A 144179-nucleotide genomic window follows, 5' to 3' on the forward strand; every position below is an offset into this window, starting at 1 on the left:
ATTGATGCATTAATCTTCGGCTATAGGATGTCAAAAATTTGATAATTTTGACATAGTCTTAGACAGAAAACCCGCTACATTTTTCCATTAGTAGCAAGAGATCTTTTATATGCACCATCCTACAGACAGGACAGCACATACCACAACCTTTGATATATACCAATCGTGATGCACTGGCTGTAACGATGGACCCACCGAGGGGGCTTTACCACTGGGCTACGTTCCGCCCCCAGCTTGAATAAAGACAGGCGGGTGATTAATGGACGGGAACCTTTTAGGAGGTTTGACTGTATTAATGCAGACTAAACGTTTCCGGTAAAACTAATCTACCTAGACATAGTTCAGTAGGTGATCGCATATATACTGAACAACAAAAGAAACACGAGCATTTATTTAGTTTTCTTCAATTTATTTAAACATTACTCGGCTTGATTCCCATCAGTTCTTGTATCTCTTAACATTACCAACGTCTTGTGAATACTTTAGGCCCATGATGGCGGTATTGTTACCGAAATAAAGGCATATTGTCAGAGACCACTGACTATTTAATGGTCTAACAAAGTATTACCTGAACAAAAATTATTTAATTTTTTCCTAAATGTTCCTAATTCAACCATCTTCATAACCACCACACCATTTATTAATGATATTTTGTAAAAATAATTGAATTATGGCAATGGTCCATAATTCAAAAAATAAAATTGCCGAGAGGGATGATATGGATTTCATTCCATCATGGTTCAGTTAAGGTGATGCGATAGCTGGATTTGGTTTCCAACACTTAATGTAACTTTTATTTATTATCCATTTTTAGAGAAATAATGTCCTTAAATCCGTGACAGTACGCCATTAATGTTATTATGAGAAATATATATGCATATTGAAATATTCGCGTGTCTTTTGTTATTCAGTATATTCTCTGGTAGTCATGGCCTACATCTGTCGACCACCCACTGCTCTCCACTTGTGGAAGAGTTCAACTGTGGCTCGTGGTATTGTGTAGAGACTCCTGGGTTCAGTTGCTCAAAGCATAGTTAAATTAAGCCATGATTAGTCGAATGTTTTTCTTTTAATTATTTCTTCACAAATACAAAATAAACTTTAGATTTGATTATGTATGAATGCCTTTGGTTGCTCTAAATCAAGTTCTCACATCATGCTTCCAATTGTTATTTGTATTGATTCGGTCCATGGTTTTGAAAATGTCTTTTGACCACTGGTTAAAAGTAAGTAACGTTTGAACAACTGGCCCCGGGATGTTATCGAATTACCGACAGTAACAAGCTGAATGAAATTGCGAAAAATCATCAGTACTAGTAAACTAGTAAACCATATGACCAAGTTTGCACCAAACAACCTACAAAATAATTCATAAAATTTGTTTATGAATAATTTACCATACTCAATACAACAAGGGTTCGCGTGTTACGGAAACGGTTGGTGATAAATGTCACAAAACTAATTTGTGTGTGGTAACGTGAGGGCAGGGTGACACGACTTGGCTTCCGCACGTTCCTTGAGTTGTTATATTGCTTTTGTGTAGCAGAAGATTAGGGATCATCTCAAAACTGAATGATGCAAAAATAAATAAAATGATGTAAATAAGACGAAATCATTTCGACTCTCCTTGAACCCCCATCCCCTTGAAAAAATTAATATATATATATATATATATATATATATATATATATATATATATATATATATAATATATATATATATTAATTATAAATAGCATCAACGATTATTTCGCATAATACTGGAACATTCGAGATGGTCATGATCATAGGGTTTAACGTTCACATTCAGAGCAAGCATGGGTAACGCACGCCAGTCATGGGCACAGGTGTCGACTTCCGCCGGCTCCTCCGTCCAGGACAGGAATTCCAAATAGACTTCTAGGTGATCATATACCTCCTCAAGAAGAACATGGTACCAAATTCGCTAAATAGAGAGGTTTCGATCGCACACGGTTAGTATGACTACGAATAGGAGCTATGACGTCATTATTTTCTGCGCTTTTATGACGTTTTCCTCTGAAACGCTAACTGTACACATGTCTTCACAGATATCGAGCTTGCTACACGTAAGTAAAAAACGGATAGACAATAGTAGTCTATTTAATATTTCGAAAACCACAGATCATGAAACTTGTTAATTTAAGGTCTGTTTATTCTCTTGGTGTGAATATTTAATATATGTTTGATTGTTTTGAAAGCTGTTCTTGTTACTTTAGCATGGGCGGATCCAGGAAATATTTTTAGGGGGGGACCAAAAAAGAAGGGCACATTGACTCGTCAAAAGGGCACCTTACTACAAGTTTTGATATTTACAATTAATATGAATTCCTACAGTTCTACGTCATAATATAATAGCAATAATGAAGTAAATTGGCGTCACTCGCGTTAGAACCTCAATGGGGCCCCATTGAGACTCAATAACACAGACACATATCTGCAAGCTTGCGCATGTACACGAAAATCTTGATTTCATTTATCTACAATATAATTATTGTTTACTTAAAAAAAAAAAAATTCTACAAACAAAAAGGGCACTTGGGCATTTTGAGGGCACTTGAACAATTTTTTGGGGGGGGGGGACGCGTCCCCCTGGTCCCCCCCCTTGGATCCGCCCATGTTTAGAAATAAAAGATTTATTTATTTATTTATTTATTACTTAATTTAGTTTTATTTTATTGTTTGTTAGCATGCTTGAAAAATGTCATTCCCCATTCTTCTTTCCTGTGTTGTGTGTATGGGTGGGGGGGGGGGGGGGGCGTGTGTGTGTGTGTGTTTTTTTGTTTCCATAAATAAAATCATTAGAGAAAAGAATGTATATTCTGTCAATGTCTTCATTTTCAATTGCGAAACGAAGCAGCTCACTGGACGCCGCCATTTTAATTTTCGCCCTCTACTATACGTAACTGTTAATGTGATCGAAACCTCTTGTAAACGGGACACCCTAATCTGAATGACAAAGACAAATATCAACAATGAATGCTCCCTTCTTACAAACTGAATGACAGTCTTGGAAGGGCTAATGATTTCTTTGTGTATGCATATATACATGACCGTGTGTGTGTATTATATCTTTTTTCTCTTAGTTTTTGGAGTTGCACATGCTGTGCAGTAATATTTCAGATAACTGAAAAATAACTAACAGCATCTGTTATATTACTTTAAAAATGGAATGACAACAATATAATTTAATCTGAATAATAGACAATTCAGCAGTTAAAATAAACTTTATTCAGCACTAGTTCTGATAATGATAACAATTGCAGTAGAATGGTTTGTGGCAAAAGTTGACAAAGACAATATTACTCGAAGTTTAGAATTTTTTTCATTTCAGAAAAAACCCAATTACTTAAGGTATCAAAATGTGTCCAAAATTTATTCTGGAAAGATGTAGTCAATAATTATGCATTACTACAGGAAAATTAATTTCAAAATGAAAACCAATCTATACAAACCTCACTACTAAATTTTATTCCACCTAAAATAATTAAACAGTTCCTACATTGGTATGAAAAGGGTCTAAAATAGGTATGTGATTTATTTACACCGAATGGTATGATAAAGCGATTCATAAGAGTTAAACATGAATATAACCTAAATGGTAATTATTTACTATACTTTAAAATACTTTAATATATTCTAAAATATTGGTTACGCAAAATAAAAGGACATATATTAACTTTGAAAACCCCAGATAATGATAATATTTTTAAAAGAATGCAAAAATCGAAAAGCTGTAACTTTATTTACTATTTATATATAAAATCAAAAGTGTTTTCTACATTACATACGTAACATAGTGCGAATAAATGGTCACAAAAACTTAATAGAAATATTACTGAAGGTCGTTTGTCAAAATGTTTTGAAATTATAAAACAAATTACCCCTAACATTAAAACACAAAACTTTCAATTCAAGCTCATACATCGTATTTTGACAACAAATACCTATCTCTGTATGTGTGGCATACAGGCGGATAATAAATGCAGTTTTTGTGCTAACGAACCAGAATCTTTGGAACATATATTTTTCTATTGCCCTCACTCTAATCAAATATGGAAAACATTTGAAATTTAGCTCGAAACAAAGATAGAATCAGTTATTAAATTAAATATTCAAGATGTTTTGGTGGGTATCCCTAGTCAAAGCATTTTAATAAATCATCTACTTGTTATACTTAAAAGATACATATATACATGTAGTTGTAAAAATAAAGAAAAACTACCAAAATTTATGGAAGCTCGTAGTTTTATAAAATATTATCGAACAATAGAAAAATATATTTTAGGGTACAATGAAGACCGCTTCACAGGAAAATGGGGGCATTTTACCTCTTTAAAATTAAAAAAAGTCCATTAATTCCACTTAGTTTATTTTTACGCTAATGGAAATATTCTTTCCTTAATTGTCTTACTAATATAACTGTCCTCCATGACTTTGCCGATCCCTATCATGTTACACTGTGATGGAAAGAAATGTTTTATTTAACGACGCACTCAACACATTTTATTTACGGTTATATGGTGTCAGGCAAATGGTTAAGGACCACAAAGATTTTGAGAGGAAACCCGCTGTCGCCACTTCATGGGCTACTCTTTCCGATTAGCAGCAAGGGATCGTTTATTTGCACTTCCCACAGGCAGGATAGCACAAACCATGGCCTTTGTTGAACCAGTTATGGATCACTGGTCGGCGCAAGTGGTTTACACCTACCCATTGAGCCTTGCGGAGCACTCACTCAGGGTTTGGAGTCGGTATCTGGATTTAAAAAAAACCATGCCTCGACTGGGATCCGAACCCAGTACCTATCAGCCTCTAGACCGATGACCTAACCACGACGCCAACGAGGCCGGTACATTGTAATAGATGTACATAGCTATTTTTAATTATTATTATTTTGCGATGTTATTTCTTATAATAAGATGTATGATATTTATTATGTATATGTGTGTGTATAGTATACCCAAGCCACGGACCGCTTTTCATGAAAATGGCATTGAAATCTGAGTGTTGCGTGTTGTCGATAGAAAAAACGCAATAGTTCATTGAAACTGCAGTTTTGCTTGTATTTTACATTAGTAATTTTAAGATATCAAAAGATAAAAAAAATAAAAATAGACACTGCACGTTTAAATACTTTGCTATTGTTTTGTTTAAAATAAAATTAACATAATGTTAAATGATTTAGATGTTGTATTTGATTAAAAATTCCATGTTGAATTAATGACTTAATGTTCAGTTCATGATCATTCATGTTAACTATTTAATACCTTGTGTTAAAAATGGTAACAATTGATCTAGTATTGCTGCTAATTGCATAAACATCAATACATATTTTCATTTTTGGATGAAATACAATAGATCCATCTTCATTCTGTATGCATAATATACAGTTTGAGATTTTAGTCCAGTTCTCATATACCATAGATAGATTATGCTAATGAGGGTTGATTGGTGGGACCCATTCAGCAACAAAGACCTTTACATTGTTTCCCCAATTAAACCCCACTAAATTGTATAACAGTATTTCACCAATTGGTCCATAATGATTAAGCCACTTCGTACACATTTTATAAATATGTAGGAGCTGCAACACCAAAAGAACACAATTGTTTCAACTGGATTGCTCAGAGCACTCTGCAAACCTGATACTGATCAAGTATATGCCCTGATAAACAGTCAGCATGAAACCATCGCCTACACATACAAGGCACTTGAACCGAGTTAAAATAAACGTTTCCACTGCATGAGGAAACATTACAATGTGACCAATCTTTGCTAAGCTTTAAATCATCGATGTTTTTGACAAGCACATTTGTTAAAGCACAGTCTGTGACAACAACATTCTCTGGAGTTAATCTAGGTATGGGCTTGAAACCATGTCTCCTTGACCTCCTGTCAGTCCTAGGAAGAATGGTCTTATGCATGTATCCAGTAAAAATAGTCAGCTGTAGCCATCGTCTTGCAAAGTTGCTGTCAATAATTCCAAAAGATTTCTTTGCAACAAGACTGTATGCAATAACGATTGCATATACACCACAATCAAAACCATTCGGTTGATGAATTGTGTCACTTGAAAACTTGCACTTCCATTGGGAATAGTTGAATGGTGCATCTGCTATGTGGTGAGCAGCAGCTACAATCCACAGTAGTATGTAAAATATCTCTTCTAGCCGACATGATGCTTTGCAACCCAAAGAATCAAACAAAATCCAGTCCCTCTATTTAATGTTAATGATTCCCATACACCAGTGCGTTTCTGTTCCTCTAGGATCCAAATTGATGGGAATTATAAGGATATCCTTGCTGAGAGCTTGATTCCTTGTGAGAAAGGCATAAGTGACATCATCATTTCCCATGGCAGCAGTTTGATGAATAAAGGTGAGTCACAGCAAATAAGAATATGAATTTGTGAAAGATTGAAGCATTGATTTATGCATTCATCAATGGCATCACAACAAAGCCAAACTCCAGGCTCTAAGGTAGCAATTGCTCTCTATATATATTCGGGGACACCAGGTTTTGATTGCAACAGTTCATCAAATATGTCACCTTGATCTTCCTTCCATGGGTGTGGATTAGAATGACATTTTGGAGATTGATCACACTGGTTTGGTTATGTCGGTTTGGGTGAAGGGTGGTTGCATTTTCTTTTATACATGGCAACAAAGTTCATGATTTATATATGCATTTGTTCTATTGTTGCCAGTTCAAAACAGAAGATGAAAGAATGACTCCACACATCAATCGATCTGATGGTCATTGTTATTAACAACATTATGGCTATATGTAAAAGACTATTTTTCTAGTGATTCAGTTGTATGCATTTGTACAGAGTTCTTCCAAGTCTATCATTCATATTAAATTATAGTGTTGTCATTCCATTTCTAAAATAATATGACACTGACAGATGATGTGAGCTATTTTCCAATTTCCTGAAATATTAAGTACTCTGCAGCATGTGAGACTCATAACAATGTAAGGTAAACAAGATATAATATACACATACACCAACAAATCATTAGCCCTTCCAATATTGTCATTATGTTTGTCATTCCATTTCTAAAAGTGATATGATAGATACTGTTAAACTTGTATGTGTACTTCGATGATCAGCATTTATACATTGTTCTTACTAGTCTGTCATTCCACTTCTGAAGTGATGTGATAGACCCTGTTAACGATCTAGTGATTAAGTTGTATGCATTTGTACAGAGTTCTTCCAAGCCTATCACTCAGATTAAAGTTATGTATATTAATACATTAAAATAATACAAAGGGAAGTAATATTAAATACATGGTCAGATTTATATGCACATACCAAAACTATTAGCGCTTCCATGTACTATTTTATTTTACATTCCATTTCAGAAAGTAATGACAGATACCATGGATACATATTTTCAATTTTCTTAAATATTATTAGTGCATAGTATTTGGGACTATGCAAACAAATTAAGTCAATAAATTGTGTATGCACACATTTTTTTTGTTACAGAGGGTTTTTTAATTGTTTTGTTTTTTAAATCCCGTTTAAATTAGCAGACATTGTTATTGTTTAATAAAAAAAAAAACCTTGTAAAAACCGACGAAATGGTGATTCTATAAATGACATCCTCCCAAAGACGAAATAATTTCTTTTGTTTTTCTTTTTTTCTGTTTTAATAATTCAACTTTGAGACGATCCCTTATCAATAGCCAGTATTTCATTCCAATTACTATGTGTTTTGTACATACATCATTTAACGATCTTTATATAAAAAATTTTAAAGTTTCCGTCTGACATATAATGTTTCAGTACGTCTCGCAGTGCCGTCTAATAACGTCTGGTCGGGAGAGTTGTGTTTTAAAAGAAATCCTTTTTAAATGACAAGGACACAAAGGAGACAGATTACATTGGTTGGTGGTGACGAGTCCAGCAGAACTCTTTGCTGGCATGATACAAACTATAAAATTGAAACAAACAAATCCAAATAATAATAATAAAATCGATATGTGATTTAGAGGTGCTGAAATATTTTTTGTATGAATCTCGAGCCTAAGGATCCATTAATAATTATTATTTCAATGAACGTATAAACCGGAGGGTGGGTGGCTGGGGCGTAATTAATACCACACGTCTTTAAAGGGACTATCCTCAGTTTTCTGCAATTGTTACGATGTTGCCGACTAACAGACCTCTTCACTACTGCATAACATATTTGTGGCTGTAAGTATTTCTGGCCATCCTAGTGTTTCAACTAGATCAAACTTCTTTTTTCCCTAGTTTATATTTTTTCGTACGTACTTGTACCAATCCACTTTGGTCTACTTACAAATATTAGGACGATCAGAGATACATTAAATATACAGAAACTGATACGTACGAAATGATTGGAATTTAATATGTAACACCGTTAGTTTAAAAAACTAAATTTATTCGGTGTAAACTCAGACCAGTCCTTTAAAGAAACATTCCTGAGTTTGCTACATTGTAAAATGTTTCCGACTAATAAAATAGTTCTGCGATTAAACTTACATATCAAATATATTTTCCTGCATAACATATCAGTGTCTGTATATTCAATGTGTTTCTGATCGTCTTAATATTTGTAAGAAGCCCAAACTGGATTCGTACGTACGAAAAAAATTTATTTTAGGAAATAAAATGAAATTTACGCTAGTACAAATATGAGAACGATCAGAAACACGTTTAATATACAGCCACTAATATGTTATGCAGGAAAATATATTTGATATGTAATTACAATCGTTAAAAAGTCTCTGTTAGTCGATAACATCTCAAAAAGTCCAGCAAACTCAGGAATGTCCCTTTAACACAATCACAAACATGTGCTATAAAACTATTCCCAATAAAAACCAACATTTTAACGTCCGATTTTAGAAGGGGGTAAAATTACTACAAACTATACTGAACCATAAGAGAAACGCAAATATTAATTCTCTTTGAATCCCAATACTTTTTGCATCTATCAAAATGATCAATGCCTTGTGAACAATGTAGGCCCAGTTTGACAATATATAACCGAATCACTTGTACCAAACAAAAAATGCATGTGTATGCATATATATATATATATATATACTCAAAGACTATGAAAACGCACCTCTTAGAAAATGTTTCATAATGTCTTGTCAAGGAAATTAAAATTGCTGAATATTTCAAATTATAATAATGATAGCATAGAAAATGTAAAAATGAAAAAAGTTGTAAAATTGTTTGAATAGAATTTTATTAATGTGTTGATGAATTTATTACTCAATGAAATTAAAATGTAACATCAGATTACAAAGATGTCTCTAAATGTCAGTATCGTGTGTGTCCTCCACGTGTGGCTATGCAAAGCGTACATCGTCTTCTCATAGAGGTGACCAGATTTTGGAAGAATGTCTGTGGAATTCTCGTCCATTCTCGCACCAAAGCGTCCTCTGGACAATCGCAACCCAATTTCGTCCCACACGTGTTCAATGGGTCCCATATCAGGTGCCATTGCATGACGTTGATGTGACTACATTGCAAAAACTGCATGCATATACTTGCAGTGTGCGGACGAGCATTGTCTCGCTGCAAAATCTCTAATTCTGGATGGGCACGAAAATGGGGGATAACTATCGGCCGTAGAACGTGATCTCTGTAATTCACAGCAGTAAGACGTTCTCTCCAAATGTACAGGGGAGTCCGGTGATGGTATCTAAAACCTCCCTATGATGGATTTAAAAACACAGCAATCTGCGTGTGATAGAGATGGAACATGCTTTCATCTGTGAAAAGGCCTTGCCTCCACTGCAATCTACGCTAGTTGTGATGTTGCTGTGCCCACTGCCGAGTCAAAATTGATCCAATGTAAGGTTGTCTTGCACGTAGTCCGGCGGCTCGTAATCGACGTCGTACCATGATGGGAGCTATTGGTCCGAGCTGTACGTGTTGATGTTCGGAAACGGTCGCGTAAATGAAGCAGCCGTATATGACGGTCTTGGGCTGGTGTCGTAACGCGTTGTGTACGCACCTGGTCTCGGTCGAATCCCTTGTAACTCCAGTCTGTCTGTACCTTACCTCTAATCGTGTAATTGTCGCATGGCGACAATTAAATCGTCTGGCTATCTCTCTGGCAGAAATTCCTGCTGCTAATAGACCTATTGCGTGGTTACGTTGATTTCAAGAAAGTCTAGACATCGTGGATTTGTCACGGTGAAAGTTAGGTAAACTAACGTCATAGATTCGTGATTGTGTTATTATGCAAAGGAGAATGTTGCACATGAATTCAACTTTTCAAGTGAAAAACCGGCGTCGTGGTTAGGCCATCGGTCTACAGGCTGGTAGGTACTGGGTTCGGATCCCAATCGAGGCATGTAAACCACTTGCACAGACCAGTGATCCATAACTGGTTCAACAAAGGCCATGATTTGTGCTATCCTGCCTGTGGGAAGCGCAAATAAAAGATGCCTTGCTGCTAATCGGAAATAGCCCATGTAGTGGCGACAGCGGGTTTCCTCTCAAAATCTGTGTAGTCCTTGACCATATGTCTGACGCCATATAACCGTAAATAAAATGTGTTGAGTGCGTCGTTAAATAAAACATTTCTTTCTTTCTTCTTTCAAGTGAAAAATACGCGTTTTGGCATTTTGGCATCTGGCACTATTGCATTTGTATTAAAAAGAATTCCGAAACAAACAAAGGTGATGATTATGAATTACTGAAATGCAATTCCTGTTTAATAAATTGCCTAAAACAACATATATCTGCACAAAAAATAGGTGGTGCGTTTCCATAGTCTTAATATTCGCGGTTCTTCTGTTGTTCAGTATAACAGTGCAGTTTGTACGCTCATGGTCATTTTGGTAACTGAACGAGCCGCAACAGGACACTGTTAGCATTGTTAATTCCACACGTCTATAACCAGTAGATCTTTTACACAGTGTCGGGATCAGATCAATGTCCGGATGATAAATAATTAAGAGAAGAACATGGCCTGTGGAATTGTTTCTAGAATCTAGAAACCTTTTTTATACGGAAACACGACTGACAGTGGCATGGCATGTAGCTGGGACCAACATGTTTTTGTTTTGTTTTCGGGGTTTTGTTTGCTTATTTTACAGATGCACATAAATAAGCAACATCGAATATAGTATGGAATTGAATATACTGTATATAGTCCGTCCCATCATTCTATAAACATGGTTTTCGTAAATAATTTCAGTTTGGTTTCACGTAATAAAAAACGTGAAAGTGTTTTGGAAATAATGCTAAAAAGTATTACTATTTTTGTGTGCAATTTACAAATCAATCGGCTAATAAATAAATAACTTGTAGTTAATTCCATAGTATGAAAAAGGGGTCCCTGTGGGACGGACTATATGTTATATTTATTTACAACTATTCTACTAATGTTTCATTTATAAATTTGTACTTTCAAAGTAAGCCCTCGGCCACTGATGCACCAAGCGACACACATCCCATGGGCATGGCGTGCATATATATAGAACTGATCAGAATCCTTCATAGAAATAAAGGGTGTCACTGTCGCAAATTCCTTTTGCTGAAGGCAGATACTTTTATTTTAATAATTATCTAGGCGACATAATCTCTGATATGTAAAGCTAACACTAGTGTTTACTATCCATTAAAACACATCCTCTCCCTACTAAGTCCTGTTAGGATTGTCAGACGGGCCACCTTTTGCAAAATGAACCTACATTGTCACAAAACAAACCTTCCTGATTTCTCGCGCTATTACGTAGTCTGTTTAACATTGATTAGGGCTTACAGTAATCAGAGTCATAAGGGAACTTGGGATAATAAGCCTCTCGTTCGTAATAAACCATTATGTATAAAACCATTTTTGTTCCGCGGTCGCCAGACAACATGTTATAGGTCATCAGGTTAAGCTGCTCCACTGTATGCTAAATGTAAGATAGTCATAGTCCGTACTGTACTACTATTTCCTTTGTGTTTCTTTCTTCTAAAAAAAACACCAAAACCAATATTCCCTAAACAAATAGCAATCAACAAACAACAAACAAAACACGAAAACAGTAAAGGAAATCAACAACCCCATTTATTGCCCGTTGAACTAATCAGATAGATTTTGCACGAGGAACATTCCATATCAAATCAGTCAAGAATATCCATGATCCATTTCAACTCTCATGAAACTTAGTGTTTGAGTTTACATTCGTGAGTTATGATTACTGTATACATTTGAAATCAATCTGACCTTTCATTCTAGAGATATAGTTTGATTCGACCTTGCCACCTTGTTTTTTGGCCGACATACAGCTGTGATTTTGGGGTTATTTCAAAGCTTTTATATGTATCTTATATATGTATAGATGATGAATAACACCAACAAATGAAGAAAACATTATTGATCTATATCTCTGGACTGAAACATCAGATTGAGATGAAATTATAGTTTCATGAACCAGGCTCATCGACATTAAAGATGACCCATGTACATTTCATCATGTTTTTTATTGATCTGATTTGTCCCACGAGTATATTCATTTTAACTCCATGTTCGTGCTTATAGCCAATTACAATTCAAGCACGCTGTCCTGAGCATATAGCTATCAGAACCATTTCGACGGGCCATAGTTTTCGGTCTGTATTCTCTGTTCCTTCCACACAGATCTTGTTTTGTCATCTCTGCCTGAACCTGTCTGAGCCAGATGTAAGTCCAGTCAACCGCTTGTTGGTAACGTCCGCTAGATTGGTTTATGCGCTTCACGTTAAATCAAATGGCCACGTCAGGAACTAGTCAAATAGTACTGGTACTAACCATTTCATATTTTGTCCTATAAGTTCCACGTGGCCGTCTACCTGTTGATTTCTAGAAGACTTGGTATGCCCTGTGCTGCCTATAGGTACGTGCATACAAAAGATCCTTTGCAGATCCATGCTACTGAAAATACTTTAAAACATTTTATCTGAGTCACTGACCACTGATGGGCGGAATCTAGACCACTGGTAAAGCGTTCTAGTATCGAACCCAGTCGGTTGGCCTAGTTCTCGTTCCAACCAGTATATCAAAGACCGTGTTATGTGCTATCCTGTCTGTGGGGTGGTGTATATAAGAATCCCTTGCTACTAATGGGAACATTTTGATGGCTTCCTCTCTAAGACTATGTATATAAAAAACTGCCAAATGTTCGACATCCAATAGCTGATGATTAACAAATCAATATGATCTAGAGGTGTCATTAAACAAAACAAACTCTGACCAGTAATTGTGTGCTGTATTCGCCAATCGCATGTAGAATGCTGTCACCCGTGCACTCGGTGAGGAATAACATCGCAGTTGTGTGTGCGTGTGTGTGTGTGTGTGAGGTTACACAAACATTCTTGGCGAAAAATGTAAAGTAAACAAATTGCTCGTCGAGAGAAAGAGAGAGAGAGAGAGAGAGAGAGAGAGAGAGAGAGAGAGAGAGAGAGAGAGAGAGAGAGAGAGAGAGAGCAGCACTAGGAAGGTGCCAAAAAGTGGGGGGGGGGGGGGGCAGGACTTTTATATTTACACTATTATAAAGCAAATATAAAGCAAAATATCTGAAAAGTGGGGGGCACATGCCTCCTTGCCTACCCGCTTCATACGCCAATGGGGGGGGGGGGGAGAGAGAGAGAGAGAGAGAGAGAGAGAGAGAGAGAGAGAGAGAGAGAGAGAGAGAGAGAGACCCAGAAACCTGCACGAACAATGTAAAGTATATACTGCTAGCCTCAAATATAACGAAGTGGTTGAGCGGAACAACGCCTTGCTAGTCGAGGAAGGACGGTATGTCACAGGCAGGCGGATACACCACAGTCTATTATCCGGTAGTACATCTATGGCACTGAAGTTACAGCGCGTGAACGCGGTCTGTATTCATTTCGACATGTCTATTTGAGAAACTGTCTGCTTCCACGGAAAGAGTGTAGATTTACAACAGGATTGCTGTGTTTAGTCGTGACAAATTGGTGACAGGGCGATAGTTATTTCACGGCTACTTTGTTTGTGCTGCTCTGGGAAATCAATTCGTTGTGAAAGTGGTTAAGGGTGATCCATTTTAACTGTGTATTTTCTATTTCAGTGGTTTTCCAAGAATGAAGCCGTCGAAATGAATACAGATTTTACAAGATGCAGTCTTTAGAATCTGTAAAAATATGTATTTAAGCAGTTACAAGAGATCATCCAATCCTGTTTCGTATCTTTGACGCGACATTCGTCGCTTTCTTTTGACTGGCCACTCAGATTTAAGTTACATACAAATGCAGCTTTGAGAAAGGATGTTATATACTTTTCGATTTAAGCAATGACGAAATATTCCAGGTACATGTACTTTTTAAAAAGGGTTCTCTCAGATTTAACACATCTATCCACAGTCGTGGGTTTACATTTTTACCACGACTTATATTTATATACATTATACGGTGGCGGGAATCGATGATTAAGAAAAAATCGAGGAAATAGGTTCGACTGTCAGGAAACAAGAAAGCCACAAATAGCTTGGGCGGCCATTATGTTGGGCTCTGCATATATAGCACAGTGGCAAAGTGATTCAGTCGATAGTCTATCATCGTTGACACAATTAAATACTGTTTATTTTTGTATCATCCCCCCTCCCACCCCCAACCCCCACCTTATCTTCAGATCTCCCTGTATGTCTGTGTGCTGCAACACGAAGGCAGTGAAGAACTAGTATCACGAACGCTAGTTATGAAGGCATTGAAGAACTAGTATCACGAACGCTAGTTATGAAGGCATTGAAGAACTAGTATCGCGACAGCTAGTTGTGAAGGCATTGAAGAACTAGTATCACGAACGGTAGTTATGAAGGCATTGAAGAACTAGTATCGCGAACAGCTAGTTATGAAGGCAGTGAAGAACTAGTATTGCGACAGCTAGTTATGAAGGCAGTGAAGAACTAGTATTGCGACAGCTAGTTATGAAGGCAGTGAAGAACTAGTATCACGAACGCTAGTTATGAAGGCATTGAAGAACTAGTATCACGAACGCTAGTTATGAAGGCAGTGAAGAACTAGTATCACGAACGCTAGTTATGAAGGCATTGAAGAACTAGTATCGCGAAAGCTAGTTATGAAGGCAGTGAAGAACTAGTATTGCGACAGCTAGTTATGAAGGCAGTGAAGAACTAGTATTGCGACAGCTAGTTATGAAGGCATTGAAGAACTAGTATCACGAACGGTAGTAATGAAGGCACTGAAGAACCAGTATCGCGAACGCTAGGTATGAAGGCGTTGACGAACTAGTATCACGACAGCTAGTTATGAAGGCATTGAAGAACTAGTATTGCGACAACTAGTTATGAAGGCATTGAAGAACTAGTATCACGAACGGTAGTTATGAAGGCAGTGAAGAACTAGTATTGCGACAGCTAGTTATGAAGGCAGTGAAGAACTAGTATTGTGACAGCTAGCTATGAAGGCATTGAAGAACTAGTATCATGAACGCTAGTTATGAAGGCAGTGAAGAACTAGTATTACGACAGCTAGTTATGAAGGCATTGAAGAACTAGTATCGCGAACGCTAGTTATGAAGGCGTTGAAGAACTGGTATCACGAACGGTAGTTATGAAGGCATTGAAGAACTAGTATTGCGACAGCTAATTATGAAGGCAGTGAAGAACTAGTATTGCGACAGCTAGTTATGAAGGCATTGAAGAACTAGTATTGCGACAACTAGTTATGAAGGCATTGAAGAACTAGTATCACGAACGGTAGTTATGAAGGCAGTGAAGAACTAGTATCACGAACACTAGTTATGAAGGCAGTGAAGAACTAGTATCACGAACGCTAGTTATGAAGGCAGTGAAGAACTAGTTTCACGAACGCTAGTTATGAAGGCATTGAAGAACTAGTATCGCGACAGCTCGTTATGAAGGCAGTGAAGAACTAGTATTGTGACAGCTAGCTATGAAGGCATTCAAGAACTAGTATCACGAACGGTAGTTATGAAGGCAGTGAAGAACTAGTATCACGAACGGTAGTTAGGAAGGCATTGAAGAACTAGTATTGCGACAGCTAGTTATGAAGGCAGTGAAGAACTAGTATCACGAACGCTAGTTATGAAGGCATTGAAGAACTAGTATCACGAACGCTAGTTATGAAGGCATTGAAGAACTAGTATCACGGACGCTAGTTATGAAGGCAGTGAAGAACTAGTATCACGAACGCTAGTTATGAAGGCATTGGAGAACTAGTATCGTGACAGCTAGTTATCAAGGCATTGAAGAACTAGTATCACGAACGGTAGTTATGAAGGCATTGAAGAACTAGTATCGCGAACGGTAGTTATGAAGGCATTGAAGAACTAGTATCGCGACAGCTAGTTACGAAGGCAGTGAAGAACTAGTATTGCGACAGCTAGTTATGAAGGCATTGAAGAACTAGTATCACGAACGGTAGTTATGAAGGCACTGAAGAACCAGTATCGCGAACACTAGGTATGAAGGCGTTGAAGAACTAGTATCGCAACAGCTAGTTATGAAGGCAGTGAAGAACTAGTATTGCGACAGCTAGTTATGAAGGCATTGAAGAACTAGTATTGCGACAACTAGTTATGAAGGCATTGAAGAACTAGTATCACGAACGGTAGTTATGAAGGCAGTGAAGAACTAGTGTTGCGACAGCTAGTTATGAAGGCATTGAAGAACTAGTATCGCGACAGCTCGTTATGAAGGCAGTGAAGAACTAGTATTGCGACAGCTAGTTATGAAGGCATTGAAGAACTAGTATCACGAACGGTAGTTATGAAGGCATTGAAGAACTAGTATCGCGACAGCTAGTTATGAAGGCATTGAAGAACTAGTATCGCGACAGCTAGTTATGAAGGCATTGAAGAACTAGTATCGCGACAGCTCGTTATGAAGGCATTGAAGAACTAGTATCACGAACGGTAGTTATGAAGGCATCGAAGAACTAGTATCACGGACGCTAGTTTTGAAGGCAGTGAAGAACTAGTATTGTGACAGCTAGCTATGAAGGCATTGAAGAACTAGTATCACGAATGCTAGTTATGAAGGCATTGAAGAACTAGTATGCTGAAAGATAGTTATAGAAGGTGACGTCAGATATGCTTGAAGGGATTGTGCATTACACAACAAGACAGTCAAAGCACACGGGTCGTGTATCTTTGGTGCGATGGTGTTATGACACTTGTTGAACCCTATGGTTGAAGAACTCGTATCGCGACAGCTAGTTATGAAGGCAGTGGAGAACTAGTAATGTGACAGCTAGTTATGAAGGCAGTGAAGAACTAGTAATGTGACAGCTAGTTACGAAGGCATTGAAGAACTAGTATTGCGACAGCTAGTTATGAAGGCAGTGGAGAACTAGTATCGCAACAGCTCGTTATGAAGGCAGTGGAGAACTAGTATTGGGACAGCTAGTTATGAAGGCATTGAAGAACTAGTATCACGTACGGTAGTTATGAAAGCAGTGAAGAACTAGTATTCCGACAGCTAGTTATGAAGGCATCGAAGAACTAGTATCGCGACAGCTAGTTATGAAGGCATTGAAGAACTAGTATCACGACAGCTAATTATGAAGGCATTGGAGAAGTAGTATTGCGACAGCTAGTTATGAAGGCATTGAAGAACTAGTATCACGAACGGTAGTTATGACGGCATTGAAGAACTAGTATTGCGACAGCTAGTTATGAAGGCATTGAAGAACTAGTATCGCGACAGCTAGTTATGAAGGCATTGGAGAACTAGTATCGCGAACGGTAGTTATGAAGGCATTGAAGAACTAGTATGCTGAAAGATAGTTATAGAAGGTGACGTCAGATATGTTTGAAGGGATTGTGCATTACACAACAAGACAGTCAAAGCACACGGGTCGTGTATCTTTGGTGCGATGGTGCGTTGCTGTTATGACACTTGGTGAACCCTATGGTTTCTTCTCGGAGAAACCGGTGCCACGGCTAGCAGATCAAAGACCTAGGGCCGAATTTATTAGGCTTGTTTTTCTTAAAAGTATGTGTTTAAGCATTGTAAATGTATGTAGTTACACGCGTGTAAGACAGGTGTTTAAGCATTGTAAATGTGTGTAGTTACACGCGTGTAAGACAGGTGTTTAAGCATTGTAAATGTGTGTAGTTACACGCGTGTAAGCCAGGTGTTTAAGCATTGTAAATGTATGTAGTTACACGCGTGTAAGCCAGGTGTTTAAGCATTGTAAATGTGTATAGTTACACGCGTGTAAGCCAGGTGATTAAGCATTGTAAATGTGTGTAGTTGCACGCGTGGAAGACAGGTGTTTAAGCATTGTAAATGTGTGTAGTTACACGCGTGTAAGACAGGTGTTTAAGCATTGTAAATGTGTGTAGTTACACGCGTGTAAGACAGGTGTTTAAGCATTGTAAATGTGTGTAGTTACACGCGTGTAAGACAGGTGTTTAAGCATTGTAAATGTATGTAGTTACACGCGTGTAAGCCAGGTGTTTAAGCATTGTAAATGTATGTAGTTACACGCGTGTAAGTTAACAACAGGCTTTGTACATTTGGCCCCTAGTGTTTACTGTTCATCACTAATGCCAATACTTCAGACGGTAAATAATAGCTATTTCCAATACAAATCTTGCTTACGGCGATGCTTGACTTGTAGCCATTTAAACGTTTAAGACCACAAGATCATCAAAACGGCGTGAGTCAAACAAGGTCAGACCGCTTAGATATTTAGTGTCATCGTGTTCTCAGAACATCGTGTCGATGTTTAAATTTACATTTATTTATAAGCAATGCAGGAAGGATGAAACCGTCTTGTGTCGTGCTGGCATCGATCATACAGACTTGACTCATTCATTTATTCTGAAGAAGGATCCTCCACCTCAGTGTGAGCACTGTCAGTGCAAGCATCTGAAGTAAACTAGAAAAAAAATATTTGGTAGAAGAAACATGCTGGATTCGTTTCGATTTCATCCTGAATTTGTGTTGAAATGTTAAAAGATACTGAATTTTATACCAAATTTTGAATGTACTTACCGGTGATGTTGTATTTTGGCACAGCTCTTTACACCGGTTTAATTTAACTTTTGATTTTTTAAATATAATTATGTTGATCATCACTTAATTTCCGCATTTACCATAGTTTGACACCCAACAGACGGTGTATTTTTCATGCTGGGATGTCGTTAAACATTAATTCATTCATGTACATTATTATAAATGTGAGCACGTGGCAATACCAATGTTATATAGTGAGCAGACTTATTTACGACTAGTATATCTAAAGCGGATATATACTAAATAATATGCTGTATTGATATGCCACCCCCATCCCCCACGCTCTTTGTACCATATGTGTGACAATAAGTGAGGTCCCGATGTAGTACCGGTATTAAATGTATACTGAACACAAACAGAAACGCAAATATGGGCTATGATAGTTTGTAATTACAATAGGTTTACTTAATTACAAATATTCAATTCTGTGATATGATCAACGGTATGTGCAATTCTCCTCAATCTCAGTATGGAGTAATCCCTTCCTAGCAACCAAACTTTAATGTTACAGGCAAACATTGTAGTCGCGTTGTATTTCTGTTTTCAGTGTATTTCACACAAAGAGTCGATAGCGGGTTTTGTTTTCACTACATGAAAGATGGACTAAATATAAACAACAAAGCCATTTAAGTTCCAGACTCACTTCATAAATGAATTAATGAATGTTTAACAACACCCTATCACGGAAAACAAATCGGTTATTAGGTGTCAGACAAAATTATATATATATATCATTACCAATATAACACACTGTACACAGCAGTAAAGGGTGTATACTAACAAATCAAATCCAATAGTGACATATGTGGCTAAACCTCCTACCTGCAGCGTATCAATCGATATAAACGCCACGGATATTAACACTACCACCCCTCACCCATAAAGTGAATCAGAAAAAATGGGGGTCAAGCTTCTCATTTCTGAGATAACGAGTAGCGTCTATGACTACCCTAGTTCCGCACAAAATTCGAGTACCTTTTTACAGGTACCCCATACAATTTTCAAACAGAAGCCTACTTGAGACAGTGGTGCTAGATGAAATAAAATTGCATACATTTTTTACCCAGATGAAACTCTTTTTTGTTTACAACCAACGCACTCACATTTATCACCAATCACAGGACTTGTGGTGTTTATTTCTCTATCAAAAGTTCGGAGCACCTCGAACTTTGAGCCAGCCGGAAGTTATTTAGTTTAGTACTACCTAAAATAGCTACATCCGTGAAAGACAGTGTCATTTATAGCACTTTTGTCAATGCGAAAACAATGACGCAAATCAACAAACGTCTTAATGTGGACGTCAGTCGGTACCCAAGTATGTTTGAGAAATTAATTGAATAAATGAATGTTTAACAACATCCTAGCCGACTAGCATGAAAAATATATCTTGGATAAATGATATCAGTATAAAAATCCTACATTTATAATAAAACACAGTGTAACGACCCAGCAAAATACCACGAAGACCATTCACATCACGTATGTTCTGCTTAAATGTGACTACCGGCTAGAGAAGACATTTAAACGTGTATGTTAACGGTAACGTTTTGTAAATACGACAACCTCATTGAATTAGATATATCCCTCTGTAGACCCGACGAAATCCACACACGGAATTTATGCTGCCACAGCTACTAATGACAAATTATTGGGAGGAAATATTACAAAATGCTACTGTAAATTTGGCGTTTAGGCTAATTCTGGTATAATACACTTTTTTTTACAGTTTTATAACTGCCCATTCTGTACGATGCAAGAATGCCCAGAGTAAAACAGCTTTACGGTAGAAGGAACATCCGCGTGTTTAACGACTAACTGATGAAAACACAGAGTGCAGAAACCGTTAATTCACAGACACAAGCATTCTAGAGTTAAATTATATATACTAATCGCCAACAGAAACGCGAATATAATGTTCTGCTGTGACATGAAATGTTGTATCTGTAAAAAAGGAATTAACACACGCCGAGATGCAGGCAAATAAAAGGTTGATATATTGTTTATTAATTCAGAGAAGTGAGTGTTTCCAATTAAGTAAACCTGTTCTAAAAGTGAGTGTTTCCAATTAAGTAAACCTGTTCTAAAATGAGTGTTTCCAATTAAGTAAAACTGTTCTAAAAGTGAGTGTTTCCAATTAAGTAAAACTGTTCTAAAACTAGTGTTTACAATTATGTAAACCTGTTCTAAAAGCGAGTGTTTCCAATAAAGTAAACCTATTCTAAAATGAGTGTTTCCAATTATGTAAACCTGTTCTAAAAGCGAGTGTTTCCAATAAAGTAAACCTATTCTAAAAGTGAGTGTTTCCAATTAAGTAAACCTATTCTAAAAGTGAGTGTTTCCAATTAAGTAAACCTATTCTAAAATGAGTGTTTCCAATTAAGTAAGCCTGTTCCAAAAGTGAGTGTTTCCAATTTAGTAAACCTGTTCTAAAAGCGAGTGATTCCAATTAAGTAAACCTGTTCTAAAATGAGTGTTTCTAATTAAGTAAAACTGTTCTAAAAGCGAGTGTTTCTAATTAAGTAAACCTGTTCTAAAACCGAGTGTTTCAAGTAAACCTGTTCTAAACGTGAGTGTTTCCAATTAAGTAAACCTGTTCTAAAAGTGTTTCCAATTAAGTAAACCTGTTCTAAAAGTGTTTCCAATTAAGTAAACCTGTTCTAAAAGTGAGTGTTTCCAGTTAATTAAACCTGTTCTAATTTCAAACTACGTTCCTGTAAGCCTAATGTGCGTTTCTTTTCTTGTTCAGTATAGAATGTTAGGAAGCAAACTATTACAGATAACCGGCCTCGGTGGTGTCGTGGTTAAGCCATCGGACATAAGGTTGGTAGGTACTGGGTTCTCAAACTGGTACCGGTGTAAAAGGAACGCAGGTCCTTGGGAACCGAGGTCCGTATGACCTCCGTTCCTAGGAACAGTAGTCCTATCGGACCTCCATAGCTTAGGAACCATAGTCCAACCCGGACTTTCATACCTGGTTTATTTTTAAGTCGTTTTTATCCTAGGACTTGTATTCCTACCGGACTTAAATTCCTTCTACATCCTGGCAGTCAGACCAGTATTCCTAAGGAACGTAAGTCCTAGGACTTGCATTCCTAGGTATATTAGACCTAGGACCTGCATTCCTAGGAGATTAAGTCCGGGCAGACAACTGTTCCTATGGACTTGCATTCCGTTTACACCTGTCCGGCTCCCACCGAGAGCGAGTTTAACGACTCATTGGGTAGGTGTAAGATCACTGCACCCTCTTCTCTCGCACTAACAACTAATAACTAAACCACTGTCCTGGACAGACAGCCCAGTTAACTGAGGTGTGTGCCCAGGACAGCGTGCTTGAACCTTAATTGGACATAAGCACGAACATATGTTTAAATGAAATGAAACTACTAATATCTAAAATGGGGGGATGACCTGGGAACATTTTAGGTGGGATGGTGGGGAGAATATACCGGAGGGGTGAAGGGTGTGGGGTCCCTGATAGTGAATCTGGCCCAAAGAAACGATGACTTGAAGGGGCACAATCCACTGCTATCAACTACATTGTATTCAACTTCAAACTTAGGTATAAAGAACAAACAGCTATAATAGGAATGATTTACCCCTTGTAAACGAAATATAAACTATCTTGGAACTGCATCAAATCGTAAGTATTATCTGGGCTTGAAATCTGTTTGACCCATTCTTAATAAATGTGCATAATTACACTATGTCAATGATGTCAAAGACTTCAAGTCTTTGTATCCCATTGGGCAGGCAAACAGTAATGCTCTTTTTCTCCAGACTAGGTTCTTAGATGAAGTCGTGGAAAATAAAGAGAATAAACACATACATAAATAGATTAAACTATGAATAGTCTGTCTGCAGTATGAAGAATAACTTCAGAAATGAAATAATAGAATAGATGTTTAATCAGAAATGAAAGACATCTGCACTGCAGTGCCAGAAAGCAGAGAGGCTGATCAGTTTAATATTACAGTCGGATATTTGATTAGCTGTCAGATAAAATACTTTTCAAACGCGCTATGGAGAATGTATGAATTCATGTCATGTTAAAATACTATTTCTCTGCTGTGAATGAATCTAATAATGACTTAGAAGTCCGATTAATGTATAGGCTGTGCATAACATCCAACTAACATTGTTTTACAAAAAAAAAAAAAAATAATAACAACAACAACAACAACAACAAAGCTGAAACTAATCTTTGTACATTTTGTAAACTCACCCCAGAAACCATATTATATACTTTTGGGACTGCTTACCAGTCAAAACATTTTGGAATTCATTTGTCCAATTCTTACTTGATAAATGTCCTCATATTCAATATTTATCTCTCGATGCCAAATTAATTCTGCTAGGATAAAATAATACACTGAGTCAAAACTTCACCATCTAAAATTTGAATAAAGTCAACGAGTGTTGAAAGCAGGTATATTTCAGGAATAAATATTGTAATGGCAATATCAACACTCCATTTGAAACCCATTACAGCCCACGTGACCCGATCCATAGCACGTGCACAGCACCATTAAGGCAAAAAGTGGTTTTGCATGTGCCACTGGTCACGTGACTACAATAGCACACGTGTTTTCATGGTTACTGGCTCACAATAATCTGACACAATACCGGTTAATACCGGTTTCGATTCCACGCATCACAAACGAAGTGACGTCGGGTGTCCGCGCAAACGATCCGAAATCGGCTGCGAACCGCTCACCTCCACGCACGGTAATTTTGGCCCAATTGCATCGCCACCAACGTCAACTGTGGGCACAACGCCACTTGCGATGGAATCAGAAGGAATGGAATATAGTGGTGTTTGGCGATGAATCGAGATTCACACTGCGATTTGTCGGTGACAGGCAGAGGGTGTGTAGACGACGTGGCGAAGTCATGCTCAGTTTTGTAGTTGACAGATTCGTGCTCAGTTCATGCTCAGTTCTGAAGTTGACAGATTCGGAGGCGGAAGTGTAATGGTTTGGGGTGCTTTCTGTGGAAATGGACTTTCTCGACTTCTTGTCATCCGTGGCAACCTCAACGCTGCTGCATACCGCGACCAGGTGCTGGCCCAGGAACATATGCCCTTCATAGCAGCTCATGGTCCAGGCCTGATCTTTCAGCATCACAACGCCAGACCCCACACGGCCATCTTGACAAGGGATTACCTGAGGAACGCGGGCATCAATGTTATGGATTGGTCTTTGAAGGTCGCCCGACCTGAATCCCATCGAATACGTCTGGGATGTGCTGGGAAGACGCCTGCGCACTCTCAGAAACCCTCCACAGACTTTGCCGGAACTTTCTGCCTCATTAGTGGAACAATGGCGCCGTATCCCTAATTAAGTCTTTACATGCACCAGACTTTGTCTTGCAGCTGTGAGTACACTTTGAGGGCATACGTGCTACTGAATCTGCGATTTCATCAGACGACCCTGCTTTGTGAATTAACATTTTGACTATTTGTAGTTTTGACGAATGCTGTGAGCGCATCGAACAGATTTTTGACTCAACATTTATTCCTATTCTTTCTTTGGACGTCATAAATAAAAAAATACCTTATTTAACACGTTCTTCTGTCATATTTGCTAATTAACCAAGATGAAACGGTTGTGAGGTTTTTAAGTTGACTCAGTTCATTACAACTGACGAAATTTGTTATCTGTTTCTATTACTTGCTCCATTCTTTATCTATAAATGTAAAGTAACAGATATCTTACCAAATATGAAACATTTTAAACATATTCTGAAATACAAATATCTAACAGAAAGAAGTATTTATCATAGTAAAAGTTTAAAATTTCAAACTAAATGGGCTATGTATCATAATCTATTTAAGATATAGTCAGGCAATTACTGCAGAATAAAATATGCAATTTGTAACTGTTTACTTTGGTGTTATGTACATGTATATTAATATTTAAAGACAGACAGCCATGCCAGTCATAGTCAAATAATTCATATGTTTTATATAAGAATAATACATCATTTGTGAAGTCATATGATGTCTGCCCCTGTTCCTTGTTTATTTCACGAAACACCTGTGTGCGTATGCGTAGTTATGTATGTATATTTGAGGTTTGTTTGTTTGTTGGTGGGATTTGTGTTTGTGTGTGGGGGGGGGGGGGGGGGGGGGCGTGTGTTGTTTGGGCTGGCTGGTGGTGTTTGGTGGGGGTATATAATTAGATAAAATATATGGCAGAACCTATTTTGTATAGTTAATTTTTGTTTAATTTGCATGTCTAGTCCAAATTAATAAGCTGTAAGAACATAGGCTACATAATATACAATCGTTTTTCTATCTCTATCACTAATATTCATACATGTATAACCTCTTGATAATAACTACTGTAAATACTGAATGAAAATTTCGATTTGTATACCAAAATGGTAATGTATAATTTTGTATTGTAACTCTGTCACTTCATGCCTATGGTTGGGACAGATAACAAATGTAAACAGGGGTTCTGTGAATAAATATTTAGAAAAACCTCAACAAACAAAAAACCCAACATCCAACGCGATATACAAGCGCGTGTGCAGAAATAATATTTAGGGAATTAACTGTGGTGAGCTACGTTTCGCAGTGGGGGGAGGGGGTCGAATCATGTTCCCCAACAAATGATACAAATATTTTTAGAAGTTCCTGATATTGGCTACGGGATATCACGCTATGGTACCGTAAGCATTAATTTTATGTATTATTCATTTTACGTTAAAATCTATTATGACATTGAACTTTGTGAACACTTTCACATTATTACACCTCCAACTAGTCATGAGTGGCGGTCCTCCTCCATACGACTTGAGAGGTGTGTATCGTCCTTCAGAATCCTGCACACGACTTGAGAGGTGTGTATCGTTCTTCAGAATCCTGCACGCGACTTGAGAAGTGTGCATCGTCCTTCAGAGTCCTGCACACGACTTGATAGGTGTGTACCGTCCTTCATACGACTTGAGAGGTGTGTATCGTCCTTCAGAATCCTGCATACGATTTGAGGTGTGTATCGGCCTTCATTCCTGCATACGACTTGAGAGGTGTGTATCGTCCTTCATTCCTGCATACGACTTGAGGGGTGTGTATCGTCCTTCAGTCCTGCATACGATTTGAGAGGTGTGTATCGTCCTTCATTCCTGCATACGACTTGAGAGATGTGTATCGTTCTTCAGTCCTGCATACGAATTGAGAGGTGTGTATCGTCCTTCAGTCCTGCATACGAATTGAGAGGTGTGTATCGTCCTTCAGTCCTGCATTCGATTTGAGAGGTGTGTATCGTCCTTCAGTCCTGCATACGACTTGAGAGGTGTGTATTGTGGTTCATATCCCTGTACACATCTTGAGAGGTGTGAACACTTTCAGATTATTACACCTCCAACTAGTCATATGAGTGTGTATCGTTCTTCAGAATCCTGCACACGACTCGAGAGGTGTGTATCGTCCTTCAGAATCCTGCACACGAACTGAGATGTGTGTATCGTCCTTCAGAATCCTGCATACGAATTGAGAGGTGTGTATCGTCCTTCATACAACTTGAGAGGTGTGTATCGTCCTTCAGAATCTTGCACACGACTTGAGAGGTGTGTATCGTCCTTCAAAATCCTGCACACGACTTGAGAGGTGTGTGTCGTCCTTCAGTCCTGCATACGAATTGAGAGGTGTGTAAGGTCCTTCATACGACTTGAGAGGTGTATCGTTCTTCAGAGTTCAGTCCTGCATAGGATTGGGAGGTATGTATCGTTCTACAGTGGCAGTCTTCTAGATGAACTGGGAGGGATTGATCATCCTGGGGTGTGGCAATCCTTCTGCAGAGGAATTGGGAGGGAGGCATCATTCTAGGGAGTGTTAGTCCTGCAAAAGAATTGGGATGGCGATAGGCGGGGGAATGAACCTGGAGAGTGGTAGTCCTCTTGCAGAATAATTGGGCCGCTTATCAGAAGATCTAGAAATATGGTTTCGATAGTGGCAGTCCTCTTGTAGATAAATTGGATGATGTAATCCTTGAGAGTGGCTGTCCTCTTATAGATGAATTGGAAAGATGTATCGTCCTGTCTACGTTTGCACAATGCACGCTTCATTGTAAGTCACAACCTTGTCAAAACGCCCTATTGACTCCGCTTTGTGCAGATATTCTTCTAAGATAAATGGTATCTGACGGCCACCCGTGTAGTATTCTCTATGTATCTGTGCGAATCATAAAAAAGTATTTAACGTCGTTGTCTCCTGATCCATCAGCTATGTTTGTTGTGATCGAGTAAACCAGCAGGAGTTAGAATTTTATTTCTAGCTAGTAATACCAATACAAAGTATAAAATTACAAGTAATTCGGTTACTTAATATATCCGTATCGATAACGTTTATAGGTTGAATGTACGTATTTCAATGCCCAGTTCCATATTGTTTGGCTTTGGTTTGGGTTTGTTTCTTTGTTTTTGTTTATTTAACAAGCTTGAACAAAGTACTATTGGTGTACAGATGTCGAGGCAGATCTTTTTACTTTTATTTTATAGGTTAAAAGATTTCAGGCGAAAATCAATCCTATTGTTTACCTTTTGTTCGCCTTACAGATGCAAATGCTCTCTAAAGAACGAATATTTGCATTGTAGATGAAGGATCGTAAAATCTGTCGTAACTAAATCAATTACCGCTGTCCACTTTCCTTAAGAGCTGTGGTCAGATGTCCGTATGCATCGTAAATTGACAAATGGCATTACCATATGAATGGCGTGCCGTGGAAGGCCGACATAAATGATTAGAGGTCCATTACCGTCTGAAATGCTAAACTGGCGTCCACATTGTATGTTCGATAATTGTCGTGCTAGTTGACCGAACTGTTAACCTCAGTAATTTGACAACAATAGCAAGCCAGATTATCAGGAAGCTATTCCAAAATGAGAACTCTGGTTCAGAACGTCATGAAATCTGATAGAGTGATCAAGCTAAAACATTATTCCGGTCTACTATTGCTTAGCACATAAATGCAGGTATCATTTGAGGTGCCATATTGACAGATTACTGTCCGGGTATTTTCTGTACATCAATCATAGTGCTACAATTTCAGCTTTGTAACAATACAGTAAAAGTTAGCTAATTGCCCTCTATCCATTAACATGGTCTCTACTTCGTCGGAGACCTGCCTGTCAGACCAATTAGTATCATAATATAATAACATGTTACAAGCATTCAAAGACAAAGCATGTTGTAATTGTTGCCTCGGGTATTATCTTACAGTACATGTAATATATATATATATATATATATATATATATCGTTAAAAGTGTATGTTTATCTCTACATGACAGGCTTGTTTCGTGAGAGAGTTGAATTGCTCTCACTCATCAGATGTAGATTTAATTACACCGTCAACGGAAAGCTGATGACGCAATGGACTCTGTGACGTCGAGGTTACGTCACTATGCAGGTCTATAGGTGATGTGTGGTATGCGCACAGAAGGTATTTGCGTCTGTGTCGACATGCTGTTACAAGTTCATTCTTGGATTTTAGACCTATAGACCTTTCAGCTTTCAGAAACCCAATGACCGATCTGTATTTTTGTGCTGGGGTGTTGTTAACAATTCATTCATTTTCATTCAATCGAAACACAATCTAATTAAAATTAGCTCCACTATTACATGTGGATCTAACAGCAGCCCGTTGGAGCTCATGTCCAGTTGACCTTTCATTCGACAAATCAAAACTTTACTTGCAAAATCATGCCAGTGATTTGGAAATAATTTGAAAACATTCGGGATTATGCCGAGGGTATACGAAATGATTCGGGTGAATTTCGAGGTATGCCGGAAACTAATTTCAATATAAAATTTTATATAAAATTCGGTTCAAGACGAAAAAAACAACCGTGATGGTATAGCTATAAAATCTGTTTATACTAGTATTCAATGTTGAAATACACCAACAAGTATAAATAGTCTCGCCCGATATTTTTAGAATGTGTATGCTCCCGAATAACGCTATAAAAGGCGAAGTGTAATTGGTCTATATTTAAATTGTTATTTATAGATGAAATGCCACCTGGACATGGGAGTCCACGCAGTGCTGTTAGATCTACTGGTAGACCCCAGTAGAGCTAATTTTAATCAGATTGATCGAAACACAACGTTAGTTATGCTTATACGACTACGAGAACGAAACACTCGGCAGACTCGTTTTTTGACGGGATTACGAAACCTTTCTACTTTTCCAATCGCCATAAAAATTTGGACCTGACATCAAAACACAGACTTGTTTAGTGTCACTTGTCACGTTGTCGGTCCGTGGTTTTACTTAACATAAGAACTGCACATTAAATATAAATTTTTTAAATGAAAAAAAGAAAGAAATATTTTTGCTTAAATTGTATTACTCGAAATAGTATTTTTAACGAAATATTACGATTTAGACCCAGTGTATAATTAGGAATCTTTTGAAATAAAGTGGAACATGACGAAACATTACGAAATGTATCGATAAATATTCACTTCACCTATTTTAATCAAACTTTTCCACTTTCTCCTGGGGATACAGAAGTCACGTGACGGTCTACTACTTTTTCAATTCTATGTTAGGACTTGCAGAGATGTTCGTCATTGTCGATAACTAGGGTACTACATACTCTGTTTTCACGGGTGAAGACTATACCCTGTGCCAGACTGAACACGTACCGTATACCACTACAATCAGCCGTAGCTACTACGATTCGTCCATGCAACTACCTTTTGGCTTGTACTTTAGAAATGTTGGCCTTGCTTAACTTGTGTCACCAAAAAACATTCACTAGATGCTTGCATTATGTTCATGTAGTCATGTCTGAAAACAATATAATCATGCAGGTTTAACATTTAAACGATCATCGCTCAAAGTTGAGTTTGTCGACTGATGCTTGTTATTTTCAACATATAGTGTACGAAAGAAACATGAATTTTATTTCTAAAAAAAGACACACTCACAAAACAAACAAAAAACCCACATATCGCCCCCCCCCCCCCCCCCCCAAAAAAAAAAACTACACCAAAAAACCCCACCTAACAACACAAAAACAAACAAACAAAAAAACCCAACAAAACAAAATAAAGAAAATAAAAACAAACAAAAAACCCACACTTGCAAAATTTATATTAGGCCTTCGTTTACAGTACATGTCAAGGATGTTATTAGTGTGTGCGTAACATCGTGTTCCGTTTTCGTTCGGAATTATAATTTCGGACTCTGGTTAGTTTCAGATGTATTGCCACACACTCATCAGCTGTCAGTAAACCAGTCGAGGCTCATTACGCTCGTTTTATGACCCATTGCACCAGTTTCATACTCCTATGGCAGCCCTGGTGTTCGTACCCAGACGGTTTCCGCCGAAACTTCCGCCAGTATACAGCTGAGAATATCGACTTGCAGACTGATTACAAACGTTCTGTCAAAATGGTGGTCAATTATTTTTGTTAAGCTATCTATCATTTCCCCACATAATCAGTTTTAATAGTGCCAATAATCTTATTCCCTGCTGACCATTTCTGCTAATTATAATAATCAAGAATATTAAAAAGTAAGTTTAGAAAGAAATAAATACTAACGAACCAAAACTCCTCTCAACTTCTATTACTATGTAAAGTAGGAACATCATAACAAGGACCAATGAACACCAAGTCTTGGCTAATGGCTATCGACGGAAAAGAAAGGCCTCCATGTACCGTTCACTTTACGTCTGCAATTTCGCGTATATATTTTTGTATAATTGAGTCATTTACAACACATGTCCCACATTGATTTTCTCAGCGTTACACGGCGGTCTTCATTATCATTTGGCCATGCTCATGATCTGCTTGGCATCAAGTGTGTCCGAATTAACGCACATTTGACATCCAATAGCTGATGATTGATTAATCAAGGTTCTCTAGTGGTGTCGTTAAACAAAACAAACTGTTTTGTTCAAGGGTTAATAGCCAGTGCGGATATGAAACGATTAACACGCCAAATTGACCACGCCACACGAGTTTTGCTGAATAAATCTTGTGAAAATCCAACTAATGGTCCTTCGATTGCTATTAGGTAATGAGGCGTCACCAGAAAGGCACACTGGTTAGATATTGTGCCGAGACACAAAGAATTCGAACTTTCATTCATTTTATTTCATTCCACTTGTACTGTTTTCGTGCTTACATTGTATTAAGGTTCAAGCACGCTATCCTGCACACACACACCTTAGCTATCTGGACTGTTTGTCCAGGACAGTGTGTTAGTGGTTATTGAGAGAGAAGTCGGTGTAGTGGCCTTAAACCTACCCACTGAGTCGTTAAATCTCGCCCAGGGTAGGAGCCGGTGCTGCGAAGCGTATCCAGTCTTATGTCCGATGGCTTAACCAGTACACCACCAATCCATGCTAACTCAACACTGATACTTATATCCCGTTACGGTACAAGCACGCTGAGCTGGGCACTGGGCCGTCAGTATGAAAGAGAAGTCCGAGTAGGATCGTCCCATTCTTCGTTAAAACTTACTGGGTCAGTAGCCGGTACTGGGGTGTGAACCTAGAACCATCCAGCCTCAAACACGTTAGCCTAACCAGTATGTCATCGAGTCGGGTGAAATATAAAAAATAATAATATCAACTTTGTGACTGTCATTTTATATTACTTGTTGGTGATATAGAAGCGGATCATTCAGGGGGCCCTGCCTGATATTGTAAACAAGAAAATATATGTAATATATAATAATAGTTATTGAACAGGATCATCTCGAAAACATCTTACAATGCAGCTAACTCAGGATATAGTACTTTTAATAATAATGTTAGTATTTAAAAAATAGTCCCAACACTGGAAGTTTAAAGTACATGTAATATTTTCTTTGCATCTGACGTAGCGTCGAGATGAATCTTGTTACCAATAACGTCTTAGTGACTATCGTCTGTGTATTGATTTCCATTAAGTAAGATTGATGCATTCTACATTTAAACGGTGTAAAAACATTTTCTTTGGACATAAGGGATACTACCTCATAAAAACCGAATTCATATCCATCACTGTCAAACGGAATTAGCGTCCACATCTATTACTCTAGAAAACGCGCGCGCGTACGCACACGCACACGCACACACACTCTTGACGTTACGCACGGTGTTCGTTCTTGAATCATACTCACGGGCGTAGGAAGGTGGGTGGGCACAAACACGTGTGTACATACATACATATATATAAACCATCGCTGCTGCTACAAAGTGAGGGGCACATGCCCCCCCCCCCCCCCCCCCCCCCCCCCCCCCCCCCCCCCCCCCCCCACCCCCCCCCCCCCCCCCCCCCCCCCCCCCCCGGTCGCTTCCTACGTCAGTGATATTACTGTTGGTAACACATTAGCTTAAATCGTCTGTCTGTAGGGTGTATACTACCAAATAAAATCCCATAGATGACAATAGTAACATTTGTGGCTAAAACTCATACCTGCAACGTATCAATCGACATAAACGCCACGGATATAAATATTACCATCCCTTACCTTAAAGTGAATCAGAAAAAAAAATGGGGGTCAAGCTGCTCATTTCTGAGATAACGGGTAGCGTCTATGACTAGGCCCTATCCTAGTTCCGCACAAAATTCGAGTACTTTTATTTACAGGAAGGAAGGAATGCATGTTTTATTTAACGACGCACTCAACACATTTTATTTACGGTTACATGGTGTCAGACATATGGTTAAGGACCACACAGATATGGAGAGAGGAAACCCGCTGTCTCCACTTCATGGGCTACTCTTTTCGATTAGCAGCAAAGGATCTTTTATATGCACCATCCCACTGACAGGATAAAATATACCACGGCCTTTGTTACACCAGTTGTGGAGCATTGGCTGGGACGAGAAATAGCCCAATGGGCCCACCGACGGGAATCGATCCTAGATCCATCGCGCATCAGGCGAGTGCTGTACCACTGAGCTACGTCCCGCTCCCTTACAGGTACCCCATGCATGTTTGAAGCACAAGGCTACTTGACACAGTGGTACTAGATGAAATAAAAGGGGCGGGACGTAGCCCAGTGGTAAAGCACTCGCTTGATGCGCGGACGGTTTAGGATCGATCCCCGTCAGTGGACCCATTGGTCTATTTCTCTTTCCAGCTAATCCGTTTTTCCCATAAGCGTTGGAAATGGGCTGGGGGCAGGAGGCACCGGCCACCAACTGGAGAGGTGCAGAGTATGCACACCCGACCCCCCCCCCCCCCCCCCGCAAGTTGGCGTTTTTGACGTTACCATTGTGCCTCCGGAGAGAGAGAGAGAGAGAGAGAGAGAGAGAGAGAGAGAGAGAGAGAGAGAGAGTATTAAAGGGACATTCCTGAGTTTGCTGCATGTTTTAAGATGTTATCGACTAACAGAAACTTTTTAACGATTGTAATTAAATATCAACTATATCTTATGCATAAAATATCAGTGTCTGTATATTAAACGTGTTTCTGATCGTTCTAATATTTGTATTAGGTTAAATTTCATTTTAATTCCTAAAATATGTTTTTTTCGTACGTACGAAATTATATGAAGACAAATATTAAGACGACCAAAAACACATTGAATATACAAACACTACTATTCTAAACAAGAAAATAGATTTAATATGTATTATCCGGAAACATCTTACAATGCAGCAAACCCAGGAATGTCTCTTTAAACAGTTGTTAACAGTTGTTAAGTTCGTAAGTTAAAGCGATTATTATCAGTGCGTTTCATATATCAATGTTTTTTCATAATGATCAACGTCTCGCATCATTATATGGTAAAACGGACATCATCCTTATATATCGGGTCTCTAATGACAGTTATTACTAACAGCAGACATTGTTGTTTTTATATATATCCAAGCTCTTGTAATAAATAAGTAATCACAATGATGGCGTCTTTGCTTATTGTTGCAAGGAGAGAGATGTTACTTCTTGTACAGTGTAGGATCGATCGCCCTCTGTGTACTCTTTTTTTTTCCTCACGTGCATAGCTGTAAATTAAAAGGCCGTGTTATGTACTGTCCTGTCTGTAGGAATGCACATACAAAAACCAAACCCCTTACTGTTGACTACACGGTTTCCGCTGTCAACCAATTATTCAAATACTAGTAACCTTATGATAGACACCAAATAGCCGTGGTTTGAAAAGTTGCTGAGGTGTCGTTAAACAAATATTCCTGTCCTTTTTCATTACACTGGTAATGATCTTCAGTCAGTTCGAGGGGTGGGTCATAGCCCAGTGGTGAAGGCCTCGCTTGACGTGAGGTCGGTTTGGGATCGATCCGCGTCGGTGGGCCCATTGAGCTATTTCTCGTTCCAGCCAGTGCACCACGACTGGTATATCAAAGGCCGTGGTATTTGCTATCCTGTCTGTACTATGGTGCATATAAAAGATTCCTTGCTACTAATGGAAAAATGGAGCGGGTTTTCTCTCTAAAATGTTTGACATCCAATAGCCGGTGATTAATAAATCGATGCGTATTGTATGTCAAAGGACGTTGTGGCATAATATGTGCTATCCTGTCTGTGGGATAGTGCATATAAAATATCCCTTGCTACTAATGGAAAATTATAGCGGGTTTCCGCTTTAAGACTTTATGTCAAATTTACCAAATAGCCAATGATTAATAAATCAATGTGCTCTAGTGTTGTTGTTTAACAAAACCACCTTTAACTTTCAGTCAGTTGAAGCTGCCCTTCCTGAACGAGATTCTTGAACTTTGTCATTAACCGTATATTAAGAATTTAAGCACATTTTAATGAGTGATCGGACGTCAGTACAATATTGATCGTACAATATTGATCGTTAACTAGCCACATTTTAATGTCTTCGGATTTCAGGGCATGTACAATATCGATCATTAAATAGCCTGGATATTTCTGCAAGGCTGCCTCGCATCATTCGAAATTCTAACTATGTAGACATTGTGTGCATAAGTTACGAAACCTGTTTTTGTCTTACACCCTGTAACAACATACATTTCCAAACCTTGAACGACTTGATCTCATTGGTTGTAACAAAGTAGATTATTTCTGAAACGTCATGTATTAAAAGGTATTTTGATGAAGTAATTTATCTACTAATTTTTTAAAAAACGTTTTTCAGAACAAACACAAAGTCCCATTATATTAATCAATATCGAGGTTAACCTCTGAATGCATAAAGTAATACGTTTTTAAATCAGGAGTGGGAGACATATAGTGTAACCTTTATAAAAGAAAATCGACTGAATATCTTGGGATCAAGTGGTATTATTATATCGGTTGATGATATATGGTTTGAATATCTTGGGATCAAGTGGTTATATTATATCAGTTGACGCAATATGGTTTGAATATCTTGGGATCAAGTGGTTATATATCAGTTGATGCAATATGGTTTGAATATCTTGGGATCAAGTGGTATTATTATATCGGTTGATGATATATGGTTTGAATATCTTGGGATCAAGTGGTTATATTATATCAGTTGACGCAATATGGTTTGAATATCTTGGGATCAAGTGGTTATATATCAGTTGATGCAATATGGTTTGAATATCTTGGGATCAAGTGGTATTATTATATCAGTTGATGCAATATGGTTTGAATATCTTGGGATCAAGTGGTATTATTATATCAGTTGATGCAATATGGTTTGAATATCTTGGGATCAAGTGGTATTATTATATCAGTTGATGCAATATGGTTCGTTTGATATCACTTCTACTGCACCTTGCTGTTTGCTAGTTGATCTCATGCGAGCTGACGTCAGTTCTTTACTGTAACAATTAACCAGAACCACACCTTTCTCTTAATGCATAGCCGGCGCGTATTTGTGTCCTGGGGTGTCGTTAAACATTTATTCAGTCATTCGTTTTATCCAAATGTCTCTAAGACCGCTTCACGACCACCATAACGCAATTTTATACTCTCCTAAACAAATTATTATTCCGTAAATCATCTTTCCAACTGTATGTTGATTTATGTTAACAATATCAATATATATGGGGATAAAGAAAATGGCCACTGCAAAAACGTATCCACGGCACATTCTGGTTAATATCATATACACATGCCAGTGCTAAACTACCCATAGAATGTCACCACCATAAACTGAACACAATGGAATCTATCTTATTGAGGGGCGGGACGTAGCCCAGTTGTAAAGTGTTTGGCTGATGTGCGACCAGTCTAGGATCGATCCCCATCGGTGGACCCATTGGGCTATTTCTATTTCCAGCCAATGAACCACGAATGGTATATCAAAGGCCGTGGTATGTGCGGTCTTGTCTGTGGGGAAAGTGCATGTAAGTGATCCCTTGCAGCATTAGGAACAATGTAGCTGGTTTCCGCTGATGACTACGTGTAAGAATTATCAAATGTTTAACATCGGTTAATTAATCAATGTGCTCCAGTGGTGTCATAAATAAAACACATTTGTTTTCTATCTCAATGACAACTTAAAAGGGACAGACCCTAGTTTCAACCCGTGGAAATTAACACTAAATTTAGTTAATCTACAAACCTGTAACACATTTGGATAAAGTTATAATTGAGTGAAACATGAGTCTGTGACTTTGAAATGGTGAAATACCCTCTAAAAATAGACTAAAACTCGACTCCATAACTGTTATTTTTCAGACTCGCGCGCGTTTTAAAAAAATATGAGAAATGTATTTTGTGATATTAGAAACATCAGGATGACCAAAACGACTTCGAATGTACGGGAATTGATCCACTAAACCATAAAATCTAAGTAAAGTATGATTTCAGTTACAAAAATCCGGCTATAATAGTAAAAAATATGCTTTAGTGTTTAAAAACTAGGGTATGTCCCTTTAATTAAAATATGCATCATGACGTTTATAAATGGCTTAATATATGGAGTGGGGGTATCCAACCTTTTTTAGCATCTACGTCTATTAAGCGACAGCAAGACAAGGCAAGACTTTATTTACTCTCTGGCCGTTGCACAACGGCGTAGGAGGAATATATACATAATATTTCTATAAATACGTGACAAGATGAAAGAGAAATACAAAAGTTAAATTACAATATACATAATATTTCTATAAACACGTGACAAGATGAAAAAGAAATACAAAAGTTAAATTACAATGATTGTTAATTAATTCCTATGAACATTTGCATACAACATAAAGCTGTGAATATTCATAAAAATACAAATATATAAACTGTTTAGCCGGTAGAACTACTTAAAATTGTTATTGGTAAATTAATGTTCAATATATATGTAAAATGTACTTCTGGGGGTTGGGGATGTGAAATATCAAGGATGTTTAAATGCATTCATAATTACTTTTATAAACTTTGCTAAATTCTTTAGTGTATTGATTCGTTTGTTTTGCATCAGTTCTTTGAATTTATAAGTACTTGGTCAAGTATAGTAATAGGGATGTAAAAATTGAGTCCTAGAATTACTAAAAACGTGGCAAATGAAAAGATAGTGAAATTTATCACCAATTTCAAAGATCAATGAGTTGAGCAAACTCTAATCATATTAGAACTGAGCAACGTTTCATACAATGCATTCTGCAACTAGCTCCATTACCTATTTCTATTACGCGACGTGTGAGATCCAATGCGTTGTGTACACACTTCATATTATCTGAAATAAATTCCGACAGCTTAAAGTTAAATAAATAATCGCAGAAAACAAAAACAATAACGTTAAATGAATACTGCATATAACTTATTTGCATGACCGCATCTTTAATATGGTGCATTAAGCTAATAAACAACACTACATTAGAAAAACAGATCCACTTAATGGAATATCGGTAGACGTACTCTTCGTGCTCGTATAGCCAATAGCCGATGTGTGTTTCTGTGCTGAGGTGTTGTTAAATATTCATTCATTCGTACTAGTAATTAATGGAATCGTCGACGTTCTTGTTACATTCGAAACTACCGGTGTATGCATCGATATCTCGAAAATCACTTGACGTTTATATATGCATGAGATGCTGCGAGTTCAATCTTGTGCCGAGAGCATCGAATCAGTGGGACAGATGGAATGTGCCCTTTCAGTGTAGTCACGGAACCATTAGCAAACCCCACGAGAACAAACAAGTATCACCTCGAGATAATCGTGTTCGATAACGTTAACACCAACACCGCTGAGCGCAATGAGAAAAAGCTTTCTGTGATATATAATTAATTAGTATATACCATCACCGGCTGTGATATATTAACAGTTTGAAAATGATGTTAATTTAAAGTCTTTCCATTAGGTGACTACCTGGACAAACACTATTTCTCATCTCTGCCTTCAGAATAACCCCTCGTACCTGATGGAAAACCAAGGTATTCTGTTGCTAGTTAAGTGCTGATCTCAATCCGCATTGCACGTTAGTCAGCTGCTTATGGGACTCAAGATACTAGACAAGTCTACGGCTGATCATGCGTTCCGTAGTTTTACAGATTCAACTTCTCAAAGCAATGGTCAGACAACTGGTAGGATTTGTTGTATCTTTACCAGGTTTAGGAATAGGAAAACTAATTTCTTTCCACCAATCATCATCAGAAAAAACTCCAGAAATCCTGATTTAAAAACAATTAAAACAAGTGTTTTAACAATTGGTTATGCATTTCAACTAGTCACACTGGAGTGGCATGGTCTGTACGAAGAGCAGTTTTATTATCTGACAGATGTAAAAACATTTGTACTGAAAGCAGAAGACGACTTGTGAGAAATATTGTCTGCCAATGTATTGGCAATATCACGATGTCACGTGGTATCTTTATTGACAGACAAATAATGAGCAGTGTTACTGGGTCCTTTCCCCTTGATCTTACTGGTCCTTTTCCACACAGACTGCATAGATGTTTGAGTACTCAACTTGCAGATACACTTTCTTCAAGAGTATTTCTTACTCTGTCTAATCTCTCTGTGAGCCTTAGCCAGAGCAATGCGATATGCATCCAGGTTATCCCCAGTAGGTTCTCGTTTGAACCTCTCGAGGGTCCTGGTTCGCTCTTTGATTGCATCGTTACAAGAATCATTAAAGCGATGGTTTATTAAAACGATTTGGTACTGCCGAAGTCCTAGGAATCGTTTCATCTGCAATGTCCTTCAACATGGAAGAGAATAAAGACATGGGGTCATCAGCATCAGGCATGGTACATTGTTGCAGTCGAATGATGTTATAGATCGTGAAATTGATCCCAATTTGCCTTCGCCAAATTCCATCTTTTGAACATTTTCAAGTGGTGGTGGTGGTCCATCATTCTCTAAAATAATTGGAAAGTGATCACTACCTTAAGAGTTTAGACCAACTTTCCAGAAGAAATCGACAAACAAGTGACGGGCAGCAGAGTGTTAAATCAATGGACATGAAAGAATCATTTTGCAAAAATAAAATATGTATGACTTTTTGTTCAATAGAATCAAGTCATTAGATTCCAATTATTTATCTCTAATATTAACATCCTCGCATCCCCACAACATGTGGTGACCATTAAATCTCCCATACAAGTAACCTTGTATGCTTGATCAAGAACAATACACTTATTTCAAAACAGTATCATTGCATTCAATCTAAATTAAACCACATGAAATATATAATACATAGAAACTCGGTATCTTTAATATATAAACCCAATATGTTGCCGAATAACAGAGAATTGGTAATAACTACAATTACACACTAAATGTGGGGGCTTTCCTGCATAACATATCAGTGGCTGTATATTAAATATGTTTCTGATCGTCATATTGTTTGTACTAGATGTTATTTCCTAATATATAGTTTGTTGTATGTACGAACTTATTGAGATACTCCAGTTTGGGCAAGTAGTTACAAACAGTAGGAAGACCACAAACACATATACATATACTGATAATCGAAACAAAAAAACATATTTAGTTTGTAAGTTTAGTCGTTAAAGATTTCATTAGTCACAAACATCTTAAATGGCAGCAAACTCAGGAAAGTCTTCTTAAAGCGACTACATTTGTGAATAACTAAAATTGTTATTGGAAGTTAGTGTGTACTTAATAACATAATATTGTGATAACACACTAAACATATATATATATATATATATATATATATATATATATATATATATACATAAACTATCGAGGTGTGCCCCCCCACCCCCCACACACACACCTCGCTTCCTATGCCAGTGTATACTGAATAATGAAATTTTGTGTGTAAATGATATTGCGATAACCCACCAAACACGTCGTCATTTGACATTTGGCCAGGCCTGCTACTCGTTGACTGTCAATGAGTTTGTAACAGGCCATTAATCGTGCTTATAGTTGTAATACACATGCCCATAACAGCTTTGAAAAAACCCCAAACCCACACACAAAAAAACACCCATCGCATCATTTGTAATACAATATAAAATGCTGGCGGTTAAAATTAAGACAGTTTCATCAGTAAGTACACCACCGGACCGGACAAACGACTGAATTAAACAATACGAGGGGATTCAAAACGCCGACTGCGTCACATGCTGCCAATTAGAATAAATGAATGAATGTTTAACGACACCCCAGCACGAAAAACTGCATTCTGAAAGTACTGCTAAAGCAATACATGTCCCCTACCGGGCCGAACAAATTTTCATATCACCTAAATTCATGGGACATAACTTTCAAAAATGTATAAATCGCTATCAAAAGATAAACTTCCATCTGTAACAGTACGTGAATGAAAAAAGTAAGGTTTGTTTTATTTAACGACGCCACTAGAGCACATTGATTTTTTTATCTTATCATCGGCTATTGGACGTCCAACATATGGTCATTCTAACACTATTTTTTAGAGGAAACCCGCTGTCGCCACATATGCTACTCTTTTACGACAGGCAGCAAGCGATCTTTTATTTGCGTTTCCTACAGGCAGGATAGCACAAACCATGGCCTTTGTTGAACCAGTTATGGATGACTGTTTGGTGCAAGTGGTTTACACCTACCCACTGAGCCTTGCAGAACACTCACTCAGGGTTTGGAGTCGGTATCTGGATTAAAAATCACATGCCTCAACTAGGATCCGAACCCAGTACCTACCAGCCTGTAGACCGACGGCCTAACCACGACACCACAGGCCAATCAGTACGTGAATGAATGAATAACGAGCACGACACAAGACTATTTCATCCTTCTTGCACTGCCTATAAGAGGTCTGCCACTCTCCCAAGACTGGCATGACAGCATAAAGCTTGTTCGCAACTGCACCGTTCCAATCATTTTTCCAAGTCAAAAAGATAAATTGATTAATACTATGTTTAAAATCAGTATAAGGTACACCAACCCTGGCATGAGGCAAATCCATTATCATTATCTCTGATGCCAACATGGCTGGGCACCTAACAAAAGCGTGTGCTATAACCTCACCGTGGTGCAGGGGTGTAACATTCTCTTTGAGAATGGCCAATACAGCACAAATTGAAGTTTAGAGTAAAAGTCAGTATCTATCTGATAATTGTATTTGATTTTTGTACAGTTCTTTACACTGTTTTTATTTATATCTTGAATTTTTCTGTTGATGTTGATCATCACCTTATTTGTTTCCATTACCATAGTTTGACACCCAATAGCCGATGTATTTTTCGTGCTGGGGTGTCGTTAAACATTCATTCATTCATTTATTCATTTATTCATTTATTCATTCATTCTAACAAAATACAATGTCTTTATTGGCAATGGATAAACAGATACTTTCGTATCACCATCCCAACTAAAGGATGTTCCAGCTTCATATTACGTAAAGCTTGTAATCACGAATCTGTAAAGATGATAAATTTGGATGCAATAGAATTTTTGATTTCTTCTAAGGCTTCAATGACTGCCCACATCAGCAGTAAAGATTAATGTTGAGTCAGGCAGTCACGTGGAAAGTATTGTGTCCGATGGACAAACTGTAGCACAAGCCACAGAATTCCCATCCCGTGATCCATCTGTATAAACAGAAATGTAATCACGGTACCTGTCGTGAATATTCATGAACAATTGTTTGTACACCACAGCATCTGTACTATCTTTCTTCAAATGCGCACGATCAAACACAATTTTAGGTGGTGCAATACACCAATGTGGTGGTAAAATAAAATATGAAGGAGTTTCCAAAGAGTCAGTTATATCAATGTTGGAAATCGACAAAAAACCAACAACCGCTGAATGCGAAGACCAAATGTGCTAATAGCATTTGGCCTTGCACCAGACTTCATATATTTGTTATCAAACACCGCATTATATGTAGGATGTTTAGGTAATAATTGTAACAGTATGTCATAAAGATATATACACAATTTCACATCACTATCTTCAGGCATTGCAAAAAAAAAAGGTCTGGCAATCAAATTTTCATATCTCCTAAATTCAAGGGTCATAACTCCATGAGAGTTAAACTTGATCTGTAACAGTACGAGTTCTATACAAAACTGTATCTTCAGGCACTGCAAAAAAGAAGTCCGGAAAACACATTTTCAAATTTCCTAAGTTCAAGGACCATAATTCTTGAAAAATGACGCACAGACGGCCAGGACAGATGGATGGAGATGAAACCTACCCCCCCCCCCCCCCCCCCCCCCCCCCGGCTGGACCGGTAGGGGACTAAACAGTCAATTCTTATTCTTCTATCGTCATTTTTGAAATTGTAAATCTGAATGACAAACCCGTATTCCGTGATCAATATCGTACATTTGTAATTTGCACAAGGCAGAGTCGAAAGGATGTTTTAGGCTAAGTTGCTTCCATAATCCTGTATGTCCTAAAGAGAGTGCCATTAGTATCGTATCTATGTAAACCTGCTACATTCAACCTTTCAGTCAACACTTACACCATGGATATAAATACTGCAACCCCTTACTGTTAAAATAAATCCGTTATAGCTTCTAGTTTCAAATATAACGGGAAGCATTTTTTTTACTACCTAGTCCCACGCAAAAATTCATATCTACACATGGGTGAGCAAACAGAAAACAAAGGAGAAAGAACACACGGAACTTTCGTCTTTGGTACAATGCAACCTATAGATATTTTTATAATGAAATCAGATGATACCAGATATTGTATCCCATATATGTATATGTTATCAGTTACAATGATACCCAACAACCGATATATGTTTTCGTGCTGGCGCGTCGTTAAACACATACATTAATCCATCCATCCATTCACTGGATTGGTTATTCGTGCTGCAGTGTAGTTCAACATTCATTCGTGTAAGTTCATTTCCGAAAAGGTAACCAAGCCGGCCTTTAATACAACTCAGGTATGTAAATTAAACCAGTCTTTGACGCAGATAACGTAGCAGTGACAAATAATAAAACCAAACGTCTTGATTTAATAAACAGCATTGATATTGTTAATACCTCTATAGCTTGGTGTAGCGTCTCTTGTCTTACAAACGGGAAGCGTTTATATGTCAGATAGATAGCTATTGGATGGGTTAAATATTCCATTAGAAAGAAAACAAATGACACTGAAAATAAAATCATATGTGAAGAAAAAGAGCAAATACATACCTTTAAAAATAATTTTTAAAAACCTATCTGAAGACAAAACAATAGTCAAAATCATTTGAAGACAATATAAAAGTCAAAAGCAAAAATAATAAAATAGAGAAAGAAAGAAAAAACCTCCAACTACAAACACATAAACAAAAACAAACAAACCCCGTTTGCAACATAAACAGCCGAATAAACAAAAGAACGAACTAAAACATCTACAAACGGATTTGTGGACAAAGCAAAATGAAGGCATGAACGTGCTGTTGCCAAGTACCAGTTCCTTATTAAGTAACAGTGTTGTGTATACCTTTGTTTAGTAGTTCAACCATATTCATATACTTACCTTTGTTTGACACCCAATAGCCGATATGTATCTTTGTGCTGGGGTGTCGTTCAACCATATTCATATACTTACCTTTGTTTGACACCCAATAGCCGATATGTATCTTTGTGCTAGGGTGTCTTTATCAGTTTGAAGTCGGGGTGTAGCTCAGTCGGTAGTGTGCTCGCCCGGTGTGCTTTGGTCGTAGGATTGAGCTCTCTTGGTGGACGTATTCTTTGATTTCTCCCGGCCAAACCAGTGTTCCACGACTGGTATATAAAAAACCATGGTTTGTGTTCTCCGGTCTGTGAAAAAATGTATATATAAAAGACATAATGAAACAATGTAGAGGGTTTGCTCTACGTATAGGTCATACTTTATCAAATGCTTGACATCCAACAGACGGTGATTATTAAATCGATGTATCTAGTGGTTTCGTTAAGTAAAGCAAACTTTTCCTTTAATAGTTCACGTAGAGTGAATAAAGTCTTTAAATGACTACTGACACGCTCTTTGAAAGCGAAATAACGTCGTTACCTTTAGATTCTGCAGCCGATCAAATAAATGGTTTGCTTCACCTTTCACAGGAAGACAAAAACGCTTGTCTAAACCAAATTTGAATTACAGGTAAGAAATAAAGTTAAATCTTGTTTTGTTTAATGACACCATTAGAGCACACTGATGAGCTATTAGACGTCAATTTCGTTTTTAGAATGCTGCAATGTAGCCTTCAGAAGAAACCCGCTACATCCCCCCCCCTCCCCATTAGCAACATGGGATCGTTTATATGCACTTTCCAGAGACAGAATAGTAGATACGACGGCTTTTGATATACCAGTCTTAAGGCACTTATCGGGACAGAAAAAACAACAACAAAGAATGGGTTTACCGAGGGGGCTTGATCCTCCAAACGAAGCACTTAAGGCGAATGACCCTAGATCCCGATTTACAGAAGAGCAGTAGATCAGCTTAGAGGGCATGATCTTGACGAACACCGGGCGGCTCAGTAATACAGCGCTAACCCGATGCGCGGTCGTTTTAAAAAAAAAAAAGTATTGATCCCATATGTGTTATCCTGTATGTGGGTTCATGCATATAAAATACCCCTTGCTACTAATGGAAAACAATATAGTGAGTTTCCTCTCTAAGTAGTCAGTGATTAATAAATCCGTGTTCTCTAGTGATGTTGTTAAACAAACAAAAACAAAAAAACATCAAAATATGTGAACCCCAGAAATGTGGCGATGACATCCAGTTTACAGATATTGCATACCGAGTTGGTATATGTTCGTTTTTAAGTGTCTAATTATGGTATATGACATTATTGTTTTTATGAAATCGTTGTTGAATAACAGAACGAGTAATAACTGAAAACAGAAAAACAAAATGTAATATTAGCTTCAGGTGTTCGTATCAAAAACGTTCAAAATAGATTACCCGACAAACAGAAATCATCAGACATTAAGATTTGCAGACAAATGAGTGAAAATCGAGACGACTAACAGAGAGTTATTAAGGCACCAAAGTACGATTCTGCGTGACGTTAGTACGTGGGGTGGGTAAATATAGCCTTGTTACGAAACGGGTGTTACTTATATGGAGGATTCGTGACGAGTATTTTACAATTCGGGAAATGTCAACCTAGAATATCTTTAAAACTACATTCCCTGGAATATTTTTATTATTTAAGCATATAGAACAGAAAATTCAATTACGTTTGGTGCATATATGACGCCGCACTCCGCATTGGTTTCACTACGCTGGCTTATCCATGTCAAAAACAAAGCCAGTATTTTGAAAGTGGGACACTTTTGACGGGCTCGTACCGATCTCGATTTTCATTGGCTTATCACAAGTATAGAATTCCCCAACAAGAGATCACGTGAGATTTCGCAATTTTGGAACAAATTTAACTGTCTTGATTGAGGGGTCGTCTCATATCTCCAAAACATATTTATATCCATAGAGGTATAGTACAACGGCTTTCTAGGGGTCGGTGAGTGGGGGATTTGCCTTGAAATTTTGACAGTGGCCAGCTTTTGGCATACGCGTTACATGTAAGGGGGTGTTACTAATTACGTAACGCTCTAGGGGTAGAGGAAGAGGGTACTGTGTTCGATTTACGTAACATTTTTCAAGACTATATGTTATTTTTATTCATTACTTAGACCAAAAAAGGTGTGTTTTTTTGGAAATGCGCGTGTGCAGGGATTTCAGCGGGGTTGGGGTTATAGACTGTGTTATGCGAAGTTTATATGGGGCCATGCTCCCCCCAAAAATGCTTTTCAATTTTTTTTAAGCTTGGGCAAGTAAGGGTTTCGACCTCCAATACCCTCCCCCTGCACATGCACCCGATTACTCTCTAAGATTATATGTCAAAATTACCAAATGTTAGACATCCAACAGCAGATGGAAGGAAGGATAGGATATGTTTTATTTAACGACACACTCAACACATTTTATTTACGGTTGTATGGGGTCGGATGATTATTAAATCAATATGCTTTATCTTTGATGTCGTTAAACAACTCCCCACCCCCAACTTTACCCTTTCCAAACGAAATAATATTTATTTGAATTTGTCGATTTTAACACGTAAATTTAAGAAGTGAAAACGTTCATTGTCTACTTTAGTATATTTTATTTTAAAAATATATACATGATTAATGTGTTACTAGTATACAAACTAAACTTTGAAAATTCTACTAACACTTTATAAAATATCAATTCTGAAATAGGAAGGTACGACTGTCGATAATACGTTGTCAAGATCAAACCGGTTTTAACTAACGACTCCAACGTTCTTCGTACAGCGCAAGATTTCTCTTTTAATTTTTTGAGACGAACCCTACCATTTGAAATCGGCAAACGCACGTGTTAACTGAAACTGACAACAGGCTGTCGTTTGTGCTTTGCCGAGCTATGGCGGCACAGGCGACGAATCAAGCGTATACGTTTGACGATATCCGTTCATAGCGAACACACACGACTTTTTAAAAAGTGCATTTGAGCTTGTATTTCACATTTGTACATGTTATAATATGGTAACCAGAGAATGTAACTTGTTTTCGACTAATACATTGTCGTAACTAGTATTACATATTAAATATATTTTCTTGTTTAGAATATCAGTCTGTGTATGTGAAATGTCCTTTTGATCGTCCTAATCTTTGTAAGTAGCCTAAACTGGATTTTGGTAAACAAACTTTTTATTAAGAAATGAAATTTGACCTAGTTCTAACACAAGAACGATCAAAAACACGTTGAACATACATATTTTATTTTTGAAAAGCGTATATTTAATGTGTAATCACAGTCGTTAAAAAGTCTGTTGGTCGACATCATCTTAATAACAATCCCCGAAACTCCGTCCTTTAAAATGTAAATCCACTCTCTATTTCCCCAAGTCAATTCCTCCAGTAACCCCCACCACCCTCTATTGTTCTTCGATTGACAGTTTTGCTAGGCTATATTTAAATTGTATTAAATTTTGTTGAACCGTTGGCGTCACAAATGTAGATTAACAAGCTGACGTTGATATTTTCCATATTAAAAATACAAGCGACGCAATCTATTTATCACATACCTGAATTCTGTTTCTGTTTACTTAGTGATTTAATAAACACAACTCTAAAACTTGGAAATAACAATGCGTTAGTGATAAACGTGCAAAATGTCGCTCGGCTGACAGACCGGTTTTTCTTACTTCATGTAGGCCTACCGTAGTTAAGTTTCTACTCTGTAAAATGAGTTCTGATCTAGAATAAAAAATGGAAACACGAGGGACAGTAAAGATGACAACAGAATTAGGAGTTAAAAGCGATCACAGGCCAAACATGTCTACGTTACTTTAATATAATCATCTTTGACCTCAATGCAGTCGGGCCCATTAATCATTCAAGCTACTGGTGCCAGCACAATGTAACTTATGACTGACCCATCAACCACAGCCTTGAGAATTTCTTCATGTTCTAACCGGATACCACGAAGGAAGGCTTACAGATAACAATCACTCTGAGCCAGGTCTGTGCTGTAGGGTGGGTGATTAAGCTGCTGGAAACCACATTTATGGCGGCAGCAACGTCAGCTGTCCTGGACGTGTGCTCTGGAGCACGACAACTCGCAAACATCCACCAGTTTGTGTTTCCTTGATTGGTTGTCTCAATCACCGAATCAACATAACAGTTATTGTAGTTTTTGAAGGCACTTAGTCAACCATTAAAGGCCATTTCCAATCACAGAAAACAGTTGCACAAACAATAGGCTTATGAATTTCAGTCGAGTTGTCACCTTCCTGGGCGAGAAACCTAGTGACGACTATGTGCTCCAATCAGGTCAAATTCATGGTTTTAATAGGGTAGGGTGTCGTTAAGAAATATCTTGTAAACCAACAAACAAGACGAGATGTGTTATTGATAGAACAGTTGTATAGTGCCGCTGTTTTATTTATATCTTTACCAATGTTATTAAAATGTGAGCATAAAAGTTGAACATTATTTTTACTTCCAAAACAGTTTTCCTTTGTATTTTTATGTCACGCCAAACAGGAATTATTGAAAAACGTTTTATTGGTACCAGGTTTAACATCATTTAACAAGGTCACTACGAATCCGATTCGATGTCAAAACAAACACGTCTTCGTTTAGAGCAGGGGCGGGACGTAGTCCAGTGGTAAAACGCTTGCCTCCTGCGCAGTTGGTCTGGGATCGATACCTATCAGTGAGACCATTAGGCTACTTCTCGTTCCAGCCAGTGCACCACGACTAGTATATCAAAAGCCGTGGTATGTGTTATCCTGTCTGTGCGATTGTGCATACAAAAGATTCCTTGCTGTTAATCGAAAAAGAGTGGCTCATGAAGTGGCGACAGCGGGTTTCCTCTCTCAATATCTGTGTGGTCCTTAACCATATGTCTGACGCCATATAACAGTAAATAAAAATGTGTTGAGTGCATCGTTAAATAAAACCATTTCCTTCCTTTCTTCGTTTAGAGCGGACCATAGACCTTTTAGGCTGAACCACATGCACTGCAATGTGTCCAAAGTCTCTTGTAACTCCATAGCTGTGGCTTGTGTACTTTTGTTGCTGTATTATTATATTATGTTTGTTTAACTATCTACACAAGGTGAGACGTAAATAAATAATTTGTCTGTCTGTTCATTGCAGTGTTATCGCCCCGATATTGTCTACAAATACGGTCTTCACAGCGCCGGAAACGTTGATACTTTGGGACTGTTGAATGCAGTTTATTTCTGTCGACAAGGATTTCTTTGGAATGTAATGGCCCGGGAACCAGACATGCAGATTCACTAGAGGTAGATGGCGCAGACAGAACGGACGATAGTTGCTGATGCTGATCGTGATTTAGATGACACCATGCATTAACTGAATGCATATGTTTGTGTCCTGTTAGCCGCATGATTCCATTAGGCACGATATATCAAAGCTGAAAAGCTCCCATGTTTATTTGCAAACCAATTCGATACATGAAGAAGGTATGCCTAGTTTCATTGTTATCGGTTTGTGATTTGCATATTAATGTAACTTGCATACTTGTGTGTGTGTGTGTATATATATATATATATATATATATATATATATATATATATATATATATATATATATATATATATTACACCGCGGTGACGGAGATACCCGTGAGAGATTTTTCATATCCCACAATGTGAGATATGCTTTTTGAGAGGTCATGACCTCCGATCACATGATCCACGGAACTACTTTAACTCATTCATAAACAACATGCCATTAAAACTTTACGTTCGTGGCTAGATGCAATTAATAAAATGAAAAAAACAAACAAAAAAAACAACAACCTGAAACACCGTTCTATTTAGTAACAAGCATAAAAGAAGCTTCTGAATTTTTTCCTAGGTTTAAACGCCAGCCAATCGGGTTAACAAGTTATCTTCAATCACGCTTTTTGAAGTTTGAAAGTTTAAACGTTTTGCAGAAAACTCAATGATGGACTTTGAATAGTGATTGTTATATTATAGTTTATTAAACTAATATTCTGTTTACTACTAGTGTGTGTTATTTGTTTTAATTATTTTTATTTTTGGGATGGAGGGACTCTATGACATTGCGAAAGCATAAATACTTTAATAATATAAAAAGAGTGCATAGGCAAAGAAGGGTTATGCGCTCTGAATCACTCCGCTGTTTTGTTTACGTTCAGTGTCCTGTTTAGTGAGAGACAAAAAATATATTTGGCGACTCAAATTAATAATGTAGCGCGTTGTAATAAATATAATACTATACTCGTCCCCGTGAGAGACCGTTTATATTACAACTCGTGTGTTGTCGATCGTACACCACTCGCTTCCGCTCGTGATGTACGATCGAAAACACACTCGTTGTAATATAAACAGTCTCTCACGGGGACTCGTTTAGTATTCTCTTTCTCTATATATGTATGTATGTATGTATGTATAAAATGTGCATCGTTACGTCTAGAAATATGTGCAGTGTTTTTAACGTTATGTGAAAAAAAAATAGCATTATGATTGGATTTGTATTACTGATGTTGTTACTGATGATGAACATGAATACAGGTTGACGTTTGTCATATTTAAAGTAACGTTAGAAGTTACATTTTATTATTAAATAATAATAGTTTTAGATCGAAATAACGTGGCTCAAACGAGCACTCATGGATGATAAAAAGTTAGGGTTTTGTTTTGTTTCATCAGTTATAATTGGATGTCAAACAAATTGGTAATTTTGACATATAGCCCTTTTGTAGCAAGGAGTCTTTTATATACGCATTCCCACAGACGGGATAAAACATACCATAGTCTCTGATATATCAGACGAGATGTACTGGCTGCAAATAGAAATCGCTTAATAAGACCACAGACGAGGATCGATCCCAGACCGACCATGCATCGGGCGAGCGTTTACCACTTGGCCACGTCCCGTCCCATCAAGTGTTTGCATGTTAAAATTAAATAATTAGTTTCAATTGATGGTTAAAGCGAGTTACCTGGCAGGCTAGTAGCATGCCCTGAACTGCGTACTTGGATGCCACTTTTAAACAATGTGCTGAAGTCTTGCTAAGCACCATTAAGGGTGCGGAATGTAGCTTAAAGGTAAAGCGCTCGCCCGCATATTAAAGGTCCCTTGGTACTAATGGAAAAATATAGCGGATTTTATCTCTAGACTATGTGTCAAAATTACCAAATGTTTACATCAAATAGCCGATGATTAGTAAGTAAATGTGCTCTAGTGGTGTCGTTATACAAAACAAACACCACTAATATCGATTTTGTTGGGTAATTTAACTAGTGATTAATCAGAAATGGAGTACGGCTTCTCAAAATCCCACCGCATTTTTTTCAACCGTGATTAGCAGAATACGTGATTAGCATTAAGCATTATCTGAAATAGGTAGGAACGTTTAACTTGGGCATCTTGTTTTTCACAATACAACTGGAAGTAAATTGTATTGAAGGAACTATCCTGATATTGAAGCCATTTTGAAACGGTTTTCGGCAAATACAGTAGTTTTACATTATCAAAATTACAATTTACCTACATTTTCTTGCTTAGAATATGAATATGTCTTTAACCAATGCGTTTTTTATCATCGCAATGTTTTGTAGCATCTCAATTTTGATTTTGATCTAAAATCATTTCGTAAATACGAATTCATTATTTAAAATTTGAAATAATTTGGCTAAAGATCATTGCAAATGTATTTATCCATATAATGCATTATATATTTAAAACATGTTAAAGGGACATTCCCGAGTTTGTTGTAATTTTAAAGATATTATCGACTAACTGAGCCTTTTTAACGATTGTAATTACATATCAAATATATTTTTCTGCATAAAATATTACTGGCTGTATATTAAACGTGTTTCTGATCGTTCTAATATTGGTACTAGGTTAAATTTAATTTTATTTCCAAAAATATAATTTTTTCGTACGTACGAAATTATTTGAAGACAAAATCCAGTTTGGGCTTCTTACAAATATTAAGACGACCAGAAACACATTGAATATACAGACACTGATATTCTAAACAAGAAAATATATTTAATATGTAAGTTTAATCGTAGAAATATTTTATTAGTCGGAAACATCTTACAATGGAGTAAACTCAGGAATGTCCCTTTAAGGCATGATAGTGTTTAAAACACAAACAGCCAAAAGCAGGATGGTGTGTTTATTGTGTTGGAGAGGAACAAACGGAAGTCTTGCAAAAGCCGAAAACTGAATAATCCCTTTAATAGTTCTAGATTAAGGACCTCTTTGAAATAAAACAGAATCGTTCATTTACCATAATAGCTCTTGTATGAAAAGACACCTTTCCTATATTTGCTATCATCTACACACGCCTTTTTATGAAAGAGATTGCTCATATTGAGAAATACTACGTTATGAGAAGAATAAACGACTTTGATTCAATACGACTACAGGAGTGTTTATTGAATACCGCGATCCATATCGGCGAGGAGCGCCGTTCTTACAATACGAACTAAACTTCGCCGACACTCTCGATCGATGCAACCACGCCAGCAGGCCACCGCCAGATGACTGGCCACACACAAACCTTCGGGCCGAGTCTCGTCTGTCTTGTAGAGTCAAAAAAAACTTGAACAGTCGATGTCGTTAAAAGTTATCAAGCGAATAACTAATGGATTGTGACATCATTTGTGTTGTTTTCTTTCCTTAAACAAACGTAATGGAAATATTGGATTACATCTTGTGTATGCAGTAAACAAGAAAACACGTTAAATTGAACTTTCATCAGCGTTATTAGTTCATACCGGAAAGAGAGACAGGAGGTTAACTACGGCAGAAGAAAAAGAAACCTTAGAAGTAAGGTGATCCCTTTTCACAAAGTCATGGCTATTATAGTCTCTTTATATACGTTCCGTGCTCTGTTTCCGCTTACGTGACATAATGTCCTGTGATATTTCCCCCACGCTAAGCAGTACAATCTTGTTAAGTTGGGACTAGACACATGTTACAGTGCGCAGACGCGGTGCTGGTTTTCAATTCTAGGTATAACCAATGTTAGACACGCATTCTTTCTCCAATGCCAAAACACCAGCTCTTCACCAATGGTGATGTTGATAATCGAATACGATACTTCACTAAAATAGTCATAATCGAAACTACTTTTATTTTAAAATAACCCAAGGTGTCATACATCTGATTTCATACCATGAGGCTCGACGACTCCGTGACATCGTCCAGTTTACCAATTTGCTAATTATTTTTGTATCCAACTAATCAACCTACAATGAGTTATGACGCAACTAGCGACGATACGGTGGTATCATCATCATTCCTGCGACTTCGAGTTCGTTCTGGGATTTACAACACGAAACAGAACACCAGCGACATCGACGACTACTACAGCTACGACTACAACGAGAGCCTGGTCACCGTCGAGCTAGAGGAGGTGATACCAGTGGCCACTGTTTACGGCTTGATGCTCCTCATCGGGCTGGTGGGAAATACCCTGGTGATCTTTTCCATAGTGCGCTATCGGCGGATGAGGAACGTCACCAATGCCTTTTTGCTGAGTCTAGCATCCGCTGATCTACTCGTGGTGCTCATATGTATACCAGTCAAGGTAAGGACATGTTGAATGAATCAATCACTCAATGAATGGATGAATGAATGAATGAATGATGGATGGATGGATGGATGGATACTTAACGGCACCCAGCACACACAAATATATTGTTTATTGGATTGGATGTCAAACTAAAAAATTCTGCTTTTATATTAGGGCCCGTGCTTATAAATCATTTAAGAGTCTAGACTCAAAATTGAATGTTCACACGCAGGTAATTTGTATGACGTTAGCCTGACGATAAAGTCTTATAAGCGCCAGGCCAGAATGCAGTGTAAAGTTTTGCGAAAATACCAACATCAGAGGTTTCATTTAAAATATGGATACTAAATTTTATTCCACATTGTAAAATTACTTACCTGTGCTATTTGTAGTTTTGTCCAGCTCTTTACACTGTGGTCTATGTTTAAGAACATCAACCTAACCCCGTGCTTACGGAACAGTTTAAGATCCAGACTTTTATAGGGAGTCTGGACTGATGGTGTTGTCATGCTGCTGACCTCAATGTGTTCATTGTCAGTACTCTGGCGATACACCACATTGTGGTGGAGTGTAAGTATCTGTCAGATATTAGAAAAGATGTATTTTTCGTGCTGGGGTGTCGTTAAACATCTATTCTATTCTATTGGCATGCTGTTATTGACTAAGTGGAGGCTTCCAGACGCAACATATATATATAGAACAGAATAACGTCTTCTTATGTCCAAACTATACTAATTACGATTATAACAGCTATATATGCATTTTACCATTGTCCTGACTTCGACATTTTTATAAACACGAGGCTCATCTCTCACAAAACAGAATCATCTTTGTTTTGATACCTCTAAACTATACTACCGGGTAATGCAACTGATTATAAAACCCATATATGTAGTTTACCACCCTCTGCCAAAAGTAGACTGTCATGTTTGTTATACACTGTCCAGGCTTATCAACACGAGGACCATCTCTTACAATATATAGAACAGAATTATATCAGTTTTCTATACTTCCAAATTATGCTAATACAACTGATTATAAAACACATATATGTATGGCAAACGCAGACCCTCTGTAATTTTTATCACATACTTTACTTCTTATCAACCTGCATGAATGTTTAGTACATTGGTGTAAGGAAATCGTATTTACCACTTACGTTTTCTCATTCTGAACACTTGCATTGTGCCTACAAAAGGCGTGTTCCCCAAATACTTGCTAAGGTGAGCAAATAAATAATTGATTTCAGTGTTATCTTATGATCCACCGTTATAAACTTTCTAATAACGGACACGTGCGGTAAATACATCATTATGAGCTTAATAAGTGACACGAAACATGATATTTATTAAAGACATGAACATTTACCGTACAATTATTTTATTGGGAGTGACAAGCCTACAGGCGGTGCAAGATGGATGAAACATGTTACGTATCTCCTAGGAGAGTGGCTGTCCTCCAAAGAACGATGGAAGCAATCACGGCTTTGCCAACCTTTCTTTCGATTTTGCCTTGAGCAGAGATACGAGTTTGATATCGGAATACCGTTTTGTTGTTAAGATTACATTTCTACAAACATGGCCAACATTAAACTGACACCGGCGTGTAAACTTAAATATCGTTAACTGATATTAATTTTTTGTTTCAATAATAACATGTAGTACTGTGAAATAATTCCCAAATTAATTTAAATGAGGTAAGATAAGTATTTTTGTTTTGTGTGTTGAAAATAAAAACATATTAAATACATGTCGGATCCTAAAGGTAACTTCACTAGTATATGCATACATATATACAAATAATATATTCTTTAAATTGACCAACATAATTATAATTATTCTAGGACAAAAGACGCAGGCCCGTACGCAGGGGGGTTGGGAGTGGGTGGGTGCGAGGGGTGCGTACGCACCCCCTATAGTCAGCCGAGGTCCATCCGTGGATGTGTAAAAAAATTAAAATAGTCCGACGATGTCACAAATTTACTTTGGACCGTCGATTACGCACCCCCACCCCACATTTCTGCGTACGGGCCTGAGACATGCTATTATTAAGATATAAAACGGTTCATTAGCTTCCTGTGTTTTTGTCCCCAGTAACACTGGAATCAAAGACAACGCAAAGCGTACGCCTTAGGCTACTTATTGTCATCGGATAAACCATAATAATTCATTTCCCTTGTACTTTCTAGAAAACAAAGATCGTTTTGACCACACCGACATAACAGCGACCAGTGGCCTGCTGTTAGTTGTTTCCGTGTGTATTCAGGTCATGGGTTAAAGTTAAAGTTTGTTTTTATTTAAATTACACCACTAGAGTACATTGATTATTAATCATCAACTAATGGATGTCAGACGTGGTAATTCTGACATATAGTTTTAAGAGAGGAAACCCGCTACATTTTTCCATTAGATTCAAGGGGTATTTTATATGTACTATCCTACATACAGAATAGCACATACCACGGCCTTTGATACACCAGCTGTGGTGCACTGGGCTACGTCCCGCCAGGACCTTTGGAATGTGGTAATAGAACGAAAACGACTTGAGGCACTGTAATATACGGGCATGTCCAGCTAGATTTTAAAAAACCCACTTCTTTGGCGGGGAGGGCAACTGTCTCTCTGTTCCATGCTACATACTGCCTAAGGAATTAGGAATTTTGTTTAGTTTGTAGTAGAGAGTTGTTGTGCATATTGGGACAGATATTTTGTTGTGTATTTACCGACACGGCCAGAACACATTAAATAATCAGACTTAACATTGTTAGTGTTTGGGACAGATATTTTGTTGAGTATTTACCGACACGGCCAGAACACATTAAATAATCAGACTTAACATTGTTAGTGTTTGGGACAGATATTTTGTTGTGTATTTACCGACACGGCTAGAACACATTAAATAATCATCGACTATTGGGTATAAGCATTTGATAATTCTCACATACCATCACATAGTTTCAGAAGAAACTCGCTACATGTTTCCGTTAGCAGCAAAAGTCATCGTTTATATTCACTTTCCAGCAAACAGGACAGCACATACCATGACCTTTGGTATGTCAGTGACTCTCGTGGGACCGGAAACCCACAGATATCAAGTGAGCACCCTATGGACTATATATATTAATCACAAATGACCATGACAAAAATGTCTAGTAAACATTTTTTATTTATGCATTCGCTCAGTGACCATACTACATATTGACTTGATTCATGCTCAGTCATTCACTCTTACGTTTTGCCCATGTTGTTTTACCAGTCTTCAACATCACCCGTAAATTCGCAGATCACATTTTCAACTTGCTAAAATGGAGCTTACATTTGTTTAATATACAAACCTGTAACCCATTTGGATAACGTTAAAAGAGAGTAAAACAGGAGTCTGTGATGTTGAAAGGAAGAAATACCCTTAAAAAGTAGACTAGAGCTCCCTCTATAACCCTTACTTTTCGGAGGCACGCGTGTTCTTTAAAAACATATCAAAAACTGCATTCCGTGGTATTAAAACACAATGATGACCAGAAACACTTCGGATGTACGGAGAAGGATAATCTAAACAATAAAATCTAACTAATGTCCGATTTCAATGATTACGAAAATATCATGATTTTATTGGTATATAAGTTTCATGAAAATCGGAAGAGAAATAGTCGTTAGAGCGGTGACGTCGTACTATATCCCCTCTAGGACTCGTCGCGAGAGATATAAAAAAAGAAAGGTTCTAATTGTGAGAAGACCGTAGTGTTTAAAAAGTAGGGTCTGCGACTCTAATGACTGGAAGCTACTTGATTTCATTTACAGTGCAACTCCGTGCACACACAGCAATTCAGATAATAGCTTTTAAAAATAAATCTGCTTAAAATATTAAGCTGTTGTGCAAATGCATTAAATTATATTGCATATCTTCTCTTCGACGCAGAATATGGCCCAATTTAATAATTCCATTTCGGTACCCCGTGGTAATAAAGAGTAAAAACTGGGGTAATAAAAACAGTACTTATGGAACCTCTTTAGATGCAATATCATAGACGAACAAAAACTAATCTGTATGGATAACGCCATTATCACGGTCTGCTGACTGGCTATTGGGCAATATAAACTGAACAATTTTGTAGTGGGTAAGATTAAGTTTTTACCTCATTCTCTTATAAAAATGTCAGATTAACTGTCTTATTTATCGTTGTTTTCTTGTTGTTGGTGTTTTTCTGTTTCTTCTTTTCCTCTTCTACGTCCTCGCTCGCTCTCGCTCTCGCTCTCTCTCTCTCTCTCTCTCTCTCTCTCTCTCTCTCTCTCTCTCTCTCTCTTCTCTCTCCTCTCTCTCTCTCCTCGCTCTCTCTCTCTCTCTCTCTCTCTCTCTCTCTCTCTCTCTCTCTCTCTCTCTCTCTCTCTCTCTCTCTCTCTCTCTCTCTCTCTCTCTCTGAGAATGCACGTCCTAGTTCATGTGCGATGACATTTTGGATCCAAATGCGGGTTTACGTCATAGCAAGAAAAGCCCGGCAAAAATCGACGTCATACCGACGTGCGAGGATCAAAATCGACGTCGTACCGACACGCGAGGATCCAAATCGATGTCGTACCGACAGGCGAGGATCCAAATCGACGCGCGTGCTGACCAGAGACCTGGCCTGGTACTTATAATAGGTAGAACAACGAAAAAAAACAAAAAACAATATGTGGTCAAGTTTTTTATTTCAAGCAAAAATATGTACCAAAAGATGTAAATTAATGAAAACCGGACGGAAAAATATTTAGTGGTTAGAAAGTATAGCCTTTTGAAGTTTGGCGTGCTGTGAAATAGTCTGCCAAATTTTGACTCGCTTTTCTAAACTTGCAGGGTTGCCACAGGTCAGGGAAAAGTCGGAGAATTTTAGAGCTGGACAGGGAAATTTGGAAATTTATAAAAGTCAGGGAAATCTAACCTTGGTTAGGGAAATTTGGAATTTTTGGGCAATGTTTCACGCGCGAAATGTGTAAATGTGATAGACTGATAATTGTCACTTGGTCCAATTATATATGCTAGTGTCCCACTGTGTTAGATGGCTATGACAATCTTCTGTACTATTGTTATGCAACAGCTTATCTTTGAAATTGTCATTATTTAATAATATTAGCCGATCTGTTAACCGATAGGCAAAAGGGGATACAGCAATAGTCTTGTACATATATATATATATATATATATATATATATATATATATATAGGTGCATGGGTAGCATTTTAGCAAATGTGTCAATAAGTGAATAACTTTTTAACCGCTGGACAGATTTTTATAATATTTGGCTACAATGTCTTCCAGGCACTTCGTTGCGCATGCTATATATGTCTATTGCCCAATATCAAGTTCACTTCACAAAATGTTGTGGATGCGTTTAGCTCAATTATTAAGGCTACCAGCGAGGGGATTAGCTTTGTGATAATGACACCTCTTGTTGTGTTTTTTGTTCAGATATATTTTATCACTTTGAAGGAAATAAGTATTTTGGGAACCTAGCTGTGTACAGAAGATTGAAAAGCGTTAGCATTCCTTGCCTCCAGAGCTGTGTTGTATGCTCCCCAAAATGTTGGGAGAGCATGTAGCTGCTACTGTGTTCATCCATTTGTGTGTCGTTGTGTCTGTTTTGCCATCCGTCTGTCTGCAGTTGTTTGGGGTTTTTTTTCAATTTTTGGATTGACTTGAAACTTCTTATGCCAGTTTATGATAAATTTAAGGTCAAATTACATTACGCTTTAAGCGTTTTTCAGAGCCTTATGATGGAGCATTTTTCGTTTTTACCGACCAATCTAGTTTGTCACCAATGTCAATGATTTTTTGTTAACACTTTTCTCAAATTTTGTGTTAAAGTTTATTCTGAAAATACCTGCTACTGCTTGATGATGTTTACACACATTTTTACATTACACGGTGATCATGTAGCGCCATGGAGGTGCTGCATGACAGAATACAAGATGACTTCATTTCTAGTGAAAGGTGCAACTCTGGAAGCAGAGATTCTATGGGCAATTAAAATTGTTATGGAACACTATTCTTGTAACTCGAATGAAAACACTAACCAACTATTTCTGCGAATGTTTCCCGACTCTCAAATTTCCAAACAATTCTCATGTGGTAAAGAGGCTGGATACTTTATACTCGAACTTCTTTGTGACAAAGAACAATACAGTGTCTTGTGGAAATTGGTAAAATTGGTTCTGATTCTTTCTCACGGTCAAGCTGACGTCGAAAGAGGTTTTTCTGAAAACAAACAAGTTTTGTCCTACAAAATGGATATTAATACACTATGTGCACACCGCAAAGTATATGATGGAATCAAGCAGTTAGAATGCGACGTTCACGATGTTTGCGTTACCAAAGAAATGTTACATTCTTGCAGGGTATCACGTCAGCGATATCAGGCTCATGTTGAACAGAAAAAGCAAGAAAAAGCGTCTAGTCAGACTAAGGCAAAATCAGAAACAACTGCGTCTAGAAATTGACGAGTTAAAGAAAAAAGAACACAGACTAGAGGCAGATGCAGCAAGGCTACTTGCCAAAGCGGACAAGTTGTGTGAAGAAGCAGAACAGAAGAACAGAATAACTTTGCTAACAGAAGCGAATGCACTGAGGTCAAAGAGCAAGAATAAGAGAAAGGAGTTAGAAGTTGCCATGAAAGAAACAGAAATCGTAGACAAGAAGTTAAAGCTGATGAAGAATTAACAATATTCCCAATACTGACATGACTAACACAAGTAGTAGTGTTGTGAATATCATTCATCTCCATTAGGCATGAGAACAATTTCTGAAAACCTGAAATAAAACGTACTATGAATAATATTACACTAATGAGAGTAATAAGACTGATGCATGCAGCTTGTAGTGCATTGTAATTAATCAGGCCTTTCCTCAGAAATTATTTAAAGCCCTGGGGTAATTTACTGTGAACGTCATATTTTGATTGTTCATAATTATGAATTTGGGGATTTACTCACAAATCAACCAAAATTTGTATGTATTTTTTATCAAAAATAATTTCGTACGTATCATTATTAAATAGAACCAGAAGTGCTGGGATACCATAGCGCTATAAATGGCTGGGAAAAGGCCTGTTAATATGTGTTGTTGGCTTGGAAATTTTACGATACTGTATTTTATACCCCTACAATGAGTTGGGGGTACATGTATACTGGAATCAGCTTGTCCGTTTGTCTTTCCATCACAAAACGTAGTCTCGTAAATTTTGGTTAACTTGTATTTTCTTTGACGGAATTCCACACATGCATTTGTATGGCAATCATCCATTATTCTGTAATGAATCTACGACCCTTGTTTACAGCGAGATCAAGTTCACAGACATAGAATGTTCCAACATTTAGGGTTGATTTACAAAAAGTCTCGTCAATTTTGAATAACTTTCCTTTGACGGTATGTCATGATATTTCACATATGCATAGTTCATTCTGGGTCACGGCCGTTGCGGGAGTATTCCATAAGCACTTGCATACTGACAAATCTGGTTGTGACTATCATTGTAACATATAAACCGACAAAGTATGGTTGTCAACCAATGTAAATGATAGCCCACGATGATGAAGCCTGATATGAAATCATGCATGAATATTCAATGGTAATGGAGAATGTCTAGTAATTTTTCACTGCACATTCCACTAACATTTCATTCCATTTCTCTTACACATTATGCATAGTAGTAAGTACCCAGGGAGGTATTCATGTCAGTTGTTACACCATGACAAGAAGTTATCTGCAGTCAGATTGTCTGTCCATGTATCCATAAATATGGACACCATTCCAGCCTTTGTGGTAAATTGTGTATATATTTTTGTGATACATTTGGCTGACTTTAAATCATTCCACTTGTGCCATACCAACCATTTCACCCTGATATTTCTGTGATCAAGGCCACAGACCTGCTGTTAGTATGTCAAAATTCATTTTGAGGGTATTCTGTAAGCACATGCTTACAACACTAAATCGTTTTGCTATATAATTTAACAAAAAATACCTATTTCACATTCAATATATATTAGGACCCTGTACCAACTACTTACCCATATTCCGTAACATGTCAGCAGTGGAATTTCAACAAAATAATAATAGGTTCACTTACTCCTAAGAAAAATTAGTCCATCTCAATGTGGAGACCTAGATTTGTTTATAATTCTGGGCACCTGAAACTGTGTTGATATCACGTGAGGGATTTTTTTTCTCTGTATTTGTCCAATAACTAAAATCTGGTAGGAATTGGTGTCAAACTAACCTCAAGGTGTATCCCACAAATCCAGCTTACCGTGTTAGGAACTACTTATTGTATACACACCTTCAACGGGTTCACAGGTTATTTGCACTACTAAGACGTTAAACTCTAAACAGTCAAGTATGTAAGTGTATTTTATATTTTATTAAGAGTACAAGACATTGAAATACTGTACAAACTCTTGCTTGATACAATGCATTGTAACCATATCTAGTGTACATTATCGTATCACCATAGACGTTGAGTATCAGGCTACCTGCGTGGGCAAATTTAAGAATTTTATATGACGACACCTTCATGATGAAGTTCATCTGTAAAAACTGGTGTACATGTCATAGCACTATGAACACATAAAAAAGTCAATTGTTTTACTTTAAATAACAGTATATAAACTTAATGTAGATACATTTTATCAAATTGTCCTAATTTTAGCACAATTATTCGGTTAGGGAAAACTGAAGCTGAAGTCAGGGAAAAGTCGGGGGATTTTGAAATCTCCTGTGAGTGGCAACCCTGATTTGCCGGTTAAAGGGACACACCCTAGTTACGTTTATTTGTTAACCATTACGGCGTTGTTTTTCGCTATTAAACCCCATTTTTCACAAATAAAATTGCACTTTACTTACATTTTATTATTTAGAATACACATTTCCATTCACCTGAAGTGCTTTTTGGTAATCCTGATGTTTGTAAAACCACGAAATGCATTTTTCACAAAACGTGTTGTCGAGAAAAAACCGTTAAGCAAGCGAGGTCCAATCTATTTTTAGAGGGGATATTTCCATTTCAATGTCACAGACGTTGGTATATCACGTGACCGTTATCATTTTAGTTCGGTTTGTTTTCTCGTGCACGGTTCGCGCAATAAACATCCGATTTGTTGTTCATTTGTGAGATTTTTCTTAACAGTTCGTGAACATTTTTAGTAACAATAAAGTTCAGACAAGTAAGTGTCTCAATACAAAACGTTACAAACCCTTAAACAAATAATTTTGCTAAGTCTTACGATATCTGGAGAGGGGATATAGAGGCACTGATTTTCCGTTTCAGATTTTTCCCTTTTCCGTTTCATAATGTTACAAATTCCGTTTTTTTCCGTTTCAGTATTAAACAAATTCTGTTTTTGTTTCACACACACACACACACACACACACACGCACACACCGCGCAATTAATTGCTGGTGTAAAATAAATATGCAATGAGGTAAAACATGTCAGTAGTTTGTATTTATTTTTGGTTTAAATTTAAACACGAATACGCCACGACACAGACTTCGGACATTTTCGGTTTTCTTTACGATATGATAGGGGAAATAATTACAAACGATCACTTCCCTTGTATAATTTATTTTGAACAAAGCCTGGCATACAATATGCAATTACTGCATTCCTTTGTGAGATCGGAAATATGGCAATGCCGCAAATGTTAAAAATTAATAAGCAAACATAACATATCTTTCACTTGAGTAAATATCGGACAATTTTAGCTCACAATGTTCGGTTTTTCCCGTTATATCGTTGGGAATAAGCGAAGAAAACACGACTGGTAAAACGTCTAGATACTCTACATTTGGCGTAACATACAAAGGTACTAGTGTCGTAGCGTAGCACAGGCAGATGTCGGTGTCCATAATTTCTAGTTCGAAAAATAATTTTTAATTAATCAAATGCGCTATTTAAAGTTAAATAATGTTTTGGAAAAAAATCGGGAATTCCGTTTCAGATAGGTATTTCCGCGATTCCGTCCGCGATTCCGGAAAATCAGTGCCTCTAGGGATAAGACCAGGACAGAACAGTTGGAACATATCCAGGAGAGGTGAAACGAACGCACCCCAAGTCTGTGAAATTTGTCGTGACGTAGGCATTGTTGTGCTTCTTCCGGTGACATCAGAATACTAACTTTCAAAATTATTTCAAGCAATTGGGACATGGGGATTCCCATGGTATTTATCGATATAAAACCTGCTTTTTCACTCCATTTGATAAAAACGTGATCTAAGTGTCTTACAGGTTTGTAGATTAACCAAATTATAATTTATTTTCACTGGATCAGTGGATGGAACTAGGGTGTGCGGCTTTAAACTCAACTACTAATCGTCATGTGTATATTTCACTTTACAATGGAACCGAAACACGCCAAATATTACTCTGGAATATGTAATAGTGTTTTGAAGACACTGGAAAATGGTAACATATACCATTATAATCTTAAAATGTTATCATGAACCCTAAAGTCGTTATAAACGTAAAATCGGAAAATAAGGAATACAAATCGGACATTGTTGTTTTCACAACTTAATATATTTATTTAGTCTATCGGGACAATGCAACAATACCCCCATTCATTTCCAACTTCTCGTATGCATAAATATTGAAACAATGTTACATAAACAAAGATAAAGGCAGTGCACATGGGCGTTTGAATGAACACTGACGAAAGCTAGTAACAGGGACTAGTCCATTATAATACGATAGGGAAAATAGTCTGTTTAATGATAGTGAACAGATTTTGAAGAAAAAAAGTTGGGGGGGGGGGGGGGGGGGGGGTGGGGGGGGGGTTTTTTTTTGGGGGGGGGAGTTCTTGATTTAAGCTGAGTACAAAAAATACATTTGGAAAAAAGTATAAAAGGGTGAAAAATATAATACATTTTTAAATGATAATAATACAAATGTGATTAATGATTGTTAAAATATTTTTAAGAAAAATTAATGTTGGGGGTGACGTGTCTTTTTCTGGGGGGTGGGGTGGTTTGGTGGGGGATGTAACAAACTGAGTAACAATAAAAAAAATACCTTTGCAAAACATAAAAAGGCTCATTAAATAAATTAATTAATTAATAATAATAATAATAACGTGATGCCACTGTAAATATCGACAGAAAATATGCGTGTTCGTCTGGGTTACATGTGTTTTTATTGTTTTTTCGGCGCGTGTGTGTCGGGGGGGGGGGGGGGGGGGGGTATTTTATTTTATTTAGTGTTGGGTTGGTGTTTTTACTGGGGTATTTGTTGGTGGATTGGGTTATTTGTTTGTTTTTGTTTTATTTATGTTTTGATTTGCCTGCCAAGCATGTGTAGTATTATGTCTGTTGGAAAGACGATAAACCGCTGTGTATGTACATGTATTTAATATCACTATATTTCATTGGGAAGCTGTAATATTTGTTTTGAAAAGTGAGTAATTTTAAGCTGGTGACAGATATGCAGCGAAAAGTGACGTCAAACTTTGTCATACCTACTTATAAAACTTTTAGAGTCTAGACTCGAGACTGTAATAGAGTCTGAGACACTAATGCCATGACAACGCCATACAAATTGTATGCGTGTGACGTCATTAGAGATTGAGTCTGGACTCTAAAAGTTTTATAAGCAAGGGCCCAGAAATGTATTTTGTTTAGCCTTAGCTTGTTACACTAAGCTGCCAAATCTGAAACATTTCTGACATTTAACAATTCATTTTGACAGAACAAATTGTTTAAGGATATTTCCTGGTTCATATGCATTGAAATGACCACCAATAATATTTACTATCAACAGAAGTGTTTCGAGGAGGACGTGTCAATGGTGATTTATAGTTCGTAAGACAGATGGTCGTCTACTTCACTTTAATAGATGATCACATGTTGACATGCCTTAATGTCTAGAAAATCTGAAGACAAAACCGTTATGCATGGTCAAAACTATCTCTGCACAATGCAGTCGAATGGGTATGTGGCAAAATAGTGGTTGATTCCATGAATCTGTCTAATGCATCATTTATAGGAGGACAGCCACTCCCGAGGATGTCATTTACCGTACAATAATCCTTCCTGCACTGTTCAAAGAGAACTGCCACACGCAGACTAGTTTAATGAATCAAACCTAGCACAGGACAGGGCTCATTGGAATAAATACAGCTGTGATGACATGCAGTCATGAATCACTGTTAAAATGGCATAGTCAAAACTCAACTCGCACGGTCAAGCTGTGTAAACACGAATGTAGATGAGTGAAATATTAAAGGGTCATTTTATGCAGTAAGGCGTCGATGGATGGTTGCAGCGGCCTTGTATTGAATAAGGCGACAGGTGTGAACAGTTAGTCGAAGTTTTATTTATACTGTTTAACGACATCACTAGAACTCGCAGAGGAAATACGCTTCATTTTTCCATTAGCAGCAAGGGATCTTTGGTATGCACTTTACCACAGACAGGACAGCACATACTACGGCTTTTCATATGCCAGTCTTGGGTCACAGGTTTGAACGGAGAAACAGTCAGAAAACGTGTCCACCGAGGAGATTCGATCCTGCGATCAAAGCACATCATGCGAGCGCGGCTTATGTTAGACGGGAGTATTTTTGCCTTATAATCAGCATTGGAATGTAGACCTTTGACTACAACGTAAACGAACAATGTGATGTTAAAATATAAAATAATAAATAAATTTAATAATAACAAGATATTCAGTATTACAAATATATATTATTGGAATAAGAACGATTTTGCGACACGGCAATCAGTACGCATGTACATGTATCTACTACTCTGTAAAACATAAAGTTGTGACATAAAATGGTTGTTTCATTTATTTTTCGTATTGTGTAAAATTACATGATAAATAAAACAAGCATTCTGAGAGTACTGCTAAAGCGATACACGTACCCTATCGGGCCCAACACGTTTTGTATCTCCTAAATTCAAAGGCCATAACTATGAAAAAAATCCAGTAAATCGCCATGAAACTTGATCTGTAACAGAACATGATAAAGCTATATACAAAATGTCATCTCAGTATCTTGAGGCATTGCAAAAAAGTCTGGAAAACAAATGTTCATATCTCCTAAATTCAAGGGGACATAACTGACACAAATGAGTAAATCGCCATGAAAGTCAAACTTGATCTGCAACAGTACATGGTAAAGCTATACACACATTTTCAGCTCAGTATCTCAATGCATTGTGAAAACAACATCTGGAACTATACATGGGACAAACGGACTGAGATGAAACATAGAGTCTCCTCCGGTTGGTAGGGGTCTAATAACCGGCCCCTGTCTTAAGATATCAGTTTTATCTGGCATAGGTCGAATGGCGAATATCGCTCAGCGGAGTCTTGCACATTCGAACCTTCGCACGATAAAGCCGGTATCTTAAGACAATAACCAGTTATCCTTTATATATCAGTGCAATTACCTACACTGTTCTGTCCAAGTGCGTATAATTACCAGATCACTTTCCTTTCAACCACGTGTCGAAATGCCATTATTAAAAATACAACTTTCCATTCCTTGTTCTTAATATCGCGTCGCATAAATCAATACACCTGCATCTTGGAAATAAATGGAATAATCAAATTAACAAAGCATGCATAAAAGCAAGTTTCATATTTACTATAGTATTGGCGTGAAAAACCGATATAAACATTTCATGCCATTATTGTCACGCAGATCCGTGTGTGAAAGAAAGCCAATATCTTCGTATATGGACGCTGCGATGGCTTGACTTTCATCTGCCACGAATGAGACAACATAAAAAACCATTAAGTGGGTATAGCCGTATTACAGCGTCTTCCCTTAGCCGTTGCAATACCTTGTGTACACAAACACAGATCTAAGCTACAGTAAATTCATTTTCCATTTTCGTAATCGCATAAATCAACGACTATCTTGCTTGGACAAATTTCGTTTAATAATATTACGAATTTGCTGAAGTCAAAAGACGATAAATTGTTTTCGTTGTGTAAATAACAAATGACAGGTGGATTGTGACAGCTTTGCCGTCGTGAGAAAGCCGCGGGAATTGATTAGATTCGCCGGACGTTTTTCAGACAATTTCCAAGAAGATGCGCAACAATTCAACACATCGAGTGGACAGAACCAAAATGTCCAAACTGAGCCATTGGGATATTTCTCGTACCGGCCAGTTCTTCACAACTAGTGAAACAAAGGCAGCGGTAATTGTTGCTAATTAATCGAAAAGGGACGCCTTGTGCTTGTATTCTGAATTTAGAAAACCTGATATCTGATTATCGAACACATAGAAGGAAGGAAGGAAACGTTTTATTTAACCACGAACTCAACAGATTTTATTTACGGTTATATGGCGTCAGACATAATATTATGGTTAAGGACCACACATATATAGAGAGGAAACCCGCTGTCGCCACTTCATGGGCTACTCTTTTTCGATTAGCAGTAAGGGATCTTTTATATGCACCATCCCACAGACAGGGTAATACATACCACGGCCTTTGATATACCAGTCGTGGTGCACTGGCTGGAACGAGAAATAGCCCCATGGTCCTACCGACGGGGATCGATCTTAGACCGACCGCGCATCGAGCGAGCGCTTTACCACTGGGTTACGTCCCGCCCCCGAACACAGAGAACTTTCATTGCTTCTTTTCCTTCTTCTCTTCCTTCGTTCTTTCTTTCTTTCTATCAATAATATTTAAATTGCATAAATAAATTAGTGTCATGATATGCCTGTGTTGTGACGTATCACACTTCATTTGGGTAGTCTTAGCGATTAAGTTATGTCTATGTATCAGCACTGTATGTTTCCAAAAAACAGAACAACACATACCATGGACATTGATTTAGGATCTGACACCAATCACATGACGACTGAGCTTCATCTGTCCTATCTATTTAACACCACTCGTTTGTTTTTTCTTCACGATGTCAATTCTATTTTCATTGTATGTACTGTTTGTTTGGGTTTTTTAAAACCCAAAACAGCACATACCATGGAAATAGAATTGGCATCGTCGAATGGTTTGGAAAGATGATTGCGGGATTTTTATTAAATAATACGGACTGTCTTTGTTACGACTAAAATTATATATTAAAGACATTTTCTTGTTTAGGATATCAGTATCTGCATTTATAAACAAGGTTTTTGTTATCGTTTTAATGTTTGTAGTAACCAAAACCGGATTTTACCATTCAATAATGTTCAAAACATATACATATATATCACGAAGAAAATGAACAATGACTACTGCAGACGCAAACATGTTGGATATTCTAAGCAAAACAATGTATTTAATATGTAGTTTTAGTCGCCAAAAGACTCCATCTTACCATGACAGCATACTCAGGGCAGTTCCTTTAATGTCAACTGTACGTTTAAAAGATGCATTATCATTATTGAAAGTGACATATTTCACTAAAATCTGTCAAGTTATTTTTGTAAAAATGATCTATACCAAACACAATCTTTGTATATTTAACTCGGCTAAATCGAAACTGTAATGTGCTACCTGAAGACTGCTTGGTAAAGATAGAAAATAAACAGATACATTTACCTCATATATCCATCAATTCAGAAGCCAGAGTTTCGCCGTCATAGAATAATGGGTAGAAAACATTTAGGCGGACACCACGCGTTTAAAAGATAGTATTTGTTTGTAATTTTTCAATTGTTTAAGAATAACCATTACATTTCAAACGTAGTGGGTAGCACTTCAGTGGTGATTGTTTTGTCTTGGTGCGCGGTCGGTCTAGGATCGATCCTCATTGGTAGGCTCATTAAGATATTTCTCGTTCCAGACAGTGCACCACGACTGGTATATCAAAGGCTGTGGTATGTGCTATTCTATTTGTGAGATAGCGCATGTAAAAGATACCATGCTTCTAATGGAAAATATTTGCGGGTTTTCTGTTATAATTACCAAATGTTTGAGATGAATAGAATCAATATGTTCTAATGGTATTGCTAAACAAAACGCACTTTTACATTTGAAACACACACACACACACACACACACACACACACACAGAGATTTGACTGACTATTGCAAGGTGGAGAGAGAGAGAGACAGACAGACAGACACATAGGCAGACATACATAGAGTGAGAGACAGACACACACACACACACACAGAGGATGGAAGGAAATGTTTTATTTAACAACGCACTCGACACATTTTATCTATGGTTATATGGCGTTAGACATATGGTTAAGAACCACACAAATATTGAGAGAGAGGAAACCCGCTATCGCCACTTCATGTGCTACTCTTTTCGATTTGCAGCAAGGGATCTTTTATATGCACCATCCCATAGACAGGATAGTACATACCACAGCCGTTGTTACACCAGTCGTGGTGCACTGGCTGGAACGAGAAATAGCCCAATGGGTCCACCTACGGGGATCGATCCTAGACCGACCTCACATCAAGCGAACGCTTTACCACTGGGCTACGTCCCGCCGAGAGAGAGAGAGACACACACACACACACAGACACACACACACACAGACACACACACACAGACAGACAGACACACTATTTGATGGGAAGCTGCCATTATGCAACTTTGACAGGCCCCTTTAAAGCGTAGAGCAGAATTTGGAGAGAGACGGATCCAGATGGATCCATTAACAGGGGTTTACTCCACGGACCCAGTCGGACGTTACACCACCGAGTTGAGTTATTAGAAAATAAATGGCGTCGTTTGACAAATGACAAAACAAGTCTAGACAGAGGTTCGGTGAGAATGTTACATGCAATTTACGAACTCTCGTACATCTTATTGCCCCACCACCACTGATTAGCCGCACTGTCATTTAGAACACGGTGATTGGTATTGGGAAATGTACACCACTTCCAGCATCTGTTGGGTTCAATGTAGAATCTGTGGCCATATGCTCCATGGACAGATATATATATATATATATATATATATATATATATATATATATATATATATATATATATATGCATATAAAAGACCACTAGTCTTGCATCCTTGATACATTCGTTTCCATCCTGAAGTTGTGTTGAAATTTCTAGGAGATATTGAATTTTATATGTGATGTTTGTATGTTTTACCCAGATCTTTACACTTTTTAATATGAGTCTTAAATTTTTATATCACTTCATTTAGAAATTTATCTTAGTTTGACAACCATTACCCAATGTATTGTTCGTGTTGATGTGTCATCAACGATCCATTCATTCATTCCAATTGCCTACGTGTTGTCTGTCGTTTCCTCTTTCATTCATAAGACCAGAATTTCGCATTTACCATTTAGTAGACACATAACAGCCCTCGATTAAATCAAGTCAGATGCGTGTACATGACATTATGCATGTGGGGTGGGGGGATACGGACTGGCGAGCGAAGGTTTTTAGGAGAGTCGGGTCATGCTGTCTCGGGAAATACATTGAAAAAAAGATAAATGTTTCTTGTAACAGGAGGGTGTTTCGATCCCAGCCCCCCCCCCCCCCCACCACACTCCCCGCTCACCTTCTGCACTTGGACCTGCCTATACAATGGTACTTATTGTGTTCCTGAATTAATAACTTTTGGTCTCACTACATCATACCATTTTGTAAACCCTTTACTAACCCAATAACCGTATGATGTGTGTGTACCGACAATAATTTCAGCGAATATTTCTTATAGCCATGTCTGTGATTTATATCGGGCTACTGAACAGAGTAATTATTTTAAATACTTTTAAATATAGTTGCCAATAATGAGTCTTTGCGCAGTGGCTTGGAAAATTGTCTTTGTGTTGCCACGTCTACCAGCGACACTTGCAATAAAGTCTAAACAGGGCCACGGGGATTGCATTCGTTTATTGTATAGATATGGAAATTAGCAACGTCACAAGAAGAAAAAATGGTCTCCACTAAAAACTATTAATGGACAAATGAGCCTGGGACAGGCAAACATCCGATCCAGACACACTGAAAAATCATTTAAGAATTATCTCGCTTGGTGCCGTTTCGCTCTGAAACGTTATTTATTGCCAGCTGACAAGAGGAGTTTAGCAGCAATCTTTATGCAATTTGTACACAGCGTTCTATTTACAGACGCTTCACCAGTAGTACGTCTGAGGAATCAAATTATGCTCTGTCCATTGCTATGTATTTTCCATTTATATCTTTTTTTTAAAACAATTATGCGTACTTCGGGTGAAGCATTTTTTTTTTACATTTCTAACTGCCACAAATATATCCCGAATCATACGTAGGGTATATTTCAAAAGTGATCACAGCAGACCCAAAAATTAAAAGTAACAGCTCAAACTAGATTTTGCCTTCAATAATTTCGTACATATTAACTAAAATCGTGTTTAAACTTATTATAAACATTAGGAATACCAGAAACACATGGTGTACAAATATTAATATTCTAAGAAAGAAAATGAAATTAATATCCAATTTTATTCATTGAAAGCTTGTTAGCAGGGGTCATGTTTAAATGTCTGTAAAGTCAAGAATGCCCCTTTAACAGTCATGACTGTCATGTTTTAATGAAGTATATGACTGTCATGTTTTAATGAAGTATAATGATGCAGAAAACAGTTTTAAATATGTATCTAGGTTTGGTATAACGTGTTCAATAAAATTATACTGATGAAATGTATGAAATTTTAGTTCCATCCAACACAAAAACTAAAGTGCCTATAGAAAACAAAGTGTTCATCAGAGAAGTAAAGCAGCTAACCCAGATTTAAAACATTTTTCTTGGTTATGAAAAAAACATTGGTTAATCAAGGGAAACGTTTTAAATTTCACCAAAACGAGTATTTTGAAATATGCCCCTTACTCAATTTCTAGTGTTTTTGCAACCATTTGGACGCGCAACAGCATATGCAAAACTGTTGACATGACTGACGTCTAGAAATAATTATTATTTGCGTATTTATCAAATCTTGGGGTGCAATATTTAGCCCCTATGTGGACTGATTCCACACACACACACGTTTAAACCAGTGCTTCTCGATTGGTACATCAAAGGCCGTGATATGTAAAAGATCCATCCCACTCCCCTACCGCCTTTCCTCATACGATTTTTGCTCCCGAACAAGCGTCGTAATAAGAATTTATTAGGCATTAAACATCCAAAATTGAAAATGTGCTGAGGTGTCATTCAACAAATATTTCTTTCCCTTCAAAAATATTTTTAAAAATATACTATTACTTTTTGAGAGCTGTTTCTTCAGTAAATACGTCATAGCTAAAAAGTCGCCATTTATAGAGGCATTTTTTATAATAATCTCAATTTACCACAGCAGCGGCAGTAACAACAGCAACAAAAGCATGCAAATGGACCACAAAGCTAAAGCCAAAAAAAGTAATCCCTTTAGTCTTGCAAAACGTGACTCGCTGAAAATATGAATAATAACACTATTGAAAACTGACTTTCAAATAGGGTGCGAAAAGCGTAATAGACGTGAGCGTTGTTCGTTTTGTTTTTTCTCACATTAATGCATATTTTAAGGACTGCAGCATTGTCAACATAATGCATTGAAATGAACCCAATTTTTTTTCCTCGCTTCGGTAAAGTCGAAAGTTCTAGCTATCATTTTTTCCAAGATGACGATGACGTACTTTTGTGTTTCGCTTAAAGGTACAGTGCCAAAGTCGTATAATGACGGCTTCCCGCTGATTATTGATTAACTTTTGTTTTGAAATATAAAAAGTCTACATATAAAAAGTACAATAAATAATTTAATAGCTAAAAGGATACTTAAGAATCTTTAGATGACCGACGGCTAGGTGCTTTACAATGGCGCGAACACACCGTAACGTTATACAATGAGTATTCTTTCTAGCAAGTTCGATTTCTTTGTGCAACTCATCTTTCTCCGACAGCCCTATCTAGCTAACGACAGTCAATTTGCCAGATTTGTGTATTTGCAGAATTCGTAACACTTGTTACAACATGATAGGACATGACAAGATAGAAATAATCATGTTCATACTTCTGTTTGACGCCCAATAGCCGATGTGTATTTTTGTGTTGTGATGTTGTTAAACAGTCATTCATTTTGCTTACCTTTGTTTGGCGTCCAATAGCCGATGTGTATTTTTGTGCTGTGGATGTCGTTCCATCATTGATAAGATAGGAATCTAGTCGTAATAAACATGACTATATTTATAATTCCAATATTCCCGAGTTATTTATTCAAATATTATGTGTGGCGTCGATTGTCTTCAACAATCTATTAATATTTCTCTATTATTGCTACTGCAATTAGCGAGTCGGGCCAGACAAGATATTTACGAATCGCCAGGACATAATTATATTAAAGCTCACTTCACCATACTGTAAGATCATTTATAATTCAAAATGCAATCACAAATACAGTTTTAATAAACTCTGTCTGATATCGCAATTAACGTTTTCGTGTCAGATGCAACACAAATGTCTGTCGCAATATTTTTTTAAAAATAGTTTGTGACGCAAGACAGTAAAATGATCTTTTTTTTTTTTTTTGGGGGGGGGGGTGTTTTCTTTTTTGTTTATGTGATGTAGATAGCAAGCATAGCGAATTGTTATAGAAAATGACGTGACAGTAAAAACATTAAAATGTTTGTATAAATGGTCAAATTAAAATATATAGACTTTATGATGATGATGATAACTGGTTTAACGTGCCCATATACCACTAGGGTTTCGAACACGCCCATCCCGAGTCCGACCTCCGATAAGATCGGTGGCCTGACTCGGGATGGAGAGGGGGGTGGGGGGGGGGGGGTGGTAGAAACTGGGCAGAATTTTGAAAATAGCAATTAGTAAAGAAGTTAATACATAAAAAAATAAAAAGGTTACAAGCCAAAAAAAATAAAAAATTGACTGCTCGGTCGAATATTTATATAATTTGGAGCATTTTAGAAGGACAGTCCAAAATTAAATAAGAGAAAGAAGAGAGGATCGGACTATTTAATAATATTAAAAGAAAAGAAAAAAAGTAATTTCGACATCCGGCGCGACGTCACTACTATAGCTTCCACTCCCCGTAGTTTGACCGTGTGGATGGCGACCTGGTGGCCATCGGGAAACGTCTTGAAGTTTTCTTCGTAGACCCCGCCTGGCAGTCTGTCGGGGTCCGTGATGTCTCCCACCAAGTACTTAGAGTACTGGCCTTTGATTTTCCGCGCTGCCACTCTCCAGTCACCCGAAGAGGAAGTAGAAGGCCGCGTCTTGGCTGGTTGGTCCTCCGGGGAGGTCACGGCCTTCCTCTTGACAGCCCCAACATCCAGAGTCGCCGTCGCGGAGCCCCCCGTGGGTGGGGGTCTCGACGCAGACGAACGACGAGCGGGAACAGGTGACGCTGGTCGGTCCGGCTGGTTGGCGAGTCGCCTCCCGTCGATCCGTCCGGTTTGGTCGTGGTGGGGGAGGCGATTGAGCCGCCAGCTTTGTCCCCGCCTGAGCCGCCCCTGGCGCACGTTTCCTCTTCCTAGTTCCCTTCCTCTTGGCTGTAGCCGCGTCGCCATACACCAAGGTCACGGTTGCCCGTGACCCGGTGTACGCGACGCGGTACTCCAACAGCGATCCATAACTAGCGATCGGGGGGGGGGGGGGGGGGGGGGATAAGTTGAGAGCGCACGAAACCACGTCTAACTTCATCGCTGGCCAAACTGAGAGTCCTATAGACTTTAATCTGAAACTTAACAAACAAATTGTGTATTCCATCGTTAAAGGTATACTGTCACGGATTTAAGGACCTTATTTCTCTAAAAATGGATAATAAATAAAAAATGCATTAATTGTTGGAAAACAAATCTAGCTATCGCATTACTTTAACTGAACCATGATGGAATGAAATCCATGTCAACCCTCTCGGCAATTTTAGTTTTTGAATTATGGACCATTGCCATAATTGAATTATTTTTACAAAATACCATTAATAAATGGAGTATGGTAGTTATGAAGATGGTTGAATGAATTACATTTAGGGACAAATCAAATAATTTTTGTTCAGGTAATACTTTGTTAGACCATTAAATAGGTCAGTGGTCTGTGACAATATGCCTTTAATGTCCAGCAAGTGCACCACGACTGGTATATCAAAAGCCGTGGTATGTGCTACCCTGTCTGTAGGGTTATTGCATATAAAATTACTACTAATGAAAAAAATGTAGCGGGTTTCCTCTCTATATGTAAAATTACTAAATATTTGACATCCAACAGCCGATGATTAATAAATCAATGTGCACTAGCAGTGTCGTTAAACAAAACAAACCTTTTTAACCATCCTCAATTATTAAACCGGTAACAAAACGTTCTATATTAAACACTTCGTCTCTGGGTCATCGACAAAGTAGGTTAAATAGACCTCATATTTCGGTAGGCCACATTCATTAATACAAACTACAAAGTAATTGTTGAGGGAAAGGATACTTTACTGTCATCAATATTAAACACAATTCGTAGATCGAGTTGAGAATGTTCGCACGAACACTCTAAATTAATAAAATGGCGTGTTCCAATAAATTTCCCAGTAAACCATTTGTCTGCTTCTTCCTATTGGTATTAGTATTGACAGAATGGTATTGTAAGCCTATACCTAACCTGTTTTCCTTGACAGGTTAATTTGTGAAGGGGGTAAGAAAGGTAGTTAACCCCTCTCCCGAAATTACTAAAGTAGTGCACATTAGTTTAGAACTGCATTTTTTTTATATATAACTGCAGATGGCCCTATATTACAGTGCCACTATTCATGAATTGCTTTGCCATTAATGTTAGATCGGTCACGCCCTATGAGATATGTGCCCCACGACTGGTATATCAAAGGCAGTTGCATGGCATGGCCTATCTATGGGAAAGTGTATATATCTTTTGCTGCTAATGGAAAAATATAGTGGGTTTCCTCTAAGACTATGTGTCACAAATTACTAAATGTTTGACATCCAATAGCCAATGATTAATAAACCTATGTGATCTAGTGGTGTCGTTAAATAAAACAAATTTGAACTTTATGAGGTACATGTATGTCACAATCATTTAAGAATGTACGTAATCATTTTGAAATATAATTTGAACACACCAGCCACCAGCCTTAAGGGTACTAGCCAACTAGGTTCGCACCCCGGTGGCGGGCAACAACCATAGCAGGCTTTAACGGCTCACTGGGGAGCTGCAAGACCCCTACACCAACATATCTCTCACTAACAACTAGTCCACTGTCCTGGACAGACAGCCCAGATAGCTGAGGTGTGTACCCAAGACACTGCTTGAACAGTAATTGGGTATAACACGAACAAATAAGTTAAAATTAATTAATGAATGAACATATAAAGGAATGGCAAGTAAAGCGGTATGTAAACAATTCTAATACAACTGGCATACAAGTCTTTTTCCATTGGTAAATTTTAGTGATAAATCGGAGGATATATGTACGCTGTCATGGGCAACCAGAATTTACCACGATTCTGAGAACGCGTCCGATGTGCTGTCACTTAGCCTCACGTGTGGTGTTTTCGATAGTATATTAATAATGAAAATATTAGTAGTTGTATATTAAACGTGTTTCTGATCGTCTTAGTGTTTGTACTAGGTCAAACTTCATTTGATAAATACCACATTGTTTGGGCTACAATCAAATATCACGATGATAAAAAAAAAAACATTGAACATACATACACTGATATTCTAAACAAGAAGATATATACTGACACACAATGAAAACGCTTAAATAACTTTTCATTGCAAATAACCACAAACTATTAATGAATTGATGAATAATGTAATATGACATTAATGACTGGTATTCATGAGATACATTCTCATGGAAACATGGCCAGTTATCATCAGTAATCGAGTTGCATTCGTAATCGAAAAGTTCAACCCCCCCCCCCCCCCCCCCCCCCCCCCCCCCCCTATCAAGGTCAGTATCTGGTGTGTCCACCATGGGCCCGTGAGCATGCGTGAAGACAACGAGGAAATGGATTGGTACAAACATCTCAAATAAGCCACAGGAATGTTCCTCCACCCCTCCTGCAACGCCTGTGCAAGCTCAGCGACGTTACGCGGTGGTGGCTGGCGGTGACGTACACGACGTCCTAATTCATCCCACATGTGTTCAATTGGGTTCAAATCCGGTGAAACGGCGGGCCAGTTCATAACCGTGATACCGGCTTCTTGCAGAAATGCCTGGGTAATTCTTGCAGTATGTGGACGGGCATTGTCTTGTTGAAACAGAAGGGGACCTCCTAGTCTTCGGTGACCGTGCAAAAGTGGCTGGAGAACTGGTCTTAGAATAACGTCAACATAACGCTGGGCTGTAAGGGCATCGTGGACAATGGTGAGATCACTCCTGAAATCACAGTTGATTGTCCCCCATACCATCAGACAACCGCCGCCAAATCGATCACGTTCCCTCACAAATCCTGTCAGCGTACCGTTCCATGGAGTCTCCTGTACACACGTGCTCTTCCATCGGCAAAGGAGACAGAGAAATGGGACTTATCTGAGAAAACAATACTCCGGTAAAAGGCTGGTGGATGATTACCATTCTGGAGAGCAAACTAGTCTCACAGTACGATGTCGCGGTGTAATGATGTTACCGTTGTATGGGCGTCTGCATCTGAGTCCAGCCGCTCTGAGTCGACGGATGACCGTCATCGGATGGATAGGCCTTCCATGACGTCCTATCGTGTTGCTTGCTGTCATCGTCGTAGTTCTGAACCGGTCACGGAGGTGGTGGCGTCGAATCTGCTGATCTTGGCGTGGGGTCGTAACGGGACGTTGACCAGGTCGAGGTCGATCACGGACACTCTCGGTCTGTTGATGACGTTCAAAAAGTCGTCCAATAGTTGATGGATGGACTCTGAAGGTCCTAGCAACTTGGCTTTGCGAAGTCCCCCCTTGAACCATGCCCAACGCTCGCTCCCTTTGTTCTTCTCAGAGTCGTGGCATTCTTAAAGGGACATTCCTGAGTTTGAAGCATTTGTTAAGAAGTTATCGACTAACAGACTTTTTAACGATTGTAATTACATATCAAATATATTTTTCTGCATAAAATATTAGTGTCTGTATATTAAACGTGTTTCTGATCGTTCTAATATTTGTACGAGGTTAAATTTAATTTTATTTCCTAAAATATATTTTTTTATACGTACGAAATTATTTGAAGACAAAATCCAGTTTGGGCTTCTTACAAATATTAAGACGGCCAGACACACGATGAATATACAGACATTGATATTCTAAACAAGACAATATATTTAATATGTAAGCGTAATCGTAGAAATATTTTATTAGTCGGAAATATCTTACAATGCAGCAAAGTCAGGAATGTCTCTTTAATGTGACGAGGAATATGACACCGTTACGTGACTTTTATGTGTCTACATACTGGCATTTCACGTGCATTGCGTGCAGCATGATTGAGCATGTAGTGAACGCATTTCACACCATTTTGTGTGTTTCTGCTATTGTATGTGTAACGAGAACAAAACCAGGATTAAAACCACAGACAAAAGTACCAATCAATGGCTTCCTCTCATAAATTGTTATTTTAAGTCCAATAAATATATTTTTCATTAATCACGACAAAATATTGAAAAATATCTGTTTTGCGTTTTCATTGTGTGTCGTATATTTAATATGTAATAGTAGTCGTTCTAAAATGTTATTAGTCGAATACATCATACAATGCAGCAAACACAGGATAATCTCGTTGACAGCAGTTTTTTTGCAGTCAATATTAGCAGACAATTTCATTTGGCTATAATTTATTTATACTTGTCAGACGCTAACCTTACAAAAAGAATTAATGAGACCATATTATCTACAACTTTTTGCAATAAAAATGAAAAAATTAGCTGTAAACTGCTGTCACAAATTCATTCAGTTTGGAAACATTCAGGTTTTTGGTTGTCTTTAAGCTGAAATATCGGTCAAAGGAATTTAAAGATGAAGCTATTTTTAGGTGAGACAAAGCCCCGCCTCGGCGCTGACAAGCCCTGTACTTACCAGACTGTATAGTTTTGTTAACACAGGCTTATCGAACGTACCGGCAGCGAGACGGTATAATCACGAAATAACAACGTTATCAACATAGGCTTAATAGAAAGGTTATGACACACAAATGATTTAGTATTGGTATTCCTAATCAAACAGCCATATACAGCTTTATTGTGTATTTTCCAGATTAAAAGTATTATGGTGAATTTTAACATTAAACAAAAATAAAACAAATACGCACACCAATAGAAATAAATTAGTTAAAATAATTTTTTAAAACCCCACAAAAATAATTTTTAAAAACAATAAATATCAAAACACAAGCCCCAAGCAAATAAAATAAACAAAAACCAGAAGCTATTTGATAAAATCTGCGGTATGAATGTAATTACGAGACCCTCGCCCACTGAATTTTACAATTAGATGTATCAGTGCTGTAATTTATTGTGCAAATATCCTTGAGAATTTATATGAATGGAGACGCATTCTTACTGACAAGGTCGACATAATTTATTTTGCTTTAAAACAGCCAATTCCTCCCACCAGACTTCTAACCGTTAATGATTAGTCAATCTGGGACCTTTTATGGAATACATTTGTCACAAGCAGCCCATTCTTGGTGTTAATTTAAATTGATTTATGGAGATATTTCCGTACAGTTAGACGAAAAGGTAATAGCACGTATCTCCTATGGTGTGAAGATCACAACGAATTCGGTGTACACGAGTATATGGAATTTCATTAGACATGATTAATAAATAGTTATTGAAGCTATGTTCGTCAGATTGCCACAATCCAGACAAGGCCGTCTTGGACAGATGTTGCAAATGGTCTTGGATAAATCACAATGTGGAATGATTGCAATTTATGGCTATAACTTCAGCGATAAATTGGCGTTAATAGGACCCTGGAGGTTTACGTATTTCGATACATTAGTGCAAAGCGACGGACGGGAAAGATTTAGGTGAGACGATAAACAATTTTGTTAATAGCTTAATGAAGTATGATAGGCATTCTTATTGAACAAGATATAACAAGAACAATAATAATAACAACTAATATTTCACTTCGTTTTCCATAAGTTGAAAAATCTAACATTGGTGAGCAACGTTTTGTCTACACATTTCTGTCTGTTAGAAGTCAGTTTGAGAGCAATAAGTTGCTGTCAGCAGTGTTTCGATTCGTCGAAGCAAAATGAAAGATGTTCTGGTCACTGAAAAACTAAAACTTTGGTCATATCTTTATTGTGAAGGGAAGTCGAGTTAGATCCGATTTATTAAGACACACTATATATCAGAATTACAAAATGGCTGACATCCAACAGCCGATGATTAATAAATCAGTATTCTCTAGTGCTGTCGTTAAACAAACCAAACTTTAAACAAACATGTTTTCAAAGTATACAATTTTTAAATAATAATAAACAATTAAATAAATGAATAAACAATCAAATACATTAAATAAATATTGTGAAATATTATATTCCTAAACTGTTGATGAGACTGCTTACAGGTAAAAAAAAAAAATACAAAAAACAAAAACAAAACAACAGACTACCACCTACAAAAAGTGCAAAAACAGTTATTGTAATTATTTTATGTCTAGAGACCCATTTAGAGAATCATCAGTAGTCGTTGAATAATTTGCTTAGAATTAAAAATAATCATAAACAAATTATAAGTCTTGTTCATTACAAATTGTTCTGTTTAATTTTAAATTGTTTTACCTTTACAGTTTGCTGCCTTCTTTTCGTTCACGTGGACGTTCGGAGAGTTCCTATGCAAGGGAGTGCACTACCTACAGAACGTGTCGGCCATCTGCTCCGTGTTTACCCTCACTGCCATGAGCTTGGAACGGTGGGTTCAACAAGGATAAACAAGCAGACGTCTGCATCCAGCCTCGAAATTTAAGGGGAGCTATCACTCACTACCTATCACTCCTCTCAAACTGGCACAAGGAGAGTAACTGTGTTAGCTTCCTTAGCATGTGATTTTACAATCTAATTAAAATTAGCTCCACTATTGCATGTGGATCTAACAGCAGCCCGTTGGAGCTCATGTCCAGATGACCTTTCATTCGACCAATCAAAACCTTACTTCAAAATCATGCCAGTGATTTAAAAAGAATTTGAAAACATTCGGGATTATGCTGAGGGTATACAAAATGATTCGGGTGAATTACGAAGTATGCCGGTGTAAAAGGAACGCAGGTCCGTAGGAACAGTAGTCCTATCGGACCTCCATAGCTTAGGAACCATAGTCCTACCCGGACTTTCATACCTGGTTTATTTTTACGTTGTTTTTATCCTAGGACTTGTATTCCTACTTGACTTAAATTCCTTCTACAGCAGTGACAGAAATACTAGTCCGGCAAATTAGATGTCCGTTTGTTAAACTCTGCAATTTGCACGAGCTGTCAGAAAGACACGAGAAAAAAAGTGAGGTTTTGGCAGCCTTCCCTCGTAGTGTGATGAATATATGTGCGAGTCTCTTAAGATTACTCTGGGTTTATATCTGTGAAAAAATATTTTTAAGTTTGAGTACCAACTTAATATTGTTTTTACGTCATAGACTTGTGGATCAGACACATGAGTGAATTTTTGTAATCGTCTTACATTTTTGTTAGCATATTGAAGTAGGACGAATATCTTGCTATTTTCAAAAGTATATAATGCAACTACAGATATAAAGTAGGCTATATGTTCATGTGTTCAAAACGAAGAAATGTATGAAAAAAACAAAAACAAAACAATATGTAGCCCAAAATTGTTTTAAAAACATATACATTATGTAAATGAAAACGAGTAACTAAAAAACCCACTTAACATTTGGAGAACAACAAAAGACAATTTCTATATACACTAACATAATTTTTAATAATATGTTTTATAAGTTTATATTTTGACAGTAAGTCACAATCCGATTAATTGCGATTTTCTTAATTTTTGTCCGATCGGACTTCCATTCCTCGGAATCCTAGTCTGTGGGACTTGCATTCCGAGGAATGTAAGTCCGTGTGACTTTTATTCCTGGTACTCCCAGTCCACAGGACTTTCAATCCTAGTATTCCTAGTCCTCTGGAATTTATTTCCGATGTTTTGCTTATGATTACGAAAGTCCCTGAAATAAAACTTTGAACACTGAACTTAGTTCTAGTAATTAGTACTAATAACTAGTACTATAATGATCATTTACTACAATATAAAAATAGCAGGAATAATAAGCATGAACAACTGCCTTTTATTGAAGAAAAATAAAAAATAGCATCACAACACTTGAAATTAATTATCACTGACTGCCTAATGGCAGTTTTGACCATCATAAGCATAAGAGACGAGTTGGGGAAAGGGTCTCTGTATTATTATATCTGGCCGTTAAGGAACATCATAAGCGTTTGAGACTGGGTCGGGGGAGGGGGCACTCCCCCAAGTGCTGGGGGGGGGGGGGGGGAGCAATGGACACGATCGGGCAAAAATGAAATCTTCACAATTTTTTGTTCATCATTCTACTCACAATATTAGTTGTAATCCATGTAAAAATGCAGACTGATTTGTTTGGAATCCTATATAGCGTCTTGGTAGTAATGCGAATATAAATATACGTTGTGTTCCAGATTCGGACATTTTCTTTTCATTCGGGCAATAAAAATCAGCCTGCCCCCCCACCCCTTCTCCCAAAAAGGGAACCCGAATGTCTATTGTAACCAAAACTGTCAAGTGTAAAAGTGTCATGATTAGTTAGTCTGTTTAAAAAGTATATTTGTAAATTGTGTGTGCATATTATTGACAGTATGATCATTGTTCAGGGGTTTACTGCTTTGTTTTAGTCGGTGTAGTAGCCCATTGAGCTGCTAAAACCCACTCTTAGTCATTGATATTTCTATTAATTGCTAAACCGTAATAAAAACCATTTAACATATTTTTTTATCGATGGTTTGCTTGGTTGGGACTAAGATATCAGAGTCCAGAGTCTGATATATGTCATACGTTAGACCAAATTAATTTTAATTGTCCAGGAATGCAAGTCCGGTCCGGACTTGGTATCCTGGCAGTCAGACCAGTATTCCTAAGGAACGTAAGTACTAGGACATGCATTCCTAGGTATATTAGACCTAGGAGATTAAGTCCGGGCGGACAACTGTTCCTAAGGACTTGCATTCCGTTTACACCGGAAAAATTTCAATATAAAATTTTATATAAAATTCGTTTCAAGATGAAACAAAACCCGTAATGGTATAGCCATAAAATCTGTTTATACTAGTATACAATCCAGAGTTTATTACTCACCCCCCCCCCCCGCCCCCCCCCGTTTTTTTAATGTTGAAATAGACCAACAAGTTCGCCTATTACATAAATAGTCTCGCCCGATATTTTTAGAATTTGTATGCTCCCGAATAACGCTATAAACGGCGAAGTGTAATTGGTCGATATTTGAATTGTTATTTATAGATGAAATGTCACCTGGACATGGGAGTCCACGCAATGCTGTTAGATCTACCAGGTAGAGCTAATTTTAAAAAAGATTGGTGAGTTTAAATAGTATCAGGGCGGGACGTAGCCCACTGGTAAAGCGTTCGCTTGAGGATCGATTCCCGTCGGTGGGCCCACTGAGCTATTTCTTGTTCAAGGCTGTGCACCACGACTGGTATATCAAATGCCATGGTATGTGATATCCTGTCTGTGGGATGGTGCATATAAAAGATTCCTTGCTACTAATAAAAAAATAGAGGGTTTCCTCTCTAAAACTATACGCAGGGATTCTAGATTATGGTAGTCCCACTCTCATGACTAGTGATATTCAAAGTTGGGCTAGTAAATAACTACTATTGCAATGCCCGACGACTAGTAACAATAAACGTCATATGCTGTATTTAAGTCTATTTTATAATATGAATATCCTACCTTAACCCCCAACCCAATTTTAGTGTTTTTAAGCTTTATTCCCTCTGTAAGTGACATAACCGATTATTAATGTTAGTAAAATATTTGTATTTATTTAAATTAAAGTAAGGCAAGTAAATTTTGAATCATAGCTAGTGGATTTTTAAATTACTGATCCCATGGCTAGTGGATTTTTAAATTACTGATCCCATGGCTAGTGGATTTTCTAAAAATTCTAGAAGCCCTGCTATATGTCACAATTACCAAATGTTTGACATCCAACAGCCGATGATTAATAAATCAATGTGCTCTAGTGGTGTTGTTAAACGAAACAAACAAACAAACATTATGGTAATATCTTAAATGGTTCCCCATAAGCGATGTTAGGAAAGCAATTAATCACTCCCCTCATTTATTTTTCACGCTATAGGGGAATATAACACCAACTAGTCATAGAATAATATGTAAAATCACAGAGAAATATACTCAGTAAAATTAAATAAGTGGTCAGTAAACCTTTTTTGACTTGTTTATTTTAAAAAGTCTTGATCACCGATGATTTCTAAAGTTCGTTTTAGTAAATTCTGACTCATGATATATACACAAACTGTGGTTTTTCATGCATGTATGGAAACTACCAAAACAGTCATTGGGCTAGGATTCGTTAAGCATTGTTTCATAACGATACTTGTCATTTTGTTCGCTCTAAATTACTGTTTAAATAATTAAGTGCAAGAACACGCCACAACGTCGACACCTCACAGCAGAAAAAGCTGTATTATTGTTACCCTTATTTAAAGACAAGTGCCGAAAATATCTACTGGTCGTGTGCTTATAAAAAATTTAGAGTCTAAACTCGAAACTCTAATAGATTCTGAGACAGCAATGTCATGACAACGCCGTACAAATTGTATATGTGTGACGTCATAAAGCACGGGTCTTTAATAATGCTTCATACTGGTCTACATCTCCACAAGGAATAAAATAAAATGTTAGCAGAGATGTACTTTAAAAAACAAACATTTCAGCCTAGCATTATTAAATCAGTTTTAGTCTCATAATAATAATAATAATAATAATAATAATAATTATCATTATTATTATTATTATTATTATTATTATTATTATTATTATTATTATTATTATTAATAATAATAATTATTATTATTATTATTATTATTATTTTAAAGTTCGTTTTTAGCTGAATATAAATAGTTTTGGTGACTTTAAATTGAATAATCTTAAAATACCAATATTCGTTTGCATGGTGACTTTTTTTTCTTTTTTTTTATCAATATTGATAATGTTAGGCTGCAGAAAAATAGAAAAATGTTATTATATTAGGCTGCAAACGTACATTATATGCAAATGGCATATGCTGTTTGCAACTTATCAGTAATATAGTTTGTTTGCAGCCTACCGGTAATATAAAGTATGTTTGCAGCCTAATATAATAAAAAAATGTATACAGCCAAACATAATCAAAATGTGGTCTTTGTGGTCTAACACAAAATTGAATGGAATTTACAGTTTAATAATTAGCTGCTTAATATAAATATATATACAGGTATATAAATTCTGGTGGTTTTAGACTAAGGTATTTTTTAAACTGGTTTTGCAGCCTAATTTATGCATCTATATAGTTTATATAAACCTCGGTGGTTTCTGACTAATATAATTTTAACACTTGGTTTGCAGTCTAATACAATAACGCTTGGTGTTTGCAGGTATTACGCCATACTCCACCCGATGAGAGCGAAGTACGTGTGTACAGTGGGCAACGCTCGACGCACGATTCTCGTCGTCTGGATCCTGTCGGTATTCCTGGCCGTCCCCATCGTCTTTCAGAGGGTACGTCATTCCACATTGTGTAAGATTATTCGACTGCCCTCTAGGTCAAGGTCAAAGGGTTTTACGTGCACGTTCAGAGCAAGCTGTTGTAGCGCACGCCTGTCGTGGGCACAGGTGCCGGCCTTGGCCGGCCTCTCTGTCCAAGACAGACTGCCCTCTAACCCTATCCTGTTTATATACGAGGATATTTTGATAAAAATACAGTTTCTGTACTCTTAACTCCACAATTTAATTTTTAGAGTTCACTTATATGACATTAGACGTTCGTGTTAGTGGCTATATATTATAGTTCTGACTTTCCTATCAGGATTTGACAGACTATTGCAAGGTGGAGAGAGAGAGAGAGAGAGAGAGAGAGAGAGAGAGAGAGAGAGAGAGAGAGAGAGAGAGAGAGAGAGAGAGAGAGAGTCCAATTCACTAATTCTAAAAGGTTCTAAATAGTTTGTTCGGACTGTCTACTGGGTTAATTCTTCACGTGTTTGTGTTGTGTTGCAGATCCATAAGCTGGTGGGGTTTGTGAGGACTGGCTACTGGGTTAATTCTTCACATGTGTTTGTGTTGTGTTGCAGATCCATAAGCTGGTGGGGTTTGTGAGGACTGGCTACTGGTGCGTCAAGAACTGGGACATGACCACCTACAGCCAGCTCTACGAGCTGTACATGCTGTCCATCATGCTTCTCTTCCCGGTCGTCATCATGTCGTTCGCCTACGCCAGCATCTGCTTCGAGCTGTGGATCATGACAAACCGGAGATCGGCCATGCGCAGTGGAATGTAGGTTTGGATTTTGCAGAAATCTTCTTAGGGGATGATGGGTGTGGTGGACATGACGCGAATATGACATGCATAGCTGGTGATTGTACTGAAAATATGAAGGATAAAACCGTTACAATAATCACAACTCGTATCTCTGCAGAAGAAGAGTTAAAGGGGTGTTTTAACAAGATTACGACTTCTATCATACAGCATTAATATGTGCTTTTTCTTTTGATAGACTGTCACTGCCTAGAAAGCTAGTTTTCGTTGATAGTTCTGTTTATGACAGGAAACAGGCGTGCATCTAAGAATGTTTCAAGGTGTTTTATCCTTTAAAAATTGGGGCTGCAAAAACCTTCCAGCGATCATGGCATTAAGGGCTCGTTTTCCAGTATTCCACCACCACCTCCATATTTTAATATTTAACATGGCAGTTTTAAGATATTCAGCACCTTATACGAATACATGTTTATATTATATCTTTTCTGAGAAGACGGTGTGGATTTTATTTAGACAAGATATTGAATTTAATGTATATTTTGTTGTCCAATAATTGTAATTATTATTATTATAAAAACCTAACATCATAACTGAACATTTAAACTGCTTCTGTACGGCGAATTACTTTACCAATTATTTTTACATTTTCGAACGACGTTTAAATGATTTACTCAAAATTAACAATTTGGCGTATCTTTTTGCTAACAATCTTTATCATATGTTTATAATTGCTTAAATATCCGTTATACATAATGTTAAAGCAGTTTTATTACCGTAGTTCAAACGCGATACCAAGATAATACGTAGAAAGATGTATTTCCACGACAGTATCAATATCCGGTGTTCGCCCCACACAGTAGTATGTCTTGCCTGCAGTCATGCTGTAAATGTGAACTCCGTTTGCTGTATCTTTCAGGACCATGTCTTCTCCCGCAGAAAGAACACCTGACAATAGTCCTTACAGAGTGACGTCAGAAAGGACACCCGTTGTCAAACGAAAGACACTCAAGTTTTCGTCTGACGACGATAGCACCAGAAAACAGGTATTATGATATACTAAACACCAAGCATTTTTGCCGTTGAAAACCGGATATGAGAAACAACAATAATACATTTAACGTACTTTGTATATCATTTAGATCAGGCCCGTAGCCAGGATTTTTGAAAAGGGGGCAGGGTATCGTTTAGGATTATGGTGGTGCATGGGGTGGGGGGGGGGGGGGGGGTGTGTGTTTAGGATTATGGTGAGGCACGAAGTGGGGTGTGTGTGTGTTTAGAATTATGGTGAGGCACGAAGTGGGGTGTGTGTTTAGGATTATGGTGAGGCACGAAGTGGGGGGGTGTTTAGGATTATGGTGAGGCACGAAGTGGGAGGTGTTTAGGATTATGGTGAGGCACGAAGTGGGGGGTGTGTGTTTAGGATTATAGTGAGGCACGAAGTGGGGGGGTGTTTAGGATTATGGTGAGGCACGAAGTGGGGGGGTGTTTAGGATTATGGTGAGGCACGAAGTGGGGGGGGGGGTTAGGATTATGGTGAGGCACGAAGTGTGTGTGTGGGGTGGGTGTGTGTTTAGGATTATAGTGAGGCACGAAGTGTCTGTGTGTGTGTGTGTGTGTGTGTTTAGGCTTATGGTGAGGCACGAAGTGGGGGGGGGGTGTTTAGGATTACGGTGAGGCACGAAGTGGGTGTGTGTGTTTAAGCTTATGGTGAGGCACGAAGTGGGGTGTGTGTTTAGGCTTATGGTGAGGCACGAGAATTTTCTAATCAGCAAAAACAAAAGACATAATTGAAACAAAACACACCAAAAACAACAATGCTGGTAATCACAAGCATACGAGACAGGGCGGGGCAGAACCTCAAATTCTGGCAATAATGTGCTAACATGAGCTACCTTTTTACCATATATTTCCATCATTATACCCACAACAGTACTTGTAATCAATTGAAAAATGCATAGTTATTAGTTTGCAACCCTAAAAGGCTGTTTGGCAGTAATGCTAATATGAATCAATGTTGTTATGCAAATTCGGGCATTTTCGTTTTATTCGGGCAAGCCAGCCTGCGCCCCCCCCCCCCCCCCCCCCACACACACACACATACGCCTATGATGACAATAATTGTTTAATGAGGCCCATTCTTTAAAAAAAAACAAAAAAAACATTCGACTTATGCAGGCGTGGTGTATACTGCATATACACTTGTTTTATATATACTGAACAAAAAAAGAAACTTCCGATTTGTTCATATAGTATTTGTTGTGTTAAAAATTCATTGTGTAATGAAATTATATAGGTAGTATTAGCCTTGAGCTGTATTATCAGGATTCATGAATTTTATCGATGATTTTTGCACTGTTAATCGTCGACAACGTGAAATGTCCCGTGTAGTATTCGGTCAATTTGTTTTACTTGTCTTACTGACATTGTTGTCAAGTGAACAAAAACGCTTCAAAATTTGTAAAAAAACATTAACGTTTTTTACATTGTAGCATTTTTAGTATGCCCAAGAATACCCAGTAATTTACGCGAACGGGCGATTGGCATGCTTGATGCTGGCATATCGACAGAAGACGTTGCAAGGCATGTTGGGAGTTCTAGTCCAGCGATACGAAATCTTCGCGTACGATTTCGAACGACAGGAAGCACCAACGACTTGCCACGTCGTCGACGTCCGCGTGTTACAACGCGTGGTCAAGACCGCTATATCATGAACACGCATTTGCGCAATCGATTCCAAACTGCCACTGCTACTGCTGCTAACACACCTGGGCTTCATAATAACCGAATCAGTGGGCAAACTGTTCGTAATCGTCTGCGGGAGAACGGTTTACATGCACGACGTCCTTACGTCGGATGCGTTTTAACGCAACGTCATCGTCTAAATCGTCTTAATTGGGCACGTGTACACACTCGTTGGATACGGCGACGCTGGAATACCGTTCTTTTTTCGGATGAATCCAGATTTTCTTTACAACGTGGTGATGGCAGGGTACGCGTCTACCGTAGGAGAAATGAACGCTATGCTGACTGTTGTGTTTTTGAACGAGATCGTTTCGGGGGTGGGGGTTGTGCCATGGTCTGGGCAGCCATTGCCCATGGTTATCGTTCACCACTAGTCGTCATTGATGGCAGTTTAAATGCTCAACGTTACCGCGATGACATTCTCGCTCATCACGTCATTCCTCTGTTCCATAACAACGCCAACATCTCGATTTTTCAGCATGATAATGCCACCACTCATACAGCTAGAGACACTGTAAATTTTCTTAGGACAAATAACATTGATTTCATTGATGACTTGCCCGCTAAAAGTCCTGATCTCAACCCCATCGAGCATGTCTGGGATAGTCTGGACAGACGATTGAGGCGTCGTCCCAACCCACCCGCTAACGTCAACGAACTTCGTCAAGCGCTCATTCAGGAATGGAACAATATTCCACAGGCAGAAATCAACACTTTAGTCAATTCTATGCGCCTGCGATGCACTGCAGTGGTCAATTCAACAGGTGGTCATACCCGTTATTAAGTGGGTGTTTTTGTTTTTAACCCCTACCACACTTGGTCAAAATTTCTCCCAGTTTCTGTTAACCTATGGCCATGATTTTTGCACCAAACGATGCATCATGGAACACTCTTTAAACGCATATATAACAATTATTCCCCCGGTTTGTTTTCATCAAGTTATGTTCAAGCAAAGTTAGCGGAAGTTTCTTATTTTGTTCAGTATACATATCTCTGCAGTACAGTGTGGAATCCCTTGGTCTTTGTTCCAATAATATTAAGAGAATATTTAAAACAATGCACATATATATATATAGATATAGATATACAGATATAGATATAGATATAGATATAGACATAGACATATATATATATATATATATATACTGACACAATGAAAACGCAAAAACAACTTTTTATTGCAAATAACGACAAACTATTAATGAATAATTGATGGATAATGTAATATGACATTAATGACTGGTATTCATGATACATTCACATGGAAACATGGCCAGTTATCATCAGTAATCGAGTTGCATTCGTAATCGAAAAGTTCACCCCCCCCCCCCACCCCTCCCTCCCCCAATATCAAGGTCAGTATCTGGTGTGTCCACCATTGGCCCGTGAGCATGCGTGAAGAGGACGGGGAAAATTGGCATAAACATCTCAACTAAGCCACAGGAATGTTCCTCCACTCCTCCTGAAACGCCTGTGCAAACTCAGCGACGTTACGCGGTGGTGGCTGGCGGTGAAGTACACGACATCCTAACTCATCCCACATGTGTTTAATTGGGTTCAAATCCGGTGAAACGGCGGGCCAGTTCATAACGGTGATACCGGTGAAACGGCGGGCCAGTTCATAACGGTGATACCGGCTTGTTGCAGGAATGCCTGGGTAATTCTTGCAGTATGTGGACGGGCATTGTCCTGTTGAAACAGAAGGGGACCTCCTGGTCTTCGGTGACGGCGCAAAAGTGGCTGGAGAACTGGTCTTAGAATAACGTCAACATAACGCTCGGCTGTAAGGGCATCGTGGACAATGGTGAGATCACTCCTGAAATCACAGTTGATTACCCCCCCCCCCCCCCCCCCCCCCCCCCACCATCAGACAACCGCCGCCAAAGCAATCACCTTCCCTCGTCTGAGAAAACAATGCTCCGGTAAAAGGCTGGTGGATGATTACCATTCTGGAGAGCAAACTGTAGTCTCGCAGCACGATGTCGCGGTGTCATGATGTTACCGTTGTACGGGCGTCTGCATCGGAGTCCACCCGTTCTGAGTCGACGGATGACCGTCATCGGATGGATATCCCTTCCATGATGTCCTATCGTGTTGCTTGCTGTCATCGTCGCAGTTCTGAACCGGTCACGGAGATGGTGTCGTCGAATCTGCCGATCTTGGCCTGGGTTCGTAACGGGACGTTGACCAGGTCGATCACGGACACTCCCGGTCTGATGATGACGTTCAACAAATCGTCCAATAGTTGATGGATGGACTCTGATGGACCTGGCAACTTGGCTTTGCGAAGTCCCCCCTTGAACCATGCCCAACGCTCGCTCCCTTTGTTCTTCTCGGAGTCGTGGCATTCTTAATGTGACGAGGAATATGACACCGTTACGTGACTTTTATGTGTCCACATACTGGCATTTCACGTGCATTGCATGCAGCATGATTGAGCATGTAGTGAACGCATTTCACACCATTTTGTGTTTTTCTGCTATTGTATGTGTAACGAGAACAAAACTAGGATTAAAACCCTGACAAAAGTACCAATTAATGGCTTCCTCTCATAAATATATATGTATGATACAGGTCCGTAGAAACAACATCTCAAGTGGGATGGCACAATTTCTAATGGGGTGGTACAAGTCAGATATTTAGCTGTATTGATATATAAAGTAGGACACGAAAAACCGTATAATTTGTGTCCTAAAGTGGGAGGCACAACCCCCTACTCACCTACCCGGTTCCTATGGGCCTGCCATATACATATATCTTCAGTAATATGTGGACTCTTTTGGTGTTGTGTTCATGTAATATTAAGCGAATAATTAAAACTTAGACCTCACAATACAATGCAATCTTTGTATGCATACACTGGTTATGGGGAAATCAATAACATTTTGATGGGGCGGGACGTAGCCCAGTGGTAAGGCGCTCGCTCGATGCGCGGTTGCTGTGGGATCGATCCCCGTCGGTGGGCCCATTGGGCTATTTCTCGTTACAGCCAGTGCATCACGACTGGTATATCAAAGGCCATGGTATGTACTACCCTGTCTGTTGGATGGTGCATATAAAAGATCCCTTGGTGCTAATCGAAAAGAGTAGCCCATGAACTGGCGACAGCGGGTTTCCTCTCTCAATATCTGTGTGGTCCTTAACCATATATCTGATGTCATATAACCGTAAATATAATGTGTTGGGTGCGTCGTTAAATAAAACATTTCTTTCTTTCTTTCTATAACATTTTGTTTCTGTGTATTTTACAGGTTATCAAAATGCTGGTGGCCGTCATAACGATATTCATCATCTGTTGGGCTCCCATCACGTTGAACAACGTGCTTACCGCATTTGGCGTCATCGACTCGCTCAACTACGGCTTCCTCAAGCCCATGAGACAAGCCTTCTATTTGCTGGCTTATGTCAACAGCTGTGTTAATCCCATCATATACGGCTTCATGTCGAGAAACTTTCGCCAGACGTTTGCCTATGCCCTGTGCACGTGTATAAAGGGCCGAGAGTACAGTCGGAGGAAGTACCTGATGCGGCACAACTCCATGCAGACCCGCACGTCGAACGTGAGCACGTATCGGTACGAGGACACGGACGTCCTTAAGCCCCAGAGAGGCAGCTACTCAATGCCCAGTGTTCCCAGTTGTTCGCAGGAGTCGCCCAAACAAGCTGATGGTGTGGAGCTCGTCCACGTGGACTCCCTGTATGGAACGACCGGTGCTAATTACGTGTGATTCTTTAAAAACAGCAGCAAGCGAACCAGACTATTAAGGCTCAGCGTGTGCGTAACTTTGGGCTAAAAATTGATTTCGAAATACACTGGATACATGTGTCTGAAAACACATTATGGCAAGCCGAACTGAAATACTCGTATATGGATTATATGCTCACAGACGCATGGGACGCATCCAGTCTATATGAGTCTTTTGAGTTTAAGATTTAAAAAATTGTTTCGCAAAAATATAAATGCAGGGAGTGATCTTAAAGGGACATTCCTGAGAGTGCTGCATTGTAAGATATTTCCGACTAATAAAATACTTCTACGATTAAACTTACATATTAAATATATTTTCTTGTTTAGAATATCAGTGTCTGTATATTTAATGTGTTTCTGGTCGTCTTATTATTTGTAAGAAGCCCAAACTGGATTTTGTCCTGAAATAATTTCCCAGTACAAATATTATGCCAATAAGAAACACATTTAATGTACAGCCAGTAATATTTTATGCATAAAAATATATTTGATATGTAATTACAATCGTTAAAAAAGTCTCTGTTAGTCATTAACATCTTAAATATTACAGCAAACTCAGGAATGTCCCTTTAATACAGGCATTTCTTGTTGAACAATCCATAATATCATATAATGTGTTATAAAGTTATTATTGTTTTATCTAAAAAAAAAACACACCCCAAAACAACAAAACAAAACAGTTCGACAATTAAAACAAAACTCCAACAGGAACACTCGACCTCATAATCTAGTGCGCTACAAACTGCATGCATGCTGAGTATAAGGCTCAAATTTGCGATTGGGCAAGACACTGTATAGTTTTAATCTGAACAATTAGATTCAGATCGAGTTTTGGTTCTAATTCCATACAACATATACGGATTTTGAGTACAGACAATTTCGTTTATGGATAAGGATAACCAACAAAGTCAAAGTCAAACGTGTGCAGCTACAGAACAAACTCAAGAGTATGATTCCAGAGGACTGATGCTCAAAATTATCATATATATGATTGAAGCGTCATATATATCGCACACTGAGTTCAGACTCAAAGTTTGAGTCCCACACCCTGTCTCTACAACGTTTTACAAGTAGGGACCAAGAAAGTCTTCACAATGCAAACAAGTATAACCTTATAAATGGGCATACAGTATTGATTAGTACATGTGCATGTAATTATGTATAAATTATACTCTATTTACAATGTACATGTATATATGTTTATTGTTTATATAATTGTGGTTACATGTGAATATATTACAGTAAACAAGTACCAAGTGTCGTTCTTCTGTCTTTATACAGTAGGTGTGACTTCCAATAGCTGATGATTAATAATAAATGTGCTCTAGTTGTGTCATTCGTTAAACAAAACAAACAGCAGGCGTTCATCGCGCGGATATTTAAATTTGCAATACCTCAATTTTCTAAATCTTCAGTCTTTCCTACCGACCAATATTTGTTTTTAACTAATACAAAATGCAAGTTTCGCTCTTATATCAGCCAGGGGCGAAATCAGGATGTTCTATGGAGCGGGTGCAACGTTAAAAAGAGCACCTACAGTATTCAAAAGTATATTAACACGTATTATCATGCAACCATGCTTCCTGTTGACCTGATAAGCCCTACCTGATAATTCGAAGTGTTATGTCACTAGGAAATGAGTTGTGCGCATGAGGGATGTTTGCTAACTTTTCAGGTAGGTCGTTTCCTCATTTTTCAAACATCCCTTTACAGCAATAATTGTTGAACTACATAAATAAATATAACATTTACACTTCCTGTTACGTAAAATTACCTCTTATTTTTCAATTCTCCATTATTCGCTCCCATTCGGAACTAGCCAGTGGTTTGAATTATACATTATGAAACAAAAGCGCAAGTAGCTTCCTACAAATAATGTTTACATCGGAACAGCGTCTGACGTCACAGTCACAAACAGCCAGTGATGTAGATCTTCTTCAGATCACACATAAACTTGAGTTTATTTTCACAGAAAAAGGTACAAAAATTGTTGTTGTGACACAACAGACTTTGAAACATAATCTAAGTATTATATTTATAATTTGGAAACGCGTAACATTTAGGCTTTCGGGCACGTGCTATTGTTAGACTTCCGGTAGTAGTTTCTACACAATAAAACTAATACCTTCTATACCGCTTTTGACTGAAACATATTACAAAAATATAACTTAAAAGTGATAAAAAAAATATCAGGTTACTACGTTTTGATATCGTGGTTATTTGGCTCGGTTTGATAACGGTATAATAGGCTCGTTGAAGCTCGCCTGTTTCACCGTTATCTACAACTCCCCAAATAACCACGATATCAAAACGTAGTAAGTTAATATTCTATATTTGTCAATAATGGTAATCTTCCACAGAAATATCAAACCGATCAAGATATTGCTTGTTCCCATTGAAAACAGTAAACGCGTTGTATTCATCTGCTAAACAATGTGACTTTCGGGACACCTCGAATATCCGGTGGGTACGCACCCCACAGCACCTCCCCTCGTATTCGCTCCTGTTAATATGCAGGTCTCGAGTTTCGTCAACATGTTTAACACTAAAAGAGATCTTCCTCTCAGTAAGTTATAGTTTATTTTGATTAACGACATCACTAGCGCGCATTGATAACTGGAATGAATGAATGAATGTTTAACAACCCTTCAGCACGAAAAAGACATCGGCTATTGGGTGACAAACTATGGTAATTGCAGACATTAAAGGGACATTCCTGAGTTTGCTGGAACTTTAAAGATGTTATCGACTAACAGACTTTTTAACGATTGTAATTACATATCAAATATATTTTTCTGCATAACCTATTAGTGGCTGTATATTAAACGTGTTTCTGGTCGTTCTAATATTTGTACTAGGTTATATTTCATTTCATTTCCTAAAATGTTATATTTTCGTACATACGAAATTATTTGAAGACAAAATCCAGTTTGGGCTTCTTACAAATATTAAGACGACCAGAAACACATTGAATATACAGACACTGATATTCTAAACAAGAAAATATATTTAATATATAAGTTTAATCGTAGAAATATTTTATTAGTCGGAAACATTTTACAATGCAGCAAACTCAGGAATGTCCCTTTAAGTGATGAACAACACCAATATAAAAATACAAGAGGTAAATGTTTGGTTTCTTTAACGATATCACTAGAGCACATTGATTTGTTTATCATTGGTCATGGGATATGAATGAATTAATGTTTAACGACACCTCAGTATATTGCGAGTCAAAGGTAAGTACGGTGTATGAATTGATGACAACCATCACTACAGACGTATACTATTGTCCGAACCAAATTGTTAACAACTACGAACAATTACTCTCCTACCTTTAATTGCCGTTAGATTTCCTCCAAAGTTTGTCCAGACACAAATCTTGAAAAAAAACATTACAATGACACAGATTCCACATACCAGATGATAACCATGTTACCTATATCGACTTCGCTGAGAGCGCATTGGGAAAAAAGCATGTAATTTTGTATCAGCTGCCATTTTGACTTTTTAAGGAATATTCTTCAAGAGGGGTGAAAGGATAGGACTTAATCTAACAACGTCATAACATGTTATGATATAAAAGCAAACGTGATGACGTCATATTGTTATTATTTTTATTATTATTATTATTTTAATGATACCACTAGAGATCATCGATTTCATATTAACTGTGTCACATATTTTCGAGGCTTTCACCCCTCTTGAAGAGTATTCCATAAACAAGCAACATGTCAGACGGCAGAAAACAGCATGTCTTTTTCCCTATGCAATCCCAGCAAAGACAATATCGGCGACATCGTTGCAGTCTCGTGTGTGGAATCTGTATATTTGTAGTGGGTTTTTTGCGATTTGTGTCTGGACAAACTTTGGAGGAAATCTAACGGCAATTAAAGGTAGGAGAGTAATTTTTTGTAGTTGTTAACAATTTGGTTCGGACAATAATTGAAAAGTTAAATTATAATACAATGTAAAAATAACACATAAGTTGTTTTTGTGTATGGATGATTAATCGAACCTATAGTCACATGTAGCCACAACACAACCAACCTCTTATTGGTTGACTTGCTCCAAGGACGGTCCAAGAATTGATCACAAGGGGAGGCGCAACAGGCACTGCAATTATTATTTTACAGATGTCTGAAAATTGCGAGAACGAAGGTTTCGTTCGCGTGTGGCGTATGCAAATATAATATTGAGTAATCTATTTTTCGATTGCGCATTAAATGTAGGAAATCATTTACATCGACGTAACCTGTTAAGCAAAAATAAATTCATGTAACCCATAAATTCTCATATATCTCTTTTGTACCTGGTGGGTCTGCCATATTAATTAGAAATTTTGAGTCTTACAAAGGAACCCCAATACAGTTTTTCCATATCCGCAGTCGAAGGTCATCGATGGATTCGTTACACCACCCCCCCCCCCCCCCCCCCCCACGTCTCAACTATTGCCCAGACTGGTTCATCAAATGCCGTATTATGTAGTCTTCTTTATGAGAAATTGCATATAAAAGATCTATTGCTGCTTTATATACAGGACAAAGCCTATGTGGCGGCGTAGGTTTCCTCCCCCCCCCCCCCCAACCTCTAGCTCTGCCTTGACCAAATGTACAAATAAACATGCGTATGTGTGTGTGTGTGTGTGTAGAGAGAGAGAGAGAGAGAGAGAGAGAGAGAGAGAGAGAGAGAGAGAGAGAGAGAGAGAGAGAGAGAGAGAGAGAGAGTGTGTGAATGAATGAATGAATGAATGTTTAACGACACCCCAGCACGAAAAATACATCGGCCATTGGGTGTCAAACTATAGTAAACGCAAAAACAATGTTATGATCAACATCAATATAAAAATTCAAGATTTAAATAAAAACAGTGTAAAGAACTGTGCAAAAATACAAATATCACAGATAGATACTGACTTTTACTCAAAATTGAGAGAGAGAGAGAGAGAGAGAGAGAGAGAGAGAGAGAGAGAGAGAGAGAGAGAGAGAGAGAGAGAGAGTGTGTGTGAGGGGGAAGGGGAGGAGACGGATTTTAATGGTGCAAGGGAAATAACTCATATTATAATACGTATTATATCATAATGTCTGTATCCGTGTCTGTATATTTAATGTAGATTTTAAATGCCATCCTCTGTAAGGAAGATCAATTATAAGACCAGACTTTGTTTACATCAATGCCGCCTGGGTAATGGTAAGAGACTTGAAGCGAATGATCCATTGGCAGATCGAGAGGAGGATAACACAGGGGTCCTGTGACACCCCACCTCCACCTCCACCCTCGCCAATTACTTGCCATTTTTAATGACTTTCTTTAAATCCACCACCCACAATATACGACACTAAACTGCCCTGAAAACGCGTCTGTGGGTCTACCTAGAGGTCATAGGGTTTTACATGCACCTTCAGAACAAGCGATTTTACGGCACGCCCGGCTGCGCTAGATTCCCCTGCCTTATTTATAGGGATGTACACTGATGCTTATTGTCATTAAACCTATGCATGGATGGATGAATGACACCCCAGCACGAAAAAACATTGGTTATTGAGTGTCAAACTATGGTAAAGGCAAAACGTTTGACCATAGTTTGACACCCAATAGACGATGTATTTTTCGTGCTGGAGGGTCGTTAAACATTCACTCATTCATTCATTCATTGGTTTAATGACAATAAGCATCTAGAGAGCAGGCGTCTAAAACCAATATCCAGGTTCAGATCTCATTACCACAGGCCGGGTAACCTCGCACCGTGGATTTGGCTGATTGAGTAAAGCTGGTAGTATTATCTACTGGAGATCGTCTCTCAGCTGGTTACAATTGGATATGGAATCCTTGATTGAGGAAATCAGTAAGGTACCGGTTCATGCGCAATATCGATTATGTGTTATCGTATTGTCATCACAGGTCCACAGCAGCTAAAACAAAGTACCTAATATCTGACCGAAGTTTGAACTTATTCTGTAGTAAGATTCACGGACAATCAAGTGCTAATGACTTTTCCCTCAAACTGCAGAACTTTCTCCTGATTGCCATACATTTTCTGGAATGATTGAAGAACGTTGATGCGACTGAACCTGGATATTGGTTTTAGACGCCGGCCCTCTGGACGCTTATTGTCAAACCAATCAATGGACGTCCTTATAAACAAAATCGGCGGTATATACTCAATCGGTAGAACCCTTGCGTGTACTGTAACCTCAGCGTGGTGCAGGGGTGAAACATTCCTCTTAAAAATGGCTAATTAAGTGCAACTCTTTTAGGGCACCTTGTTTGCCGTGAGATGTAACCCGTGAAGATTGATGATGGGATTCTGGTGGTTGACTTGGGACATGCATGCGAGTATGACTTCTGACAATACAGTATCACAATTTGTTGTTAAATACATTTTCTCTTAGGCTTTCGATGATTACACTCCACCAAAATGCGGCGCACACTGGCAGAGTTCACACCGACGAGGAGTGTCCCACCTTAAAATAAATGAATACTAGTATATGAAATATGTATGGCCTATGCAAACACGACATAAGACCACTTCACGTCCATTCTCCACTAAATCAGCCATTACTGAGTTTTAGTGTCGAAGGCATGCTATGATGAAGAAATGTACACGAAAAGTTAAAGGGACATTCCTGAGTTTGCTGTAATTTTTAAGATGTTATCGACTAACGGAGACTTTTTAACAATTGTAAAATAAAATATTAGTGGCTGTATATTAAACGTGTTTCTGATCGTTCTAATATTTGTACTAGGTTATATTTCATTTTATTTCCTAAAAATATTTTTTGGGAATGAATGAATGAATGAATGTTTAACGACACCCCAGCACAAAAACACACATCGGTCATTAGGCGTCACAAACGGTAAGTATATGAAATTATTATTTATATATATCCATGTAAAACCACAGCGCAAGGTGCTGTGGGGAAAAGTATAATACAATATATAAAATCGAGGCAAGTAAACCTTAAAACTTTGTATAGAAGTCAAAATATTTAAAAAACTTTACAGTTAATTCTGGATGGAATTTAAAAGATTCCAAAACATTTCTGTTGCCAAATATATCATTTCTCGTCAGCTTGAGATGATCACACTCCACCAAAATGTGGCGCACAGTCAGTGTACACTGACAATGTTTAAAATAAGTGAATGCGTCAAATATGTATTGGAATTCTTATAAATATTCAGATGACCAGAAACACATTGAATATACAGACACTGATATTGTAAACAAGAAAATGCATTTAATATGTAAGTTTAATCGTAGAAATATTTTATTAGTCGGAAACATCTTACAATGCAGTACATTAAGGAATGTCCCTTTAATTTTATATGTACAACATATTTACAAACACCAAAGGTGCGTGAACATTCTCACTTCGGTGCTGTTATTTTAATTTTGTCTGTTACAAATTCTGAATATATTTCTATCAAAATGTCATTTTCATCTGTCGGAAGTGGACCCCCTCAATAGAAAATGTGTGACAATAATTAAGGACGCAATCTGTAGCGATGAAATTGCAAACTTACACCTAACTTAGTCGTGGATATTAAAATGAATATTATTGGCTTATCTGGAACAGACCTTTTAAGTAAGACCACACTTTTCACCGGTCTGCAACATCTTTATTGGATATAGTCAACAAAGTTAGTATTTAATTATACTGTTTAAGACCTTTTTGTCTACAGATACTAGTACTATGAGAAATAAACCAAGCCAATAAAAATAAAATGAAATTTAACCTAATACAAATATTAGAACGATCAGAAACACGTTTAATATACAGCCACTAATATTTTATGCAGAAAAAATATGTAATTACAATAGTTAAAAAGTCTCTGTTAGTCGATAACATCTTAAAAATTGTAGCAAACTCAAGAATGTCCCTTTAACTGTAGTCCTAAATTCCAATAAGACTGCATGTCAATAATAAAATACAGTTACAGTTTTGACATAGTGTGATGAAGTTAGCAAACAAAGTGGTTCGTATGGCACATTTTTGTCCAAGACATTTGGATGACAAAAGGCATTTCTAAAAAGCTTTGAGCGAAGTTTCCGGATCGGTAAGTATTACTATATTCATATTAATGTATACCATTATTGAATGTTGTAGTGCTACTAAAATGTTAAATTATTTGTTGATTAAAGAAATATTGGAATAAAACTGTTTAATGCCTCACAAACATAGTTTTGTAATGGTCACGTATCTGTTTATACTGGTAACATATCTGTTACGTTTACCATACTATTTAAAACTAGTAAAAGTGGGGTTTTTTTCTTTAATTAATATGTGAAAATATGACTAGGCCGTTGTGGCGAATATTAATTGTTTATTTAAGTACATTAATTTAGCATTCACTTGCAACAATAGCTAAGCTGCTTACCTTGGAAGTATTGGTCACGAATCTGTTGATATTGGTAACGCATCCGTTATGATTCCCAGGATTTTCAAAACTGCTAAAACTGGTAGTTTACTTTGCATTTATGTTTGAAAATATAACACAACCATCTGAGCGAACAATGATTGTTCATTTCAATAAATGCAAATTTATCATTAACTTTAAACATTAACGCTAAACAAATTGATAACGTATATGTTGCATTTTTCTTACTGTTACCTTTATTTACAGATCATTGGTAAAACTCGAGCTGAAATTCAGAGGGTATACCGGGAAAGGAAGAAACTGAATGACAGTCAATACTTGGAAAAAGAGCAACTCGGTGTTGTATCAAAGTTTCCGCAGAACAGCTTTCAAAATCAGTTATTAAAACGCAGAATGACCAATATAATTTACTGCCAAAGTATTACCCGACACTGCTAGTTATATTTATCATAAGTTAAAAAGGAATATCAGTTATAAAATGTTTATTTCCGGTTTGCCTATTAGTGATATGCAATATCCTGACAGTGTTTGTTGCTTCATAGTACTACAACACGAGACTTACTATTTTTTCTATAACGGATACGGTACCATGTGTTCTTTTTCGTATCACCAACAGTTATGAACATGTTTTAAAGTATGATACTTTCACTAACATATGTTATACGTCTGATTGAAGTTCATTTCTGTTTCTTTTTGTTATTAAACGTTATTTGTTCATTTTATTTTGTTTTTCAATACGTAAATTAGTCGAGAGATACCTTACCCGTATGTACATTTTCAACACTGACTTTGTAATTTGCTAAATATAACTTCACATTTCAATTTTAGTTTCAGTTACTTTCTCAAGAATAATATGAAATACAAACGAGGCGTATTTTGAGGCTTATCAATTTATTAAGCATTATAATATTCAATAGATTATGAAAATAATGCACTTCAGGAAACAATATTTTCACAAATGTTGATATAGGTAAATTAAAAAGTACATTTACCTTTCTCTGCTTAAGTGTCATATTTTATAAAGCACACATAACAAAGGGAAGCCATTTCAGTTTCATATTCTTTAAAATATGGGTAACTGAATTACATCACCAAATAACCTCGATCTAAAATTACTAATTTTAATAATTCTCTAATCAGGGTGGCTACATTCAGTGGATAATGACCGTTCATCTTTCCTGCACCGCCAGTATGCAGACTGGCTTGATAGAATGAACAGTTTTCGCCTTTTCGGGTGGTCACGTTGCTTAAAGGGACATTCCTGAGTTTGCTCCATTGTAAGATGTTTCCGACTAATAAAATATTTCTACGATTAAACTCACATATTAAATATATTTTCTTGTTTAAAATATCAATGTCTGTATATTCAATGTGTTTCTGATCGTTTTAATATATGTAAGAAGCCCAAACTGGATTTCGTCTTCAAATAATTTTGTACGTACGAAAAAACAGTATTTTAGGAAATACGATGAAATTTAACCTAATACAAATATTAGAACGATCAGAAACACGTTTAATATACAGCCACTAATATTTTATGCAGAAATATATATTTGATATGTAATTACAATCGTTAAACCGTCTCTGTTAGTCGATAACATCTTAAAACTTGCAGCAAACTCGGGAATGTCCCTTTAAAGCTGATATACTTGGGGCAAAAGTAGTTTATATAGACATTGAAAAGTCACTCTGATACCCAGTTGAAAAGGTGATTGCAATGCAGAGTATTATTACCTGTTCGCAGGAACAAAACAAATCTTGTGGAATGGTGAGTGTTATACTTTGTACATGGTTAGAAGTCCAATACAGGCCTGTATGAACAATATTTGCAGGGAGTAACAATCTCTAGTGAGAGTGGGCACAAGCCAGATTTTTATCTTGTGATATATATAAAATAGTGTATGTGTGTGTGTGTGTGGGGGGGGGGGGGGGGGGGGCGTACCGTTTCGTTATTCGCGGTCTCTGAGATTTTTGAATAAATAGATAGGATTTTAGATATATCGAGGAGAAACATTGGAAGTATCCAGGGGAAACGGACGTCGTCCACTGAACGATCTATATAAGTTCAGTCCGGACGTGGTAAATATATTTTTCTGCTCTGTTGTATAACCTTGATGTGACTTTAAATATTTTAATACTGTATTATACCAATATTATTTAGACAGTGTTTCCGGTCATCTGACGAAGTAAATTGTAGGCTTCACTGTCTAATATTTTATACGAGTATTTGGTAACATAAAGCTTAGCCGGTGATCCTAGAGGACCTAGGCAAACTGTAGGTTATTGTCTTTATTGTGATAAGGACCGGCCTCGGTGGCGTCGTGGCAGGTCATCGGTCTACAGGCTGGTAGGTACTGGGTTCGGATCCCAGTCGAGGCATGGGATTTTTAATCCAGATACCGACTCCAAACCCTGAATGAGTGCTCCGCAAGGCTCAATGGGTAGGTGTAAACCACTTGCACCGACCAGTTATCCATAACTGGTTCAACAAAGGCCATGGTTTGTGCTATCCTGCCTGTGGGGAGCGCAAATAAAAGATCCCTTGCTGCCAATCGGAAGAGTAGCCCATGTAATGGCGACAGCGGGTTTCCTCTCAAAATCTGTGTGGTCCTTAACCATATGTCTGACGCCATATAACCGTAAATAAAATGTGTTGAGTGCGTCGTTAAATAAAACACTTCTTTCTTTATTGTGTTAGGTACCAGTATTAATTCTGTATTACAAGGTTACTGAATGAGTAGTTAAAGGTTAATTAAAAACTAACCAGTTAGGAATAGAGTTGTAATTCCTTATTAATTAAGTTCCCCTGGGAGCGTTTCTCAATTATCACACGTGTGTGTGTTGTATCACGGTGAAGTGATTAGAATATTGTGTAAACTAGACACCTAGTGATTAACTAATTAAGTGATTAGTTCTGGGTTGTTATATTTGTTGTTGTTAATTAACTACTGCGGCAAGTACATTTGTCAGCGTAGTGGTAATACAGATTCCAAAGTGTATTGTGTTTTGTTGTGTTTTCTAGTGAACTAAACGTGCTATATATATATATATATATATATATATATATATATATATATATATTTATATAAGATCTTATCTCTGATTATACCTAGAGACGAGCCATTTGGGTTTTAAACTGCCCGATACAGGGAGATCTAATAGATATACAGTTAGGTGAGATATTTGGATAATCGTGTTTTATTCAGTCACGGGTATTATAGGATCCCCGTGACAGTGCCCTTTGCGAAAATTGGGATATCGTCGAGTGCATGGTATGGGGACAGAACAACATTTCTCTCATCCTCAGGTAACAGAGCTATCCCATGAAAGAAAGCCATGTAATAAATTTCTTTATCATATCAATACTAAGGAATAGCATTGGGCATGCCCATTACATAAATCACACATTTTGAGACATAACTATGCAAATATTTAGAACATAAGTATGCAAATTACATTATTATGCAAATTATATACTGAAAACGTAGAACTATTTACACCTGTCAAAATTGTTGACAAAGAAACATGGCGTCTTTTGAAGTCGGAGATAGCGTTACTATCGATAAAAAAGGAAGTGCTACAATCGAAGCAACTCTACCTTCCGGTAATTATATAGTTATGATTGACGGGTCCAGTTATCAAGCTGAATTGTCACCAGAACGTTTACATTTAGTGCAAACAGGGCATAGGGTAGATCCACGGACATCGAAGCAGACGCCACAATCCGGCAGGCCCAAAAACAAAACTCGTAGATTTGTAGAAGTAGATGATACGATGATTGGTAATGTAATTACAGAAAATTAAACTAAGAATACTGCCAAAAAAACTCTATTCAACTCTATCTACAATCAATCAATGAGTCCAGACCAATACATGCAATGCCCCCCAAAGAACTCGATGTAATTCTGTGCAAGTTTTACATCAGTGTACGAAAAGAAACCGGGGGACATTACGAACCGAACAGTCTTACCTCTTTCCAAAGCAACATCGTAATAAATGTGGCTCAGCCTAAAAGTCCTGTTGTCCCCCTAAAACGATGAAGAATCATTTTCGACAGTGATTCACTCAGACTGAACTTGATGAAGCCCTTTAATAGGTCAGTGACGTAGATAGGCCTATGTCTGACAATGACGTAGTACTCAGCAAAATGCCGCGAAAAGTTATTTTGAAAAAGTTGGCTATTGTCAATTATTTTATTATAATTTCATTGTTTATATATAAAACTGTTAAATTAGTATTAAATTGTTTAAATAGCTACAATCTTTGTTTCCGCTTTAAACCTAGTTTCAACTGATTATCAGCTGAGTGATTGACATGTACATGTATTCATACGTCATAACAGATTGTTACGTCCGAGCGTTGGGGTTTTGTTTATTAATCATTTAAGCGGCATTTTTTCTAATTCCAATCTTGGGAAGTCTATATTAAACCAGAAACATATTCCATTTTCCTGCAGATGCACCATTACCTGGGGCAGAATATTTAGGACCTATGCCTTATGTTGTGATTGGTGACGAAGCCTTCCCCTTGAAGAAACATTTGATGAGACCTTTTCCAGGTAGAGGATGTCCACAGGAACAGCAGGTGTACAACTACAGTGGGGGGTTTTGCGATTTGTGTCTGGACAAACTTTGGAGGAAATCTAACGGCAATTAAAGGTAGGAGAGTAATTTTTTGTAGTTGTTAACAATTTGGTTCGGACAATAAGTGTTACATCTCTCACAGCAGTGGTGCTCGTTCACCATGCTAAGTGTTACATCTCTCACAGCAGTGGTGCTCGTTCACCATGCTAAGTGTTACATCTCTCACAGCAGTGGTGCTCGTTCACCATGCTAAGTGTTACATCTCTCACAGCAGTGGTGCTCGTTCACCATGCTAAGTGTTACATCTCTCACAGCAGTGGTGCTCGTTCACCATGCTAAGTGTTACATCTCTCACAGCAGTGGTGCTCGTTCACCATGCTAAGTGTTAATCTCTCACAGCAGTGGTGCTCGTTCACCATGCTAAGTGTTACATCTCTCACAGCAGTGGTGCTCGTTCACCATGCTAAGTGTTACATCTCTCACAGCAGTGGTGCTCGTTCACCATGCTAAGTGTTACATCTCTCACAGCAGTGGTGCTCGTTCACCATGCTAAGTGTTACATCTCTCACAGCAGTGGTGCTCGTTCACCATGCTAAGTGTTACATCTCTCACAGCAGTGGTGCTCGTTCACCAAGCTAAGTGTTACATCTCTCACAGCAGTGGTGCTCGTTCACCATGCTAAGTGTTACATCTCTCACAGCAGTGGTGCTCGTTCACCATGCTAAGTGTTAATCTCTCACAGCAGTGGTGCTCGTTCACCATGCTAAGTGTTACATCTCTCACAGCAGTGGTGCTCGTTCACCAAGCTAAGTGTTACATCTCTCACAGCAGTGGTGCTCGTTCACCATACTAAGTGTTACATCTCTCACAGCAGTGGTGCTCGTTCACCAAGCTAAGTGTTACATCTCTCACAGCAGTGGTGCTCGTTCACCATGCTAAGTGTTACATCTCTCACAGCAGTGGTGCTCGTTCACCAAGCTAAGTGTTACATCTCTCACAGCAGTGGTGCTCGTTCACCATGCTAAGTGTTACATCTCTCACAGCAGTGGTGCTCGTTCACCATGCTAAGTGTTAATCTCTCACAGCAGTGGTGCTCGTTCACCATGCTAAGTGTTACATCTCTCACAGCAGTGGTGCTCGTTCACCAAGCTAAGTGTTACATCTCTCACAGCAGTGGTGCTCGTTCACCATACTAAGTGTTACATCTCTCACAGCAGTGGTGCTCGTTCACCAAGCTAAGTGTTACATCTCTCACAGCAGTGGTGCTCGTTCACCAAGCTAAGTGTTACATCTCTCACAGCAGCACTGGCTTCCGTTCAAGGGAGGTTACCACGATATCGCGGTAAATAGCAAACGTTACAATACGGTGGACCGCACGGGTCAAAAATGGCTCTTATTGTACACACATTTGTTGTAATGTCTAGTAAACAAACGTGAACACAAGAACGTAGAAAAGTCAACTTAAAGGGACACTGCTAAATTTCATTTTATTTCCTAAAATATAATTTAGCAGTGTCCGTACGAAATTATTTGAAGATAAAATCCAGTTTGGGCTTCTTATAAATATTAAGACGACCAGAAACACGTTGAATATACAGACACTGATATTCTAAACAAGAAAATATATTTAATATGTAAGTTTAATCGTAGAAATATTTTATTAGTCGGAAACATCTTACAATGCAGCAAACTCGGGAATGTCACTTTAAAACGTTTCGTTTTTCAATTGTAGTAATATATTAACATTTTCCAATGGAAAAGTCGGTAATAATAATTCTATTATTCTTCTGCAAGACAGTGTGGGCATTTTTTTAATTGTTCCTCATATTAGTAAGATTCAACAGTTATATAATCAATATTTATCGAGTGAAACAAAGAATAGAACATATTAAAAGTTATGTGCTTTGTTTAAATTGCCAATAAATATAGGCATTATTCTTAAAGGGACATTCCTGAGTTTGCTGTACTTTTTAAGATGCTATCTACTAACAGAGACATTTTAACGACTGTAATTACATATCAAATGTATTTTTCTGCATAAAATATTAGTGGCTGTATATTAAACATGTTTCTGATCGTTCTAATATTTGTACTAGGTTAAAGTTCATCGTATTTCCCCTAATATTGTTTTTTCGTACGTACGAAATTATTTGAAAACAAAATCCAGTTTGGGCTTCTTACAAATATTGAGACGACCAGAAACACATTGAATATACAGACACCGATATTCTAAACAAGAAAATATATTTAATATGCAAGTTTAATCGTAGAAATATTTTATTACTAGGAAACATCTTACAATGCAGCAAACTCAGGAATGTCCCTTTAACAATGCCAGAAGTAACTACTGAACACTCCTCGAAGTGGAGAGACTAAGCACACAGCTAAAAGCCACAAGAGACGAGACGATAGCCATAAGAGACGAGCACCTGTCGCGGTTGGAGAGAGAAGGGCTGGTTTGTGGAGGTGGACAGCGAAAGAATGAATGAATGAATGAATGAATGAATGTTTAACGACACCCCAGCACGAAAAATACATCGGCTATTGGGTGTCAAACTATGGTAATGCAAATAAATAAAGTGATGATCAACATCAATATAAAAATTCAAGGTTTAAACAAAAACAGTGTAAAGAACTGTGCCAAAAATACAAATATCACCGAATTTTACGGACACCGAATTTTACTCTAAACTTCAATTTGTGCTGTATTGGCCATTCTCAAAGAGAATGTTACACCCCTGCACCACGGTGAGGTTACAGCACGCGCAGGGGACAGCGAAAGAAGTTGAAAGGTAGGAGTTGCCAGATCAGGAAGGAATGAGATGGAATATCAAAGGAGAGAAAGGAAAGGAGGCAGTGGGATAAAAAAAAATATATATATAGGCAATGGCCTTAAATGTTTCCATACTTTTCTAGAGGTCGCGCGTTGTAAATATAGTAACATTGTGACCGTGTATAGTCTCGTTTTGATTGTCGGCAACCAGATTGTCTGATAGCTGGCAGAGTAGAATTGTATGCATGTATGGTAAGTACTGTGACTATCTATAAGCATGGGAGTGTCAGTAAAATCACTCTGTTATTTTATGACCAAACAGTAAAACTATGAATACTTACCAACATTTTTGACATTTCTTCAAATTTCTTAACGGGCAAAACAGTGTGTTGTCTGTCATCACACTTCTAATAATAAACGTGCCACCAGGGGGCATTGCGCGTGCTAAACCGCAAAACTGTAAATGCCGCGACATCGTGAGCAAGGCGTATCATTATTAGTTATCCTTCCTAGGGAAATTATGGAAAACGATTATTGTGCCATTCGTAGATGCTATAATACAGCAGATACGACTGGGAGGTTTGCAAAGTTAGCAAAATTTACACCACCTCCCTAGAGCAGTTTGGTTGTCAGCAGAAAACATTTTAAAATGCACGCATGTATGTTCCAACCATTTTTCAAATGGGGATGGAAAAACGTCGATGTACAGAGTATCAACTTTGTTTGTTAAAGGGACACACCCTAGTTACGTTTATTTGTTAACAATTACGGCGTTATTTTTCGCTATTAAACCCCATTTTTCACAAATAAAATTGCACTTTACTTACATTTTATTATTTAGAATACACATTTCCATTCACCTGAAGTGCTTTTTGGTAATCCTGATGTTTGTAAAACCACGAAATGCATTTTTTGCATTGTTTTCACAAAACGTGTTGTCGAGAAAAAACCGTTAAGCAAGCGAGGTCCAATCTATTTTTAATGTCACAGACGTTGGTATATCACGTGACCGTTATCATTTTGGTTCGGTTTGTTTTCTTGTGCACGGTTCGCGCAATCAACATCCGATTTGTTGTTGTTCATTTGTGAGATTTTTCTTCACAGTTCGTGAACATTTTCAGTAACTAAAGTTCAGACAAGTAAGTGTCTCAATACAAAACGTTACAAACCCTTAAAACCAATAATTTTGCTAAGTCTTACGATATCTGGAGAGGGGATACAACCAGGACAGAACAGTTGGAACATGTCCAGGAGAGGTGAAACGAACGCACCCCAAGTCTGTGAAATTTGTCGTGACGTAGGCATTGTTGTGCTTCTACCGGTGACATCAGAATACTAACTTTCAAAATTATTTCAAGCAATTGGGACATGGGGATTCCCATGGTATTTATCGATATAAAACCTGCTTTTTCACTCCATTTGATAAAAACGTGATCTGAGCGTGTTACAGGTTTGTAGATTAACCAAATTATAATTTATTTTCGCTGGATGGAACTAGGGTGTGCGGCTTTAATGAAATGAATGAATGAATGTTTGTTTAACGACACCCCAGCACAAAAATACATATCGGCTATTGGGTGTCACAAATGGTAAGTATATGGAAATATTATTTGTGAATAAATGCATGTCACAAATGAAAATATATTAATGAAAGGGACACAACAGTAACGATACACAAAACGGCAAGAGTCGTCAGTTGAACGAGTAAGGCGAAACTGTAGACTCCAACCGTACATCACAGTCCTGTACGTGTTGTGATGGGGTGTCGTTAAATATCCACTCATTTCAATTATTTTAACTTATGTTCGTGCTTATATAATTACGGTTCAAGCACGCTATCCTGGTCACACACCTCAGCTATCTGGGCTGTCTGACCAGGTCAGTGAGTTAGTGGTTAGTGAGAGAGACGAGGGTGTAGTGGTCTTACACCTACCCATTGAGTCGTTGAAACTCGCTCTGGGTTGAAGCCGGTACCAGGCTGCGAACCATGTACAACAAGCCTTAAGTCCGATGACTTAACTACCCCACCACTGATGCCGGTCAACATCGACTCATTCATTCCGTTGTGGGCCTACATTTAATTGGAGATAACTATTTTGTTTATGATAAATTACCCGAACCGACTTGTCTCCCTGGATAAATACCGCTCTCAAAATCAACAGTGGCTATTGCTTTTAAAATTGGAGATACACGTGTACGTATTGGCCAAAATGGACAAATAGGTAAAATAATTGATACCGAAAAACCTCTAGGTACATACACAATGTACACAAGTGCATTTACTTGAGACAGTAATTGTTAAAACTGTCCAAAAACACCAGCTAGTCACAGGCTTAGCAGACCAAGCAGGCGACATTCATAAAACAGTTGTTAAAACAACACATTTTGATTATGAATATATGTATAAAACTGGTAGATAACAATTTGATTGAAAAAAAACACACCTCTGAATTAATGCAGTAAAAGTAACGTTTGCCAGCCTCGACCAACGTGTTTTTGTATAAACACGTGTCTCTCACCGCTGTAATGATCAAAATCGTATCGCTAAAGATCGAAAAGCGTCTTAAGCCAAGAAGCATCCTATTTTACGTACGGCCTGTTTATTACGAATCTGCGCACGTGTGAACTTTGACAGCACAATAATTCTGAACCAGGAAGTACTTGCTACCGATAAAGAACCCAAAAAAAAGGATTTTTTTAAATTTTATTTTATTTAACGACGCACTCAACACATTTTATTTACGGTTATATGGCGTCAGGCATATGGTTAAGGACCACACAGATATTGAGAGGAAACCCGCTGTCGCCACTTCATGGATTCTGATCACAAACTGTTGCTGTATGATGGACATGCTAGTCATATAAATCTTGCACTTATAAGAGTGGGCTAGAGAACATAAAATTATTATGTTCGTTCTTCCTCCCCATACCAGTCATCTGACGCAACCGTTAGATCTGGGTTGCTTCGGTCCTTTTAAGCAGTACCCGTATGCTGAATGTGCAAACTTCATGGGGAGAAACATCAAATAAGTCATCACTAAGTATGACTTGGGTGAGATTGTCTGTACGATTTATACGAAAGCTCTTTCTCAACAGAACTTGATGTCAAGTTTCCGCAAGACAGGCATCTATCCTTTAAATGCTACTGTGATTGACACCAACCAGCTGTCTGTGTCATCAGTGTTCACTGGCAAATCTCCAAGCAGCAGACCAACAGTCACAGACCTATTTGTTGAAGACAGTGATCCAATGAAAGAACTCCCCAACAAACCAGCAAAGAAGCAAAAAGACCAAGTTGTAAAGACTGGAGGGAAAGCTATTTCAGAAAGTCCTGTTTTAAATCAACTTAAACATCTTTCATCATTCAAACGACCTGCACCAGACACTATTCCATCAGCAAGCACAGCTGCAACAAAGAAGCAAAAATCATCTGAGGAAACAGCCGAGTGTGACAACAGCAGTGAAATCAGCTTCCATGATGAAGATGAATGCTGTGTTTGCAATATGTTTGAACCAGCAAAGCTGAAACAAATATGTCTTGCGTGGTTCTCGTTAACTGGGCCCAGTGTGATGTTAGCAGCAATTGGGTGCACTTGACGTTTTTTGTACCACATTGCAAATTAGATGAAGAATATCTTCTATTGGGCCTACCAGTGTACCACTTTGTAAATATGTTCGTTTGTTACTGTATTCACATGTTCCAGTTGCCAGAAATGTAGTTTTCTTCAAACTGTGTAAACAGTGATTAATAACCAATACGAGCTTTCATACTTTTTGCACCGCCGGAAGTAGACTGGTATCAAAACTTACCTATAGGAGGCTTTCCGATCCAGGCCTTGGAATGTAAACATTCAACAGTGGCATGTGTTTTATCGATCGACGGAATACACTGGTAAGGTTATAAACATTTTATTAATTGGTATTTGTAGTTAATTGAATAAGGTAATATATCAAATAATCAAATTGATCGTGCGATTACAATACGTGTGCGGTGTAGCCATTTTCCCGTTAATAGGACGCTTCACGATCCTTCGAGGATATATCAACTTACACAAGTTTACACAGAAGCTTCAGTACATACCTTATTGTAATTTATGAATCCATAAACGAAATCAATGCTTTATTTTATCTGTTAACGTAAACATCCAAGCATACTTTGAATTTCCCTCCGAGTGACACAACACAACCAATATGGCCACCCAGACTATGCTTATTTTTAGCTAGTCTGTTTCAAAATTATCATTGATTGTCCTATATTTCTAATGAACACTATTTGTGCTTATTTACACAGTTAATAACAGACAACTTTTGTTGAATAATGATCATAAATTTTGACATTGGGCTTTTTTATATTGTCATTTTTGCGTTGTCCAAATTAAGGAGCATGGAACACCATTTATATTTATCTCATTTGCCTAATCTAAATTTTCCTGAAACAGACTGTAATAGGAAGAGTTTGTTGTGTCGAATTTACAAAAAGTCGGATCCATTACCTGTTGTTTTTGTGAATAATAGCGACAGACGTGGCTGTTTTAATGTTTGCTGCGCAGACTTATGTGCCGTCATGCAGGCCAGTAAATACAGGGGGGGGGGGGGGGGGGGGGGGGGGGCACTAAAAATGCGCTCATTATATAATATATAGATATATAGAGGATAATAAACAAGTTACCAGTTATTATCAAATTTATGTCCCGAGTGAAATAATGTTTATTTGTCACGAGCTTTAGCGAGTGTCAAGTGGAAATTATTTCACGAGGGACATAAATTTGATAATAACTGGTACCGAGTTTGTTATTCTATTTATTACCCCAGCTATGTGTTGTTGTTTTTTTAAAGCCTGTATTTTCGATATAGCTTACATCGGCTATACGCCCATGTATATAGAAACGACGTAAACTACTTTACTGTTCTGGGTATTGTTTTAACTTTGTATTTTATTCACGGTTCACAAATAATTTTCAAAAGTTCTATGTATTCTGTGGAAAAAAAAAAAAAACTATAATGAATTGCATTAAAGGGACATTCCTGAGTTTTCTGCATTGTAAGATGTTTCCGACCATTAAAATAGTTCTACGATTAAACTTACATATTAAATATATTTTCTTGTTTAGCATATCAGTGTCTGTATATTCAATGTGTTTCTGGTTGTCTTAATATTTGTAAGAAGCCCAAACTGGATTTTGTCTTCAAATAATTTCGTACGTAAGAAAAAATATTTTTTCGGAAATAAAATGAAAATTAACCTATTGTCCGAACCGAATTGTTAACAACTACGAACAATTACTCTCCTACCTTTAATTGCCGTTAGATTTCCTCCAAAGTTTGTCCAGACACAAATCGCAAAAAACCCCACTACAAATATACAGATTCCACAGACGAGACTGCAATGATGACGCTGATATCGTCTTTGCTGAGATTGCATAGGGAAAAATACATGCAGTTTTCTTCCGTCTGCCATGTTGCTTGTTTATGGAATACTCTTCAAGAGGGGCGTAAGGATGTGACGTTACCTAACGACGTCAAGACATGGCAAGTGATGTAAAGATTACATCAGCGTTACATTTTGTTCAAATCAGCTGATTATAATAAAAGTTATGACAATTATGTAACTGCATGGGGAAAACCCGCCAAACACGGAGAGTTTTACCAGAAGCGGTGAAGGAAAATATTTATTCATTGTATACATTTTTTGAGAATGAACATAACAGAAAAAGACCTGTTGTAGCATATGATAAAGTTACACTGCGTGTTTCAAAAGCATTAAAAATTCCACATTCCACAGTTAAATGTATTATTCACCGTTATAAAAACAAATCCGTTTCTGACACAGTTGAAACCATACATAACCAGAATATAAAAAAAATGTAGGAGAAAACCCTTGTGCGATACTTTTGATTTGTCATTAATTCGTAGGACAGTACACGAAACTTACAGAAAAAATGTGTTTTTATCTTTAAAATCATTACAACGAACACTAACATGCAGGGGGTTGAATTTATCAAAGACTACCCTTAATACGAATCTTAAAAAGATAGGTTTTAAATATTACAAAAAACACGGCAAGCGTTTCATTAAGGAAAGAATAGACGTTGTAGCTGTCAGGTGCAGTTATTTGAGAAAAATTAAAACATATCGGACTGAAGGCAGAGAGATTGTTTACTTGGATGAGACTTGGTGCAACACCAATCATGCATGTGAGGGTGTGTGGACTGTGTGGTAGGCATATCCCATTAGGGAAGGGTAGCCGCATTATTATGGATGCTGGTTCGGCAGAGCAGGGCTTCATTCCCAACTGTGGGCTCATTTTTAAATCAAAAACAAAAAGTGCCGATTACTACGATGAAATGAATTCAAAGCATTTTCTGGAATGGTTCGAACATACTTTGATACCCAATTTGTCACCCGCAAGTGTGATAGTACTGGACAATGCTCCGTACCACAATGCATTAACATCTGACACAAAACCTGTCTCAAGTTCTTTAAACAAAACAGCTATTATTTCGTGGCTGAACCAAAGAAACATAATATACGACGAAGATTTAACGAAAGCCGAGCTTTTGGCATTAGCCAAACGAGATAAGCCAACACCAGTGTACTGTACTGACAGAGTAGCCGAACAGCACGGTCATATAGCGATTCGCCTCCCAGTGAAGCACTGTGAATTGAACCCGATCGAGTTGATACAAGCTGAAGAAAAGAACTGGGTAGCTAGGGAAAATTCTAAGAAAAAGACGTTCTTAACTTGTTTTTAAAAGCCAAAGGTACATTCTGTCTTCCACTAATTACAACGTCACATCCAAGGGAAGGGTCCATTGGGACCCGTTCCCTCGCCGAAACGTAATTCTTGTACCCCTCTTTTGTTTAGTAATCTCTTTGTAATTTACGAATGCCAAACTTATCAACTGCTAGGCCGAAATTTATTTTTCCATGTGCGAAGGAAACTTCTTACAAACTTTGGTGAAATAGTTTTGGATAATAGATTGAAAATATGAAAGGTTTAAGGATGACGGTATGACGGACGATGAAATCGGTTCAGGTGACCTAAAAACATACTATTAATTTTTAAACATATGTAGATACTCAAATAAATAACGTTTTTTGAAGAAAAAAATCCGTGTAAATAATAATTTGTATCTTTACAATTTATCAACAAATTACAGGGTTAAATATTATTTTTAAATACGTGTATGAAGAGGGTCAAACAAAATATATTGCAGAATACACAAAAAATTCCAACTGATCCCGACCATCCGTCAAGGACCTTTAAATTCTATTTTAAAAACAAATAGCGGCTTTTGGGCTCCCTCTATTAAAAAATCCTAGATCCGCGCCTGATCTAGGGTAGGAAAATCCCTTTGCACGAACGTGTGGTTCGCATGTTTACGCCTACAAGGCGAAGTAGAAGTTGAAACATTTGTTCCTTCATCACATTTCATGTAGGCTAGTGAATGCACCTGTAATTAACAGCGAAGCAATATACATTAAGTCAATGTATTAAATTTCGTTCTTAATATATTTCTGTGAAATCACTAATATAAGAAGGTTACATCGGATACATTTACTAGCTGTGTTCAAGTATTAAATTTGCAACATGAAATGTAAACAAAATTCAATCATATAACACAATTTGTATTATTTTTATAATCTGACAATAATAAAATTTACGTTTTCTTTGCACATTACTGTTGACATTTATATTTTTCATCACTTCAGAGCTTATCACAGCAGAAATATGGCGCAAAGCAGTCGATATCGTTAAGCGAGAAGTAGAGGAAGTATTTTGGAAAAGAGATGGAATTGACAAGTCTGAAGTAGCACCGATTTTTATAAATTTTTCATCAGGTATTATTCATACTCCTGAAAGAATACTATATTTAAGCAATGACATTGCTTGTTATGACTTCAGAACCACCCTTACCACCACCCCTTTATGATACTGACATGTATCATGACAGTATAAAATGCATCTGAGCAAAATCATATTCTATGCTAAAGTTCCTTTTTTTAAAAAAAACACTTATAGATTTCTATGCAAGTTCAATTATGGTGTATTAAAAGAATCGGGCTAAAGATACATAAACAAAGCAGTTAAAAGATATAAGACAAATAATCATATAGCTGAGGAATTACCGTATAAGAAAAAAAGCCACCATAACACAGTAACCGCACATTAGTTACAAAACAAAGCCAGTCTGTTAATTAGCGAAACGTTTTACTTGAAATGTACTACTGATATTTTATAGATGACGAAAGTAGTAATGACGATGATGCTGAGATTTATGATGAAGAAATGTTTGATGATGATGTTGGCCACTACAGCAGAGTAGATGAAAGTGATGATGACGACAGTATAGATGACGACAGTGATGATGGCGAGACGACGACAGTAAAGATGCCAGAGAAGGTGAATGAATGATTTGACAATGACAGTAGTACGTAACTGTAACATAATTGTTATTGTTTGCAATTACATGTATTATTATTATATTAATTATGTAAACCTAGGAAAATCCGAAAAAAATCAATACTGCGTTACGTGTACTAGAAATTAATATCCCTTATAAACACAATATTTGTTAAATCGATGTATATTAAAATAAATTAGTAAGTATTTAAACAAACATTAATCTGTTGTTAAAAATATATTGTTTGCATTTAGTAAATTGAATTTTAGGCTTTCTTCTTTGCAAATATAAACAACAATTCACCCTCAGTGTATATGTGTCGATTAATGAATGTGCATGCAAGTATAACCATTACTGTTAAATGGCGTTTACACATATTTCGAATTTTAGATGGTTACGGAAAAAGCAATGCAACTATTCACAGCCCTGCAAGTCCAGGTGGTAACTGTGCTGTGTGTGGGTTAAGGGAACCGCCTATGGTTAAGAAGACGAAGTCTACTTATGACTGGGGCCAGTGCGATTTATGCGACTTGTGGGTGCACCTGGAACATTGTTGTCCACAGAAAAAACTTGATGATCTTGACGACTTTGTATGTCAAAAGTGTGCCAAGATACTAAAAAATGAAAACTAATGATTGTATCTTACGTGCATGCTAATGGCATGCGATCTTCTGCGTTCGATGATTGTGTTAAAGTAGTTCTTCATGTTTCTGGCTCTTCCCCATAGTTTGATTTTAAGCGTTTCTCCTTTTAGCAAGGTATGCTGGTTTTGTGCACTGGTGTAGTTGATGAAGTTTTGGTGTATCTTGTACTCGTGGTGTTTTGGGAAGCTGAATCCCATCGGTGCTTGATGGTGGTTTTGATGTATTTTTTCAATTTCTTTCCTCATTGGCAAGTTTCCCATTCCCACAATGATCTGGGATTAACTGCAGAATAATAGTAGGTTTATTGAATAGATAATTTGTTTTTAAGGTAACTGATACATTCTGTTCCAGGGCAAGGGCGCAGGGTGTGTGTCACTCTGCTACAGATTAAAGGGATGGATGTTCTCACTTGTAATTCTAAACTTTGGGTAGTATATGTTTCCTAAAGGTTTATGTTAGTATCTGACTTTGCTGTTTTCAGTTGATAGTTTTGAAATTGCCATTCAAGCGTTTTTTGGTGAAAGCTTAGAACGTGCTGTGCCTCTGAAAACATGTTTCTCTCATCGTATTACAAGCTGTGTTGTTCCAGCGGTTAAGTGTTGGCTTTCTGTACCATTTCAGAGATGGGAGTGGTTTTCATTGTTCGAAGGATGGTTCTGAGGCAGAGGTTATATGTTAGACTTTTGTTTTTGTTGATACCAATTATTATTAAGAGTGTAGGACGTATGTATACAGGTTTTACATTTAATGTAAATCGTAGATGTTCAAGTATATTTGTTGTGCAATGAGAAAACGTAGTTATACGAGTGGAATAAAAATTGTTGATTTTCGTCATTACTGGATGAAATTAATAACACAGCTAGGTGTTAATTTTCAATGTTTGATGTTCAGTAATAGGTACATGTATTAGGCAATGACACATAATAATATGTATTTGTTAACTGAAATGGTAGACTGTTGAGAACAATTGTTGTGCATTAAATAACATTTTTATACATGTTACTTTTATTATAAATCATAAATTTTATAAATATATCTTGTGCAATGAGTATAAACACATATATATTCAGGACAAAATTGGTAACACGTATGTATTAGTTTTAAAATGTTTTATATTTAACTGAAAGTATTACATGTAACAACATATACCCATATGTTTCAGTTAATAAGTGTTTGTTAAGTACAATTATTATGCAATGCATAACACAACGCGTGTGTGTTGCATATAATACAAATCATAGATTTTGACATTCTTTTATTGTGATAGGAGTAACGTATTTATATATGATTTACTATTAATATATATTGTTGATTTTTAATTACAGGGTGAAATGAATAACACCAATATCATTTGCATGTGTGTTATTATTTTTTAAAGTACATTTCTCATAATACACTTGTTGCAGTTGGTAGAAATTGTTGAATTGTTTTTGGTACAAGCAGAAATTAAGGTGCTCGTCCGTAGTATAGACCTGATGCAGTGTAAAAAAAAAAAATGATGGAGAACAGGGGTCAGTGTTTGGAACAGAATGTCAAGTGCCCAAACAAGTAATTTGTGTAATATGATACATATCACTTAAAGACTCGGTGTTCTAGCTGCTCTATTTTGCCGCCCTCCTTTCCGCTCTCCTATATTTTTCAGCGCCACTCTTTACTTTCCCGAACCCTACTATATTATACAGCACCAATCTTCGCTATTTCCAAATGCACACTTTTTTCAACACAATTATAATCATCATTCTGCACGTTGGACATCAAAGGAAACAAGCCGACTTGTGTGCATGAAAAAGTAACTGACGAAAAACTTCAGTAGCTTACGACAGTTACCGTTACCATAACGTAATTTAACAGCATTTTTAACAGCCCTATTTTGTCCCATACCTGTATCCATTTGTATGTTTGATACACACAATAAAAGTTATATTTCACTTGAGCAATGAAAACATTTCATTTGTTATCCAACAAGAGAAATAAATTTTTGGAGCCAAATGTGTCACGTGATCAAACCGGTCATTCTGTCTTTTGCCCTCAATTGCAGGTTTAATTGGTTGTAACTAATGCATTTTACGTTTTTGTCATTTCTGTCATTCTGTTTATTCGGCAATTGTTTATAAAATATTATAAACTTTTCACTTTTTGAGGATATCACCGCTTATAAAAACAACGGAAGTGGTTGTGTTTATAATTAAAATAATTTATCTTGGGTGCCAAATAATATATACACCGACTTTCCAAAAACGAAACTACTTTTTATCAGTTGGCAATATCAAAGCGATTGATTCATTCAGTGAAGATGGAAATAAAATGAAGAGAGTTTTTTTTATCCCACATTAGGGGATCACTTTACAAACATCTTTATAGTTTTACATATATCTTGAAATCTGTATTAAAATAATACTATTAAAACTTTGATCAGTTCAGCAAAACCGGAATTATCCGTGAATGTCGCACCGACAACTGTCACGACATTAGTATGCCTGTATTTCGTTTTAGCTTTCCACAAAGTCGACAAACCTACACAGAACGATATATGGTAATCAAGCTTTTTTTTTTTTGCTTTTGGTGTTTGTTTGTTGCTTCTTTTTCTTCGTTTTCTTTTGAAGGGTGTGGCGCCGCGCGGCAGCCCTCCTTTAATTTTCATCCAGCGAGAACACTGTATGTGTCCGTCTTACCATAAATAGAACAATAATACTTATAAAATAACACTGTCCACTTAGTATCACATTAAATTATCATTAATTTCGTGTTAGCGAAAATGTGCATATATTAGTATTTTATTCGCATAAAAGTTAAAATTTAACATGTTAATACTTACCCTGTAATTATGGCTGTAGTGAGACCTTAACGTAAACAGAATACGGCAATGGTAATGACGTCAGATTAATTACGTCATATACTTTGGAGGCTTCAATATCCTTACGCCCCTCTTGAAGAGTATTCCATAAACAAGCAACATGGCAGACGGAAGAAAACTGCATGTATTTTTCCCTATGCAATCTCAGCAAAGACGATATCGGCGACATCCTTATAGTTTCCTGTGTGGAATCTGTATATTTGTAGTGGTTTTTTTGCGATTTGCGTCTGGACAAACTTTGGAGGAAATCTAACGGCAATTAAAGGTAGGAGAGTAATTTTTCGTAGTTGTTAACAATTCGGTTCGGACAATAGTACAAATATTAGAACGATCAGAAACACGTTTAATATACAGCCACTACTATTCTAAACAAGAAAATATATTTAACATGTAATTTTAATCGTAGAACTATTTTATTAGTCGATAACATCTTAAAACATTACAGCAAACTCAGGAATGTCCCTTTAAACTACCATTTTATTACAATTTTAACACTGAAACCAGAAATACGTAAACGCTTTAAAACTACGTGACGTCATATTTAGTACCGACCAGGTGATTGGTTTGTTGGCATCAAATCGTCCAATAGTTGTGTACGTTAAACCAATGCATGATAATTTCTCAGTGATTTTTATTTTCCCCGTTATGAGAGCCTGCTGGGGTAATATATATATAATTACAAACTTTCCGAATTTATACGATTTACTGTATTCTGATTGGCTGACGTCACTAAAAAACCAAGCGTTATCGTTCCATAAACCTCATAAAAATACGTCATCACGGAAGACCAAGATCGATTGGAACTATTTTTAGCTGGATGGGCGAGAAGTTCGGTTATCGTTTTAAAAATAGAACAAGGAAGTGACCTGTTTTCTCGATTAAAAAAATAAGGGAAACTGGATGAGATATTCATGTTATATATATATATAAGTTAAAATAAAGATATATACACTGTTTTTGTTGATTCAATACTTATTTTTATTTTTAGACGGACAATTTCCAATAGTATGCATACATGTATTCCTACGCTTATTTACAGAACATGGTTGACGGTAAGAACGAAATAAATTATTTTTGAGTGTTTTAAGGTACACTTCTTGTACTGTTTGTAACTACGCGGTTTTATACCATTTGCGACTTTTATACATCGATAAATTCCTAAAAAAATTAGAAACAATTCTTATATAACTTTCAGTAGTAACACGTTTATTGTTCCATTGTATATTGGATTATACTTTTCACCCACAGCTCCTTACACTGTGGTTTTACATAAATATATATAAATAATATTTTCATATACTTACTATTTGTGACACCCAATAGCCGTTGTGTATTTTTGTGCTGGGGTGTCATTAAACATTCATTCATTCATTATTCCATTGTACTGTGGCGATCAAACAAATATTTTAACTTTAAAATATAACACAAATGCTTAGCTGCGCAGACTTAAGTGCCACCAGTGTATTCAGTTTTCCTTTTGAACTAATGTAAACATGTAGACAAACCCTCCAATTCAGAGGCGGATCTAAGGGGGGTGGGGCAGGGGCCCGGGCCCCACTAAATTGGCGACTGTTATATATTTTATTATATATTAATTTGCATTTTTTTACGATCCCCCTCCAAACCTCCCCCAAAGTTCCCTTGGCATTTCGCCTCATGTCGTTGCCCCCCTAAATGGATTTTCTGGATCCGCCACTGCAATTGCTACATCTTCACCCTCTTTCGCCGAAAACCACCTGTTCCCAATGACATCTAAAAATACAGTGACAAAACTACACTATTTAAAACTTTAAATCATCAAAAGTAAAAATGAATCTAGGGCGATACATATAGAATACTATACGAGTTTTCGCTAGATATCATTTTTACGAAACGAGTGAACTTCCCAAACGTATCTGACCGAACGAAAGTGAGGTCAGATACGTTTGGGAAGTTCACGAGTTTCGTAAAAATGATATCTAGCAAAAACGAGTGTGGTATTTTATTTATTACCCTCCTTTAAATCAAATTATGAAAAATAAATAAATCAATCAATCAATTTTGTAGCCTATTTCAAGACCGGATGTTGATTTGCATAACTAGCCGGTGCACGACTACGTACCGCCGCATTGAGAAATAGTTCGTTGTACTTCCGCTACTTCTCAGTGATGTTTTCAGGGGAGTGGTGTAGACGTACTTCCCCATAAATTTCCATCGGGTTTCATTTTTTAATTTAAAGAAAGCTGTAAGGTACAAGCATCAATATATGTTTATTTTCATATTGGGTGAAAAATGGGTAAAACTAATGCATAATTCCATATTTTAACAAAACGCCCCCAAGAAACAAATGTTCCCGTTACCCCACTGGCACTGGTTATGCTAATAATGATGAATTCACAAATCACAACTGACAATAACAATTTGTTGACCAAAAATCCAACCAATAAGAGAATAACAAGTGTTTTTGCAGTTAAAAACGTGTAGCTTGCAAAAGCAGCTGAGTTCACGGGAAAACTAAAGTTATAACTTTAAGGTCGACGACAGTCACTTTTCGCTCCCTTGTTTTGGCTTTCTTTGTACACAAAAATAAATATAGGGCCTAGCATATCTTACCGTAATTTCACTTGAAATCCATATTTCGTAAAATGTACAATTTTTCAATCACAGAATTTTCTTCAAAAACATTCAGGTGCTTCAGTAATGTTCGAAAAAAAAAAAATCAATAGGAATTTTGCATTGGATTTTTTCCAGCATTCTTAAAACGGAAACGTCATGTACCCAGTTTGTGGTTATTGTAAGGAGGTGCAAAGTGACGTCATTGGAATTCTGACGTCATTCAAATTCAAAATTAGCTATATTATTACAATGCATCGCCACATTAAAATAAAAACTGGTCTACTAACCTTGACCCCTGTTAAATTTCTACAACAAGCAAACAACGCTGTTTACAGGTCGGTATATTTTACTTTTTCATAATTTTACAAAAAATATTAAGTTTAAAAAAATAAAAATCTACCATATGATATGAAAAAAATTAACGTTGGATGTTTCATTTATTGTGTACGAAGCCAAAACAAGGGTCCAAAAAATGACTGTCGTAGACCTTAATAATGATGAATTCACAAACCACAACTGACAATAACAATTTGTAGACCAAAAATCCACATAATAAATAAAATGAATATGTTTAATTATTGTTCAATTCATTCTTTTATTTTTATTTTTTATTTAAAAATATTTCTCGCGCGGTCCAGTTTACATCAACTTTTAATGAATGACATTTGTAGTAAAAGTTGTGGATGTTACTGACCTTGACATTAATTATGAATGAAAAAAATAGTCCCGTTATGCTAATAAGGTCGCTGTCCAACCAATCAAAATTAACTCTGTTCCCTGTTGACAAATCAAAATACAGTTTGTAATACGCACCTGGTGGTGCGTACGAAATTTGTACGACACCGCTATATCTTTACCAGGAGGGTAATAAATTCCAGTCCACCCCTGTAAGTGGATAATTATTTGTCTTTGTTTATTTACACGACATTTCCTCGGTTTCTCTACAATTGAAACAACCGGATATCAGCATTTCGATCGTCTTAGGGATCGTAGCAAAAGTATTTTGAAGCCAAAGAGACGAAATTTTTCGTCATGGGGGGGGGGGGGGGGGGGGGGGGGGAGGGGTAAACAAATCCACTAAGGTCATTTCGTCTCTTGGGTTTTTTTGTTTTTTTTTGAGAAAAAAAAGGCTTCACCCTCTAAAAATCAAAAAGGGAGTTGAAAAACGATCTGTGTGGTTTCAAATTTAGCGACGTTTTTCACAGCAGACGACGATAACAAACCGGAAATGGAAGCCATGTGCAGCGCATGCTTTTACAGTGCATCTTGAAGTTGAACACAGCCGAAATAGGACAATGTGGCCAATGTACGCCACAAAACAACGTAGTGACGTCATTTTTTCGACTAAAATCGGTTGTATTTTAATTGCAGTTGTGTTAAAGGGACATTCCTGAGTTTGCTGCATTGTAAGATGTTTCCGACTAATAAAATAGTTCTACGATTAAACTTACATATTAAATATATTTTCTTGTTTAAAATATCAGTGTCTGTATATTCAATGTGTTTCTGGTCATCTTAATATTTGTAAGAAGGCCAAACTGGATTTTGTCTTCAAATAATTTCGTACGTACGAAAAAAACAATAATTTAGGAAATAAAAAGAAATTTAAACTTTTACAAATATTAAAACAATCAGAAACAAGTTTAATATACAGCCACTAATATTTTATGCATAAAAACATATTTGATATGTAATGACAATCGTTAAAAAGTCTCTGATAGTCGATAACATCTTGCAGCAAACTCAGGAATGTCCCTTTAAATCGTGACCATTGTAGAATGTTCTTGTATAAACATAGAAAACTACATCAATGATCGTTACATACCGTTTTGATTCAGAGTTGCTTCAAACCGAACCTAAGGAGGGGAAGGGGGACACATCTATTCCCTCCAATTACATTGTTTTTATCTGTCACCCTATTACCACGAGGCCGGGTCGTAGCTCAGTGCTCATCTGATGCACGATCGATCCCCGTCGGTGGGCTATTTTTCATTCCAGCCAATGTTACACAAAGGCTGTGGTATGTAATATGTCTGTGGGATGGTGCAGTAGCCCATTAAGTGGCGGCAGCGAGTTTCCTGTCTCAATATCTGTGTGATCCTTAATCATATGTCCGACGCCATATAACCGTAAATAAAATGTGTGGAGTGTGTCGTTAAATAAAACATTCCTTCCTTCACTACTGACAAAAACAATGTGTTTGACCCTCTATGACAATATAAAATCCTGGCTACGCCAGTGGGGGCGAACGCGAGGTGAATACAATTTTAAACGAAATGCAAGATAAATGGTATCTAATTGATACGAGAGCTTGAGACACGAGTGTAAAATTATTTTTCTGACATATCTTTTTCTTTAAAATACAGGTTTAAGAGAAATGAAAACGTATTTTGAACCAAGTTATATACGTCGCTCGCGTTTACGTATTATACACTGTTGACCTGTACATCATCTGACAAAAGAAATCGACGCGTGTAGCCTTAGTCCCAGTGGTTGGTTTGGATTGATATGTAAGAAGCCATGAGGCTCCCTCCTCCCCTCCCCTGGGCCTCGGCCCCGTCCTGCCTGCCACACTTAGATTCCCAATACCGACGTGGCACCTCCCTTAAATGATGAATTTCCTGTGTGGCGGACTCGCCTCTCATAAGAACCTTTCCCCCAATCCTCCTAGGGTTAAATAAGTATATATAGACCTGAGACTTTTTAAGTTTAGATTACCCGGTCAAAATTGTGGCAAAAATTTAAAAAATAGGTATTTTATATTTGGAATGCACAAATAAAATTTGTTTTAATGTCCCAATAGTATTTTTGGTTTAAATTTCAAAATTGTCCCTATATTTCTGTCCCGGACCACTCCTGCTGGCTATCCAGAGGAAGGGCCCGTGACAGACATGCTTGAAACCTTAGTGGTATATGAGCATGTAAATAAATATTGGAATGGAATGTAAGAAGCCAATCAGATGCCTTTAAATTGATATCCAACATGTACCATATCGTAGTGTCAACGTTTTACACAGAAGTACGCTTAGTGATTACTGTAAATAATTCACATTTGTTTAGTGCATTTGACACTGTTCTTTTGCCATTCTTCGTGATTATAGTTATGGGGCGATCACATTGGCCCGAATGAGCTTCCGTTTGTTTTCCGTATACGAAAGTGGTGTGATTTTTTAAACTGGCCGAATGTCCCTCCGAATGTGTTTTCCCCAATGTATCACCGAATGCTTTCCGTTTGTTTTCCGAATGTTTTCAGTATGCTTTCAGAATGCTTTCAGAATAGACCGAATATTTCCCACATGTTGACTTCGAAAGGTTTCCTTTCCGAACGCTTTCCGTATGCTTTCAGAACACGGCGAATCGACCTAGAATGGACCGAACTCTTTCCGCAAGGGTTCGGAAAGGGTTCGTCATGTTCTATGTCCATTCGGGGTGTTCGGTAAGCATACGCAACATACTGTGCATTCTGGAAATGTACGAGCAGTTCGGAAAATGTTCTGAAAGAATACTGGAAGGGTTCTGGCTATTCGTTATACATTCGGCGGCATAAATGAAAAAAAATCGGGAAAGGATATTGAAAACGTTCGGAAAGCATTCGTCATGTTCTAGGTCCATTTGGGGTTTTCGGAAAGCATACGGGAACCCAGCACCTCCAAATTTTCATTCCGAATGCACCAAGAACTAGACGCATGCTTCCCGAACGTTTTCCGTACATGCCGTATGCTCCTAGAATGCCGTATGCTCCTAGAATGCTTCCCGAATACACATGGACGCCACATTCGGATGGTCGATGAAAATTATTTTGAACATGCACAACAAATTTTTGGAGCTACCGAATGCCGTTCCGTATGCATCCGTACGGAGCCGAACAGTCAGTATGCTCCTAGAACACACCGAATGCTTCCCGAATATGATCCGTTCGCTCCCCGAAAACCCAAATTCATATTCGGAAAACAAACGGAATGGCATTCGGGCCAGTGTGATCGGGCCATTAGGTCTATAAACCTTCGGAGTATTGAAGCTTCAGACCATTGAAGCTTCGGACTACAGAGCTGTAACCCTTGACACCCAATAGCCGATGTGTACTTGGGTGTCGTTACACATTCATTCCACACCGAATCTTGAGTGGCGGTACAAGAAGAATGCATTGTCAGTAAATAATCTCGGTAGTGGCTGTCCTATAAACGAGGAACTTGATTAAAGGGGCATTCCTGAGATTACTCCATTGTAAGATGTTTCCGACGAATAAAATATTTCTACGATTAAACTTACATATTAAATATATTTTCTTGTTTAGAATATCAGTGTCTGTATATTCAATGTGTTTCTGGTCGTCTTAATATTTGTAAGAAGCCCAAACTGCATTTTGTCTTCAAAAATTATATTTTTGGAAATAAAATTAAATTTAACCTAGTACCAATATTAGAACGATCAGAAACACGTTTAATATACAGCCAGTAATATTTTATGCAGAAAAATATATTTGATATGTAATTACAATCGTTAAAAAGTCTCAGTTAGTCGATAATATCTTTAAAATTGCAACAAACTCGGGAATGTCCCTTTAAGATATTCATGGAATCAATAACTATTCTGCCACATGTACATTCGATTACACTGTGCAGAGATATCGCCTTGATCGCCGATAACCGTTGTTTTCAGAATAGTTTCACACTAGAAGGCTGGGTCATTCTCGTAGTGCTAACAGTAGCTGGATCATCAATTAGAGGCAAATCGTCTGAATATTTTGTCCCCGTGTTTGTCTGGTGTTCAAATAGAAACGGAGTTTCTGCAGTTTCAGCTGGGAATCTGTCAATTTAAACGTCGTGCTCATGCTCATTCTGTCCACCAAGGGAAACTAGATCCGTACATTTCAGACGTCATTTGTTCTAATTTGCCATGCACATTCTGTCCACCAAGGGAAACTAGATCCGTACATTCATGCTATTCTTGTTCATGCATCCCTCCTCCATGCTTTTCTCTAATCTGCACATATTTTGCGCTTTTTTACAGTAGTTATACTCTCCAAGGCCAACGACGTTTCCCCAGTGTGCCACGACTGGTATATCAAAGACTGTGGTGTGTGCTATCATGGGCATACGCTAAAACAGCTCTTTAAGCCCTATGACCTGAACTGTCCCTAGCTACTAACGAAAATATATAGCGGGTTTCCTCTCTTAAGAATACGTTAAAAAATACTAAATGTTTGACATCAAATAGCCGATTATTAATAAATCAATGTGCTCTAGTGGTGTCGTTAAACAAAACAAATTTTTTTTAATAACTTTTATAGCATTTGATTTCTTCAATGGTGGTTTCCTCTTGGTAGGTGATGCCCATTGGGTTTGCTTTGTCATCATACCCATCAGGTTTCTTCAAACGTTCCCATAATCTGCCCATCGGGTTTACTTTGTCATCATACCCATCAGGTTTCTTCAAACGTTCCCATAATCTGCCCATCGGGTTTGCTTTGTCATCATACCCCAGTCTTTCCATCGGGTTTGCTTTGTCTTCGTTAGTCGGGTACTTTTTGTTGACAGGTAATCTCATAGAGCAATCTGATCGCACCGACATGGTAAGAACTCTGCCAATTCTTCATCTGTCATGCCAAAGACAGCAACATTTTTTTTTTTTTTTGATTTTCCCCCAAACAGCCAGTGCACTACAACATACAGGGTTCATACAAACTTCTCAATTCAAAATTCACAAACTTTCAAGACCATTTTTCTCAAAATTCAAAGAACCATTTTGGAAGCTTACTTACTTTTAATTCAACATTCATCATGCAGTTAATCCATTCTTTTTGCATATAGCACTGTCTAATGATATCCAGCTGGTTATGTTCATTGTTACTGCAATATTAGTTCTTTAAACTTTCACTTTCAACTGAGATAATAGGTGTGTAAGGCATCTTGGCCTTTTAAAACCTATGATCACGATAATACTTTTAATTTTTGAACATTTAAAAATGAATCACCTATATTGTTTGTGTTGTTTTTTCACATGAAGTGCCCACCATCCATTTAAAGTTGGGTTGGTTTGTTTCTCAGTGTAGATCACATAAAAATAATATGTTGGAAATCATGAAGCAGTGAGGCAGTCTCCTTCCGAGTCTTTAGGATATACAATGCACTAAAATTATCAATTAAAAAAAAAAAAAATACATTTGAAAAAATACCTTCTTTTTTTTACGTGTTAAAAATAATGATGCCACATACCTAAATGATATCAATGTTTATGATAGATTAATGAATTGTTTATTTACGGAATTAATTAATGTTATTTTAAAATCAGTTGTAATTATGCTCACAAGTATCCTAAATTTAAGGAAGGTTAGCCTAAAAATAAAAATCTCAAATTACATGTAATAATACAATGTTTAAATCAGGATTTCGTTTTTATTATTTACCACAGAAAATTGTGTTACTACATCATTTTTTTGGACCGTCACTGTTTGTATATTGTACTATTTTAATTATATATGTTATAAATGCTACATCCACCAGGACGCACGTGGTTTCAATATGGCGCGTCCAATCTTCGAACACTGCGTTAGGGACCCGAGACCCCCAAAATAGTCACAGGCCTTTGTTCGACATTTTAAAAGTTCATACAAAAATTCCAACTAAAGTTTACTGTAACTTATTAACGCATAAATTACAGACATACCTTTGCAGTGACTGTTCAATGCACCCTTCACCCATCGCAGCAATATATATTGCTTTTTTTTGCAGACAGTACAGTGTGCTTTGTGATTAGATGTCGTATCTTTCAGCAACCAAACTTTGTAGCATGGTTTATGAAGCCACTCTTCGTGACACCGGCTAAAAAGCCTGGCATTTTCATATGATGATCAATTTAAACGTGGCTCAAATGGGTTTTAAAAAAAAAAATGCAAATCAATAACCAAAGACGTTGACAAATGTAATGTAAAAACGGGGGGGGGGGGGGGGGGGGGGGGGGAGAGATACTGATGCTTTACATAGGATCTATTGAGCAATAGGGGAGCCGCAGATTACGTCAGGCATAAATTATGATTCACGTTGATTTGCTAGTCTGTATGACGTAACTGGCTATAAACAGATATCGTAGCGATCACAATTACGAAGCACACAAATATTTTATTTTTATTTTTTATATTATTATTATTTAAATTCCCATCACCAGCCCACCCCCGAATGTTACTGTTGAAACTCATTGGAAATTCACAAACTTTCAAAGACCTTATTGGATTTATTAATTTCCCCCAAACTTTCAAAGACCATACGAACCCTGAACAAATCAAAGGCCGTGACATGTGCGTTTCTTCTAAGACTGTCAGAATTACCAAATAATGACACACCATAGACGATGAGTATCAAATCAATGTGCTCAAGTGGTGTATACAAAATTTAAAAAACAACATTTTTTAATAACTTTTATAGCATTTCATTTCTTCAATGATGGTTTCCTTTTGGTAGGTGATTCATCAGACCCATCCGGTTTCTCACTAATGATCTCAGAGTTTGAAATAAAACGTCATTTATGTTTTGCCACCTAGTAGACGCTTGGATGTATATCTTATAGGGGGTAAAGCGCTCGCATGATGCGTGGTTAGTCTTATTGAGAACCTGGCTCCGTGCTTATAAAACGTTTTGAATCTCAGACTCTATTGAGAGTCTGGACTCCAGTCTCATACTAGAGTCTAGACTCTATTGAGTTTGAGATTGTACCCGTGCTTATAAAACTATATAGAGTCTCGACTTTACAGTCTCATTTGTATTTACCATAAGCGGCCCAAATCGTATTTCCGGTTAATTTAATTGTTTGTCGACAGGATGACCACCAGGAAGAAATATTACGCCGAATGGTTTCTCAAAATTATAAAACGGGAGGGAAAGCGGGCGAGATCGCCGAAAAATTTAATTCGTAAGTTATGTAGTCGGCCTTATTGTTACTCATCAAAAACATGAGTTATGTTAACAATGTATAATTTCATAATTAAAAGAAGCCTGTCGGTTTTACCTGTGTATTCATTGGCGGACCAGGGGGGCTTACATGGTCATGATGCTGTCCTGTGATCCAGACTCGCACGTTTTGCCCTTTTTAATTATTACCGGCCTCGGTGGCGTCGTCGTTAGCCATCGGTCTACAGGCTGGTAGGTACTGAGTTCGGATCCCAGTCGAGGCATGGGATTTTTAATCCAGATACCGACTCCAAACCCTGAGTGAGTGCTCCGCAAGGCTCAATGGGTAGGTGTAAACCACTTGCACCGACCAGTGATCCATAACTGGTTCAACAAAGGCCATGGTTTGTGCTATCCTGCCTGTGGGAAGCGCAAATAAAAGATCCCTTGCTGCCTGTCGTAAAAGAGTAGCATATGTGGCGACAGCGGGTTTCCTCTCAAAATCTGTGTGGTCCTTAACCATATGTCTGACACCATATAACCGTAAATAAAATGTGTTGAGTGCGTTGTTAAATAAAACATTTCTTTCTTTTTTAATTATTATTTGGTTTACACAATATACAACACTGAAATAACCCGGAAAACATGTCTCTGAGCATCTTTATTTCAATATATATTTTATGGGGGTGCATAACTTGACAACCCCCCCCCCCCCCCCCCCCCATTAACTTCACTTGCCAGTCTATCCCCACACTGTATAAATACCTGTACACATGCCCGTATTCATTGCTCTACATTTGTAAAATGTAATGATATTTGGGTCACAATACAATACGTATCACGATACTTAATTTTTCACATCAATCATCGATAATTAAACTGTTTATTTGAAGTTTATGAAACATGATAACATAACACATACTGCATTACAGGATAGTTTTAATGGCACCAGACAATGAAATTGAAATGTTTCGAAATACAAATGGGAAGTCTTCAAAAAAAAAATGTAACATACTTGTTCAATGCAGTTCAATGGAATTTCAGGTGTTTCTTGAGAAAATTCAACTTGTTAACATGTTTAGGTTTCAGATGGTACAGACGTACAGGGAACACACATATACCTTTTTGTTTAATAAATTTTGTAAACAAAAAATAAACCTATGGTGTACGTGATATCAATATCGAAGACTATTAATAGACGCATCAACTGAACATCAAAATTACTTTTTCATTGCTCTACTGTATATGTTCGTAAGTTTGTAAATATCTGCTTCAACCTTTTCATCAAAAAGTATTAAAACGTGAATGTATCGTATTGTATCATGATACAGCTGTCCTGAATTGATGTATCTTATCGTGGCCCTGTTATCGCGATTCGATACTGTATCACTATAGTGTTACAGCTCTAACACACGCACGTACATCAGGGAACATTTTGTTTTCAAAATATTGATTAGTAATATTTCTAGTGAACTAAAAAATTATTAGCAACTACTATTTAATTTTTGCAAATTGTGTAGCGATCTCTGAAACTATTACAGTCAATCGCAGTATCTTGCCTGTACACACACACACGCGTCCACTTGCAATAATGAAATCAGGCAGGTAATCATATTACCAACATTTTCCAGCGACAATGAGCTGTTTGTTTACTATGATACCCCCACCTTTCAGACTGTTTTGTGTGCAGCTGATGTGAGTGGATAACACAAACTGATGAAAATAACAATTTTTTATCATGTTTGGGGGACTGGAAGCATGCATGAATGAATGAATGTTTAACGACACCCCAGCACAAAAATACATATCGACTATTGGGTGTCACAAATGGTAAGTATATAAAAATATCATTTATATTTTACACAGTGTAAGGAGCTGTGGGGAAAAAGTATAATATTATACATAAAATCAAGGTAAGTATATTTTAAAACTTTGTATGTATGGCCGATGCGGGACGGCACAAGACTACTTCATCCTTCCTGCATCGCCTGTAGGATGATTGCCACTCTTCCAGGACTGCCTTGACAGAATGAAGCTTGTTCGCAACCGCACCGTCCCAATCGTCTTGCCAAGTCGAAAATATATATTGGTTAATATGAAATTTAAAATCACTGTAGGGGACACCAACATGGACACGCGGCAAGTTCAAAGCAGACTTGGCAGCAACATCTGCCTTTTCGTTACCCGTAATGCCAACATGGCTGGGTACCCAACAAAATATAACATCTTTATTGGCAATTGATAAAAAGACACACTTTCGTATCACCATCCCAACTAAGGGATGCTCCAATTTCATGTATTGTAGAGCTTGGAGACACGAATCCGAGTCTGTAAAAATAATATACTTGGATGCACATAAATCCTTAATCTGTTCCAGGGCTTTAATGATTGCCCAAATTCAGCAGTAAAGATTGATCCTGAATCGGGCAATCTCATGGACATTATTCCGTCTGATGGAAACACTGTAGCACAAGCCACATAATTCCCATCCCGTGATCCGTCTGTGTAAACAGGAATGTAATCACAGTACCGCTCTTGGATTCCCATGAAATGTTGTTTATAAATAACTGCATCTGTGCGATCTTTTTTTAGATGCACAAGATCAAATACAATTTTTGGTGGTTTGATACACCAAGGTGGCAAAATAAAATATGAAGGCGTTTCCAAAATGTCTGTTAAATCAATGTTGGAAACTGATCAAAACTGCTTAATGCGAAGACCAAACGCATCAAATAACTTCATATATTTATTATCAAACACCGCATTGTATGCAGGATGTTTTGGCATGGATTTAATCTTTGTAGCATACTGCAGAGAAAGCTTTGCACGTCTAGCATCCAAACTAGGTTCGTATGCATCGACGTACAAGCTCTCTATAGGAGATGTTTTCAAAGCACTAAGACAAAGCCTAAGTCCTTGGTTGTGTATAAGCTCTAGCATTTGAAAGTAAGACTTACGTGCTGACCCATACACAATGCACCCATAATCAAGCTTAGACCGAACCAAAGATCTATAAAGTCGGAGCATAACCTTTCGATCTGCTCCCCATTCAGTCTTGCCAATAACATTTAAGATATTGAGGGACGGTAAGCCCTTCTTTTTCACACACTCTAAATGAGGAACAAAAGATAGCCTCCTTTCAAAAATAACCCCCAGAAATTTGGTCTCCTCCACAACTGGAACTGGAGTTTTGTCCAGAAACAGCTGAGGATCTAAATGGTGACCTCTTTTCTGGCATATATGCATACAGACGGTTTTTGACTTTGAGAATCGAAATCCATTGTCAGTTGCCCATTGTTGAAGTTTATTCAAACAAAGCTGCAACTGACGTTCAATGATACTCATACTGGACGACCTGTAGCAAATCTGAAAATCGTCGACGCTATCAACGCCAGGTTTTAAACACTGGGTGATGCTGTTAATTTTCACGGAAAATAGAGTTACTGACAGGATGCTACCTTGAGGCACACCCATCTCTTGGGAGTGAGAATCGGATAACGCAGATCCCACTCGTACCTTGAAAGACCTCTTCTGTAAGAAATTTGAGATAAAAGTCAGGCATACGGCCTCTTAAGCCCATGCCATGGAGGTCTTTCAAAATCCCATACTTCCACGTGGTATCATAAGCTTTCTCGAGGTAAAAAAAAGATCGATACCAAATGCTGGTTATGGATAAAAGCATCCCCACAAAACGTTTCAAATCTAACAAGATGATCAACCGTGCTACGTCTAGTCCTGAACCCACATTGCATGTTAGTAAGCAATTTGTGGGACTCAAGATACCAGACAAGTCTACGGTTGATCATTCTTTCCATGGTTTTACAAATGCAACTTGTCAAAGCAATAGGGCGATAACTGGTAGGATTTGTTGGATCCTTACCAGGCTTAGGAATAGGAATGACAATGGCTTTTCTCCACTCAGAAGGAAAGTCACCAGAAATCCAGATTTTGTTAAAGATATTTAATAGAACCATTAAGGATGATTCAGGTAAGTGTTTTAAGAGTTGATAATGTATTTCATCTGGTCCTACCGAAGTATCATGGGCTCTACGTAGAGCGTCCTGGAACTCCTCCAAAGAGAAGTGCCTGTTCTATACTTCAGCATTTTCAGATGAAAAGTTAATAGGTTGCTTTTCAGCTTTATTTCTGACAGATGTAAAAGCATCTGTACTAAAAGAAGAAGAAGAGTTATGAGAGAAATTGTCTGCCAATGCATTGGCAATGTCACGATGAGACGTCACATCCGTGTCATTGACAGACAAATGGCGAACTGTATTATTGGATTCTTGGCCTTGATTTTACGTATCCTATTCCAGACAGATTTCACAGATGTTTGAGAACTGAACTTGGGAGACATAATTTCTCCAAGATGATTTCTTAGTCTGTCTGATAAGTTTTACGAGCCTTTGCCCGAGCAATGCGATAACTATTCAGGTTATCCCCGGTAGGTTCGCGTTTGAACCTCTCGAGGGTCCTGTTTCGCTCTTTGAATGCATCTTTGCATGTCTCATTGAAACGCTTCGGTACTGCCGAAGTCTTAGGAATAGTTTCCTCTGCAATATCTTTCAAGATGGAGGTGAACAAAGACATGCGATCATCGGCACCAGTCATGGCAGTTTGTTGCAGTCGAGTGCTGCATAGATGCCGAAATTGATCCCAGTTTGCCCCTGTCAACTTCATCTCTGAACCCTTTCAAGTGATGGAGGTCCATCATTCTCTAAAATAATTGGAAAGTGGTCACTACCACAAGGGTCTGGACAAACTTTCCAGGAGAAATCAAGACAAAGTGATGGACTACAAAGGGTTAAAATCAATGGATGTGAAAGAACCACTTGCAGGATGAAAGTATGTATGACTTTTATCATTAAGTAATATTAAGTCATTTTTGAGAATTAAGTCTTCTAATTGTTTACCTCTAGTGTTTATGTGATCGCATCCCCACAAAGTGTGGTGTGCATTAAAATCTCCCATGATAATAAAGGGAGTAGGGAGTTGATCTTGAAAGTCCCTAGTGTAAAAATTGTAATTGTTTCGAGGGGGTAAATAAACTGAACAGACTAATAGTTTTATGCGCCGTGACCTTTACGGCAACAGCTTGTAAAGTCGACTTTAATATGACTTCACTCTGGGGAATGTTTTCATTTACAATAATGGAAACGCCCCCAGACGCTCTGTTTTCACTCTGTTGACATTTATGGTAGAGATTAAATCCTCTGATGTTAATACTGTCAGTATCGTTCAGGAAAGTTTCCTGAAGACACATTGCAAGAGGATTATATTTTTGAATTAGAAGACTTAATTCATAAAAATTGGGCCTAAGCCCATGACAGTTCCACTGGATAACTTTATTTTCCATCGGAAGTATGGGTTTTATCTTTGGCTTTGCTGGTGGTCTTTGTGATCGGCAATGATCTGGAGATGAAATATCCACATCATCATCATCGATATCAGCCAAAGTATCATACATATTGCTGATCGGGACCGAACGTAGTTCGATCTTTTTCAGCCTACCAGACAGTACTTCTGTAGCTTTCTTTGTGTCATTGCCTGTCTTAGGGAGACTAGTGCTCGACCTATTTGGTGGATTTTTAAAATGCAATAACACTTGAGTTTCAATTTCCTTTTTTTTGGGGTGTCATTTTTTGTTTTTGTGCTGCTTTTTGCGTCTTCTCAATATCAGACGGTTTCTTGTACTTGGCTTCATCACAATGCAAGGTGAGGTCTGTGTTGACTGCAACACTTTTAGTGGCGACTTTGGCAGCAGCATGTCTTGACACCGACTGTAGGTGTTGCTGTCTCCACCAATCTCCTGGCATCCGTTTATTTTGTACCTTCACCTGTTGAACTCTTTTTTCCAGCTTCCACCGCGGACACTCTCGCGAGTATGCACAGTGGTTGCCCTTGCAGTTGAGACAAAGTATATCGTTCTTACATGGTCAAATAGACCACAACGAGCGCATGTAAGTTTTCTACGACATGTGTTCTGACCATGGCCAAACCGCTGGCATTTGAAGCAACGCAAGGGGTTTGGAATAAAGGGTTCAACAGGAATATTAAGGTAACTGGATTTGACAGATTGAGGAAGGGTAGGGACGTTAAAGGTGAGGATACAAGTATTCGTCGGTAACAAGTCATTGTTTCGATCAACCTTTATCCTCCTCACCGCAGTAACACCCTGAGAACTTAAATTTTCGCAGATTTCTTCTTCAGTAACACCTTCCAAATCTCTGCATGTGATCACTCCCTTTGGCGATTTGAGGGAGGTATGCTGAGTTACTTAAAACTGTCGACTTGAGGCAAGTTGAATGCTTGTCGGTTGAACATTCAACCAACAGCCCATTTTTTATTTTATTTTTATACTGATTTTGGCTCACCAGCCAAGCCAACAATTGCCTTTTGAATGGCAAACGGGGATAATTTGTTCAAGGCCCCATCATCAGTAGAACTGATGACAAGAAACCTTGGCCAATTTTGTGAAGACATCACTTTGGATTTCTTCACAGTATATTTTGATTTCATGGAGTCCTCGTCCAAAGACAAGAAGTCCGAAACTTCGGTGTGGACCCTTTTCAGGGTCCCATCAGAATTTGATATTTGAGTTTTTGGTTTGTCCATATTTAAATGATAAAAGGTTCATCAACCATGCTCCCCACCCACCACCGAGTCCAACAAGGGAACATGGTGCTGCGGATAACCAGCAGACAGCCATGCCATGGATACATGGTTGATATACTTGGGCATTAAGAAAACAAAATCGCCCAATTGACCCTAGCCACCGCTCCAAGAGCAACAAATACATATGGTATATAAAACAGTGTTTGCTCTTGACTAATGTAAACAAAACAAATATTGTATGCTCTCGAGCTTGGCGTGACCAGCCGATTGATCAGGTCGGGCCATTCCTGACCTCTCGTCTACGTGAACTCCGGGCCAAAGTGGTGTATTGTCAATGGCAATATACTCGGTTGCAGATATTAACCATAACTCAACCACCAGGATCCCATCATCCACTTCACGGGTCGCACCTCACGGCAAACAAGGCGCCTCGTACGAGGAGTTGTGCATTTATTGGCCATTCTATATAAAAGAATGTTCACCCCTGCACCACGGTGAGGTTAATGCACAAGCAGGGGCTGGAAGCATGCATTGTTTCTTTTATTACTCTGTATTCCAGTATTGTCCCCCATCCCTTACTTGCTATGATAATAAATGTAATGATTTTGTATTAAAGTGACATCACTACACAGGTATATGTCTTTCAATACTTTTATACAGGTACATACAAATGGATTGCAAGAAATTATGTATTAACTTTGGCTTTCACTGTAATCTCAAACACGTACTACTGATGAGATTAGGAAGAAATTCCAGAATTTGAAACAAAGAGGTACGGGGATATGTTCATTTTATCTAAACTTTTAAATTAGTTAATAAATTATATGTAGTACAAAACAAAAAATTGCATACCCACATATAGTATTAAATGTTTTAATATGTTATAAATTATAGTTATGAATGTAAAGTAATTGTTTTTAACATTTACGCACATTTCAAAGTATGCCTGTTATTGTTCATTCATTTGGTGCAGAATAATAAAGACAATGAACAATGCATTTTTTAATTACTTTTTTTTGCAATATTTTTATGATACATTATAAAAGTCTTGTAATAATTACATTTAATGGTTTCTATTTATAGCAAAGGAAAAAATTACTTATTAAGAAGACCGAAGACTGGTGGTGGGTCCCCATTGCCATCAATGACGAAAATTAATTGCTTATTTTTGTATCTTTTCGGGGAGGAGGAGGGAATATCTGGTGTCAGTGGAGGGATTGACAGCACTGGTAAGTGAAATGAATGAAATCACTGAAGAAGTATGTGCAAAGAACCCATATTACCACAGACAGTACTCTTTTTTTTTCCCTTTCAAAATAGTAGGCAACTTTATAAAACCTGTGGGAACTGGACATAACCTTACATTACATGTGTTTCTAGCACCGTATGGATATTATCATACATAATGAAAGAAAATGTCTTTATTCAATTTCATGTCAATTATACACATTTATATTTGGAATGTAAAATGTATATTAAAAATATCCCTACTTAAACCTGTTTGGGGAAGTTATACTTTCACATCATGTTTTCACATCAAAGAAAAAAAATTCATACATGTTATAATAATTGTCATTTTGAAACCAATCTTGTAGTCATTTACCATAATTATGTACGGTGCATTTGTGTTTGCAGAAGGTGTCATCTAGCAAGAAGACTCGTGTCTGTCTCTTGAATTGGAACATGGTAATGCACATTTTTTAGTAAAGATACATGTATGTGTACAGTTACAAAAACGTTACCCAACAAACACTTAAACATTTTATAGATTTCTTAACAATTCATGACTTCAGAAATTATTAATTCATTGAAATGACAATAAAATACTACCTGTAATCACGGATAATCATTGTTTGTGCACATTTTTCTATTTATTTCACTTAAAGTTATGATATATGTATAAACAAAATTCTTTAAAAAATTGTGTTTTTATTAGTAATTGTTTCAAATTTAATTTTTCGAACTGTTTATTATTTCTTTAGGTTCATGTAGGTATGAAAAACAAAAACAAGGCAAACTTCGCTGATTTCCACAGTTTGTGTAAGCTTTTTGTTATTCATACCCTGATGAATCAAACTGAAATAAATGTTTATTTGTTGTCTTTTAAAAATCTTTTCAGATTTTGATGCGACTGGAAATGAAGTGTAGCCTATACATGTAGAGGATGATGGTATCCATTTTGTATTATTCCTAACAATTAAATAACTTTTTAAAGTAAATAAATGCCAAGATATCATAACTAAATACATTTCTGTATTTCCAAATGTATGTGTGGCACCTCATTTCTTGAATATATTTGTTATACCTTGTTTACACTGTTTGTTAGTCATATTAAACTATTTACTTGTACAATGACATGGGGTCTAATGCAGATCAGCAATAATATTACTGGTGATTACGTACAAACAGGCAAATAACTCAAATGTCTTGTACACATTTTTTTGAATTTTCAAAGATGTTTTTCTTTTTCTGTATAAAAAACCATAATATACGAAACTTTATACTTATATAATTATTTGATACAACTTATAGCACAAGTACATTTCAAAAGCTGACGTACAAAAGACTGTACCTGCAAAGAAATTGAAACGTTCAAATACGAAAACAGGTACTACAGAGCTGTTACAACTAGATATGGATGTCTGCAATTTTGAGAAAGAAAAGCTGATTGCAGAAACATACAAAATAAATGAAGAATTAAAACTAATTCTGTTGAAACAACAATACTATAAAATGAAAACTGACAGGGAACAGTGGCGAGACGCTGGTCATATTTTTTCATTACAAGATATGGCAACTGGTAATGAATTGTAAACTTGCATGTATTCATGATGATACCTTTGATGGTATGAACAACTCTTCATTTTAATAAATTTAAATTTACTCGAAAAGTTTTATAAGCACCAATTTTTTCGAGTCCAGACTCGAGACTCTTAATAGACTGAGTCTGGGCTCGAAATGTGTCACGAAGCGTAGCTGAATGTGGGTGCTGTCGGATTTCTTTCTGTACTATGTGGACATAAATACGCTCTCATTACAGTCAGAGACCAAGCTATGTATTTTTGTTCGCAATTCTCGACAACCAAAAAGTTGCCAAAGATCACGTGAACTACGTCACGAAATAGGTCACCGAGCTTTGTAATTCTTGCGACGGAATGTCACGAAGCGTAGCTGAATGTGGGTGCTGTCGGATTTCTTTCTGTATTAGTGATTAATATGTGGATTTTTTTTAATCAGTTAACTCGAAAATGATCGATGTAAAGTATTTGATGTCAAACATAGGATTGTTGTGGTATTAGAGCGGAAATCTTTGCCAACTTTTTGGTTGTCGGGAATTGCCAAAAAAAATACATAGCTTCGTCTCTGACTGTAATGAGAGCGTATTTATGTCCAGGAAGAAATCCGACAGCACCCACATTCAGCTACGCTTCGTGACACTCCGTCACAAATTACAAAGCTCGGTGACCTATTTCGTGACGTACATCACGTGATCGCCCACTGGGCGTTTCCGCCTAGTAGACGGAATGGCTGAGTGGGCGATCATGTGACGCAACGTCACGATATAGGTCGGCGAACTTAGAATTCTGCTGTCCGGAGTTTACCGAAGCTTAGCTGAATGTGGGTGCTGTCGGGTTTCTTTCTGTAGTGTGTGTATTAGTGATTAATATGTGGATTTTTAAAAATCAATTAACTCGAAAATGATCGATGTAAAAGTATTTAACGTCAAATATAGGATTGTTGTGATATTAGAGCGGAAATCTTTGCCAACTTTTTGGTTGTCGGGGAATTGCCAAAAAAATACATAGCTTGGTCTCTGACTGTAATGAGAGCATATTTATGTCCAAATGTCTTTACAGTCGGAGTACTCGGGCTACATCAGTGTTTGTAATGTCTAAAAATTCAAAAACAAATCTATTTGTCTCTGTGTTAAATGTTTGTAGAAAAAAATATATATTTTAGGAAATAAAATGAAATTTAACCTACTATAAATATTAGAACGATCAAAGACACGTTTAATATACAGCCAGTAATATTGTATGCCAAATATATTAGATATGTAATTACAATCGTTAAAAAGTCTCTGTTTGTCGATAACATCTTAAAAATTGCAGGTATTTAGAAAGAGTATTTGAAACATGCAGTGCTGATCTAAAACTTAAGGTAGAGAAGCTGAAACATGAACTGGAAAGGTTGGAAAAGTCTTTGTAAGTCGATAAGATCTTAAAAAGTGAAGCAAACTGAGGAATGTCCCTTTAAGATGTTATCGACTAACAAAGACTTTTTAACGATTGTAATTACATACCAAATATATTTTTCTGCATAACATATTGGTAGCTGTATATTAAACGTGTTTCTGAACGTTCTAATATTTGTACTAGATTAATTTTCATTTTATTTCCTAAAAAATATTTTCAAAATCCAGTTTGGGTTTCTTACAAATTTAAGACGACCATAAACACATTGAATATATACAGACATTGATATTCTAAACAAGAAAATATGTAAGTTTAATCGTAGAAATATTTTATTCGTCGGAAACATCTTACAATGTAGCAAACTCAGGAATGTCCCTTTAAATTTAAACAAAGATGCTGGAACCGATTACGAGCTTGACACGCTGACGAGCTTCCACAGAGGTATCTACGAGAAAATGATTATTTCGTACACATCCTGACGTCCGAACAGTTTCAGACAAGTTCTGCAAACTCGAAGAAAATAAGTCTAACAAAAGGGTCTTGGGGAATAAACAAAGAAATCATGTCAAGGCAGTCCTAGAGGAGTGGCAGTCATCCTACAGGCGGTGCAGGAAGGATGAAGTAATCTTATGCCATGCCTGCATCAGCCATACATATTTGACGCATTCATTTATTTCGAAGAACCCTCCTCCTCAGTGTGAACATTGTCAGTGTACACTGACTGTGCGCCACATTTTGGTAGTGTGATCATCTCAAGCCGACGAGAAATGAGGCAACAGAAATGTTTTGGAATCATTTAAATTACATCCAGAATTAATTGAAAATTTTTTAAACACTTTGACTTCTATACAAAGTTTTAAAATATACTTACCTTGATTTCATGTATTATATTATACTTTTCCCCTGTGGTTTTACATGACTATATATAAATAATACTTCTATATACTTACCATTTGTGACACCCAATAGCCGATATGTATTATTGTGCTGGGGTGTCGTTAAACATTCATTCATTCATTCAAATAATTTCGTACATACGAAAAAACATTTTACGAAATAAAATGAAATTTAACCTACTACAAATATTTAGAACGATCAGAAACACGTTTAATATACAACCACTAATATATCATGAAGGAAAATATATCTGAAATATAATTACAGTCGTGTTAGTCGATTACATCTTTAAAATTACAGCAAACTATCCCTTTTAATCCAGACGCACTTTTGAACACAATTTGGTTTCACAACACTGAACTCATGGGATTTAGGGCTTCAGACGAAAACCGCCAATTAAAAGGGAGTGCTATAAATTACAAACAGCTGAAAATAGCCAAGAATACCTGGAATTTTACGAATGTACTAGCAAAACAAGAGATGGGAATAATGCACACATCAGGCCATTTAATCCCAAAATGTTCTCAAGTGCCGAAAATCCTAATCGATGTCCCATACAACCATATACATTGTATGGAATGAACAGACCAAACGTCATGAACACTCCAGGTTCACCTTTCTACATTGCAGGAAATCACAATTACCCGGAAAACAAAGACGCATTGTGGTTCAAATCACAGCAGATTGGCATCAATAAACTCATGACAATGGTGAAAACCATGACACAATAGTCCGGTTTGTCTGGCAAAACGACACCATTCCCTTCGACAAAACGTGTACTCGTTTGTTGCATGCGGGTGTTCCTCCGAGTACAGCCAACAAAAGAATATGTATATCATGGGTAGATAAGTTTCGGTGAGCATAAGCATTCGATTCTAAATCATATCAATATTTATACACAGACAATTGTTATTCAAATAGCTATCTTTTTATTAGTATTTCTACGCTTCAAATGAACACTAAACTGGCCGCTTTGTAGCAAAAAATCACTGCACGTGCGTAAAAAACTGTAGCCATGCATCAGCAGTAAATATTGTTAACTACGTCACCTGTTTCGGTGAGTGAAACGTT

At 37.5% G+C, this 144179-nt stretch overlaps 1 protein-coding gene and 3 long non-coding RNA genes across 4 annotated transcripts; all 4 read left to right on the forward strand.

The window, feature by feature from the left end:
* The first annotated feature begins 2043 nt into the window (after positions 1–2043).
* LOC121374209 lies at positions 2044–49244 on the forward strand. Its single transcript, XR_005958201.1, has 3 exons — positions 2044–2086; positions 6289–6398; positions 48941–49244. It is a non-coding gene; the product is annotated as an uncharacterized LOC121374209 (long non-coding RNA).
* A 3804-nt stretch (positions 49245–53048) lies between these two features.
* On the forward strand, positions 53049–93551 carry LOC121374820 (QRFP-like peptide receptor). The gene is made up of 6 exons (XM_041501932.1): positions 53049–53384; positions 81045–81166; positions 85917–86040; positions 86610–86812; positions 87711–87837; positions 92788–93551. Exons 1-6 carry the CDS (start codon positions 53049–53051, stop codon positions 93262–93264), a joined length of 1389 nt encoding a protein of 462 aa, XP_041357866.1. The 3' UTR covers positions 93265–93551.
* Positions 93552–114645: 21094 nt separating this feature from the next.
* On the forward strand, positions 114646–119451 carry LOC121375917. The gene is made up of 3 exons (XR_005958371.1): positions 114646–116861; positions 117263–117423; positions 117815–119451. It is a non-coding gene; the product is annotated as an uncharacterized LOC121375917 (long non-coding RNA).
* Positions 119452–138196: 18745 nt separating this feature from the next.
* LOC121374035 lies at positions 138197–140298 on the forward strand. Its single transcript, XR_005958176.1, has 4 exons — positions 138197–138787; positions 139099–139244; positions 139651–139701; positions 140135–140298. It is a non-coding gene; the product is annotated as an uncharacterized LOC121374035 (long non-coding RNA).
* Positions 140299–144179: the final 3881 nt, after the last annotated feature.

Source organism: Gigantopelta aegis, chromosome 6, assembly GCF_016097555.1.
Source record: "Gigantopelta aegis isolate Gae_Host chromosome 6, Gae_host_genome, whole genome shotgun sequence".
Classification (NCBI taxonomy): domain Eukaryota; kingdom Metazoa; phylum Mollusca; class Gastropoda; order Neomphalida; family Peltospiridae; genus Gigantopelta; species Gigantopelta aegis.

What these genes read in the sequence shown, in the direction of transcription:
- LOC121374820 (XM_041501932.1), top strand. Translation starts at nt 53,049, where the DNA reads ATGAGTTATGACGCAACTAGCGACGATACGGTGGTATCATCATCATTC. An exon ending in TCATATGTATACCAGTCAAG is followed by an intron (nt 53,385 to 81,044) that starts GTAAGGACATGT and finishes TTACCTTTACAG; the next exon opens with TTTGCTGCCTTCTTTTCGTT. An exon ending in TCCCCATCGTCTTTCAGAGG is followed by an intron (nt 86,041 to 86,609) that starts GTACGTCATTCC and finishes GTTGTGTTGCAG; the next exon opens with ATCCATAAGCTGGTGGGGTT.